Here is a 143061-nt window from a genome sequence, read left to right on the forward strand (position 1 = left end):
GCTCTGGGCATATTACTCCCCTCCTCAAAAATCTCCAGTGGCTACCAATCAGTCTGCGCTTCAGGCAGAAACTCCTCCCCCTGGGCTTCAAGGCTGTCCATCACCTCGCCCCCTCCTACCTCACCTCCCTTCTCTCCTTCTACAGCCCAGCCCGCACCCTCCGCTCCTCCACCACTAATCTCCTCACCGTACCTCGCTCTCGCCTGTCCCGCCATCGACCCCCGGCCCACGTCCTCCCCCGGGCCTGGAATGCCCTCCCTCTGCCCATCCACCAAGCTAGCACTCTTCCTCCCTTCAAGGCCCTGCTGAGAGCTCACCTCCTCCAAGAGGCCTTCCCAGACTGAGCCCCTTCCTTCCTCTCCCCCTCGTCCCCCTCTCCATCTCCCCCATCTTACCTCCTTCCCTTCCCCACAGCACCTGAATATATGTATATGTTTGTACATTTTTATTACTCTATTTATTTATTTATTTATTTATTTTACTTGTACATATCTATTCTATTTATTTTATTTTGTTAGTATGTTTGGTTTTGTTCTCTGTCTCCCCCTTTTAGACTGTGAGCCCACTGTTGGGTAGGGACTGTCTCTATATGTTGCCAATTTGTACTTCCCAAGCGCTTAGTACAGTGCTCTGCACATAGTAAGCGCTCAATAAATACGATTGATTGATTGGTTGATTGTTTTTGACCACCGAGGTTGTTAAGAGTGAATCCATGCTAGCTAATGGATTGAATCGGGCTGTAGACTGGGGACTGTCCAGCTCGTTGTGGGCAGGGAATGTGTCTGTTTATTGTTATATTGTCCTCTCCAAGTGCTTAGTACAGTGCTCTCCAAATAGTAAGCACTCAGTAAATAAAAATAATGATGGTATTTGTTTAGTGCTTACTATGTGCCAAGCACTATTCTAAACGCTGAGGTAGGTACAAGGTAACCGGGTTGTCCCATGTGGGGCTCACAGTCTTAATCCCCATTTTACAGATGAAGTGACTGAGACACAGAGAAGTTAAGTGACTTGCCCAAAGTCACACAGCTGACAAGTAGAGGGGCTGGGATTAGAACCCATGACCTCTGACTCCCAAGCCCGGGCTCTTTCCACGAATGCTGGCCCAACCCAGAACAAATCATCCTTTATATACGCTTCAAGTTAGTCCCTCCTCAGAAATGGGGTGAGTGCACAGTAAGCCCCTTCCTTCCTCTCCCCCTCGTCCCCCTCTCCATCGCCCCCATCTTACCTCCTTCCCTTCCCCACAGCACCTGTATATATGTATATATGCTTGTACATATTTATTACTCTATTTTACTTGTACATTTCTATTCTATTTATTTTATTTTGTTAGTATGGTTTTGTTCTCTGTCTTCCCCTTTTAGACTGTGAGCCCACTGTTGGGTAGGGACTGTCTCTATAGGTTGCCAACTTGTACTTCCCAAGCGCTTAGTACAGTGCTCTGCACACAGTAAGCGCTCAGTAAATACGATTGATTGTCCTGGAAGTAAGGATGTGAGGACTTGGCGTTGTCTCAGGGTCAGTCAGGGGATCCCCTCAGACCCCTGGAGGCATCGGTAGTTGGGAGGGGAAGTCATTGCTCCTGAGCCAATAAGTATCTGCCATTTTCAAGCTTCTTGCTTGCCTGAATTTCGGTAAACAGCGATTACCCGTTGTGATGGGCTAGGCAGACCAGACCACGATTGACCTGTGGGCTGAGGTCCCTGGGTGAATTCAGGGTAGGTGGCCGGGGGAAGCTGTGGTCAGAAGCTGTCCAGAGTGGAAGGGTCACCTGCGTACCTCCCGGGCGCCTCTGAAAGGGGTCATCTGTCCGGTGACATCGGCCAGGGCGGAGCCAAAGCCCTCCTGGACTGAGAGGTGAGGAGGAAGGCCCAGGAGAAGGCAAGGTTCCAAGGCACTTTCTGCCTCAGGACCAGGGTATGAGCTGAATATTAATAATTACGGTATTTTTATAAGCGCTTACTATGTGCCAGGCACTATACTAAGCCCTGGGGTGGATAAAAGCAAGTCAGGTCGGACACAGTCCCTGTTCCACGAGGGGCTCAGTCTTGATCCCCATTTTACAGATGAGGCACAGAGAAGTGAAGTGACTTGCCCAAGGTCACACAGCAGACGAGTAGCGGGGCCGGGATTAGCAGCCACGACCTTCTGACTCCCGGGCCCATGCTCCAGCCACCGTGCCGTGCCGCTTGAAGCGAGGTCGCACCATGTAGAGAAGCAGCATGGCTCAGTGGAAAGAGCCCGGGCTTTGGAGTCAGGGGTCATGGGTTCAAATCCTGGCTCCGCCACTTATCAGCTGTGTGACTTTGGGCGAGTCACTCAACTCCTCTGTGCCGCAGTTACCTCATCTGTAAAATGGAGATTAAGGCTGTGAGCCCCACGTGGGACAACCTAATCACCTTGCAACCTCACCAGAACAGTGCTTTGCACATAGTAAGCGCTTAATAAATGCCATCATCATTATTATTATTACTATGTAGAGAAGACCTGAAGTAGGGAGGAAACCAGTGGAGAGGGGAAAAGCCGTAATTGGGAGCCCTGGTTAACATAAGGAAAAGTATGGGATAAGGGCAATGCGTTTTGTGCTAGAGTTGGAAAGCAGCATGCCCTAGTGGAAAGAGTCCGGGCTTGGGATTCAGAGGATCTGGGTTCTGACCCCCGACTCCCTGGGTTGTCTGCTGTGAGACCTTGGGCAAGTCAGTGAGCTTCCCTGTGCCTCAGTTTCTTCATCTGTAAAATGGGAATTCAATACCTGCTCTCCCTTCCCCTTACACTGCAAGCTCAATGTGGGATGGGGACTGATTAACCTATATCTACCCCAGCACATAAAACAGTGCTTGACACAGTGAGAGCTTAACGAATATCATAGTAAAGAAACTTTAAAAAAGTGGATTTGGCCGACCCCAAGCACTGATGCTATTTTCTATCTACTCTAGCTCGTATGATTCTAATGGTTAAGCTTTTAGGGTGGAACACTAAATACCTTTCTGAAACCAAGAAAATATTCTTCATCTCTTTCTACCTTAGAGACGTTGCCTGGGTGCGTGTGCACTACCGTGCCACCTTGGGAAGGGGTAGGGAGTTTGGAAACCCCTCCAACACCCAGCTCCTGGCCCCCAAATGGAGCGGAGCTGGGGAACAGAGGTCTGAGAGATTCCCCTGCCTTGGGGGCCTTTACCATGAAGACTCAGGCTGGTGGTCTGCAATTTCCACTATTCATTCAATCATATTTATTGAGTATTTACTGTGTGCAGAGCACTTGGAAAGTACAGTTCAGAAATAAAGAGAGACAATCCCTGCCCACAATGGGCTGACAATCTGGGGAAGCCGGGGGGGGGGGGGGGACAGACATCAAAACAAGTAAACGGGCATCAATATAAATGAAGAGAATTACAGATGTATACATTTATTCAATCGTATTTATTGAGCACTTACTGTGTGCAGAGCACCGTACTACATATATACAAAAGTGCCATGGGGCGGGGAGGAGGGGGGAAGAGCAAAGGGAGCAAGTCAGGGTGACGTAGAAGGGAGGGGGAGCTGAGGAAAAGGGGGCTTAGTTTGGGAAGGCCTCTTAGAGGAGGTGCACCTTCAGTAGGGCTTTGAAGGGGGGAAGAGTGGTGGATTTGAGGAGGGAGGGCCAGGGGTCGGTGGCGAGATCGAGGCACAGTGAGAAGGTTAGCACCAGAGGAGCGGAGTGTGCAGGCTGGGATGTAGGAGAGAAGCAAGGTGAGGTAAGAAGGGGCCAGGTGATGGAGAGGTTTGAAGCCAATAGTGAGGAGTTTTTGTTTGATGCAGAGGTTGATGGGCAACCACTGGAGATTTCTGAAGAGGGGAGTGACATGCCCAGACTGTTTCTGTAGAAAGACCATCCGGGCAGCAGAGTGAAGTAGGGACTGAAGCGGGGAGAGACAGGAGGATGGGAGATCAGAGAGGAGGCTGATGCAGTAATCCAGTTGGGATAGGATGAGAGATTGAACCAGCAAGGTAGCGGTTTGGATGGAGAGGAAAGGGCGGATCTTGGCGATGTTGTGAAGGTGAGAGCTGCAGGATTTGGTGACGGATTGGATGTGTGGGGTGAATGAGAGGACGGAGTCAAGGATGACACCAAGGATGTGGGCTTGTGAGAAGGGAAGGACGGTTGTGCCGTCCACAGTGACGGGAAAAGTCCGGGAGAGGACTGGGTTGGGGGGGAAGATACAGAGCTCAGTCTTGAACATTTGAGTTTGAGGTGGTGGGAGGACATCCAAGTAGAGATAGTGAAGGCAGGAGGAGATGCGAGCCTGGAGGGAGGGAGAGAGCCGTGGGTAACCGACGACCTTCTCACCAAGTCTGACGGCCTCTGCTCTGTCCTAATCCTCCTAGACCTCTCAGCTACCTTGGACACTGTGGTTCAGCCCCTTTTCCTTGAAGTTTTCTCCAAACTTGGCTTCACCGACACTGTCCTCTCTTGGTGCTCCTCCTGTCTCTCTGGCCGCTCCTTCTCAAGTCCTTTTGGCAGGATCGTCCTCTGCCTCCCACCCTCAGACAGTGGGCGGTGGCGGGGGGGGGAAGCGGTCCCTCAAGGCTCAGTTCCGGATCCCCTTCTATTCTCCATCTACACCCACTCCCTTGGAGAACTCATTCACTCCCATGGCTTCAACTGCCATCTCTGTGCTGCTGATTCCCAAATCTATATTTCCAGCCCTGTCCTCTCTCCTCTGCCATCAGTCATATGTATTGAGCACTTACTGCGTGCAGAGCACTGTACCGAGCACTTGGGAGAGAACAGTATAACAGACACATTCCCTGCCCACAATGAGCTTACAGTCCCGAGGTGGAAGCAGACATTAATATAAATAAATTACAGAGATAATTATTATTATTATTAGGAGGCCTTCCCAGATTGAGCCCCCTCCTTCCTCTCCCCCTCGTCCCCATCTCCTCCCCCCCGCCTTACCTCCTTCCCTTCCCCACAACACCTGTATATATGTATATATGTTTGTACATATTTATTACTCTATTTTACTTGTACATATCTATTCTATTTTCTTTTGTTAGTATGTTTGGTTTTGTTCTCTGTGTCCCCCTTCTAGACTGTGAGCCCACTGTTGGGTAGGGACTGTCTCTATATGTTGCCAACTTGTACTTCCCAAGCGCTTAGTACAGCGCTCTGCACACAGTAAGCGCTCAATAAATACGATTGATTGATTGAATAATATTATGATGTTTGTTAAGTGCTTAGTATGTGCCAAGCACTGTTCTAAGCCCTGGGGAACATACAAGGTACTCAGATTGTCCCACATGGAGCTCACAGTCTTAATCCCCATTTTTCAGATGAGGTAACTGAGGCCCAGAGAAGTGAAGTGACTTGCCCAAGGTGACAAAGAAGACGAGTGGCAGGGCCGGGATTAGAACCACCTCCTCTGACTCCCAAGCCTGTGCTCTTTCCACTAAGCCATGCTACTTCTCTTATGTATACAGGGCTGTATATAGATATGAGACATATACAAATACGTATGACTCACATTTCCTCCAGCCTTCAGGACATCTCTAGTTGCCCCACCAGGCCCCCAAACTAAACATGTCCAAAACAGAACTCCTCATCTTCCCACCCAAACCCTGCCTTCCCCGTGTCTTGTCCGTCACTTTTGACGGTGACATTATCCTCCCTATTTCACAAGCTCAGAGCCTTGTCATCGTCCTTGACTTACCTCTCTCCATTCAAACCGCATATCCAGTGTCGCCAAATCCCGTCGGTTCTACCTTCACGACACTGCTGAAATCCGCCCTTTGTTCTCCATCCAGACGGCTACTGATCAAAGCACTTAACCTGTCCCTCATTCATTCATTCATTCATTCAATCGTGTTTATTGAGCGCTTACTGTGTGCAGAGCACCGTATTAAGCGCTTGGGAAGTACAAGTTGGCAACATACAGAGACGGTCCCTACCCAACAACGCGCTCACAGTCTAGAAGGGGGAGACAGACAAGAGAACAAAACATGTGGACAGGTGTCAAGTCATCAGAATAAATAGAAATAAAGCCAGATGCACATCATTAACAAAATAAATAGAATAGTAAATATGTACAAGTAAAATAGAGTAATAAATCTGTACAAACATATATACAGGTGCTGCGGGGAGGGAACGGAGGTAGGGCCGGGGGGATGGGGAGGAGGAGAGGAAAAAGGGAGCTCAGTCTGGGAAGGCCTCCCATCAGCCTCCTAGATGACCTCCCTGCCTCCTGTCTCTCCCCACTCCCGTCCGTACTTCATCTGCTGCCCAGATCATTTTTCTACAAAAACATTCTGTCCGTGTTTCCCCACTCCTCAAGAACCTCCGGTGGTTGCCCATCCACCTCCTCATCCGATAGCAACTCCTTACCGTTGGCTTCAATGCCCTCAATCAGCTCACCCCTTCCAGATTTACCTCACTGATCGACCACAGCCTAGCCCGCATACTTTGCTCCCGTAGCGCCAGCTCGCTCGCTGTGCCCCGATCTCGTCCATCTCGCCGCCGCCGCCCTTCCCACACCCACCCTCTGGCCTTCGACTCCCTCCCCCTCCGTTTACGCCAGACCACCCCTCTCCCCACCTTAAAAGTTGACATCTCCTCCATGAGGTCTTCCCCGATCAAACTCTCTTTTCCCCAGCTCCCTCTCCCTCCTCCTTCATCTGTTTACTTGGATAGGCTGCACACCTTTGGGCATTTGGTATTTGCCCACCCTCAAGCCCACTGCACTTATGTACACATCTTGAAATCGTATATTATAAATGATTTATTTACATTAACGTTTATCTCCCGCCGTGGGCCATAAACTTATTGTGGGCAGAGATCATTTAGTGCTTAGTGTAGTGGTCTGCACACAGAAAGTTCTCAATAAATACCACTGATTGATTACCGATTGATTTGAGAAGGGCCAAAATTAAAATCTACAAAATCCTGAAGGGTCCGGATTGGGTACGCTCAGAATTTTCTTTCAACGATACCTCCTACCACAGCAGGACCAGGGATGGCCCTTTTTTTTTTCATGGTATCCGTGAAGTGCTTACTGTGTGCCAATCACGGCACTGAGCACTAGGGTAGACACAAGATAAACAGGCTGGACACAGTTCATGTCCCACATAGGGCTCACAGTTTTCACCCCCATTTTACAGATGAGGTTACCGAGGCACAGAGAAGTGAAGTGACTCGCCCCCGCTCACGAAGCAGACAAGTGGTGGAGCTGGAATTAGAACCCACATCCTCTGATTCCCAGGCCCAGGCTCTTTCCACCGGGCCACACTGTTTCTTCACTGTCTATTGAAGCTGAAAGGTAGCAGCTTCAAAACCAGCACAAGGAAACACTTCTTCCCACAGGAACCTGTGGGGGTTAGGATATGGGCTTTAGTCTCAAAGGAAATTGTGCTCGCAGAAAACATCAGCAGCATCAGGTGTCTAATCTTGTATCTACCTCTGCAAGCGCTTGGCACGCAGTACAGCGCTTAGCGAGTACCGCAGTTACAATCATCATCGTTGTTATTATGACTACCTTAACTATGGAAGATGGTAAAATACATTGCTCACCAATCTGATAACATTACTAGTCATTTTCTACCGAATTTTGGAAATGATACTATCATTCCAAGGTATCTGGGAGAAATGAAGTTTATAGAATATAGTTCTCAGAACGAGTAGGTTCCAACTGTGCAAATTTTCAAATGTACAGGTCCCTGCATTTCTTTGTCTGAGTAAAAGTCATTGTCAAAACCCAAACAATTGTAATAATTAGGGAAGTGGGAATTCTTTGAGAATTGCCTATTATGTACATGTATGGTGAATTATATTTGAGGCTTTTGGGGTAACATGAAAGTTACAAGATAATCTCGAGAGAATGGGGGATTTATAAATTATGTAATTTGTTAAATTTTTGTTTGGTGTCAAGCACTGTTCTTATACTCTCCCAAGTGCTTCATACAATGCTTTACACATAGTAAACCTTCAATAAATACCACTCATTGACTGAGTGATTCTAAGTTTCTCAGGTTGGACACAGTCCTTGTCCCACATGGTGCTCGGTCTACATAGGAGAGAGAACAGGTATTGGACCCCCATTTTGCAGCTGAGGAAACGGAGGCCCGGTAAAGTGAAGTGACTTGCTCCAGGTCATACAGCAGGCAAGCGACAGAGCTGGGATTAAAACCCAGGTCCTCTGAACGCCAAGCCTATGCTCTTTCCACTAGGCCAGTCAGTCAGTCAGTCAGTCAGCCAGTCAATCGTGCTTATTGAGCACTTACTGTGTGCAGAGCACTGGACTAAGTGCTTGGGAGAGGACAATATAACAGTGAACAGACACATTCCCTGCCCACAACGGCCTTACAGTCTAGAGAGGGAGACAGGTATGAAGGTAAGTGCTGTGGGGCCGGGAAGGAGGATAAATAAAGGGAGCAAGTCAGGGTGATGCAGAGGGGAGTGGGAGAAGAGGAAAGCGGGGCTTAGGGAAGGCCTCTTGGAGATGTACCAACAGTGCTTTGCACATAGTAAGTGCTTAATAAATGCCATTATTATTATTGTTATTATTATTATTCAGTAAGGTTTTGAAGCGGGGAAGAGGCATTGTCTGTCGGATTTGAGGAGGGAGGGCATTCCAGGCCAGAGGGAGGATGTGGGCGAGGGGTCGGCGGTGAGATAAACGAGATCGAGGTACAGTGAGAAGATGAGCATTAGAGGAGCCAAGTGTGTGGCCCGGGTTGTAGTAGGAGAGTAGCGAGGTGAGCTGGGGTGGTCGTGGTGATTCTATCCTCTTGTTTCCAGCCTTAAACTGAACCCTCTTTTGTGTGTTTTTATACTTCTGGAAAAGATGTTAAATAACTTTTAACTGACATGGAGAGAAGAAGAGAGACCATCGCTTCCTCCCTGTCCTGATCTGCGTGTCCCACACCACCAAGGAAGTGCCAGGGTAAGCCTAGCTCCGGCTTCAGGTACAGGGTCCCCCGAGGGAGGATGGGGAATCCGGCTCTGTCCTGCCAACCCAGGGACCTCAGCCTCGGCAGTTGAGCCGGACATGGCCGGGCCCAAGAGGGTGCTCGAAACCCACCAGGCCTCACGTTAGTGGCTCAGGGCCTTCACTTTTATTCATTCATTCATTAGAATTTATTAAGCGCTTACTCTTTGCAGAGTGCTGTACTAAGCACTCGGGAAAGTACAGTACAACGATAAAGAGTGACAATCCCTGCCCACAAGGAGCTCACAGTCTTGGAAGGGAGGGAGGGCGGGGACAGGGGAGACCGACATCCATACAAATGAGCAGACATCAGTGCAAATAAATAACATTACAGAAATATTAAAAAAAAAAAGATGGCATTGGTTAAGCGCTTACTATGTGCAAAGCACTGTTCTAAGCGCTGGGGGGGATACAGTGTGATCAAGTTGTCCCACGCGGGGCTCACAGTCTTAATCCCCATTTTTACATATGAGGTAACTGAGGCTCAGAGAAGTTAAGTGACTTGCCCAAGGTCACACAGCAGACTTGTGGTGGAGCCGGGATTCGAACCCATGACCTCTGACTCCAAAGCCCGGGCTCTTTCCACGGAGCCACGCGGCTTCTCTAAGACACAAGTGCTGTGGGGCGTGGAGGGGGGATGAGCAAAGGGAGCAAGCCAGGGTGATCCAGAAGGGAGTGGGAGATGAGGAAGAGTGGGGCGTAGTCTGGGAAGGCCTCTTGGAGGAGATGTGCCTTCAGTAAAGGTTTGAAGCAGGAAAAGTAATTGTCTGGTGGATTTGAGGAGGGTGGGCGTTCCAGGCCAGAGGTAGGTCATGAGCCAGGGGTTATTGGTGAGACAGATGAGATGGAGGCACAGTGAGAAGGTGAGCACCAGAGGAGCAAAGTGTGCAGGCTGGGTTGTAGGAGAGAAGTGAGGTGAGGTAGGAGCGGGCGAGGTGATGGATTGCTTTAACACTAATGGTGAGGAGGTTTTTTTTTTTTGATATGGAGATGGATAGGCAACTTAGAGATTTTTGAGGAGGGGCTTGACATGTCCTGATTATTTCTGTAGAAAGATGATCTGGTTAATGGAGTGAAGTGTGGACTGGAGTGGGGAGAGGCAGGAGGTTGGTAGGTCAGCAAGGAGTCTGATGCAGTAATCTAGGCGGGAGAGGATGAGTGCTCGTATTAACGTGGTAGCAGTTTGGATGGAGAGGAAAGGGCAGATTTTAGCGATGTTGTGAAGGTGGGACCGACAGGATTTGGTGATGGATTGAATATGTGGGTTGAATGAGAGAGTGGTGTCAAGCCCGCACCCTCTGCTCCCCTGCTGCTAACCTCCTCACTGTGCCTCGTTCTCGCCTGTCCCACCGTCGACCCCCGGCCCACGTCCTCCCCCTGGCCTGGAATGCCCTCCCTCCACACAGCCGCCAAGCTCGCTCTCTTCCTCCCTTCAAAGCCCTACTGAGAGCTCACCTCCTCCAGAAGGCCTTCCCAGGCTGAGCCCCCTTTTTCCTCTCCCTCTCTCCACCCCCTGGCCCTACCTCCTTCCCCTCCCCACGGCACCTGTATATATGTTTGTACAGATTTTTTACCTCATTTATTCTACTTGTACATATTTACTCTTCTATTTATTTTGTCAGTGACGTGCATTTAGCTTTACTTCTATTTATTCTGATGACTTGACACCTGACCACATGTTTTGTTTTGTTGTCTGTCTCCCCCCTTCTAGACTGTGAGCCCATTGCTGAGTAGGGACCGCCTCTACATGTTGCCGACTTGTACGTCCCAAGCGCTTAGTACAGTGCTCTGCACACAGTAAGCGCTCAATAAATACGACTGAATGAATGAATGAGGAGGGAAGGTGATCGAGTGCTTTAAAGCCCATGGTGAGGAGTTTCTGTTTGACACGGAGTTGGATGAGCAAACCACCTGAGGTTCTCGAGGAGTGGGGAAACATGTTCTTAACATTTTTGTAGAAAAATGATCCAGGCAGCAGAGTGAAGTATGGACTGGAGCGGGAAGAGACGGGAGGCTGGGAGGTCTGGCAGGAGGCTGATACAGTAATCAAGGCGGGATAGGAAAGGTGATTGGATTAATGTGGTAGCATTTTGGATGGAGAGGAAAGGATGGATTTTAGCAATGCCGTGAAGGCGGAACCGACAGGATTCGGCGATGGATTGAATATGTGGGTTGAATGAGAGAGAGGAGCCAAGGTTACAGGCTTGAGGCAAGAAGGATGGTGGTGCCGCTTAGGGTGTTGGGGAAAGTCGGCGGAAGGACAGAGTTTTGGTGGGGAATTAAGGAGTTCTGTTTCAGACGTGTTAAATTGGAGGCGGCGGCGGGACATCCGAGTAGAGATGTCTTGAAAGCAGGAGGAACTGCGAAACTGCAGAGAGGGAGAGAGACCAGGGCTGGAGATGTAGATTTGGGTATCATCTGCATAGAGGTGGTAGTTGAAGCCATGGCAGGGGATGAGTTCTCCAAGGGATTGGGTGTAGATGGGGATGAGAAGGGGACCCAGAACTGAATTTTGAGGGACGCCCAGCGTTAGGGGGTTTACTTCTCCTGAAATGGATATGGAGGCAGAGCTGCTACTGCTGCACACTGTGTATGTGTAGGCTGAGTTGGCAGCTTATCGGTTTGACAGCAGTGGTGAAAAGGGGGCAAGGATTTTAAGGGGGATGAGGACTCGGAGGGGACAGGGCTTGGGGCGGTGGGGAGCCCGGTGTCCGAGTCTCCAGCCCTCCTGGACCACGTGCGCCCTCTCCTCCCTGCACCCCTGCAGCCCCCTCCCCTGTAGCTCCGGGCCAGGACCAGCTGGGACCCTCCCCCCCCAAATGTTTCCCCCCAAAAGCCAGGCCAAGGGGGCACTGCGCATGCGGAGCTCCACATGGTCCAAAGGTCGCCAGAGGCGGGCCCGGGGTCGCCCCCCAGGCGGCTCCCCCGCTAGCCCCCCTGGTCGCCATGGTGGACCGCGGCCCCCTGCTGACCTCGGCCATCGTCTTGTACCTGTCCATCGGGGCAGCGATCTTCGAAGTCCTGGAGGAGCCCTACTGGAAGGAGGCCAAGGACAACTACATCAGCAAGAAGAAAATGCCCCTCAAGGAGTTCCCCTGCCTGGGCACCGACGGTCTGGACAAGATCTTGCGGCCCAGCCCACACCCTCCGCTCCTCCGCCGCTAATCTCCTCACCGTGCCTCGTTCTCGCCTGTCCCGCCGTCGACCCCCGGCCCACGTCATCCCCCTGGCCTGGAACGCCTTCCCTCTACCCATCAGCCAAGCGAGCTCTCTTCCTCCCTTCAAGGCCCTACTGAGAGCTCACCTCCTCCAGGAGGCCTTCCCAGACTGAGCCCCCTCCATCCCATCTTACCTCCTTCCCTTCCCCACAGCACCTGTATATATGTATATGTTTGTACATTTTTATTACTCTATTTATTTTACTTGTACATATCGATTCTATTTGTTTTATTTTGTTAATATGTTTGGTTTTGTTCTCTGTCTCCCCTTTCTAGACTGTGAGCCCACTGTTGGGTAGGGACTGTCTCTATATGTTGCCAACTTGTACTTTCCAAGTGCTTAGTACAGTGCTCTGCACACAGTAAGCGCTCAATAAATACGATTGATTGATTGATTGATTGACAGCGAGCTTCAAGGAATTAACAGGCCAGAAAGCCACCTTTCTGGGCCTTTCCAACCCTGAATGAGAACTCTCGGGCATCGTCAGAGATTTGGGATCTATCAAGCAATCAATCAAGCGTTGGTATTTATTGAGTAGTTACTCTGGACAGAACACCATATTAAGTGCTGGGGACCGTACAAGAGAGATGGTAGACACATTCCCTATCCAAAAGGAGCTTAAAGTCTAGAAAGATGAGCAAGCATGGGAAACCAGCTCTAAAGGTTGCGGGGGTGGGTGCCCCCTCCGCCCCCTTAGCATGGGCACGTGTGCAGTAACAGTAATAACTGTGCTATTTGGTAAGCGCTTACTGTGTGCCAGGCACTTTATTAAGCGCTGGGTCGGCTACAAGCAAATCGGGTTGGACGCATTCCCTCTCCCTCAGGGCATTCCCGGTCCCAACCCCCGTTTTACAGGTGAGGTAACTGAGGCACAGAGAAGTGAAGCGACTTGCCAAAGGTCACACAGCAGGCAAGTGGCAGAGCTGGGATTAGAACTCGTATCCTTCTGACTCCCAGGACCTGTGTTTTATCCACTAAGCCATGCTACTTCCCACAAGGAGCGAACACGTCTTGTTCCTTGCCCACGAGGAGCGAACTTTTTAAGGAGGGTGACGGACCAACGTTATTTACAAATAGAGGAGAAAGGTGGGCAGGGAACCGGTCCAGCGACTCCGTTGTATTGTACTCTCCCGAGCACTTAGTACAGGGCTCTGCACACAGTAGGTGCTTAGTAGATACCATTGATTGATTGATTGATTGATTGATAGAGCAGGAAGCATTTCAATCCGCATCAGTGAGCCCCGGCAGCAGTGACTGCCCTAGGCTGCTGGGGACAGGCCGCCAGACAAAATTCTACCATCTCTCCTTAGACACACTTTCATTTTCCTTGAGGACACACTTCAATGCCATAGCCACGTCTAAGGTGTCCGGGTTTGCCAAGAAGCAGCACTGGGAGTTACTTTGTAGGCTGAATCATCCCAAGATGTGAAATTATTCCAGCTGGTTACCCCTGAATCAGCGATAATTAAGCTGCATTGACTTTATTCCCAGTTTGGTCCTTTTTTTTTTTTTTACTGCATTGATGCAGATTGAGATATGCATTATCTACCATTTTGTGCTGTCCATGATCATCATCATCATCATCAATCGTATTTATTGAGCGCTTACTATGTGCAGAGCACTGTACTAAGAGCTTGGGAAGTACAAATTGGCAACATATAGAGACAGTCCCTACCCAACAGTGGGCTCACAGTCTAAAAGGGGGAGACAGAGAACAAAACCAAACATACTAACAAAATAAAATAAAATGATGGACTTCTTGTTAAAATCAGTTTTTCATCTTCAGTGTTTTGTCACTGTTTTGACATCACGGAGCTTTGGAACTAGTTCTTGCTACCGCGAAAACAGAGCTCTCCAGCACCGGAGAAAAGGAAGTAGAGCTTCTCACTAGTAGATGGTCTTGATTTTAAGGCGTCTAATTTTATGTTCGTATCCGAGTTTCTTGGAGTCCTTTATTAATTGGAGACTCCCTGAAGGTGGGCACTTTCTTCTCTTGGGCTCCAGAGTTAGCAATACAGGGTGAAGGGGACTAGCGGAACTATTGTTCAGCTGGCCGGAGTTAGCTCTATGAGGATATTAATTGTGGTATTTGTTAAGGTGCTTACTATGTATCAAGCGCCGTACTAAGCACTGGGGCAGATACAAGATCACCGGGTCCCACAGGGAACTGGCAGGGTAAGGAGGTTATGGGCAGGGACTGTCTCTGTCTGTTGCCGAACTGTACTTCCCAAAAGCTTAGTACGGTGTTCCGCACACGGTACGTGCTCAATAAATACGATTGAATGAATTTTGCAGACGAGGTAACGGAGGCCCAGATTAATGAAGTGACTTGCCCGGGGTCACGCAGCAGACAAGGGGCAGAGCCGGGATTCGAACCCAGGCCCACGTGCTCTCCACTGAGCGACGTTACTTTGGCTCAGTGGAAAGGGCACGGGCTTGGAAGTCAGAGTCCGTGGGTTCAAATCCCCCCTCCGCCGCTTGTCAGCTGTGTGACTTTGGTCAAGTTGCTTAACTTGAGAAGCAGCGTGGCTCAGTGGAAAAGAGCCCGGGCTTTGGAGGTCATGGGTTCAAACCTCGGCTCTGCCACTTGTCAGCTGTGTGACTTTGGGCAAGTCACTTAACTTCTCTGTGCCTCAGTTACTTCATCTGTAAAATGGGAATTAAGACTGTGAGCCCCCTGTGGGACAACCTGATCACCTTGTAACCTCCCCAGTGCTTAGAACAGTGCTTTGCACATAGTAAGCGCTTAATAAATGCCATCATTAACTTCTCTGAGCATCAGTTACCTCATCTGTCAAACGGGGATGAAGACTGTGAGCCCCACGTGGGACAACCTGATCACCTTGTAGCCTCCCCAGCGCTGAGAACAGTGCTCGGCACATAGTGAGCGCTTAACAAATGCCATCGTTATTCCCGCCTCGGCCACCGCGGGGGGCTCCTTGGGCTTCACCGGCTGGGTTTCTTTTCCCAGAGAAGCCGTGTCGCCCAATGGGCAGAGCCCCGGCCTGGGAATCGGAAGGCCCTGCGTTCCGATCCCGGCTCTGCCACAAGCAGCGTGGCTCAGTGGCAAGACCCCGGGCTTGGGAGTCCGAGGTCACGGGTTCAAATCCCTGCTCCGCCAATTGTCAGCCGTGTGACTTTGGGCGAGTCGCCTCACTTCTCTGGGCCTCAGTTACCCCATCTGTAAAATAATAATAATAATAATAATAATAATGGCATTTATTAAGCGCTTACTATGTGCAAAGCACTGTTCTAAGCGCTGGGGAGGTTACAAGCCGATCAGGTTGTCCCACGTGAGGCTCACAGTCTTAATCCCCATTTTACAGATGAGGTAACTGAGGCCCAGAGAAGTGAAGTGGCTTGCCCCAAGTCACTCAGCTGACAGTTGGCGGAGCCGGGATTCGAACCCTTGACCTCTGACTCCAAAGCCCAGGCTCTTTCCACTGAGCCACGCTGCTTTTCCTTCCTACTTCGATTGCGAGTTCCACATGGGACAGGGACTGTGACCATCATGACTACCTTGTAACTACAGCAACAGTTAGCTTAGCGCTCAGCACATAGTAAGCACCTAATACCATAATTATTCAAAAAATCATAATGAAACAGGATATTCCTCAGCTGTCTCCTCAAGCTTGGGAACGCAGGCTGATCAATGGACTTGAATCACTTCTGAGACCCATCTAGTCAAAGAATTTTCCCCAGGGGGAAATCTCTTGGATCCAGGCGACACTCTTTATTTTCAGGACTCTGGTGTTGACAGTCCTGTGCAACGTCCTTCTGCAGTAATAACCACCACAGGACCCCCCCTTAACCTTCCTGCTTTTAAAGTATCCTGGCTTCTGAAGTTCGTACAAGTTTGTACAAGTAAAACGGGGATGAAGACTGTGAGCAGCCCGTGGGATAACCTGATCACCTTGTAGCCTCCCCAGCGCTCGGAGCAGTGCTTTGCACATAGTAAGCGCTTAATAAATGCCGTCATCATCATCATCATCCTCATCACCCGCTGGGTGACCTTGGGCCAGTCCCCACCGCTCCTCCGGGCCTCGGTTACCCGGAGTTTAATCAATCAATCAATCGCATTTACTGAGCGCTTACTGTGTGCAGAGCACTGTACTAAGCGCTTGGGAAGTACAAGTTGGCAACATATAGAGACGGTCCCTACCCAACAAATCCGCCAAGCTAGCTCTCTTCCTCCCTTCAAGGCCCTACTGAGCGCTCACCTCCTCCAGGAGGCCTTCCCAGACTGAGCCCCCTCCTTTCCCTCCCCCTCCTGTCTCCCCATCCCCCCTGCCTTACCTCCTTCCCCTCCCCACAGCACCTGTGTATATGTTTACGTATTTATTACTCTATTTATTTGACTTGTACATATTTACTATTCTATTAATTTTATTTTGTTAACATGTTGTGTTGTCTGTCTCCCCCTTCTAGACTGTGAGCCCGCTGTTGGGTAGGGACCGTCTCCATATGTTGCCTACTTGTACTTCCCAAGCGCTTAGTACAGTGCTCTGCACACAGTAAGTGCTCAATAAGTACGACTGAATGAATGAACAGTGGGCTCACAGTCTAAAAGGGGGAGACAGAGAACAAAACCAAACATACTAACAAAATACAATAAATAGAATAGATAGGTACAAGTAAAATAGAGTAATAAATATGTACAAACATATATACAGGTGCTGTGGGGAAGGGGAAGGAGGTAAGATGAGGGGGATGGAGAGGGGGACGAGGGGGAATCAATCAATCAATCGTATTTATTGAGCGCTTACTGTGTGCAGAGCACTGTACTAAGCGCTTGGGAAGTACAAGTTGGCAACATATAGAGACGGTCCCTACCCAACAGTGGGCTCACAGTCTAAAAGGGGGAGACGGAGAACAAACCCAAACATACTAACAAAATAAAATAAATAGAATAGATATGTACAAGTAAAATAAATAAATAAATAGAGTAATAAATATGTACAAATCGCATTTCAAATCACGCAATTGTATTTATTGAGCGCTTACCGCGGGCAAAGCACTGTACTAGGCGCTTGAAAAGTACAATTCGGCAACAGAGATAGACATTCTTTGCATTGACTGCTACCCCTGCATTGTCATCAGTGCTACGCTTTCATTCAATCGTATTTATTGAGCGCTTACTGTGTGCAGAGCACTGTATTAAGCACTTCGGAAGTACAAGTTGGCACCGTATAGAGAGACGGTCCCTACCCAACAGCGGGCTCACAGTCTAGAAAGGGGAGACAGACCACAAAACCAAACATTGACAAAATTAAATAGAATAAATATGTACAGATAAAATAGAGTAATATGTACAAACATATATACACGTATACAGGTGTATATATACACCTGTGTAATAATTTGTTATGGTATTTGTTAAGCCCCTATTATGTGTCAAGCACTGCTCTAAGTGGATGCAAGTTGATCAGTTTTAATCAGTTAATCAGGGGGAAGTTTAAGACCGGGAGTCCCTCGGGGGGGGGGGCCTCCATCCCAGCGCTTAGTACAGAGGCGGACATGCAGTAAGCACTTCGCCAATACCATTTAAGAAGAAAAAGAGGGGACGGGGAGGGGGAAGGGAGAAGGATGATTCTGTTTATTTAATAGAATTATTTATTTATTACTATATTATTTATTCATAATAATTTATTTTATATTTATTTTTAATTTATAATGTATCATATTATTTATGATTATAAGTGTATTTATTACTATATTATTTATTCATAATAATTTATTTTATATTTATTTTTAATTTATAATATATCATATTATTTATGATTATAAGCGCTTCGCCAATACCATTTAAGAAGAAAAAGAGGGGACGGGGAGGGGGAAGAGAGAAGGACGATTCTATGTATTTAATAGAATTTTTTATTTATTAGTATATTATTTATTCATAATAATTTATAATTTATTTTATATTTATTTTTAATTTATAATATATCCTATTACTTATGATTATAAGCGCTTCGCCAATACCATTTAAGAAGAAAAAGAGGGGACGGGGAGGGGGAAGGGAGAAGGATGATTCTATTTATTTAATAGAATTATTTATTTATTATTATATTATTTATTCATAATAACATATGATTTATTTTATATTTATTTTTAATTTATAATATATCCTATTACTTATGATTATAAGCGCTTCGCCAATACCATTTAAGAAGAAAAAGAGGGGACGGGGAGGGGGAAGGGAGAAGGATGATTCTACTTATTTAATAGAATTATTTATTTATTATTATATTATTTATTCACAATAATTTATAATTTATTTTATATTTATTTTTAATTTATAATATATCCTATTACTTATGATTATAAGCGCTTCGCCAATACCATTTAAGAAGAAAAAGAGGGGACGGGGAGGGGGAAGGGAGAAGGATGATTCTATTTATTTAATAGAATTATCTATTTATTATTATATTATTTATTCACAATAACTTATAATTTCTTTTATATTTCTTTTTAATTTATAATATATCCTATTATTTAGGATTATAAGCGCTTCGCCAATACCGTTTAAGAAGAAAAAGAGGGGACGGGGAAGGGGAAGGGAGAAGGATGATTCTATTTATTCAATAGAAATATTTATTTATTATTATATTGTTTATTCAAAATTAAAATTTATTTTATATTTATTTTTAATATATATGATATTATTTATGATTATAAAATTATTTATTTAATATCTAATAGAATCCATAAAGATTCTATTTATTTTGTCAGTACGTTTGGTTTTGTTCTCCGTCTCCCCCTTTTAGGCTGTGAGCCCGCTGTTGGGGCTTCAATTTGTCCTTCCAAGCGCTTAGTACAGTGCTCTGCACCTCATCATCATCATCATCGATCGTATTTATTGAGCGCTTACAGCGCTCAATAAATACGATCGATGATGATGACGTGAAGCTTGAGGAGAGCGCTTCGGCCCACCCCGCCTCCCTCCCACTTCCGGGGAGCCGCCGACGTCACTTCCGGCGGCGCGCCTCACGCCCGAGCGAGGACGCCCGCGACGTCAGCCAGAGGGGACGGGGCGCGCGCCTGCGCGCGCGCCTTCTCCCTCTCCCCCCCCTCCCCGCCCCACGCTATTCACCTTCGCGTGACTGGCGTGCGCGCCCCCGCGGGCCTTGCGCGCGCGCCCCCGCGTGCGTGAGGGCGGGGGGGCGGGAGAGGGAGCCAATCGGAGAGGCCGGCGCGTGGGGGGAGGGGGGGGCTGCGTCCTTCCGCCCCGCCCACTGCCGGCGGCGCCCTCAGGGAACCGTCCGGGGAGGAGGGCGACGACGACGACGACGACCAGGAGGAGGAAGAGGAGGAGGAGGAGGAAGAAGAGCCGCCGCCGCCGCCGCAGCAGCAGCAACAGGAAGGGACCAGCCGGGAGAGCCTGCGTGCGACCGGATTAGCCTCCTCAGAAGCGCCGCCATCCCCCCCCGGGGGCTGTGAGGGGATCGGTCAGGCCGCGCCTCAGCCGCCGCCGCCGCCGCCGCCGCCGCCGCGCACCATGGACTGAGGCGAACGAAGGAGGAGGAGGAGGCGCCGCTTCCGCGTCTCCCCCTGGGCGGAGGCCTCGGGCCGAAGCGCTCCCCACCTCAACCTCCCCCGGGCGGAGGCCGATGGAGTCGGCGTGAGCCGAGGGCGGAGGGCCGATCCCGCCCGCCGGCCGATCCCGATGCCGAGCGGCTCGGACAGCGGCGCGCTGGGGGGAGGCGGGGGCCTCAGCTGGGCCGAGAAGAAGCTGGAGGAGCGCCGCAAGCGGAGGCGGTTCCTGTCCCCGCAGCAGCCGCCGCTGCTGCTGCCGCTGCTGCAGCCGCAGCTCCTGCAGGCCCCCGGGGCGGGGGGCCCCCACCCGCCGCCGCCGCCCCCGCCGCCGCCGCCGCTGCTGTTCCTCACGGCCCCCGGCACGGCCGCCGCCGCCGCCGCCGCCGCCGCCGCCGCCGCCGCCGCCGCCTCCTCCTCCTCCTGCTGCTTCGGCGCCGGGCCCCCCCCGCTGGAGGGGAAACGGCTGTCCAGGGGGAAGAGGCGGGCGGGCGGCCGGCAGAAGCGGCGCCGCGGGGCCCGCGCCGGGCAGGAGGCCGACAAAGCGCCGGCCCTTCTCGCTGCTGCCGCCGCTCCCGCCGCCGCCGCCCCCGCCGCCGCCGCTCCCGCCGCCCCCGCCCCCTCCGCCGCCGCCGCCGCCGCCGTCGTCGAAGCAGCAGCAGCAGCAGCAGCAGCAGCGGCGGCAGGCCGGAGGCGGGGGCGGCGGGAGCGGCGGAGGGGGCGGCGGCGGCGGCGGCGGCGGCGGGGGCTCCGGGGCCGGCGGCGGGGGCGGCGGGGGGCGGCGGCGGCGGGCTGAGCCCCCCGGGCGGGTACGAGGCGGCCTCCTCCTCCTCCTCCCCCCCGCCCGAACCGGGGTCCGGGTCCGGGTCCGGGTCCTGGCCCGGCGCGGGGAGCCCGGCCTCGTCGTCGGGCGGCCCGCGGCGCGGGGACGGGGCGGAGCGGCGGGCGCGCCGGGACCACCGCGGCAACGGCGGGCGCGGCAAGGACCGACACCGCGACCACCGCCGCCGGGACGCCCAGCGCGGGGCCGCGGACCCCGCCAAGGCCCGCGCCCGGCGCCCGACCGCCGACGCCGACGACCGCAGCTCGTCCTCCAGGACCAACGGCGGGGGCCGCAGAAAGAGCGCCTCGGCCGGGGGCGGCAGCGGCGGCGGCGGCGGCGGCGGGAGCCGCAAGGACCGGGACCCCAAGCCCCGCCGCAGCCGGACTAAGTCGTCGGCCAAGGAGCCGCCGGCCGCCTACAAGGAGCCGCCCAAGGCCTACCGGGACGAGAAGCCCGAGCCCAAGGCCTACCGGCGGCGCCAGCAGCCGTCGCAGCCGACCACGTCGTCGTCCTCGTCCTCCTCCCAGCCGCCGCGGAGGTCCCTCAGCCCGCCCGGCGCCCGCGACGACAGCCCCGGCCCGCACCGACCCGCGCAGGGCTCCAGGAGCCGCAAGTCGCCCGGCTCCCCGCCCGGAGGCGGAGGCGGCGGGGGCTCCGGGGCCAGCCCCTACTCCCGGAGGCCCCGCTCCCCGAGCCCCTACAGCCGCCGCCGCTCGCCCAGCTACAGCCGACACAGCTCCTACGAGCGCGGCGGCGGCGGCGGCGGAGACACCTCCCCCGGGCCCTACGGCGGCGGCGGCAGCAGCTGGCGACGCTCCCGCAGCCCCTACAGCCCCGGGCCCAGGTCAGTGCGGGGGGCGGGGGGCCGGGGAGGGCGCCCCCGGGGTCGTCCGCCCCTCTCACCGGCCCACCGGGTGGGACCGAGGGAGGGAGGACCCGGGTCGAAGCCCCATCTGCCAGGCGAGGGAACCGAGGGCCCCAGAAGTCGAGGGACTCTCCCAAGGTCACGCCGCGGGCAGGCGGCCGAGGGAGCCGGGACCCAGGCCCTAAAGACACCCCACCCCGGACCCTGGCCACGCAGGGCGGGATGAGCCTCGAGTCCAGCCGTCAGACGGAGGGCCGGGCGTCCGAGCCTAGGGGACCCCCCAGCCCCGGCCGGCCGGTCACCGGCCCGGGGGTGACCTTTCAGAGGTCCGCGTCGCCCGGCAAACCCACCTTAGTTCTTCACGCCTCCCGAGCCGGGGCGCGCCCCAAGACTCACAGCTGACGATAAAATCGCCACTAAGGAACCCCGGCCCTCCCATCCGAGTAACCCTCCAAAGAGGGGACCGTTCGTTGAGCCTCATTGGGGCCCCAGATCCGCCCTTGCCCGCCAAAGTCGTGATCCCGATTTAGAACGGGCTGGTTGCTCTCCTGGAGTTGGGTTCCTTTTTCTCTGAACTTCGCAAACCCTCCGCCGCCCCCGCCCCCCGCAAGCCCCCGGGAGATCGGAATCCTAGCGTTAAACGGGTCGCGGCGCTCGGCGGGATCACCAAACCGAGTCTTGACTCGGCACGCTGGCGCACGACTCGGGGCCCGGACGGATTCGGTAAGTGTCTTTTCGTTTCTCGGCGGACCGGTCTCAGTGAAAGCGTAGAAGGTTCCCGTTACCTCTCCTTCCACTTCTCTTAAAGTTACCATCTGTTACTCGTGTTCGGTATCCGTCGCGACTCGTCAAGAAAGCGGCGGGAGTTAGCGTCTGTTCAGAACCAGTTCTCCCGTGCTGCGTGATTTTGCTCGGCTTCTGGGCGGTCGGGGATGTTCTGGTAACGCGTGCGTGCGTCCGTCCGTCTGGATCGTTTTAGGGTTTGGGTAGCGAGGGCGTTACTCTGATAGAACGCTACACGACGTTCTACGGATCCCTAGCTTCTGCTCAGCGCAGATTGCAGGCGGGGCACCCAATGTACCAGGATTCCTGATCCCAGCTAGATGGTCAACGCCTTGAGGGCGGTGGAGGCGGCCTCGTCGATTCCAAATTGGAGCAAGTAGAGTAGATAGTCAGTGGCATTTTCCGAGCACTTACTATTCCAAGTTCTTGGGGGCGAACACCACAGCGCAGGTTGCAGGCCCGTTCCCTGCCCGTAGTGAGGGTGGAGCGTGCTCGGGTGTGCCCTGATGTCCTGGCGCGAACTAGTGTGAGCTCCTCGAGGATAGGAAACCCGTCTACCAACTCGGCTGCGTTGTGCTCTCCCTAGTGTTTCGCACCCAGAAAGTGCTCAACAAGTAGCATATGCTGACGGTGAAGAGCGCCGCGGGGGCTGGGATACTGAAGCGCGTCTGCCGCGGGAAGGCCAAAGTGGCCGTTGGGGGTCTGTCAAGGAGGGAGATTGTCGCTGAAGAAACCGCGGCGTGCCCGCGGGCGGTATTGGGCAAGGCGGGTGCGCTTCTTCGAGGGTTCTCCTTAGCGCGAGCTTCTGAAAGGATACCACGTTCATTGAGCAACCGCTGAAGGTTTTTTGGGGGGGCGGGAGGGAGGGGAATTGTTAAGGGCTTACCGTGTGCCAAGCGCTGGGGTCGTTACAGGGTAATCGGGTTGTCCCACATGGGGCTCAGGGTCTTTAAACCCCATTTTACAGATGAGGTAACTGAGACCCAGAGAAGTTAAGCGACTTGCCCAACTTTGGCTGGGGAAATTAGCGGGTGTCCGGCTGAACCGGGAGTTTCTTAGTAATAAACAGGGTAGCCCGTTTGAGATTCTCTTTCCTGTCAGCTGGAGTCTGAGAGAATCTTCAGTGACTTGGGTCTGAGGAAAATATTTCTGGAAACTTGCTGTCTTACTATCCTATGGGAGTTGGATGCAATATTAAGGTTTTATTTTTTTTGTTCTGATAAATATTTGTTCAAGGCGAGTGTTTAAAGAGCAAATTGTGTTTTCAAAAGGTGCCAAGGATGTTAAGAGGAAATATATGTGGGCATAAATATAACTAGAGAGACCTGGGTTCTAATCCGCAGCAGTCAAGTGGCGGAGCGGGATTAGACCCACATCCTCTGACTCCCGAGCCTGGGCTCTTGCCGCTAAGCCACGCTGCTTCTCTTAGACTGGTAGACTCTGATCCGCCCCAGCACGTGGCGAGCAAGCAGCGTGGTTTGGTGGACAGAGCCGGGGCCCGGAAGCCAGAAGGCCCTGGGTCCTAATCCCGGCTCCGCCGTTAGTCTGCCGCGTGACCTTGGGCCGGTCCCCGGCCTTCTCTGGGTCTCAGTTCCCTCATCTGTAACGTGGGGATTCCGACTGGGAGCCCTGTGCGGGACCCGGTCTGTGTCCGACCCGAGTAACTTTCCTCCGGGTCAGCGCTCGGTAACGGTGGCTGGAACATAGGCAGCACCTAACAAGGACCGTTTAAAAAAAAAAAACACGCTCGAGTCAGAGAACCTCCGTCGCATGACCCCAGCCTGTTGCGGCGGAACGGGGTCCCCAAATTGATGTGAGCAAATGGGATGGAGGAGGAAGCGGTCGTGCGTGCGATCGAGGGGTGAATGGCGAAGCCGCCCCCGGACTGTAGAGTAGGTTAGTCTTCCTAGGTTCTTGCAACTTGGGCTTCCAGTCCGGTATCAGTCGTGGAGAGATGGGAAGCGGCCCGGTAGCGGCGGACCTAATTTAGGAATTTGCATCCACATCATCCATGGTATTCACTGTGCGCTTACTGCGTACAGATCCCTATTTTAAGCGCTCATACGGTACAGCAGAGTCGGTCGACTCGTTCCCTGCCCACAACCAGTTTCCAGTCTAGAGGGGGACAATCTAGAGTCAATCTGTCCATCAATCAGTGATGTTTATTGCACGCGGACTGTGTGCGGAGTACTGTGCTAAACCGCTTGGGAGAGGACACTTGAGAGAGTTGGCAGACACGTTCCCTACCCAAAACGAGCTGACTGTCTAGGATCCGAAAAGCGGCAGTCAGGCTGGTATTGTTCCTCCACCGAGCCCCACCCATTAATTCCCATTTCAGAGCGCCGCTTCTCGTAATGCCGCGGTCTTCGGGAATATCGCCCCACGTTGTAGGGGAAACCCCCGTGCTAACCCGGCTAGGGACGTACCATAACCTAGCAGTTTCATCGCATGTTGAGAGGCCCCGAGTTGCGCCTGCGTTCTAAAGGTCAGGGCGGAGGTTTGTGTCCTTAGGCTGACCCGGGTTACCTCCGCTCGACTGTAGGTTCCTTGAGGACAGAGGTCCTGTCGACCAAATCTGTTGTATTGTCCCCCTCCCAGGCACCAAATACCACACTCGGGGCGTACTAGGCAGCGCTCAACAGGTACCACTGATTGACTGATGTCCAAGTGAGCAGATGGCTCCCACCCTCTCTCCTTTTTCTTCACCTTTCCCTACCGCTCCCCGAGATAAATGCCTTCAGGATCTCCTCCCCCTTCCCCCTCCCTTCCCAGACCAGAGAGGAGAATATGAGCAAAAGTCAGTTCCCCCATAATGGGTTTCCCCGTTGCGGACAGAACTCCTCCACTGGGGAGCTTGGGGACGTCCTTCTCTGCCTTTAGGATGCCAGGTCAGAAGAGGACCTGGCTTCCGATGCCGGCTCCTCCCCTCGGCTGCCGTGCGGCCTTGGGAGAGTCACTTCACCTCTCTGACTCGTCCGTCCGGTAGGGATTGAATCCTGCTTCCTCCTGCTCAGACTGTGAGCCCCAGGTGGGACAGGGCCCGGAGTTCAGGGCCTGGCACCTAGTAGGGGCGTAACGAGTGCCACGATTACGGCGCCGACCCCTGCATCCTCAGAGAACCTCGGGTTCCGGGGTAGGGGGGCAACAGGGAGAGCGGAAGCGGGGTTGGGGGGCGGTGGGTACCCCACCTGGCTCCACCAGTTTCCTTAGCAACGTGGTCTAGCGGGTAGAGCCTGGGCCCGGGAGTCGGAAGGACCTGGGTTCTAAATCCGGCTCCGCCGCTTGTCTGCTGTGTGACCTTGGGTGAGTTGGTTCGCTTCTCCGGGACTCGGTTTTCTCGTCTGTAAGATGGGGACAGAGACCGAGAGACCCACGCGGGGCAGGAACCGCGTCCGACTTGATTACCTCGTATCTACTCCAGCGCTCAGACCAGTGCCTGTCGCGTAGTAAGCGCTTAACAAATAACATTAAAAGGAAAAAAAAAATGGGTCTTAGAGTTGTTTTCCGGGGTGTGGCCCCGGAGAAGGCCGAAGCCTTGTTTCGGTATGAATAAGGACATTTTAGGCCCAATAGCAACCTGCTCCAATTGTTTCTGCACAAAACTGCCCCAGAGACCTGAAGTTTGTAAAAAAAAAAAAAAAAAGTAGGTTGAAGGGCGTGGGACAACCCACGGTACGTTCCTGATTGAAAGGTGTATTTCGGGGTTCGTGGGGTCTCTGTAAGTCTTTGTTCGGGAACTTCGCAAGGCACGTGTGTCCGGAACATAACCGCTCTGTGTTTAGCCTCCTCGCTAGTATTGCGTAAGCATACAAATCGTGCCATTCTGGGTCAGACCAATTATCCCTCCAGCCCAGTGTTCTGTTTCTGACAGTAGCCCCAAAGGATGGTTGGGGGAAACAGGATGATTGATTGCCCTTCTACTTTCGATACCGTGGTTTTCTTAAAGCCACCATTTTGTTGAAGATTTTTTGGGTTTTTTGTCTCCTCGATCGTCAGCAAGGGTCTCAAACAAACAAACAAACAAAAACATTGTTTTGCCACACGGGTGATCCGCGGTGTGTCCACACGTAAGCAGCTCTGTTTGCCATGTCTTGGGGAGAATATTAAAGAGCTAGAGAAGCTATAATGAAAGGCAAGCAAAATGGCCAAGGGGTGATGGCCAGGGGGGCTCCGGGGGGTGGGAGGGGGGCCATGCAGCTGCTTCCTACGGGAATAGATGCACCAGATTAGTATTCTTCAGTCCCGCAAAGGGACCTAAAGCCACCGAGGGAAGAACCCGAGATTGTTCTTTCATTCATTGTCGTATTTATTGAGCGCTTACTACGTGCAGAGCACTGTACTAAGCGCCTGGGAAGTACAAATCGTCAACATACAGAGACGGTCCCTACCCAACAGTGGGCTCACTGAATCCCACACCTCCAGGAGGAAGGGACACCTGTGAAGCTGGAGGGTTGCCGGCTCAAAAAGAAGAGAAAGAGAAATGTTTTCACTCGGTGGTTTTGTAAACATGGGATTTGTTGTCCCAGGAAATTGTGGGGGCAGAAAATAGCATCATCATCATCGTCAGTGGTATTGTATAATGTCGTAATAATTATAGGCTGTGTGTTATAATGGTATTGAGTGCGTACTGCGCGCTGGGGTAGTTGCCATCAGATCCAGTCCCTGTCCCTTGCAGGGCTCCCAGTCTAAGGGGGGAGGAGACCAAGAAAGTTGGCCGAAAACCCGAGAGTCAGCAGTCAACTCTTTCCAACGGGTCTCCCGAGCTAGGGATAAAGAAGAAGCCCAGAGAAGGCAAAGGTAAGGAATGCGAGGGTAGGAAGCTATTCTCGGTTCAAGAAAGTTGGAAATTCGTTGTCCATTTTTAAGAAGTGAGTCCTTCGTGCATCATTAACATAGCAGCCAGAGGATGACGTCTGCCGCCTCTGCTTTTTACCTGCCCTGCTGAAGGGCCTGGGCCTGTCCTGATAAAGGAAATCAGACAGTAATAATAACTGTGGCAGTTAAGCGCTTGACTATGGGCCTTGCACTGTACTAGGCACTGGCTAGTGCCTATTATTTATTTATTATTTATTTATTTTACTTGTACATATCTATTCTATTTGTTTTATTTTGTTAGTATGTTTGGTTTTGTTCTCTGTCTCCCCCTTTTAGACTGTGAGCCCACTGTTGGGTAGGGACTGTCTCTATATATTGCCAACTTGTACTTCCCAAGCGCTTAGTACAGTGCTCTGCACACAGTAAGCGCTCAGTAAATACGATTGATTGATTGGCGCAGAGAAAGATAAGCAGATCGGACACAGGCCCCGTCCCACGAGACTCACCGTCCAAAGCAGTCTTCTAGACTGTGAGCCCACTGTTGGGTAGAGACCGTCTCTATATGTTGCCAACTGGTACTTCCCAAGCGCTTAGTACAGTGCTCTGCACACAGTGAGCGCTCAATAAATACTATTGAATGAAAGTAGGAGGGAGCGCAAGAATCGACAGCCCAAAGTGTCAAAATCAGTAGTTCCCATCAGAACACTTTATTGGGATGTTGGCAAGAGAGAGCAGTTCCACTCTAGGCTTTGGTAGTCAACTCTGAGGAGCAGTGATGCCTCAGTAGAAAGAGCATGGACCTGGGAATCAGGGGACCCGAGTTCTAATTCGAGGTTTGCCACTTGCCCGCTGTGCCACATTAGGCGAGTCACTTAACCTTTCTGCACCTCAGGATCCTCACCTGTACAAGTGGGGATTCAGGATAGAGCACCAACCTGGGAAGTCAGAAGGTCATGGGTTCTAATCCCTGCTCCGCCACTTCTCTGCTGTGTGACCTCGGGCAAGTCACCTCACTTCTCTGGGCCCGAGTTCCCTCATCTGTAAAATGGGGATAAAGGCTCTAAGCCTCATGTGGGACAGAGACTGTGTCCAGCCTGATTCGCTTGGATCCACCCCAGCACTTAGTACAGTGCCTGGCACATAGTGAGCACTTAAATGCCAAAGTTAATGAACTCCTGTTCTCCCTCCCCCTTAGACTGTGAGCCCCATGTGGGACAGGGACTGTGTCCTATCTGATTATTTCGCATCTGCCCCCACGTTTAGTACAGTAGTTGGCATATAGTAAGCACTCACGCATATCACTTTTTACTAGCTGAAGATTAGACTTGTACTTCCCAAGCGCTTAGTACAGTGCTCTGCACACAGTAAGCGCTCAAATACGATTGAATGAATGAATGAACCCCATTTTACAGGTGGGGAAGCTGAGGCACCGAGAAGGCAAGCGATTTGCCCAAGGTCACACAGTGGGCAGGTGGTGGAGCTGGGATTAGAACCCAGGCCTCTGCCTCCCAGTCCGGTGCCACTTTCCACCAGGCTCCGCTGCCGCTGAGGTTGTTCAAGAGGCATCTGGTGAAATTAATGATGGGGGTAGGACTGCAGTAGGTTGAGAGGGATTGTTAGGGGTGTTGGGAGGAAGAGGCACCTGGCGCTCAGCTACTGGGCTATTAGAGGAGAGGTCAGGGCAACATGGCCTTCTAAGCATTGGTTCTCGCCACGGGGATAGGGGATGGGGTGGCATCTCTTCCATTCCGGTTAGGTTTTAAGAGATAATAGACCCCGGAGTGGACCCCTCTAGAGCCTCCGTGATGGTGGCCGAACGGTCCCCGGTTATCGTCCCGATAAAATGGTTGCCCACTAGCAAGATGTCCTGGAGGTCAGGCCTCTCGGAAACGGTAACGGCCCCGGGCTCTTTAGGGCCCACGGAGGTGCTAATTTGTAGAGACTCACAGAGCTTTGAAATTGGGTAAAAATTAGTGGCTGGATTAAAGGGAACTATCGTAAATCTGTGGTTAAGTATTTCGGTCGAGTGAAGTCAGTTGGAATAATTTTTTCCAGTGTCAATGATTGGCTGCTAAAATGTCTGGTTGCAGACAGTATTCCCACCGAAAAGGAAACCTAGCCGATAGGATTTTATAAAGATGTTTCTCTAACTGTTGAGAAACTCCTCCCCACTGGCTTTTAAGCAGTCAGTCCCCTTGCCCCCTCCTACCTCACCACACTACTCTCCTACTACAATCCAGCCCACACACTTCACTCCTCTAATGCCATCCTTCTCACTGTACCTCGATCTTGTCTACCTTGTCTGCGACCTCTCGCCCACGTCCGGCCTCAATCCCCTTGCCCCCTCCTACCTCACCTCGCTACTCTCCTACTACAACCCAGCCCACACACTTCACTTCTCTAATACCATCCTTCTCACTGTATCTCGATCTTGTCTACCTTGTCTGCGACCTCTCGCCCACGTCCGGCCTCAATCCCCTTGCCCCCTCCTACCTCACCACACTACTCTCCTACTACAACCCAGCCCACACACTTCACTTCTCTAATACCATCCTTCTCACTGTATCTCGATCTTGTCTACCTTGTCTGCGACCTCTCGCCCACGTCCTGCCTGTGGCCTGGCATGCCCTCCCTCCTCATAGCCGACAGACAATTAGTCTCTCTGCGCACCCCACCCCGCCCCAAAGCCTTTCTGAAGGCACGTCTCCTCCAAGAGTTCCTTCTCTGACTTAAGCCCTCTTTTCCCTTTCTTCATTTTCTTCAACCCCTTCTGCGTTACCCTGTCTCCCTTTATTCATTCTCTCCCCCCCCCCTCCAGCCCCACAGCAGTTTCATACAGATCTGTAATTTTATTTCTTTTAATGTCGGTCCATCCCCCTCCCCCAGACTACAAGCTTGTCCTGAGCAGGGAATGTGTCTGGTTTTTTTTTGTTTTTTTTTTTAATGGCATTTATTAAGTGCTTACTATGTGCAAAACACTGTTCTAAGCGCTGGAGGGATACAAGGTGATCAGGTTGTCCCACGGGGGGCTCACAGTCAATTCCCATTTTACAGACGAGGGAACTGAGGCACAGAGAAGTTAAGTGACTTGCCCAAAGTCACACAGCTGACAGTTGGCAGAGCCGGGATTTGAACCCATGACCACTGACTCCAATGCCTGGGCTCTTTTCCACTGAGCCACGCTGCTTCTCCATTATATTATATCATATATTGTTATATTAGAGTCTCCCAAGCGCTTAGTACACGGTTCTGGACACAGTAAGCGCTCAATAAATACGATTGACTGACATGACTGCCCAGACGTGGAACCGAATGACGTGACCCCTATTCCCGCACCTACAGCAAAAACCTTTGGCCACCTTTTTCTGCGGCCTTGACCTCGTTATCTAGCTCTGTCCATCTCAGCCTTCGTTACTTAGCTCATCGTGGTAAGGAATGGGTCTGCCAACTCGGTTGTGTTGTCCTCTCCCAGGCGCTTGGTACAGTGCCCTGCACACAGTCAGTGCTCAGTAAAGACCATTGATTGGTTGATAATTGAAGAACGGTTCCAACCTCTAGGCTGTAATCTCATTGTGGCCGGGGAACGTGTGTCATTGTTCATGTACTCTCCCAAGCACTTAGCACAGTGCTCTGTGCTCAGTAAGCGCTCAGTAAATGTGATTGACCCAACTACTTGTAATTCAGTGCTAAGGAAACTGACAGGTAGCGAGGCAGTAGGTCTCAAAAGTAGCGAGAGAGTGAGACAGGCCTCCCTATCACCAGCACCATTCATTCAATCGTATTTATTGAGCACTTACTGTGTGCAGAGCACTGTACTGAGTGCATGGGAGAATACAGTGCCACAGAATTAGCGGACGCGTTCCTTGTCCTTAACAAGTTTCCAAGTCCAGGGGCCGGGGGGTGGGGGTGGGGGTGGAGGGGGAGGCTCATCCCGTAGGACTGAAAAGGAGTGAATCCTCTGGAAGTGGCGAGAATGATTCAGGGATTCTGCAAACTCACCGTTCTGGAGGCAGCTCATCCTAAGGCTTTCTCCCCCTTCTAGGACTGTGAACCCGTTGTTGGGTAGTGATTGCCTCTGTCTGTTGCCGAATTGTCCTTTCCAAGCACTTAGTACGGTGCTCCGCACACAGTAAGCGCTGGGGAAATAGGATCGAATGAATGAAGGCAGCCAGCTTCTTTAGGCAACGTGGGGAAGGGAAATGATTGAGTGGAGGATGCCCAGATAGACCCTTTCTGGAGGGGAAATGGGGCACAGATAAACCTGGAGGGAAAAGGTATAGGTCCAAAGCCACAGTTAAGCCTATTTCCAAATTGTGGATTCAGCAGCGATCAAGTGGGAGACAAGTGCAGAAAAGCGACCAACCTCAAGAGAGGCAAGCTGGGCAAAGCTTGTTCTCCAGTTCGCAGAGAAGTTTGGGAAGGTGGAGTGCATTCAGATAGCAGCTGGACCTGGGTGTCGGAGGACTTGGGTTCGAATCCCCCATCTGCCGGTTCCCTCCTGTGTGACCTTGAACGAGTCGCTTAATTTTTCTCACCTCAGTTTCCTCTTCTGTAAAATTAAATTAAATCCCCGTTCTCCCACGTCCTTAGACTGCGAGGCCAATGTGGGCCAAGAACTGTGTCTGACCTGATTATCTTGTATCTGCCCCAGAACTTAAAACAGTGCTTAACAAATACCATAACAATAATAGCAGCAGGTGTTGCAAGTAGCGAATGTCTCATCTGCAAAGGACTATGGTCACATGGCCACAGTAGAATGGAATGTCATTTGCACAAAGGTCTTTCCCACTGGACAGGACAGTAAGCTCTTTGTGAGCAGGGAATTTACCTACCAACTCCGTTGTCAGGAGCCCTCCTCAGTGCTTAGACCAGTGCTCTGCACTTGGTAAGTGCTCAACAACTAGCATTGGTTAATTCAACACCCCTTCCGTAGGGAGAATCTCTCTGTTAATGGGTAAACAGAAATGGTTTAACACAAATTAAAATTTCAGAACCGTTCCATCAGGGCTCAAGCGGTTATGCACCTCTCTTTTTCTCAGTTAAGGAAAAACTGAGAAAGCAGGGGCAATTCTATGCCCAGTGAGCAGGAGTGAGCAGCAGGAGGTAGAAAAGAATGGAAATGAGATGCGAAACAGACAGTTTGTGACCACATGCACAAACACACACACACACACACACACACACACACACACACACACACACACGCGCTGAAGCAGCCAGCAGTGGATCTTGGGTTGCCCTAGCGAAGTAAGCTAACTGGTTGTGGTCCACGTCTCAGGGAGCCTGCCCTAGCCTTCCCAGAGCAACAGAGGTAATGCATTCGGAAGAAGAAAGGAACTTGAGAAAGATCATGCCAAAAGCGCGTTGTGGACAGGGAGCGCATCTGCTTACTCAGTTGTAGCGTACTCTCCCATGTGTTTAGTGCAGTGCTCCGCAGATACCATCGAAGATGATGAATTAGCAGCTTGCCATTTTAGTCGCTGACGAAGTGAAGTCCCAAGAGTGTCCCATTGGCTGGCCACCAAATGCAAGCAGTCATTTTGTACAGCTCACAGAGGCTTGACTTCAAATATAAATGGCTTGTATTTCATGTGCACTGATCATCATCATCCCCAGTGGTATTTGTTGAGTGCTTACTTGTGTGCAGAGCACTGTACTAAGCTCTAGGGAGAGCACAATACGACAGAGGTGGTAAGTTCCCAGCCTACCAGGTGCTGGGGCAAACATCTGGGTTTCTCAGTCAGTTGTACTTATTGAGCGCTTACCGTGCACAGAGCACTGCACTAAGCATTTGGGAGAGTATAACAGGTACATTTCCTGACCACAGCGAGCTCACCGTCTAGCCGGGGGACAGACATTAATATGAATGTGTAAAATTGCAGCTAAGTACCTATCTGTGCAGTTGCTTTTGACTAGATGTGTTAGGGGAAATAACCCTTTCCCTATAATCTGTACTCTACAGGATCTCTGAAAACCCCTTAGTGACCTCAGGCTGTGCAGTGAAGCAGTCTGAGTCCAGTGGCGTTTATAGAACCGGGCTCGAGATCACTTCCTTCCTTTCACTGGCCCCATCGGCATTTATAAATAGAGCTGGAAAATTGTTTGCAAGGGTTATTTCTTCATGCAAACTCTGGCACAACTTACAATGAGTGTGTGTTTTCCCGAAGAACTGTACAGCAAATAAGTCGTATCAGGATAAAAACTACATTGAAAATAGTTGAAGATTTAGTAAAATCAGATGAAAAAGAGGTAGTGAAAGGAATTGAATGATGAACGTGACAGGTGAGTTGGTTTGGCTGAGGGCAGTGACAGAGAATTCTCTAGGGCACCAGGGAAGTCAAACGACCAGTATATTTCTAGTCCTCTGTCAGGACAAAAAATAAATTTCAAAACGAAGGAGGAAGCAGTCATGCGCACTTAGTTTGCAGTTAAAATTTTGACTTCCTGCCTGACACTTGGAGGAAAAGTATTTAAATCTGTTCAGGCAATAAAATTAACATCTCCAGAGGGGTCTGAGTCTTCTTTCATGCTCCCAGTATTTCTGATTATTGAAAGGTGACCTGTAGTGTTTCTCTCTCTTCATTGAACTACACATTTTTCAGTGGCTGCTTGGAGGAAAACCTTTGGAATAGGACTAAAGTGACAGATGGGATATGTGTTTAAATTGTTTGACAACCTTTTTGACTATTATCTCCGGTATTCAAAAGATATTGAGGAAAATAATGATGTTGAATTCAATTATTAGTTGAGGGATGAGGTGAATCTTGTATCAGGATGGAATTTTGCCAGTGAGATGTGGACGGAAAATTTCACTGACCGAAGAACAACCAAAACTCTTTGAAAGGTCGCTCTGCGTCTTAGAGCCAATTCTCTAATCGTAGTTCTTGGTTCAAAAGGAATAGGACGTGCCGCTCTTTGTCGATTTTTTTAGTATGGTGCTTTAGCTGTAAATACTACTCCGCATGCCATTCGCAGCGCTCCTTATGACAAGTTTCATGTAATGCCAGTTCTTGGTGAATATGGCAGAAATTCAGGAAACTTCAGAGAAAGTGTTTGGGGTTCTTTTATCCAGTACTTGGAGAGTGAAATGCAAAATTTTTAGACTGTATTCACCAGGAAGGCATGTGACTAAATCAATCAGTGGTAGTTATTGAGCACTTACTATGTACCGAGGGCTGTACTAAGCCCTTGGAGGAGTACAGTACAACAGTTAGCATACATGTTCCCTGCCCACCACAAGCTTATAATCCACAGTCTAAATATTGAGCCCTTTTCTTATAATTTCAGTTATGTTAAGACATAAGCCCTCAACTTGACAACCCATGAGAAAACAACCGTGGATATCTCCTCCTGTGACCCAGAGCGTGGGACTAACTCAGCTCCCTCCCTGTGGTTGTGCTGGACCCCACGCAGCTCCACCAGCCAGTGGGGTACTGTCTGAACCTGGTAATAACCTGCCCTCGGTGATGGGTGATGGAGAAATAAGTGCACTGGGGAGGGAGGCCTTTACCGGCTGAGGGGGTAATACTAGCGAACCCAGGAGTGATAGTGAGAGGAGCTCCTCTTGTTGACACCCATCACCTAGCAGAAAGAGCCCAGCCCCAGGGGTCAGAGGACCTGGGTTCTAATCCCACCTCTGCCATTTGCCTGCCGCATGAGCGTGGGCAAGTCACTTCTCCATGCTTCTGTTTTCTTATCTGTAAAATGGGGATTCAGTACCTGCTCTCTCTCTAACTCAGACCATGAGCCCTGTGTGGGACAAGGGCTGCGTCCAATCTGATTATCATCTTGGGTCTTCTCCAGCACCTAGTACAGTGGCATGTAGTAAGCACTTAATAAATACCACAGTTATTATTGAAGCAGGCACAGGTCCTTCAGTTGTATTTATTGAGTGCTTACTGTGTGCAGAGCACTGTATTAAGCACTTGGGAGAGTACAGTACAACACGAAGCAGATACATTCCCTGCCCACAACAAATTGACAGTGTAGAGGAGAAGCAGATTTGATGGTCGTAATGGTCTTGAAAGGTATCTTTGCAACATTTTAAGATTTCAGGTAGAGTTTTGATAAACAATCAATCCTATTGAGCACCTACCTGGTGCAGAGCACTATACTAAGCGCTTGGGAGAGTGCAGTATGACCGAACAGTGTGGTGTAGTACGCTGACAGCCTTGAGGAGAAGCAGATTTGATGGTTGTAATGGTCTTGAAAGATACCTTTGCAACATTTTAAGATTCCAGGTAGAGTTTTGATAAACAATCAATCCTATTTCTTGAGTACCTACCTGGTGCAGAGCACTATACTAAGCGCTTAGGAGAGTGCAATATGACAGAACAGCGTGGTGTAGTGAAAGAACACGGAATTGGGAGTCAGAGGGCCTGGTCTCCAGTCCCGGCTCCCCCACATGTCTGCTGTCCGATCTTGGGCAAAATCACATAACTTTTCTGTGCCACAGTTACCTCATCTGTAAAATGGGGATTAAGACTGCGAGCTCCATGTGATGCATAGACTGTGTCCAACCTGATTAGCTTGTATCACCCCCAGTGCTTGGTACAGTGCCTGGCCCATAGTAAGCGCTTAAATACCATATTAAAAAAAGTTGGTGGGCATAAAGAGCTTAAAGTCAAAAAGGGGAGACAGAAATTAACAAATTAGAAATATAAGTACCGTGGGCCTGAGGGTGAGGTGAATAAAGGGTGCAAAGCTTAAGTGCAAGGGCAATACAGAAGGGCGAGAGAGTAGAGGAAATAGGGCTTAATCAGGGAAGGCATCTTGCAGGAGAGTTGTGATTGTAATAAGACTTTGGAGGTGGGGAGAGTGATGGTCAGTTGGTTATGATGGGGGAGGGAGTTCAGGCCAGAGGCGGGACGTGGGTGAGGAATCAGCGGTGAGGTAGATGAGATCGAGGTACAGTGAGTAGGTTGGCATCAGAGGAGCGGAGTCTGTGGGCTGCGTTGTAGTAGGAAAGTGGAGAGGTGAGATAAGAGTAAGCGCTCAAATACGATTGATGATGATGATGATAAGAGGAGGCAAGGTGATGGAGTGCTTTAAAACCAACAGTAAGCAGTTTCCAGTGGATATGGTGGTGGTCGAGCAACCACTTGAGGTTCTTGAGGAGCGGGGAAACTTGTACTGAAGCAGAGTGAAGTGTGGACTGGAGTGGGGAGAGACAGGAGGCAAGGGAGGTCAACGAGGAGGCTGATGCAGAAATCAAGGAGGGATAGGGTAAGTGCTTGGATTAATGTAGTAGCAGTTGGGGCGGAGTGGAAAGGGTGGATTTTAGCAATGCTGCAAAGGTTGAAGGGACAGGATTTGGTGGCAGATATGTGGGTTGAATAAGAGAGATGAGTTGAGATTAACCCCAAGGTTATGGGGCTTGGGAGACAGGAAGGATGGTGGTGCTATCCATGGTGATGGGAAAGTCCTGGGGTGGACAGGGTCTGTGTGGGAATGATGAGTTTTGGACACATCTGAGGTTTAGTTTCATTCAATACGACTGAATGAAAGGTGCCACTGGAAAAGCCTAGTTGAGATGTGCCGAAGGCAGGAGGAAATGCGGGACTCTAGGGAAGGAGAAAGATCAGGGCTAGTGAGTTAGCTTTGGGAATCATCCACGTAGAGAGATAGTAGTTGAAGCCATGGGAGTGAATGAGTTCTCCAAGGGAGTGGGTGCCGGTGAATAGAAGGGGACCCAGAACTGAGCCTTGAGGGACCCTCACGGTTAGGGGGTGCGAGGCAGAGAAGGAGTTTGTGAAAGAGACCGAGAATGAGCGGCCAGAGAGGTAGGAAGAGAACCAGGAGAGGATGGTGTCGGAGAAGCCAAGGCTGGATAATGTTTCCAGGAGAGGAGGGTGGCTGAGAGGTCAAAGAGGATTAGGTTGGAGTAGAGGCAGTTGGATTTAGCAAGAACTGGTTCATTGGTGACCTTTGAAAAGGTGGTTTCTGTAGAGCCAAGGGGACGGAAGCCAGATTGGAAGTCCGGGGACCACCTGGGTTCTAATCTCAGTTCTGCCACTTGGCTGCTGTGTGACTTTGGGCAATTTACTTAACTTCTCTGTGCTTCAGCTACCTCATCTGTTAAATAAACTCAACATGTCCAAGACTAAACTCCTTATCTTCCCTCCCAAACCCTGCCCTCTCCCTGACTTTCTCGTCACTGTTGACGGCACTACCATCCTTCCCGTCTCACAAGCCCGCAACCTTGGTGTCATCCTCGACTCCGCTCTCTCGTCCACCCCTCACATCCAATCCATCACCAAATCCTGCCGGTCTCACCTCTGCAACATCGCCAAGATCTGCCCTTTCCTCTCCATGCACACCGCTACCCTACTCTTTCAATCTCTCATCCTATCCCGACCGGATTACTGCATCAGCCTCCTCTCCGATCTCCCATCCTCCTGTCTCTCGCCACTTCAATCTATACTTCACACCGCTGCCCGGATCATCTTTGTGCAGAAATGCTCTGGGCATGTTTCTCCCCTCCTCAAAAATCTCCAGTGGCTACCAGTCAACCTACACATCAGGCAAAAACTCCTCACCCTGGGCTTCAAGGCTCTCCATCACCTCGCCCCCTCCTACCTCACCTCCCTTCTCTCCTTCTACAGCCCAGCCTGCACCCTCCGCTCCTGTGCCGCTAATCTCCTCACTGTACCTCATTCTCGCCTGTCCCGCCGTCGACCCCTGGCCCACATCCTCCCCCTGGCCTGGAATGCCCTCCCTCCGCACATCCGCCAAGCTAGCTCTCTTCCTCCCTTCAAAGCCCTACTGAGAGCTCACCTCCTCCAGGAGGCCTTCCCAGACTGAGCCCCCTTCTTCCTCTACCCCTACTCCCCCTCCCCCTACACCCCCTCCGCATACCCCCGCACCTTACCTCCTTCCCCTCCCCACAGCACCTGTATATATGTTTGTACATATTTATTACTCTATTTATTTTACTTGTACATATTCTATTTATTTTATTTGGTTTATATGCTTTGTTTTGTTGTCTGTCTCCCCCTTCTAGAGTGTGAGCCTGCTGTTGGGTAGGTACCGTCTCTATATGTTGCCAACTTGTACTTCCCAAGCGCTTAGTACAGTGCTCTGCACACAGTAAGCGCTCAATAAATACGAGTGAATGAATGAGTAAGCTGTGCCCCATGTGGGACAGGGACTGTGGTCTGATTTTTTGGTATTTGTCCCCGGGGTTAGTACAGTACCTGGCACATAATAAGCACTTAAAGTACCACGATTGTTGTTTTTTGTTCTTTTGCAACTTTGATGTATCTGATAGGGTAAAATAACAGTCACTGCCATGGGTTTAAGTAGTCGTGTCAGTGATGGACCTAACAGTGGTTTGGAAATTGGTAACAAAAAATGTGAGTCCAGGTCGTATTTTGAACCATCTACCCTCAATCCGTTCCCACTGAATCAGAGGTTGCTGAAATGGAATCTTCCCCTACCATGTGGTTCTTCAAAAGCACCTCCCTTGTTAGAGAACTACTGTTCAGCCTAAAGAGGAAGCATTTTTACATGAAGTAGACTTTTCATTTGCTGCTCAAAGTGAGAATTGATCTATTACACCAAAACTGAGATTTTTCTTGATTTTTTTTTTGTAGTCCTTTGTATATTTTTTATAAATTGGGGGCCATTTAGTTTGGTTGAGGAATTGAAATAGCCACAGAAGTCAGAATAAAAGTTTTCTTTTAAAGAGACTTGCAGGTTTTTCCCCTAACCTTTGAAAATTTAGATTTCTCACATACGAATGAGAAGGGAACAAACCACCATCTCTTACGTATCAGCGAATCCCTAAGTGAACAAAACTGATATTTTTGTCTTTAGTGCCCTGGTCTAGTTGGGCTAATTCTTTGGATGCGAATGGCTCGAGTCTAGTTGGGCTAATTCTTTGGATGCAAATGGCTCGAGTCTCATCTTCGATGCTTTGTTTCGGGCTGATAGCTTGTAGAGTTCTCAGTTCTTCCCTCTGGTAGGGAACTGCTTCCTTTCTGGGCATAATCCAGTCTGTGTTTAGGTTTGACAGCCATTTTCCCTGGATGATGATTCCAGAGTCATACCATTAAAGAATTTTTCTAAATTTAGTTTTTTCTCAGCTTCCCTTCACTATTTTCTCTAACTGTACCCTCTTTCATTTTAGTAAACATTCTTAATGCTTTTCAGCTCTGTCCTGAAGATATCTTGTAACTTTCCCCAGCTCTTAGAACTGTGCTTAACGCACAGTAAGTGCTTAATAAATGTCACATTTTTTATTTGGTACTTAAGGAAAGAGATTGCACCCATCTATAGAGCTGCTTTGCCAAGTCGTGTATAAAGGCAGTTGTAAACTTTTTTTTATGGTATTTGTTATGCGCTTACTATGTATCCAGCTCTTTTCAAAGTGTTGGGGTAGATAGAAGTTTATCCTATTGGACACGGTCCCTGTCACACATGGCGCTCACAATCTGAGGAGGGAATGGACAATCCCCATTTTGCAGTTGAGGAAACTGAGGCACAGAGAAATTAAGTGACTTGCCCAGAGTCACACAGCAAGCAATTGGCAGAGCCAGAATTAGAGCCCAGGTGCTCTAACTCCCAGAGGACTACCACTGCAACAAGAGGCTCTGTCGCTTGTCTGCTGTGTGACGTTTGGACTAGTCATTTCAATTCTCTGAGCCTCATTTACCTAATCTGTAAAGTGAGGATTGAAACGGTGAGCCCCACGTGGGACAGGGACTGTGTCCAACACGATTTGCTTGTATCTACCGTGGCGCTTAGGACAGTGCCTGGCACATAGTAAGCGCTTACCAGATACCACAGTTACCATGGATGAATGCCTAAGCCAAAGCGGCGCCAGGTGCCACACTTAATTCATTCACTCATGCAGTCGTATTTGTTGATCGCTTACTGTGTGCAGAGCACTGTAGTAAGTGCTTGGGAAGTACAAGTTGACAACATATAGAGACGGTCCCTACCCAACAGCGGGCTCACAGTCTAGAAGGGGGAGACAGAGAACAAAACAAAACATATTAAGAAAATAAAATAAATATGTACAAATAAAACAGAGTAATAAATACGCACAAACATATACAGGTGCTGTGGGGAGGGGAAGGAGGTAAGGCGGGAGGGGGAGGAGGGGGAGAGGAAGGAGAGGGCTCAGTCTGGGAAGGCCTCCTGGAGGAGGTGAGCTCTCAGTAGGGCTTTGAAGGGAGGAAGAGAGCTAGCTTGACGGATGTGCGGAGGGAGGGCACTCCAGGCCAGGGGGAGGACGTGGGCCGGGGGTCGACGGCGGGACAGGCGAGAACGAGGCACAGTGAGGAGGTTAGTGGCAGAAGAGCGGAGGACCGTCCGAGGCAGACTTTGTGTGCCCTCACGTGAACGAGACCGTTGGTCCCCCACATTTTAGCCAGATACACAGATCCCAGGAGAGACTGTCACAATCGGGGATCGGGGTGTAGCCTTTGTAAATGAAGGACAGATTAAAAAGAGAGATATTAAATAGAGAAATATTGAGAAGCAGTAGTTATACACATTTTTGATGGAATTTAAGTGCTTATTGTGTATCAAACACTGTTCTAAGTGTTGGGGTGTGTTTATCATATTGGACACAGTCCCTGTCACACATGGAACTCACAGTCCATACAGTAGCGGATAGAGTGCGGTCCTGGGAATCAGAAGGTCCTGGGTTCTCTCCCCGCTCTGCCACTTGTTGGCTGTGGGACCTTGGGAATGTCACTTCACCTCTCTGGACCTCTTTTACCTCATTGGGAAAATGGGGGTGAAGACTGTAAGCCCCATGTGGGGCATGGACTGTGTCCAACCTGATTAGCTTGCATCTCCCCCAGTGCTTAGGACAGTGCCTTGCCTATAAGCGCTTAACAAATGTCATAGAAAATATATCTTTCTAATTAGTCTCTCAAATCTTGACACCAAGTGTCGGTCCCCAGAAAGAGGGCCAGATGGGTTTAAGTCCTAGGCTAAGCTTGGGTTCGCCACCCCTTTTTCCTCCCCAAATGAGGTAGCCAATGGTTCAGCTAGAGAGATGAGCTCAGCCCCAGCTTCTAGTCCCGCCCCGCACCTCTTCCACCTGTGGCTGGTGAAGCAGGAAACTCCTGGATCGGGGAAGAGCGCCCATCCCCGTATCCTTCCCGCCCCGCCGTCTTCCAGTCAAGCAGTCAGTGGTTTTTATTGAGTGCTTACTCTGTGTGTGTGTGTGTGTGTGTGTGTGTGTGTGTGTGTGTGTGTGCGCACGCGCGCGCGTGTGTGTGCGCACGTGCGTGCACACGCAAGCAGAGCACTGTACTAAGCTCTTGGGAGAGTGCAGTATAACAGAGTTGGTTGACGGGCCACACTTGCTCCAAGAGGCCTTCCCCAATTCAGCCCTCTTTCTTTTCCCCTCACTCCCTCTCCCTTGTTGTTGTGTGTGTGCTTGGATCTGTGAACTTTGGGCATTGGATATCCTCCCCTCCCTTAACCCCATAGCACTTAGGTGCATTATCTTAAAGTACATATAATAAATTATTTCTCTTAATGTCTGTTTCCCCCTGTAGACTGTAAGCTCCTTGTGGGCAGGGAATGTGTCTACCAACTGTGTTGTATTGTCCTCTCTCAAGCACTTAGCACAGTGCTGTGATCGCAGTAAACACTCAAACAGTGCCATGGATTGATTGATTACTCATCCCTGGTTACTCCTCCCCGACTCTGAACACAGCACCTCATTGGCCTTCTAGGCTACATTGACCCGAAGCAATGTAGGTAACTTTAAAAAAAAAATAGTAGTTGTGTGCCTACTATGTGCCAGGCACTGTACTAAGCACTGGGGTGGATACAAGCAAACCGGGGTGGACACAGTCCCTGTCCCACGTGGGGCTCACGGTCTTAATCCCCATTTTACAGGTGAGGGAACTGAGGCCCAGAGAAGTGAAGTGACTTGCCTAAGGTCACATAGTAGACAAGTGGCAGAGCTGGGATTAGAACCTGTGTGACCACCTGACTCCCAAGCCTGTGCTCTATCCACTAGGCCATGCTGCTTCCCTAGATACTTGAGTATCCTTATCCTGCTTTCCCTTCTAGAGCCCGACTAAGAGGGGGAGGGCTGGCCCTTCCTCTCCACTCTCCAGCAACTCCACATCCCGCAGGGTGGTTAAGGCCAGGGAACCAGTTTCCTTTCCAAGCCCAGCTTGTCATTGGCCAATAGGCCTTCTGCTTCTTCTGGGTTTGTCTCCCCGTCCCCTTCCCCACGAGTCCCAGTGCTCTGCTCTAGGTCCCTCAGCACCGGGCTTTTCCATCACCTGCTCCAGCCTTCACTGGAATGACTCCGGCATCCAGTTCCCTGGCTTACTCCGGGGTCCCTGTCTTGGCTTGGCTTAGAAACGTTGCTGGCTTTCGCCCTTTATTGTTGGTCTTGTTCTCCGTGGTTCTTCCTCCCAGTGGACGCTGTCCTTGGGTGGTCAGACACCGAATGGTCAGGCTCCCTAGAGCTGGGTCCTTGGACATTGCCTTGACTTATGAAGCTGGTTTTTCTGAATCACCGAGTGAACGTGAAATTCGTGGTCAGATTCTGGCTTCCAGGTTTTCTTCATTTTTGACAAGGCTTAGAGCATCCACGTTGAGAGGCGAGGTCATTCCGAGACCGGGGCCCAGTTTGCAGCAAAACTTTGGAAGGGCGGTGATGGGGGGGAAATGGTTTCTGGGTGGGCAGCCCCTCTTGCTTGCCTTCTAGTCCGTTCTCAAGGACGCGGGCAGGGCCCAGGGAGGTCAACTCAAATTGTGTTCTCCCAAGCGCTTAATGCAGTGCTTTGCATACAGTAAATACCATTGATTGATTTCCCCTACCCACCCCCACCCCCACACACTTCCAGTGCCGGCAGGGCCCAGGGAGGTCAACTCAAATTGTGTTCTCCCAAGCGCTTAATGCAGTGCTTTGCATACAGTAAATACCATTGATTGATTTCCCTTACCCACCCCCACCCCCACACACTTCCAATGCCGACAGCAATCAAAAAATGAAACCACCTTGTTTCCACTTCTGTTTCTTCTATCAATCAGTGTACTAAATGCTTGGGAGAATCCAGTATACCAGATCGTATCCTCACCTGGCTCCAGGAGGTAAGGTAGGTTAGTGACAGCTGTCCATTTTGCCCTTAAATAATGATGATATTTAAGTGCTTACTAAGTACTAAGCAATCAGTCCTATTTATTGAGGGCTTACTGTGTGCCGAGCACTTTACTAAGTACTTTGCAGAGGACAGTATAACAGTTGGTAGACACATTCCCTGCCCACAAGGAGCTTACTCTGGCAGACACAAGATAATCAGGTTGGATGCAATCCCTGTCCCACATGGGGCTCACACTCTTAATCCCCATGTTTCAGATGAGATAACTGAGGCCCAGAGAAGTTAAGTTCATTCATTCAATCGTATATATTGAGTGCTTAGTACAGTGCTCTGCACACAGTAAGCGCTTGGGAAGTACAAGTTGGCAACATATAGGGCCGGTCCCTACCCAACAGTAGGCTCACAGTCTAGAAGGGGAGGACAGACAACAAAACATATTAACAAAATAAAATAAATAGAATAAATATGTACAAGTAAAATAAGTAAATAGAGTAATAAATACGTACAAACATATATAGATATATACAGGTGCTGTGGGGAGGGGAAGGAGGTAAGGCCAGAGGGATGAAAGGGGGGAGAGGGGGAACATATAGAGCCGGTCCCTACCCAACAGCGGGCTCAGTCTGGAAGGGGGAGATAGACAACAAAACAAAACATATTAACAAAATAAAATAAATAGAATAAATATGTACAAGTAAAATAAATAGAGTGATAAATACATACGAACATATATACATATACACAGGTGCTCTGGGGAGGGGAAGGAGGTAAGGCAGGGGGATGGGGAGGAGGAGGGGGGGAACATTCATTCATTCAATTGTATTGAGCGCTTACTGTGTGCAGAGCACTGTACTAAGCGCTTGGGAAATACAAGTTGGCAACATATAGAGCCGGTCCCTACCCAACAGTAGGCTCACAGTCTAGAAGGGGAGGACAGACAACAAAATAAAATAAATAGAATAGTAAATATGTAATATACGATTGAATGAATGAATCCCGCACTAGACTAGACTAGTGACTAGAACCTACGTCCTGTGACTAAAGCTTAACTGGCTCCTTTAGTTTGGAACCCCCTACTGTCTTCTCTCCTTCGATTCTTTTCTTCCACTATTGTGTCCCTTACCCCAAGACCAGGGTTCAGACAAATGTCTTATTTCACCAGAGTGATCCCTTGTCAGATGTTCTCAGGCTCACCCTGGGTTTGCCTCATCTGCTTTTTTGACTTGGTGTTTTCTCATGGCCTGTCTGCCTCCTGCTGTTGTTTCTGTTCATTCCCCCTGGGCTTAACAAGTACGTTTGTGATCTGTCCTAGGGACCCCGGGTGGGACTGTTGGAGAATGGAAATTCAGCCTCCCCCTTCTTCCCCCAACCTTTGACACTCTGAGAGACATCCACCTTCTGGCCTCACCCTGGTCCGGCCCAGGCCTTGGGTGCCAGAGTGCTTGGCCCTGCTGGGAGAGTGCAGTGTTTGACAGTTGGAGACCCCACCGCCCTCGGGGAATGCTAGAAATCACCAGTTATCGTTACGGGGTACCCTTCTTTGGGAAAGGCCTCCCACAGGCCCCTCTGACGGTGGGATACGGCCTGCCCACCTCAGCTTGTTGTGGGCAGAGAATGTGTCTGCCTTTTGTTGTAGTGAACTCTCCCAAGCATTTAGTACAGTGCTCTGCACACAGTAAGTGCTAGATAAATATGATTGAATCAATGAATGAATGAGCTCCACTGCTGCACCACGGTAGGGGCACCCCAGAACTCCGCCAACTCAGCCACCCATGCCCGGGGGTCGTCTTTGCAGTGGGAAGCAGGGTCCCAGAGCCGCACCCCCCGGGGGGGGAGGGGTGCCAACTCTGTTGTATTGCACTGTGCCAAGTGCTCAGAAAAGTGCTCCGCCCATAGTAAGCGCCCAGTAAATACCATCAATGTTGGGTCTGCTGTATGTCTGCTGTGTGAAACTAGCAAGCCACTTCACTTCCCTTTGCCTCAGTTACCTTATCTGTAAAATGGGGAGTGACTGTGAGCCCCACTTTGATGATGATGATGATGGCATTTGTTAAGCACTTACTATGTGCAAAGCACTGTTCTAAGCGCTGGGGAGGATACAAGGTGATCAGGTTGTCTCACGTGGGGCGCACAGTCTTAATCCCCATTTTCCAGATGAGGTAACCCAGGCCCAGAGTAGTTAAGTGACTTGCCCAAAGTCATCCAGCTGACAAGTGGCAGAGCCGGGATTAGAACCCATGACCTCTGACTCCCATACCCGGGCTCTTTCCACTGTATGGTCTGTGTCCAACCTGACACAATCAGGTCTAGTTACAGTCTAGATTGTAAGTTCATTCAATTGTATTTCTAGTTTCTAAGCTTGCTGGGGGCAGGGAATGTGTTGATGATTGTTACATTGTCCTCTCCCACATGCTTAGTACAGTGCTCTGCACAAAGTGAGCATTCAGTAAATACAATTGACTGACTGATTAGCTTGTCTTTCTCCAGCACTTAGTACAGTGCCTACCAGACTGTAAGCACTTAACAAATGCTATGAATTTAAAAAAATTCCATTTGCTTACAATCTGCTGGGTGAATCAGTCAATCATTTATTGAGTGCTTACTGTGTGCAGAGCACTGTACTTAACATTCGGGAGAGTACAATATAACAAAGGTGGTAGACACGTTCCCTAGGCACAATGAGTTTACAGTGTTGAGGATGAAGAAATATTTTGTTCTGACCTTACCACCCTTAATGAGTGTTCACTTGTAATGGAGTTGGAACATTAGTGAGCCATAAGCCTATATTTACTCATGCCCCATCTTTAGTGGTTTTTGCAAACTCGGATCGACCGCTTCAAGTGCCTCTTTCCGGAGGCTCCATCCTCTTTCCTGCCTTGATCTCCCTTCAAACAGAGGCTGACCCTTCTCCCACTCATCTCGGTTTTCCTTTCTACACCGTCCCCTACTCCTCTATTCTTCTGAAGTTGCAGTGAGGGGAACTGCACACAGTGTTCCAGGTACTGGCTGGCTCACTGCTCTTTGTTTTGGTGGCTTTAGTTTTGTATCCCCTTCCTGATGATGCTCAGAATTCTATTAGCCTCTTGGGCTCCTGCCACACATTGAACCAATATGTTATTTTTTAATTCTTTTTCCTTCAGGGGCATCTTCTTGCATTTTTGTTCCCATTGAAAATCCTCTGCCGTTTTTCAGCCCATTCACTCAGCTGTGAGGTCTTCCTGTTAATCAGTGGTATTTATTGAGGGCTTACTGTGGGCAGAGAGCACTGTACTAAGCACTTGGGAGAATACAATATGAGTCGGTAGATATGTGCCCTGCCCACAAGGAGCTTACAGTCCAGAGGGGAAAACAGACATAGAAATGAATTATGGATCTGTGGAGCTGAGTGGGGCGAATAAAGGGTACAAAGCCAAATGCCAGCATAATGCTGAAGGGAGAGGGAGTAAGGGAAATGAGGGCTTAGTCTGGGAAATGATCTTCGAGGAGATGTGATTTTTAATAAGACCTTGAAGGTTGGGAGAGTGATGGTCTGTCGGATATGTCTGCTTAGAGAAGCAGTGTGGCTCAGTGGAAAGAGCACGGGCTTTGGAGTCAGAGATCATGAGTTCAAATCCCGGCTCCGCCACTTGTCATCTACGTGACTTTGGGCAAGTCACTTCTGTGCCTCAGTTCCCTCATCTGTAAAATGGGGATTAAGACTGTGAGCCCCACGTGGGACAACCTGATCACCTTGTAACCTCCCCAGCACTTAGAATAGTGCTTTGCACGTAGTAAGCGCTTAATAAATTCCATTATTATTATTATTTTTATCTCTAAGTCAGAGGGAGGACATTGGGCAAGGGGTCAGCGGTGAGCTGGATGAGATCAGTACAGTGAGTAGGGTGGTGTTAGAGAAGTGAAGTGAGTGGGCCGGGTTGTAGTGGGAAAGCAGTGAGGTAAGATAGGAGGGGGTGAGGTGATTGGCTTTAAAGCCATTGATAAGGAGTTTCTGTTTGCAAAGGTGACTGGGCATCCACTGGAGGTTCTTGAGTAGGGAAGCCCGGACTGAATGTTTTTGTAGAAAAGTGATCCAGGTAGCCGAGTGAATTATGGAATGGATTCGGGGAGATCCAGGAGGCAGGGAAGTCAGCGAGAAGGCTGATGCAGTAGTCAAGGTGGGATGGGATGAGTGAGCAGATCAGTGTAGTTGCAGTTTGGATGGGGAGGAAAGGGCGGATTTTAGCAATATATTATGATTCCTCTCTCCTCATGCTTATGGCATTCAACGACTCAGAAGAGCTAGTTGTCATCCACAGACTCTGCGATTTCACTGTCCGTTCCCTCTTCCAGATCCCTTCCGGAGGGGTTAGAACCCATCCGACTCTGGTGGACTCCATTATTTCCACTTAGCGCCCATCCATTCCTCCTCTTGGATTCCTAGCTATCAGTCAGTTATTTATCAACGGCAGAACATTCCCTTGAATCCCACCAACCGAGAGTGTTCACTAAGCACTTACTCCATGCAGAATCCTGTGCTAAATGCTCCCCCTCTAGACTGTAATCTCATTGTCTGTTATACTCTCCCAAGTGCTTAGTACAGTGCTCTGCTTACAATAAGTGCTCAATAAATACCATTGATTGATTGGGAGGGAGTGCAGGAAGGACGGTTAGCTATAATTCCTACCCACCAGGAGCGAGCAGTCAATTATTCAGTGTCTTCAAGCCTTTGGCATAGAACCTGGCAAAGGCCTTTTGAAAAATCTAAATACATTCTTACTAATCCCGTGTAGGAACTCTTGCAGATGAGCTAATTCTGTTGTATGGTACTCTCCCAAGTGCTTCGTTCAGTGCTCTGCATACAGGAGGCACTGAATAAATACCTGATTGAGTAAAACATGATTTTGCCATATAGAAGCTATTTTATTTCCCCAATAAGCTTTTTTTTATGGCATTTAAGTACTTACTGTGTGCCAGGTACTGAACTAAGTGTGAGGGTAGATACAAGCTAATCAGGTTGGACACAGTCCGTGTCCCACAGTGGGCTCATAGTCTTCACCCCCATTTTCCAGATGGGGGAACTGAGGCACGAGGACTTGCCCACAGTGGAGGTGGGATTAAAACCTAGGTCCCTCTGACTCCCGGGCCCATGCTCTTTCCGCTAGGCCATTTTGCTTCTCAGGTTGGGTCTTTTAAATACTCTGTGATCCTTCAGGTATTTATCCCTGCTCCTACCCTGCCAGTCATTGACGTTGTTCATGCCAGGGAGTGATTCCCAGGTTCACCTCCAAAATCCTTCATTAGAGTTGAGAGTTAGCCAGGAATTGGTATCAGCCAGTTTCCCAGAGTTGTGGAATTTCTCCTCTGAGTAGCCGATGCCATCACAACCTGGGGTTGCGTGGCCTCTAGTTTATCTGTCAGGTGGAAAAACATCCCCTGGGGATACTGCTTTCTGCTCTGCTACAGAAAAGCAGCAGTTTGGGTACAGACAGCTCTCTCAACACCTTCCTCAGGGAAGAATTTGATTTTTCAGCTATTTTCTTTTCTTCCCGAGAGGATGGTTACCAGGTGCTCCACTGATCCCCAACAGACTTCTGCCTTTCCATGTATTGAAAGAATCTAGTTGCTCACTTCGGCTTCACCTGCAAGGGGCTCTTCTGGTTTCCTTTGGACCCATCTCATTTTCTCTGCATACCTATGCTGCTGCTCTGTAGATTTTCTTCCTCTCGGTCAGAAGAGCTCCCATCTTTAAAAGGTTGTCTTTTCCTTCCCCGTTACCTCTTTTATCTGAACTCCAGTTAGTCGGGTAGGGTTTCCATTGGTGGCCTGGTTTTGCATTCCGTGACAGCCGGCCCCTAAGACAGTTTTCTTTTAGCAGCTTCCAGCTTTCTAGTAAGTCGCTGTTTTTAGCTACCCCCTTCAGCTTCTTCCTAGCTCCGGCCTATTTTAATTTTTCGATGGTTCCCTTTTCCAAAGTTGTCTTGTTGGGGCGCTTTTGCCCTCCTTCAGACAAGGGTGTTAGACTTCATCAAGCCGGGACTTCGCAGAGTGACTCTCCGCCGTATACTTGTTGCTCCAGATCCTATCCGCTTCTCAGAATTGTGTGATAAATTTTCATTTCCTTCCAGGACTTAGATGTGATTTTGTAAAGGCACTGATTCATGCTCTGAAGGTTCATTGGGCCAATGGAAGGGGAAATAGCCTGAGAAGGAGCAGTGTGGCCTCGTGGGAAGAGTATGGGTCTTGGGAGTCAGCGGACTTGGGTTCTGATCTAAATCTGGCTCTGCCAAGTTGTCTGCTGTGCGACCTTGGGCAAATCACTTTTTTCTCTTTTAATGTATTAAAACGCTTAGAGGATAGGCACTGTACTAAGTGCGAGGGTAGATACAAGCTCATCAGGTTGGACACAGTCTGTCGCCCACGTGGCGCTCACAGTCTTAATCCCCATTTTACAGATGTGGGAACTGAGGCACAGAGAAATGAAGTGACTTGCCCAAGATCACACATGTCATGGGGCCAGGATAGACCCTGGGTCTTCTACCAGGACTGTGATCTTCCCACTGGGCCACGCTGCTTCCCACTTGATTCTTGTACCTGTTTCTTCACCCATATAATGGGGGTTCGATGCCTGTTAAATCCTGCTTAGACTGAGCCCCGTGTGGGACAGGGACTGTGTCCGATCTGTTTAACTCATTTTCTACCCCAGGGCTTAAAACAGTGCTTGACACGTAAGCGCTTAAATGTCATAACAACAATAGTAATGAAAAGAATGGTGCATGCTTAGAGTTCTTACATATTTCTTCCAAACCCGCCTTTTTTCATCAATACTGTACAGTCACCTGACTCTAGGTAACACTGTACTTGGTCCTAGCATTGTATTTGCGTTTTGGAAAACCTGCTCTACCGTACTCACGCCTTGACTGACGCCGGGTGTCTGCGCACAACCATTTTTTTTTTTTTTGGACACCCCAACACGGTCTCCCCTGACGGAGGCGCGTTGTTGGACTAAAGTTCCCTAGTTCTGCTGTCGCGTTGGCCCCCAAAAGGCAGATAGTGCGCATTATTGCATACTAGTGCATTCCCCGTTCTAGACTGTGATCCCGTTGTTGAGTAGGGACCGTCTCTATATATTGCCAACTTGTACTTCCCAAGTGCTTAGTACAATGATCTGCACACAGTAAGTGCTCAATAAATACGATTGAATGAATGAATGAATTATGGGAGCAATGACTGCATTTGAGTCGCTGAGTTTATTTGGAGCTCTTAATGCCTTCAAAAATAGAGAAGCAGCTTGGTCTGGTGCATAGCTCCCAGAAGGACCTGAGTTCCAATCCTGATTCCACCACTTGTCTACTGGGCAAGTCGCTGAACTTCTGTGCCTCGGTTCCCTCTCCCATAAAATGGGGATTAAAACAGTGTGCACCGTGTAGAACATGGACCATGTGTGACTTCATTAGCTTGTATGTACCCCAGCGCTTAGTACAGTGCCTGGCATATACTAAGTGCTTTAAGTACCACAGAAGAAAAAAAAAACCTACTGAGGATTTTTCAAATCTGAAAGATTAAAGGCAGGCTTTTGTATGGCGTTATAACACCTTTGTCTTTTTTGTTTGTTTCCCTCGTTCCCCTACTCTCTCCGGAGGCCAGCTTGGGGATCCCAAACTCCCCCAATTTGGAAAGTTTGCATAGATTGGACTCCTTCTCCTGCTCATCCCAAACCAGATGTATCTGTAGAAGTGAGGAGTTTGCAGGGAGGGCACTAAAGAACCGGTCTATCTATACCATGGCATTTTCATTGGTGGGTCTCCTTTCCCAATCCCCCGGGGCAGCTTGGGGGACTGCCGTTTCCATGATAACATCTCTCCTGGAATCCTGAGCCCTTCTGGTCAGTCTTGTGGCACCCAGAGAAGGCAGAGCCCCACAATTAGACTTTGACGATCCCCCCTAAAGAGGCACGGCGGGAAGGGAGGCGGCCAGCCCGGGGAATCCAGTCGTCTCAGCCAGGCCAGTAACCAACTCTGTGTTGTTTTTGGAAGCAGGAGAACAGCCAAGTCTCGGAGCAGGAGCCCTTATTCATGTCGGCACTCGCGGTCCCGCAGCCGACACAGACTGTCCCGGTCGCGAAGCCGGCATTCGAGCATCTCCCCCAGCACCCTGACCCTGAAAAGCAGCCTGGCGGCCGAACTGAACAAGAATAAAAAAGCCAGAGCCGCCGAGGCAGCCAAAGCTCAGGCGAAAGCGTCCAGCGCCTCCACGCCCACGAAGGGGAATCCCGACGCGGGGGCCGGCGCGGCCCAGACGAACCACGTGAAGGACCTGAAGAAGCTTAAAACGGAGCACACCCCTTCACCCACCGCCGGCGCCGGCCCGCCCAAGACAGACAAGGCGAAAGCCAAGACCCCCCTGGCCCAAACGGCCAAGATGGAGAACAACGTGACCGTAGACAAAACCGCCAAGAAAGGGGCGGTAGCCGTCAAAGAGAGTAAACCGGCCGGCCTTAAAGAGGAGCCCATCCCCCCCACCAAGGAGAAAAGCAAACCGCGGACTCCGAGCGTGGGAGCCAAGGAGAAAGATCCCCATTTGGCGTTGGTCACCTCGACGTTGCCCCCTCTACCTTTTCCTCCCATGCTGCCCGAAGATAAGGATGCAGACAGGTGAGTGCCAGCCACAGGGGAGCTGGAACCAGTACTGGGAAATGGGGCGAGCTCTGGGGGTGAGCGGCTGGTGGATGTGGTTATGGGAAGCGGGAAGCAGGGGGTTGGGGGGCAGAGGGGACAGTGTTCTCCGGGGCATGCCCGTGGCTGACCCCGTTCTCTTAGCTCTGTTAATCTTGAGACAAAAGTCACCAAGATTTTCGGGTTAACTAGAAAAATAATTTGTTCCGCGTCATCATATGATTTTGCAACGATGCTGTGACAAGAAACGGCCTATTCCGGAAGAGGTGAGTGGGGGAGGTGAAAGTGATCGGAGAGAAAATATTGTCAGCGGGAGAGCGGGACCGGTGAAAGGCTCAGGGGGAGAGTCATCAGCTCTTCCAGGGCAGGAGATTAAGGGTGGGGAGGGAACCGGGTTTCTTTCTACTGCCATTTTTCCGTTCTCCCAGCGACAGTCCTGCCACATTCCCAAACCCAGCGGCTGACGTCAGGTAAGGTAAAGGGTCGCTAGATTTTTCTCTAACGACCGATGTGTTCTAAGAATTCTGAACGTACCAGATCTCCTCCATTCCTGTTTCCACTCTCTTCTCCTTACTACTCTCTCTCCTTTCCACCTCCCTCTCACAAAAAACCTCCCTTCCCCCAAATTCAAACATCAGGTGTCGTGCAAATATACATATATAGTTCTGCAAAATAACTTGCTCTAGTACGGTAATTTTCCTCTTCTCAAAGACACTGCTTACATTTTTATACGTATGCATGTGTGTACACATGCGGACGGGCGCACACACACACTCGTCCTTCGTATTCGAAGGCGCTGCTGCTGGTGAAATTCAAGTATGAGTGAATGTGGTACTGAAATGGCCCTTAGGGACCCACCGTCTTGTCCACATTTTGCACCCAAAAGACAGTCCCTTCAGTTCGGGGAGTCTTTCTGGGTTTTCTTTCAATTATCTCCATGTTGGAGAAAGAGGCATTTTTTACTTGCAGTTTTAAGTTTGAGAAGCAGCATGGCCTAGTGGAAAGAGCATGGCACTGAGAGTCAGACCTGAGTTCCTATCCTCTAATCCCGGCTTCATCATTTGCCTGCTGTGTGACCTGGGGCAAGTCACTTAGCTCTCTGTGCCTCAGTTTCCTCATCTGCAAAATGGGGATTAAAAACCTGTTGCCCCTCCTCCTAGATTATGAACCACACATGGGACAGGGACTGTGTCCTACTTGATTGTCTTATACCTACAGAGCACGGGCTTGGGAGTCAGAGGTCATGGGTTCAAATCCCGGCTCCACCAATTGTCAGCTGTGTGACTTTGGGCGAGTCACTTCACTTCTCTGTTTCTCAGTCCCCTCATCTGTAAAATGGGGATGAAGACTGTGAGCCCCACGTGGGACAACCTGATCACCTTGTATCCTCCCCAGCGCTTAGAACAGTGCTTTGCACGTAGTAAGCGCTTAACAAATGTCATCATCATCATTATTATTATTATTGCTTCATTCATTCATTTATTCAATCGTATTTATTGAGCGCTTACTGTGTGCAGAGTACTGTACTAAGCACTTGGGAAGTACAAGTTGGCAACAGAGATGGTCCCTACCCAACAGCAGGCTCACAGTCAAGAAGGGGGAGACAGACAACAAAACAAAACATATTAACAAAACATATTAACAAAATAAAATAAATAGAATAAATATATACAAGTAAAATAAATAAATAAATAGAGAAATAAATATGTACAAACTTATATACATGTATACAGGTGCTGTGGGGAGGGGAAGGAGGTAAGGCGGGGGAGGGGGAGAGGAAGGAGGGGTCTCATTCTGGGGCCTGTATTACTTAATACAGTGCTAGACGCATAGTAAGTGGTTAACAAATACTGCAGTTATTATTGTTATTAACCTAGTCTTTGGATAGAGGTGTTCCAAAGTTTATTATATTAGCTCAGAGAAGAAACCTGAGGATTGCTCTGAAATAGGACTGAGCATTTAGTAATACAAACAGTGTCAAGTCATTTACTTTTCAGATTTCCAAAGGCAGGAAAGCCGCTTCCTTCTCCCAGGGTGCACCTCTTTCCTTGCATGACATCTTTACCTAACTGGGTTAGTGCTCTGTCTGCTTGATTTGAAGTTCTCGCTTCCTCCTCTTGCTATAATTGAACCCCATTTAATTAAGCAGGATTATATGCAAGATCTTTTTTATACTTTTACAGGCACTCTCATAATTCAGAGATCTGTGTCCGAATGTTTTATATCTGAATGCCTTTTGTTTCGTTCGACTTGTCTGCAAAATGGAAGGATATTTTTTTCAAATACCTAGACGAAAAATCGTTCCTTTACGCTTCTTAAAAATGACCTAACCTTACCTACCTTGAAGAGTTCAAGATGGATCATTTGTAAACTTAGTTCATGTCCCCAAGTACAGCATATGGAGAAGACTACATTTATTCAGTCATTGTGCTTACTGTGTGCCAAGCACTGTACCAAGTGCCTGGGAGAGTCCAGTATAACAGAGTCTGCAGACATGTTCCCTGCCCACAAGGAGCATAGAGTCTAGAGGCAGGTCACATCAGGAAAGATGGAGAGAACTCCATTTGTCCTTCCTTCCCAGGTGGCTATTCCCGGTGGCTTCTGGCTGGCTTACTCTCAGACAAGAAGCTGGTTTCAACCCTGTCCTTCCCTCCTCTACCTCAGTCGGGATCCTTCTTTGTGACTGGGCAGAGCTGGCCCCCCTCAGTTTACTCTTCCTGATGTGGATTCAGGACATCTGGGAAGCAGCATGATCTAGTGGAAAGAGCCCAGGCCTGGGGGTCAGGGGACCTGAGCTCTAATCGCAGCTCTCCCACGTGTCCGCTTTGTGACCCTGGGCAAGTCATTTTGCTTCTCTGGACCTCAGTTTCCTCACCTGTAAAATGAGGGTTCATTACCTGTTCTCCCTGCTGCTCAGACTCAGAGCCCCATGTGGGACTAGGGCTGTGTCCAACCTATCTTATATCTAACCCCAGTGCTTAGTACAGCACTTGGCAAATAGTAAGCACTGAAGAAGTACCACTTTTATTATTATCTGAAGGGGCCTCTGTTTCCAGGACTCACAGCAAGGAAAGGAATTAAAGGGAAAGAAGGGACAGAGTAAGTTTGCACTTCCTCATCTTAATTCAGCATGACTGAGGTGGTGGTATTTATCGAGTGCTTACCGTGTGCAGATCACTGTACTAAGCACTTGGGAGAATACGATACAACAATAAGCAGACACATTCCCTGAGACTTCATACCCATTGTGCACAGGCGCGGAGTACAGGGCCCGACACCCAGTGGGTTCTCAGTAAATAACCATGACTCCTGCTAAGGCTCCCGGCAGTGGCATTCGGGGAGAGGGCAGGTGGAAGAATGTAAGCTCTCCTTAAGCTGGAGTTCTGTCGGTCCTACACAATAATAGTAATAATTGGCATTTACTAAGCACTTCATGTCAAGGACTCTTCTAAGTGCTGGGATAGATACAAGTTAATCAGGTTGGACACAGTCCCGGCTTCACGTGGGGCTAGCAGTCTTTAAATAGGAGGGAGAGTAGGTACTTAATCCCCATTTTACGGGTGAGGAGATTGAGAGACGGAAGAGAAAATGGCAGCACCGGGAAGTCGTGACTTGCCCAAGGTCACTCAGCCAACTCCTGAATAGAAATTCTCCCAAGCTGGACCCTTGCATCTGTCCTGCAGCCAAGAGGGGAGTTTCCTGTACTCGTTAAGGTGATGCTGTTCCCCTTGGGATCTGTCAACAGTGTGGCCTAATAGATAGAGCATGGGCTGGGAGTCCGTAGACTCCTGGTTCTAATCCCAGGTTTGCAACCATGGGCAAGTCACTTAAGGGGGCCAGCCCCAGGGGGCTTTGCAGTACCTGCCTGTAGAAGAGTGCGTGGAAGGCGTTTTCATCATCAATCGTATTTATTGAGCGCTTACTGCGTGCAGAGCACTGTACTAAGCGCTTGGGAAGTACAAGTTGGCAACATATGGAGACAGTCCCTACCCAATAGTGGGCTCACAGTCTAAAAGGGGGAGACAGAGCACAGAACCAAACATACTAACAAAATAAAATAAATAGAATAGATATGTACAAGTAAAATAATAAATAAATAAATAAATAGAGTAATAAATATGTACAAACATATATACAGGTTTTGTCTCTTCCTAATCTGGCGGGCCTCACTCTTTAAGAGAAGCCCAATGTGGGCAGGAAATGTCTCTCTTCATTACTGTACTGTACTTTCCAAGCGCTTAGTAAAGTGCTCTGCACGCAGTAAGCGCTCAGTAAGTAGGACTGAATGAATGAATAAGAGAACTTCCAATCCATCTGAGGAAACTAATATTAAAATGGCTCCTGAACTTTTCGTCCCCTTTTTATTGTTCTTGAAGAATGTTTTTGTCTTTTCCAAAGCTAATATTAATGAACTTTCAACTCTTCAAGTGGTATAATTGGAAAGGGATGAAGTTTAGGATTTTAGGTTAAATCTTCCAGAAGTGGTTAAAACCTTCCAAAGTAAGCCATGGCAAGAACTGAGCAGTAGTGTGGCCTAGTTGATAGAACACGGGCTTGGGAGTCAGAAGGACCTGGGATCTAATCCCAGCTCCACCACTTGTCTGCTGTTGACCTTGGGCAAGTCACTTCACTTACCTGTGCCTGTTACCTCATGTAAAATGGAGGTTGACTGTGAGCCCCATATGGAACATGGACTGTGCCAACCACATTCACTCATATCTACCCCAGCGCTTCATACAGTACCTGGCACATGGTAAGTGCTTAACAAATGTTATAAGAAATGTAAAGAATAATACTGAAGCTAAACCACTGGGGAGCTCAGAGTAGGGGGGAACATAAACCCCAACTGAGATATTCTCCCCCTCCCCGCAGACTGTGAGCCTGTTGTGGACAAGGATTGTCTCTATTGCTGTAATGTACTTTCCAAGCACTGTTAATCTAGATAAGCAGTGTGGTTCAGTGGAAAGAGCACGGGCTTTGGAGTCAGAGGTCATGGGTTCAAATCCCTGCTCCGCCACTTGTCAGTTGTGTGACTTTGGGCAAGTGACTTAACTTCTCTGTGCCTCAGTTACCTCATCTGTAAAATGGGGATTAAGACTGTGAGCCCCCTGTGGGACAACCTGATCACTTTGTAACCTCCCCAGCACTTAGAACAGTGCTTTGCACATAGTAAGCACTTAATAAATGCCATTATTATTATTATTATTACCCCAGCACTTAATGCAGTACAGTGCTTGGTACAGAATAAGCACCTAACAAAACATTGTTATTACAATTAATAATAACGTTATTATTACTCCCCCTCATGTCCAGAAAGTCCAGGTAGGTACCCGAGCCCACAAAAGTAGCTTCCATGAGTGATTGAAAGCCCCCTCCCCCACCAATGTATTGGTTAAGCACTTACTATGTACCAGGCACTGTACTATGAGCTAGGGCAGATATGAGATAATTAGGTTGGACATAGTTCCTGTCCAACATTGGGCTTACAGTCTTCATCCCCATTTTACAGGTGGGGCAGCTGAGGCCCAGAGAAGTGAAATGAGTTGCCCAAGGTTACATAACAGGCAAAAGGCATAGCTGAGATTAGAACCCAGGTGCTCCAATGTCCAGGCCCAGGTTCTTTCTCCTAGGCCACGCTGCTTGAAGGACCTGCTTCTTGTAAATGGAATTCCCGTGTTTCAAACAAAATTGAGGGATGCAACTAGTAGTCATGGTTGCAATTTTGCTGGGTAAATTTGCTCTTTCCAAGGTTCAGCCTTACATGTGAGGACCAGCTTCGAACTTAGTAATGGAAAACTGGCTCTTGTTTTTCCAAAGCAATGTGGTCTTGGCCAAAATCGATTCTCAAAATGAAAAACTCCCTTATTTTTAGTGACGAGAGTGGGCAACAAATGTTTTCTATAATTAAAAAATCACACATCCTCTGAGTTTCTTTTTAAATCCAAATGCTCTCTGAAGATGTCAGGAACATCGACGGGATGAAGTGCTAATGTATTAACTGGAAAATTTATTTCGCCAGAGTATAAAATTTCTAATGAAAATGTATTTGTTAGCTGGACTACCCTCCTTATCTGATTAGTTTGTCTTTACCCCAGTAATTAGCCCAGTGCTTGGGCTAATCAAGAAGTAGCTTGGCCTAGTGGAAAGAGTGAGGACCTGTGTTCTAATCCTGGTTCCGCCCCTTGTCTGCTTGGGCAAGTCACTTCACTTTGAAACACTTAACCGATACCATTTAAAAAAGCAAATAGTATATCTAGTACCCCTGGAGGTCTGCAGTTGGTATCCCTCGGAAGCTTTGGATCAGTTTAAAAAATTGGGCCCTGACCTAAAGGATGGCAGAGCTCTTGAATGCCTATTCAGAAGGAGCAATCTTTTTCTAAAAGAAGGGTTACCGTGTTCCTGCTTCGAAGATGGAGAGAAAAGTAATGTCTTTATTCCTTCTCTCTTCTTCCTATTCATTCATTCATTCAATCGTATTTATTGAGCGCTTACTGTGTGCAGAGCACTGTACTAAGCGCTTGGGAAGTACAAGTTGGTAACATATAGAGACGGTCCCTACCCAACAGTGGGCTCACAGTCTAGAAGGGGGAGACAGAGAACAAAACAAAGCATTAACAAAATAAATAGAATAAGTATGTACAAATAAAATAAATAGAATAATAAATACATACAGACATATAAACATATATACAGGTGCTGTGGGCAGGGGAAGGAGGTAAGGCCGGGGGGAGGGGAGGAGGAGGAGAGGAAGAAGGGGGCTCAGCCTGGGAAGGCCTCCTGGAGGAGGTGAGCTCTCAGTAGGGCTTTGAAGGGAGGAAGAGAGCTAGTTTAGCGGATGTGCGGACGGAGGGCATTCCAGGCCAGGGGGATGACGTGGGCCGGGGGTCGATGGCGGGACAGGTGAGAACGAGGCACGGTGAGGAGATTAGCGGCAGAGGAGCGGAGGGTGCGGGCTGGGCTGTAGTAGGAGAGAAGGGAGGAGAGGTAGGAGGGGGCGAGGTGATGGAGAACCTTGAAGCCCAGGGTGAGGAGTTGCCTGATGCGTAGGTTGATCGGTAGCCACTGGAGATTTTTGAGGATTCCTGCTGCTTCCAACAGAATCGAACATAATTCTCTCTTTCGCGAATATCTGACCCTTGGAGAACAATTTGAGGTGGTGCATTCCCTCTGAGCTCAGTTCTACGGCTCAGTCAAAATGCCAATTGATCGCTGCTGTCAGGTCACGTCTCTGGCACCTCTGGGAAAAATCATTCTCAGCATCATCTCTGTAGATACAGAAGCCCGAGGGTTGAGCCCGGCCAATTTCTAGCCTCGCTTGACTTCTTGCAGCTCCATGCGCTCCACATTCCGAGCCTTTGGTCAACCCATTCCATGTGAATGGATGAGTTTCCCGCCTCCTCCCTTCTTTTAAATTATAGCTTGAAGTCTGCCCTCTTAAGGAAACACTCCCGGGTGAACCTCAGCCATTCTCATGCTCATGCCACCATGCGTGGTCCAGATTTCATTCCTCCCACTCAACTGTGATACTATGGCTGTATACACTTATTTCTGGTAAATAATGTATGTCAGTTTTGGTCCCCTGGGCCATGAGTACTTCTTCAAGGGCAGGTTTTGAGTCTTGCTTTTAAGTGAACCCCTAAAGATGCTGCAGTCCTGTGCATGAGCGGTCTTTCTGGATGGCGTCTGGTTCAAGCCAAGCCCTAAGAATGCTTAATGTCACCCGAGCCCCCAGACAGACCAGTTTAGGGGGCCAGCCTCACTCGCAGGTGGGGTAAAGATGTGCCTGGACAACGGTCTCTGAGCTGCTGGGGATGGTAGTCTGTGAACATACAGGATTTCCCACATGGATGGAAATTTTGGCGGTGACGGGGGGTTGGGGGGGTGCTGAATGGAGGCCGATTACTCCCGAGTTTGCCAAAATCCACTGCCCCCAATCTCGTGAAGCCCCGGAGGCCAGCCCAAGCCGTGAGCCACCGTTTTGTGGCCCAACCCCAAAGACTGGGCTTGGCCCTGCGGTCTCTACCCAGTCCAGGCATCCCCTGTGCACCTCAGGTCCATGGTCATGGCTAGTAAGGGACACTGCGTGTTGCAACATCTAAGTGAAGAACGGTTCTCGTTTCTCTTAGATCTGTGGTGTTGTTTCCTTCACAGCTTGCGAGCAAGTATTTCAGTCAAGGCAGTCAAAAAAGAAGTGGAGAAGAAACTTCGCTGTCTACTTGCAGACTTGCCCCTTCCACCGGAGCTACCAGGAGGGGATGAGTTATCGAGAAGTCCTGAGGAGAAGAAGACTCCGACACAGCCGCATGGTAAAAGGAGGCCTAGGTATGTGCCTGTCTTCGCTAGCCTGCCTATATCATGGGGCTGGGAGTCAGAGGACCTGGGTTCTAATCCTGATGTGCCACTTGTCTGTTATGTGACCTCAGGCAAGTCACGTCACTTGTCTTGGCCACAGGTGTCTCATCTGTATAATAGGGATTCGATACCTGTTCTGCCTCCTTAGACTGTGAGCCGTATATGGGACAGTGTGTGTGTCCAACCGGATCACTTAATATTATCTACCCCAGCGCTCTGTATGGTGCTTGACACTCAGCAGTAGTGCCTCTCCCCAGCTTCAAAACCGTCCTAAAATCACATGTAATAACAGTAATAATAATTGTGGTATTTGTTAAGCCCTTACCATATTGTCAAGCCCTGTACTAAGCCCTGGGGTAGATGCATGATAATCTGGTCCCACATGGGGCTAACAGTCTAAGTTGGAGGGAGAATGGGTATTGAATCCCCATTTTGCAGATGCGGTAACTGAGACGCAGAGAAGTTAGTGACTTGCCCAAGGTCACACAGCAGAGAAGTGGTGGAGCTGGATTTATAACCCAGGTTCTCTGACTCCCAGCTCTATCCACTGGGCCATGCTGCTCTTCCAAGAGGCCTTCCATAACTAAGCCCTCATTTTCCCTACTCTCTATTCTGCATCATTGATACACTTGGATGTATACCCTTTAAGATATTCACCCCAACCCCAGCCCCACAGCACGTATGAACTTATCCTTTTACCCTGCCATTCCCCCCATTTGTAATTTATTGTATAATCCGTCTCCCCTTCTAGATAGTAAGCTCCTTATTAATGGGATTTGTACTCTCCCAAGCACTAAGTACAGTGGTCTGCACATAATAAGTACCCTGTAAATATCACTGATTGACTAATACCGTTTGATAGTTGCAGAAAGTGAAGGTGTAAAACCATTTTGGAATTTCACCAAAGTTTTATAAGAAAATACTAAAATTTGGCTCAAGGAGATGGAGACTGAAGGAGAAAATGAGGCTTAGTTATTTGGGGGAAAAGCCTGTCTCCTCCCTCACCTCTTGTCCTCCCTCATAGTCAGAGCAGCCAAAAGCGAGACAGACAGACAGACACACACACACACACACACACACACGCGCGCGAACTGAAATATGTGAAAATTGAAAATATGCTTGAACTGCCATAAATTCATGCATATAACATTGAACCATGTATGGTTTTTAATTGGAGACAGTAAGCAGTATAAATTTAGAATTTTAGAAATGACTTGATGTGCCAAAGCATGCAAGGAGTGAAGTGAAATACTTGTGCTTGGCTAAATTGTAGGCATAAAAATAAACTAAAATGAGATGTGTAAGAATTTCCAGAGGAAACAGCTGTTTCCCAAGAGTTTTAATGATGCTCTATATCTGTTATTAGGTACAGTGGATATCACTATAGTTAAAATTTTGGGTTCTTCAGTCATGATTGCCTGGCTACCTAAAAGTACCATTGAGCCCCTCAACATTCCCCCCCACCAGACACCAACTTAATTTTTGCCAGGGGGCCCAAGGAACTAAACTAAAACACAAAATCTATACCTTCACCTCTCCTCCTTAGCCCCCGATACTCCCTCTAAAGTTGCCGTGAAGTAGTAATGGTGCCCGCTGTGTGCACGACACTGAGCTAGATGTCTAATGTGTGAGTTTCTTACAAAAGGCCCAGAGTAATTTTTAAATTGTAAGAAACAAGTGTTTAATGAATTTCTAAGTGTTTCGGCCATGTTTTATATTTACTTGACATTCTTTAGACGGTATCGATCAACGGTGTCGAACACCTTCTGAAGGCAGCACTGTAGAAAGTGCTTTGGAGAGTACTTCAAAAGCAGAATCAATCAGTGGTTATTTATTGAGCACTTACTATGTGCAGAGTGTGTTTGGAACTTAGTAAGCGCGTTACAAATGCTATTATTACTGCTGTTACTGCTGAGTGCTGGGGAGAGTACGATACAAAACTGTTGGAGGGTACGTTCCCTGCCCATAAGGAACTTACAGTCCTATAGAAAGTCTAGACTGATAATATGGTAATTTCCTATGGACTCAGGTCTTGCTGCTGTCATAAAGAAGTCAGCAGTTTTACTTCCTAAAGTCTTTACTGAATGCATACCACTTCTACATCTCAGTTTATGCTCCTCAAACAGGAGTGCAGAGTGAGAAATTGCATCCCGGGGTTGTCTTAGTCTACAGTGACAGCCACTGGTGGAATCTCCTTTTTAGGACGACGGATGAGCCTTAAGGACCGAGAACTTTAAGAATCGATTACGGGGCTAGTGGTTGGCACAGTCCCACTCACACTTTCTTCCGTACCAGTCACGTTCTTACTCGGGTACAGAGTGCAGCAAGTGAGTAGGCGGGCAGAGGTGCAGCCCACTACTGAGGGTTTTTTCTTTGCAAGGAATTGCCCATTTTTGACTACAGTACAGTGCCGTGCCACGACCAAGGAAGCAATTGATTGCCGTGGTACCCAGGTGGCTTCGGCTGCCCATGTTGGCCAGCTTTTTTTCTAGGAATCTTCCTGGGCCAGGACACCTTACACGAATTCCGTAGGGGATGAAGGCTTCGACTGAAGAGCCCCCTGTGGCCCAGTCCCAGTAGACAGAACCAGGACTAGAATCCTGGTTCCCCCAGGCTGTGTCCTCTCTACAGTAGAAATGGTGGAGTGGTTTTGTGGGAGGCAGGGTAGATGAAACTTGGCGGGGCAGGGAGGGTGTCAATTGTAGAAAAAACGTAATAAATTGGTTCGATTCTGTATAAAAACTTATCAATCGTGTTTCATAGAATATGCGGACCCCGCTTCGGTGAAATTAAAGAAAAAGATATTGATTGGGGAAAACGCTGTGTGGATAAATTCGATATCATCGGAATCATTGGGGAAGGCACGTATGGACAAGTATATAAAGCCAGGGATAAAGATACAGGTAAGCCTTCGTGAAGTGACACGAGTCCGTTGGTAGTATGTTGTGAGTTCCAGAATGCTGCAAGGTTATTGGTCCGGAAGCACATTCTGAAGGGTCTTTACTGAAGTCTTGAAAACCCAGGCTTCTGGTCACCCCAGGAAATGGGCGAACTGTGGCATTGAATTTTGGAATTTTACCAAGGCGTTCCCTCCCCACTGCCTTACAGCATATTAGGCCTCAATTCTCTGTGGAGAAGGTCGCGTTCAAAGACGGATGATGAAATGAGAGTGGTTTTGTCACTCTTTTGGTGACTGACTATAAATCTAAAATCGGGCTTACTTTGTGCTATTAATATTGAAGATTTCTGCAGAATTTGTCATGGCTGTGCTTCTGCTACTTCAATAGAATAATTTATTTGGTGCACCAGGCTTTGATCATAGTTGATGAGGACATCACTGAATTTCAGGGTGTTTATTTTGGTCAGTTTCCTCTTCTAGCAGGTAATCAAGGTGGGCAAACGTTCCCTGAGGCTTGGATATGCAAAGTTTGCATCAAGATCCACAAATAAAAACCTCATAATTCCATCTACACCTCCTTAATGTACTAATGTCTCCACGTGCAAATGCCATTATTTAGACCATTCACGTTTTCTCAAAGACGTTTCTCCTGAAATATTTAGACATTTCAGGAAAGTGAGTTTTTTTTACTGGAAATACTAGTATCTCAAGCCAAGTAAAATTTGGCTGCAATTAAGACTACTGTCAGAAAATACTGTGGAGCTGAGCACTTTCTGACTTCATCAAGGAAAACGTGCGGCATAATTTTGAAAGATCAATTCAGGTATTTTATGCAGTTTTCTTACCCTTCCAGTAAGATTTTAAGAGCTTTCATAAAATAAAACAAAAAAACTTGCCTATTCATTCAGTCATATTTATTGAGCTCTTAGCTCTGTACTAAGCACTTGGAAGAGTACAGTACAACAATGAAGAGTCACATTCCCTGCCCACAAAAAGCTTATGCTTACTTCTTGTTCCAGGTGAATTTTCATAGGACTCCCTGTATTTTTTCTTTTGTCAATCAGGAGGGTTTTTTTTTTGAGGCCTTGTCATGTGCAGAGCATTCTGCTAAGTGCTGGGGAGAGTACCATTTATTAAGGGGCATGGGCCTTCCTCAGAGGAGTTGATAATCTAACCAAAGAGACAGACAGACACAAAGCTATAGTTGGTAATAGATTTCTGGAAAGAAGAATAAAGAAGCAGCATGGCCTGGTGGATAGAGCTCAGGTGGTAGGAGTCACAAGGACCTGGGTTCTGATTCCAGCTCCACCACTTGTCTGTTGTGTGACCCTGGGCAAGTCACTTCACTTCTCTGTGCCTCAGTTGCCTCATCTGTGAAATGGGAATTAAGACTGTGAACCCCATGTGAGACGTGGGCCCTGTCCAGCCTAATTAGCTTGTATCTACCCCAGTGCTTAATACAGTGCCTGGCACATAGTAAGTACCTAACAAATACCTTTTTTTAAAAAAAAAAAAGGTAAAAATAAGCTGTGTATAAGCTCGCTGTGGGCAGGGAATGTGTGTTTACTATTATACCATACTGTTCCAAACGCTTAATGCAATGCTGTGCACACAGTAAGAGCTCAAGAAATACGATTGACTGACACATAGGAAATGCTTTATAAATACCTTGTAGTGGGCAAAGCATTATACTAAGCACCGAGATAATTAAACAATACTCAATTGAGACATGGTCTCTGGCTCAGAGTTGCTCACAGTTGGCTAAGGTAGACCGATACGATATGAATGTGCCCAATTCAGTATTTTCAAAATAGATTACCATTTTATAATTCAAAATATTAACAGTGAAGTGTGTTAGGCCCTTTCTGATAAATAGTTCTCCAGGAAATCACTTCAACCAAGTGAACGGTCTAAAGGTTGGGAGTGGGCTGCAGGTGGATACCCTTAGCGTTTCTATACAAATGTCTCAAGCCATGTCCATATATATCCATTGAGTTAATACATCAGCTAGTTCATTCTGAAATGCCACTGCCTGCTGTAGCCTTGTTTCTTCTTCTCTGCTCTTTGGTAAGTAATCTTTGTCTCCCACATTAGATTGTAAATTTTTTGAGGATACAAAGCCTGTATCTTGCTTTTGTTGTACTCTCCCAAGACCTTATTCACCTCCTCCCCCAGCCCCTCAGGGTTCCTGCCTGTATCTATTTTTTAAGGACTTACTATGAGCCAGGCTATGTACTAAGAAACAAACTCATCAGGTTGGACACAGTCCATGTCTTAATTCCCACGTTACATATGAGGTAACGGAGGCCCAGTGAAGTGACTTGCCTTATTGGGAGAATGAGATTAGGGCTGTGGGCTCCATGTGGCACATGAATTCTGTCCAACTTGATTAGCCTGTATCTACCCCAGCACTTTGTATGGTGCCTAGCACATAGTGAGGGCTTAACAGATATCATTAAAAAAGAAACAAAAAATGAGAACAGAGCCACGTGGAGCAACCGGAGTTAGGGGGTGAGGGGTGGGAGAAAAGCAAGCCAGGAAAAATGAAGAGTGGTCATCCCTGACTAAACCCTCATTTCCCCTCTTCACCTTCCTTTCTGTATTGCCTGGGCTGTTGGCTGTGTACCCCTGAAGCACTCCCTGAAGCCAGAGTACTCCCTCCAGCCCCATAGCACTTCTGTATGGATTCTTATACTCTCTTATTTACGCTGTCAGGCACTTTATTTTAATGTCTGTCTCCCCACTTGTGGGCAGGGCTCATGTCTGCCAACTCGTTTTGGACTCAAGAGTTTAAAATGGTGCTCTGTACACAGGAGGCACTTAATAAATATCATTGTCAGGGGTAGGAGGAGAACCAGGGCATACCGTGTTGGTGAAACAAGGGTGGGTAGCGTTTCCAGGAGAAAGTAGTGGTCCCCAGAATCGAAGGCATTCGAGAGGTCAAGGAAGATTAGGATAAAGCAGAGATTACTATTGTTGTCATTACCGTCGTATTTGAGAAACACATAGTATGTGTCAAGCACTGTTCTAAGCACTGGCGTAGCTACAAGTGAATTAGGTTGGAAACATTCCCTGTCCCACATGGGGCTCACAGTCTCTCGGGCGAGGAGGATTTAATCTCCATTTTACAGATGAGGTAACTGAGGTGCAGGGAAGCAACTTGCCAGGGTCTCACAGCAGACATTTGGTGGCGTCAGGATTAGGACCCAGATCTATGTGCTTTCCACTAGGCCATGCCACTCATTTAGATTTGGGGGCAAGGGGGTCATTGGTGTCCTTGGAGAGTACGTGGTGAGAAAGTGAAGGCACATCGGAGGAGTAGGGAGAGTAATGGGTGAAGTACCCGCGGGGACGGTGGGATCCAGAGAAAAGCCATCAAGGCATTTATCGAATGCCTACGGAGGGCACGGTACTAAACACTGATGGAAATAGACAGCAGAGGCATGTGACACGTTCCTACCCATAAGGCACTTATATTCTAATGACAGGTGATTTGAGATTGGCAGAAGGTTTTGGGGGAGACTCCAGGGAGTCTGAAGGCAGAGGTAAAGGAGCTGTCAAAAAGTGAGAGGTTGTTTGGTGGCAAAGGAGAGGATGTGGGAGAGGATGAAATCTGAGGCACAGGTAAAGGAAGTAGATTTATGAGGGTAGGCGGAAGACCACCTCTTCAGAGAAAACCCGGGGAGGAGGCGAATGTGGGGGCAGGGGAGGAGGGTGTGGTTGATACCAGAGTGGCACTTGAGGAGGTTCCCACCTAATGGGGTTGACAAGGTCACGGGGCCTTGGGAGTTGGGAACATGGTTGCATTAGGGGTTTTGAGAACGAGTTAACAGTGCGCAGTAGTTGCCAGAAGCCAATGGAGGAAGTGATATACTACTTGCTGAGATGGAGAGGACAGAGTTATTGCAATGGAATGGTGAATTCAAGTGGTAGAGATCAGCCGGGATTCGGGATTTCTACCAGCCGTGCTCGTGCAGGATTGGAGATAGTGGACTGTGCAGGTGATCCAGGGCAGGGGGTTGGAGGTGTGAGCGCAACAGAGGAAGTGGGGGCGATGAGGGAGTGGGACAATGCTAAATGTGAACTTTAGCAATGAAGGGCAGCAGGGTTGGTTGGGACAGGTGGAGGGAGTGTAGAAGTCTAGAATGGTGGAGGTCTCTGTGGGGAGAAGATTACTACTGGGGAAGGAATAATGGTGAATGGGGATGGAGGGATGAGTGTATGTATGTGCATGCATGCATGGAGGGAAACGTTAGGTTGTGGTCATGGTGATGATTCAGTGTTGAAGAAGTAGGAAAGGATGAAATGTCCGGCAGTAAGTGGAAGCGGGGGACCAATAAGGTCATTAGTGAGTACCCACAGAGGTGAAGAGATTACAAAGGAGAGGGAGGCTTGAAAATCCCTCAGAAGTGCAGAGATGAGACCAGGGGACTACGTGAAGTTGAGGAGGGTGGCTGAGGTGGATGACATGGGCTTCAGTGGTTGCAAAAATGAGCAAAAGAGGGAGTAATGAGCAAGGCAGAAGTGGCACTGAAGGGCAAACAGGCTTCTCCACCTCTGCCTGGGAGTTGGAGAGCAGGGTGGCCAAAGGGGAGAGCAGCAGGGGTCACCTGCTCTGAGTAAGCCAGATGGCAAACAGATTGCCACAGGAAGAGGCTTTTTGCTTTTATTTATTTCTGTGGTATTTATTACGTGCTTACTCTGTATCAGCCACTTAACTAAGCACATAGTAAGTGCTTAACAAATACCACAAAAAATACCAAAGAAAAAGGTTCCTCCACTTTCGAGTTTATCGCAGTTAGTCACCTGTCGTCAGACGAGCCTTTCCCAATTTCCCAACAATATTCTCTCAAATGGATAGTTTAAAACACATGTTATGGAAGAACTGAGTGTTGTTTCGGGGGTTTTCTTTCGTCTCTCCACTGGGGATTACTGTAAAGTAGATTAGCGTCTTGGCTGTGGGGTTGTTTGACAGCCCTCAGTTTGCAGTGTTCCAGGGTACGGGTTCCAGATGTTCTTTGCTCTCCTGGCTGTTGTTGATGTATTCAGATTTATTTCCTTAAGTCTCGGTTGCCTGTGGGTAACACGAGATCAGAAGAGGGGGAGTGAAGTGTCACTCTTTCTCCACTTCACCTAGTTGGATCAGGCAGGTGTTGTCCCTTTCAGAGTACTGTTCTGTTCCGGGCGATTTCTTTTGAGTACCGGTTATCCGGATGGCAGGGGACCGTGGGACTGTGATCCCGTTACCAGGGTTGGGGTGGGGGTCCTTGGAATTGATATCTCAACTGTCAACAGTCACTGGATTGTTGTGGCTGAGAAACCGTAAGCAATATGAACTTTGATAGAAATGCATGACTTGGACAATGCTAACCTTAACTTTTTTTTTCCTTCAATTTTCTCACAGGAGAAATGGTGGCCTTGAAAAAGGTGCGCCTGGATAATGAAAAGGAAGGCTTCCCAATCACAGCTATTCGGGAAATCAAAATCCTTAGACAACTCACCCACCAAAGTATTATCAACATGAAGGAAATAGTAACAGACAAGGAAGATGCGTTAGATTTCAAAAAGGACAAAGGTAGGTGCAATTTCTTGACTTCTTGATCCTCTGTAGCTGATCCTTCTTCAAAATTGGGCTTGAAGCCTCTGGGCCTGGGTCCTTCATTCATGCCTGCCCTGACCCAGAGAAATCACCGTTTGGGCTCTTTGTCCGCACTTCATGCCTCTGCTACTCAAAGGTGTGAGTATATGCGGACTGGGCAGGGAAAAGGGAGAGAAATGGCAGGAAATGGACACAGTGGGGGGAAGGAGAGAGGGCAGATGACAGGGGGATAGCACCATCGCTGTCTCCTCTGCCTGCCCATTATCCCCTGTTAATAAGTTCACTCTGTGCTCTTAATCCTCTCCACTCTGCCCTCACCCACCCACGGCCAATCAATCAATCAATCAGTGATATTTATTGAACATTTACTTTGTGCAGAGCACTCTGCTAAGTGCTTGGACGATTACAATAGTCCACACAATCCCTGCCCTTTAGATTCTTGTAATACTACTAATAATAGTAGTAGTGGTATTTGTTAACCCTCGTACTATCCGCCAAGCTCTGTACTAAGAGCTGGGATAGATACAAGATAATCAGGTTGGACACGATTCCCGTCCCACATGGGGCTCACATTCTAAGTAAGAGGGAGTAGGAGTTAATCACCATTTTACAGATGAGGAAACAGAGGTACAGATTAGTTAAGTGACCTGTCCAAGGTCACACAGCAGGCAAGTGACAGAGCTGGGATTAGAACTTGGTTTGAGCCCCATCCCTCCCAGACCATTGGTTTTTTACTTGGATTTTTAAGAATTCCCTGAGGCTGCCCCATTCCTCTAACTGGTTGCCTATCTTCCTCCCTCAGCCAGAGGCTTGATAGAGGGAGAAAAGAAAAAAACTGGTGCCCAAGAGAATCACCTCATCCGCACCTTCATCGGTATTTATTATGCATCTGTTTGCTATAATGCTCTGTTTTATCCCGAAAAAAGTTACTGCCCTCAAGGAACCAAGTTTCCGGGGCAGTTGGGGAAAGCACCATGTAGTCACTGGAGTTTTCGTGGGGATTTGAAGACAGGGAGCTATCTACATTGACCTAGTGGAAAGAGCTCAGGACTGGGAGTCAGAGGACTTGGGTTCTAATCCTGGCTCCACCACTTGCCTGCTGTGTGACTTTGAGTAAGTGACTTCACTTCTGTGCCTCAGTTGCCTCATCTTAATACCTGCTCTCCCTTCTGTTTAGACTGTGAGCCTCATGTGGGACCTAGCGCTACCCTAATGCTAGTATAGTGCACGACACATTGTAAGCACTTAACAAGTAGCGTCATTATTAGTTTGGCAATGGAGGGGAGAGGGATGAGTGACCCAGAAGCTAGTGCTCATTTCGAAACATGGTGAGGCAGTTAGCTTAGGCAGAGTGAAGGGCACTGTCTGGGGTTTATAACCGGAGAGGAGGTCAGTTAGATAAGGTTGGGGCTCCTCGAGGGCAGGGGATCATGTCTACCAACTCTGTTGAATTGTACTTCCTCAAGCGTTTAGTACAGTGCTCTGCCCCCAGTAAGCGCTCAGTAAACACCACTGATGGATTGATGTCTCCTAACACTACAGATTAACGAGAGAGATGAGTCAAGGAAACTGAAAAGATGGTTAGCAGGTGAGACAGGAAGGATGGTGATGTTATCAACAGTGATGGGAAAGTTGCAGGAAACCTGGATTTGGGTGGGAAGATGAGTTCTGTTTTGGGCATGGTAAGTGGATAGTGGGACATCCAAGTGTCCTAAAGGTAGGAGGAAATGTGGGACTGCTGAGCAGGAGAGAGGTGGGGAATGGAGAGGGGGAGTTGGAAATCATCTGCTTAGAGGTTGGTAGTTGAAGATGTGGGAGTAAGTGAGTTCTCCAAAGGAGTGGGTCTAGGTGGAGAATAGAAAGTGGCCCAGAACTGAACCGTTTGGGAATCCGACAGGGGGTGGGAAGCAGAGAAAGAGACAGTGAAAGAGGCCAAGGAGCGGCCAGAGAAATAGGAAGACCGTAGGAGAACCAGGAGAGGGCATTGTCGGTGATGCCAAGGTTAGGTTTTGTTTTCAGGAGAAAGGACTGGTTCTCACAGTGTCGAAGGCAGCTGAGAAGTCGAGGGGGGATTGGGATAGAGGAGAGCCCATTGGATTTGGCAAGAAGGAGCTCATCGGTGACCTTAGGGCAGTTTCCAGGAGGTGAAGCAGGCAGGTTACGGGAGGTCAAGGAGAGGAAGTGGAGGCAGCAGGTATGAACAACTCAGGAGTTTGAAAGGGAACGGTAGGAATGAGATGGGGTGACAGTTGGAGCTGTAGGGTCAAGGGAGGCTTTTTGTTGGGATCGCGGATACACGGGCGGGCAAAAAGCAGCGGGAAAGGAGCCGTTGGAGAGTGAGCAGTTGAATATGGCGGTCGGAGGGAAGGAAGAAGGGGGTGAGTGTTCAATAAGACCCGAGGGATCCAGGACCTTTCGGTTTTATGGAGCCCCCACGTGTCCTCTGGTGGCTTTTGGGGTTTTTTTTCCCCTTGCCTCTTTTTTTTTATATAAAGGGTATTTGCAAAGTGCTTAATATGTACCAGGCATTGTTTTAAGCGCTGGGACAGATACAAACTCCTCAGCGTGGACATAGTCCCTGTCCCACCTGGGCCCCGCAGTCTTAATCCCTATTTTACTGATGAGGCAACTGAGGCCCAAAGAAGTGAAGTGACTTGCCCAAAGTCATAAAGCAGATGAGTGACGGAGCCGGGATTAGAACCCAGGCCCTTTTGTCTCCCAGGCTTGCCACGCCGCATGGATGGGCACCAGCTTCCCCCTTCTCTCTCTCTCCTACTCTAACGACTGTAAACTCGTTACGGGCAGGGGAAGTATCTGCTAATTCTGTTGTATTATACTCTCCCGAGCTCTTAGTACAGTGCTCTGCGCATAGTAGGCACTCAGTAAATACCTTCGATTGATTCTCCCCACCTCTCATCCCAGGGATGCAAGAAGTCAGTGCCCCACAGCTGGGCAGCAGCGTCATGGTCCTTGCTCGCCGCTCAGCCTCCCAAGCCGAGGACAGGAACCCCCTCCCCATCCCCAACAGGGGTTGTAGGGAAAAAGCAGATGAGTTCTGCTTTGCCCAGCTTGGAGTGGACCCTGGCCCTCCCTGCCCTATGCACAGGATCAGGTTTCGGTTGCCCTGCTCTGGCGTGGGGACTTCTGGGGGTCTTCTGAAGACTGCCTGGCAGGGGTCTGTCCTGCTCCTGCCCACAGTCCCCCAGTCTTCCCCTTGGCTTAATAGCTGCTGAGCCCACCAGAGCCTCTACGGTGAGAGCTGGGTTCCCCTCCCCCAAGGGGGTGGTAACTTCCTCCCTGAGTGGAACAGAGCCAGTCTGAGGGCCTCGTGTCCTGTACCACCCAGATTAGTCCCCGGGCTTCAGGAGCCCCCACATTAAGGAATCTGGACTGTATTAGATCTACTCCATCCACATCCTCCTCAGCCTCTCAGCTGCCTTCCACACTGTCGACCCCACCCTTCTACTAGAAGCATCCCGCCACGGCTTCACTGACATTATCCTCTCCTGATTCTCCTCTCCCTCTGGCTGCTCATTCTCAGTCTCTTTCATGGGCTCTTCCTCTGCCTCTCAACCCTTAACTGTGGGGGTCCCTCAAGGCTCAGTTCTGGGTCCCCTTTTAGTCTCCTTCTACTCCCTTGGGGGACTCATTGGCTCCTTTGGCTTCAACTACCATCTCTGTGTGGATGATTCCCATATCTACATCTCCAGCCCTAATCTCTGTCCTTCTCTGTAGTCTCACATTTCCTCCTGGCTTCAGGATATCTCTACTTGGATGTCCCCCCGACACCTCCGGTTTAAAATGAGAAGGGGTGTGGCACGGGACTGGGAGCCAGTGGTACCTGGGTTCTGATCCCTGCTCCACCACTTGTCTGCTTTATGACCTTGGGCAAGTTCCTTAACTTTTCTGTGCCTCAGTGATCTCATCTGTAAAACGGGGATTAAGACTGTGAACCCCATGTGGGATATGGACTGTGTCCAACCTCATTACTTTGTATCTATCCCAGCGCTTGGAAAAGAGCCTGGCACATAGTAAGTACTTAACAAATACCATTTAAAAAAAAAAATGTCCAAAACAAAACTTAACTTTCCACCGAAACCCTGTCCTCCTTCTGAGTTTCCCATCACTGTAGACAGCACCACCATCCTCTTGTCTCACAAGCCCATAACCTTGGCATTATCCTCGACTCATCTCTCATTCAACCCCCCCACATATTCAGTCTCTCACCAAATCCTGTTGGTTCACTCTTTACGATGTCACTAGCATCCGCCCCTTTCCTCTCCATCCAAACCGCTATCACATTAATCCAAGCCTTTATCCCATCCTACCCTGATTACTGTATCAGCCTCCTCACTAACCTCCCTGCCTCCTGTCTCTCTGCAGTCCACTCCATACCTCACTCTGCTGCCCAGATCATTTTTCTACAAAAGCATTCAGGCCATGTTTCCCCACTCCTCAAGAACCTCCAGTGGTCACTCATTCACTTCCACATCCAATAAACTGCTCACCACTGGCTTTAAGGCATTCAATCACCTGGCCCCCTCCTACCTCACCTCGCTGCTCTCTTGCTACAACCCAGCTTGCACACTTTGATCCTCCAATGCCAACCTATTCATTGTACCTCAAACATATCTATCTCGCCATCGACCTCTCACCCACATCGTACCTGTGGCCTGGAACGCCCTCCCTCTTCATACTTGACCGACAATCACTGTCCCCACTGTCAAAACCTCATTGAAAGCACACCACCTCAAAGAGGCCTTTTGAGGAGTGGAGAAGGTATGGACTGAACGATCCAGGCAGTGGAGAGAAGTAGGGGCAGCAAAGGGGAGAGAGAGGTCGGCGAGGAAGTTGAGGCAGTAGTCGAGACTGGAAACAATGAATGCTTGGATCAGCATGGTAGTGATTTATGGTGAGGAAGAGGTGGATTCTAGAGATGTCACGAAGGTAGAACTGACAGGATTTGGTGACAGACTGAATGTGCAGGTTGAATGAGAGATTAGTCGAGGGTGATGCCGACCTGCCCCTCACCCATTGAGCGGGAAATTGGGGGGATGAGGCCTAAAAATCATTAGCTTTCTGAAACTCCCTGAGTTAAGAAGTTGACTCTCTGCCCTCCAAGGATCTCATACTAGGAACAATGCTGGAATATTCATTCATTCATTCAGTCGTATTTATTTAGCACTTACTGTGTGCAGAGCACTGGACTAAGTGCTTGGGAAGTACAAGTCGGCAACATATAGAGATGGTCCCTACCCAACAACAGGCTCACAGTCTAGAAGTGGGAGACAGACAACAAAACAAAACATGTGGACAGGTGTCGAGTCGTCAGAACAAATAGAATTAAAGCTAGATGTATATCGTTAACAAAATAAATAGAATAGGAAATATGTACAAGTAAAATAAAGTAATAAATCTGTTCAAACATATGTACAGGTGCTGTGGGGAGGGGAAAGAGGTAGGGTGGGGGGGACGAGGAGGAGGAGGAGAAGGAAAAGGGGGCTTAGTCTGGGAAGGCCTCTTGGAGGAGGTGAGCTCTCAGTAGGGCTTTGAAGGGAGGAAGAGAGCTAGCTTGGCGGATGTGCGGAAAGAGGGCATTCCAGGCCAGGGGGATGATGTGGGCCGGGGGTTGAAGGCGGGACAGGTGAGAATGAGGCACCGTGAGGAGGTGAGCGGCAGAGGAGCGGAGGGTGAGGGCCAGGCTGGAGAAGGAGAGAAGGGAGGTGAGGTAGGAGAGGGTGAGGTGATGGAGAGCCTTGAAGTCGAGAGTGAGGAGTTTTTGCTTGGTGTGTAGGTTGACAGGCAGCCACTAGAGATTTTTGAGGACGGGGGTAACATGCCCAGAGCGTTTCTGCACAAAGATGATCCGGGCAGCAGTGTGAAGTATAGACTGAAGTGGGGAGAGACAGGAGGATGGGAGATCAGAGAGGAGCCTGATGCAGTAATCCAGTCGGGATAGGCTGAGAGACTGAACCAGCAAGGTAGCGGTTTGAATGGAGAGGAAAGGGCAGATCTTGGCGATGTTGTGGAGGTGAGACCAGCAGGTTTTGGTGACGGATTAGTACATTGAATAGTGCTATGTCCTGTCCAGAGAGTTCCAGCCTCTGAACTAGTGGGCTCTGACATTCGTCTCAGTTCTCTTCTCTGTCAGGACTCAGCTGACAGTAGTCTGGATTTCACCCACCCTTTTAAATTTCTGAACCCAGATTTCCTTATTACTATCAATCAATCAGTCAATCGTATTTATTGAGCGCTTACTGTGTGCAGAGCACTGTACTAAGCGCTTGGGAAGTATAAGTTGGCAACATATACAGTCCCTACCCAACAGTGGGCTCACAGTCTAAAATGGGGAGACAGAGAACAAACCCAAACATACTAACAAAATAAAATAAATAGAATAGATATGTACAAGTAAAATAGAGTAATAAATGTGTACAAACATATATACATATATACAGGTGCTGTGGGGAAGGGAAGGAGGTAAGATGGGGGGCGATGGAGAGGGGGACGAGGGGGAGAGGAAGGAAGGGGCTCAGTCTGGGAAGGCCTCCTGGAGGAGGTGAGCTCTCAGTAGGGCCTTGAAGGGAGGAAGAGAGCTAGCTTGGTAGATGGGCAGAGGGAGGGCATTCCAGGCCCGGGGGATGATGTGGGCCAGGGGTCGATGGCGGGAAAGGCGAGAACGAGGTACGGTGAGGAGATTAGTGGCGGAGGAGCAGAGGGTGCGGGCTGGGCTGTAAAAGGAGAGAAGGGAGGTGAGGTAGGAGGGGGCAAGGTGATGGAGAGACTTGAAGCCCAGGGTGAGGAGTTTCTGCCTGATGCGCAAATTGATTGGTAGCTACTGGAGATTTTTGAGGAGGGGAGTAACATGCCCAGAGCATTTTTGGACAAAGACAATCTGGGCAGCAGCATGAAGTATGGTTTGAAGTAGGGAGAGACACGAGGATGGGAGATCAGAGAGAAGGCTGACGCAGTAGTCCAGACGGGATAGGATGAGAGCTTGAACGAGCAGGGTAGCGGTATGGATGGAGAGGAAAGGGCGGATCTTGGCAATGTTGCGGAGCTGAGACCGGCAGGTTTTGGTGACGGCTTGGATGTGAGGGGTGAATGAGAGAGCAGAGTCGAGGATGACACCAAGGTTGCGGGCTTGTGAGACGGGAAGGATGGTAGTGCCGTCAACAGAGATGGGAAAGTCAGGGAGAGGGCAGGATTTGGGAGGGAAGACAAGGAGTTCAGTAGCACCTGTTAAACACGTTAGTATATATGAGGCTAATTTGGATTTGTTTAAACAGATCAGAAAGGCAGCAATGTCTAGTGGAAGGAGCAGGGGGCTGAGAGTCAGGACATGGGTTCTAATCCTCACTCTGCCACTGGCCTGTGTTTGGCCTTGGGCAAGTCACCTCACTTCTATATGCCTCTGTTTCCTCATCTGAAAATGGGGATTCAGTACCCGTTCTCACTCCCCCCGATCAATGGTATTCATTCAGGGCCTACTATGTGCAGAGCACTGTACTAAGAGAAGCAGCATGGCTCAGTGGAAAGATCCTGGGCTTTGGAGTCTGAGGTCAGGGGTTCAAATCCCAGCTCCACCAATTGTCCTCTGTGTGACTCTGGGCAAGTCTCTTAACTTCTCTGTGCCTCAGTTCCCTCATCTGTAAAATGGGGATTAAGACTGTCAGCCCCACGTGGGACAACCTGATCACCTTGTATCCCCCCAGCGCTTAGAACAGTGCCTTGCACATAGTAAGCGCTTAACAAATACCATTATTATTATTACTATTATTATTACTAAGCACTTGGGAGAGAGTGCCGTACACCAGAATTAGCTGCCACGTTCTCTGCCTGTAATGAGCTTACTGAGACTGTGAGCCTCATGTGGGGCAGGGATTGTCTCTCACCTGATTGTCTTGTATCTACCCCAGGGCTTAGTACAGTTCTCAGCACATAGTAAGCGCTCCACAAATGCCATTATCATCAGGCCTGGTTCCTGTCTTAGGTACGGTCAGTTCTGCTAGAATGAATTTTGCACAGACAACTGGGAATCGGAAACATTCTTCCCTCAATGCATGTCTATCTGGTTATGACGCGCTGCAATATCGGAAAGAACTATTAAGTTCATGCACGCAGCGTAGTCGAGAACTGACTACTGTCGCATGAGTTGTTTTCCGTAAAGTGCAGTTCTTCAGCAACTCATCTCCCATATTGAGGAACGGACCACATGGATGATGTAAAGGAGAAAACTATGCTAGACAAAAAGGGAGACGGTCCTTTGGCAGTCACCAGTTTGGGTTTTTTTGGTTGCAGTTTGTCATGATATTTGTTAAGGATTTACTGTGTGTCAAGCACTATTCTAAGTGCTGGGCTAGTTGCAAGTTAATCAATTTAGACACAGTCCCTGTCCCCCAGTGGGGCTCACAGTCTAAGCAGGAAGGAGCGCAAGTATTGAATCCCCATTTTACAGCTGAGGAAACTTGGGCACAGAGAAGTGAAGTGACTTGCCCCATCGCACAGCAGACAAATGGCAGAGCTAGGATTAGAACCCAGGTCGTCTGACTCCCAAGCCCGTGCTCTTTCTACTCGGTCATGCTTCTAGATTTTGCCTATTGGTAGTCTTCGAGGGCAGGGATTGTGTCTACCAAATCACCCCAGGTACTCCCTCAAGTGTTGCTCTGCACACTCACTCAATAAATGCCATTGATTGGTTGATATATTGATTATTATTGTGGTACTTGATTGACTACTCACACTCCCGTGGTGGTGGTGGCAGGCCCTGATCCCGCCCCAGCCCCCCAGTCTTCCTCAGTTCTGCTGGTCGCCGGACCCGCCGCCCCACTGATTGGCCGGCCACTCCCCACCCCGTCAAAAGTCCACGTGGCCACAATTTGCGGGATCAACCTTTCAGTGCTCTAAGTGCCGCTGCAATTTTCCGCAGATGGTATCCGTGGTTTCACCTCATTTGAGGGGTTTTCGTCCATCCGTCCCCCGAGAAACCCAAGGGGCTACAGCCCACACGTTAAGTCTAAGCTAAAAATAAATAATTGATGTTCTGTAAATGCAGCCCAATAATCTGATGACTTGAATGGTACAGATGTTGCTGAGGTACGCGAAGGTTTATTCCGGAATACAGCTCCTCAAAGCCTTTGTCCTTGAAGTGGGTCTTTGCCCTCCTTTCCTGGAGGACCCCGTTTTTCCGAACTAGTGCCTGAGCCTTGGTAAATCCCTAGGGATTCCTTTGTTTATAATATTTGTCAAGTATCATACAAGATATTTGGCTTACTGTATGCCAGGCACTGTTCTAAGCACTGGGGCAGATACGAGATCATCAGGTTGGACACTATCCCTGTCCCACATAGGTCTCACAGTCTCAACCCCCATTTTCCAGATGAGGGAACTGAGGCCCAGAGAAGTGAAGTGACTTGCCCGAGGTCACACTGCAGACGAGTGGCAGAGCCGGGATTAGAACCCAGGTCCTTCCAACTCCCCGGCCACTAGGCCACAGCTGCTTCCTGACCTTGCTTTGGAAAAACCCTGCATGTGTACAAGAGTGGATAGTCTCCCGTGTGAGTTTGGGGTAGTTTCATTTGCCCCTTCCTCCCGTTCCATGATAACAGTGTCTAAGGTGACCCGGGATCCGCCCATGGCTCACCCATTTCTCGGCCTTTGTAGTCACGGGTTGGTTTCTGGTTCAAGTGAGTTTTTCACCTGAACTTGTGATTTTAAAACTTTTATCGTTTTCCTTATTTAATCTGCTCTCTTTGCCAAGTGCTGGTGATCAGCATTTGTTAATAGAATCCAAAATAGTCTAGTATGATGAGCAATGGATTTGGCAAATCACTTAACCTCTGTCTTTCAATATTACCTGCCTCAGAGCGATGTTGTGGCAGTAAACAAAGTAAGAGGAGAAGTGTCCGAGCTCCCCTGAAGAAAGGTCTCATGGCAATTCAAGGTATTCCTGTTCCCTATTATTAACAACATTATACAAAAACGAGCAAGGCAGGTTTATATGGCAGTCCAGCATTAAGTGGCAAGTTGAAGGTGAAGAAGGGAGTGTTACCTCACGGGTTCTCATTTGTAAAACAAAGTGGAAAGGAAAAAGATAGTGATACCAAATTTATATAGTGAGATAGGGGGTTGGAATAGTGAGTGTTGGAAAAGTGAGTGAAGCAATTTTGGGAGTCAACTATCCTGAAATCCTGAGCCAGTTATAGAGGGAATAAAAAAGTTGAAATAACACAGTCTGAGATTTACTGCTGGTCAAGGACAATATTTCCTAACTACAAAACCCCAGTCATTCCTCAGGAACTCATCTCTCCTCCATTGCTACCTCATATATCGAAGGCATTACAGACATACGATAGAACTTTTTGTTCTGTTTGGGAAATCAGCGTGACCCAGTGGAAACAACACAGGCCTGGGAAGCCAAGAGACCTGGATTCTGATCTTGGCTCTGCCATTTGCCTGTTGAGTTGCCTCAGTTTCCTTATCTTAAAAAGTGGGGATAAGATGTCTGTTCTCCCTCCTCCTTAGGCCGTCAGCCACATGTGGGAAAGATTGTCCAATCTATTTACGCTGTGTCTACTCCAGTACTTGGTAGAGTGCTTAGCATATGCTAAGCTTATTGTTGTTATTATCCTCCCATGATTGGGGCCCTCAACCCTCTGTGTACCAGCAGGGTTAGTATTCAGAGTGAGCCGCATGGAAGTTCATTCACAAAAGCACATGTGTGTATTGCTGTGTAGGACCCTTCCTCCAAAGGTGCAGCTGAGCGTTTGCGGAGGGGGAGGTGGCTGTACTTTGTTTAAAGTTGTCACATCTGAGTGTGAGACCCTAATTATGCACGCGAAGTAGCTGCAAAGACATCTGGGAGTTGTAGGGGCTAGTAGCTAAAATGTTTGCCCCACAACACATTTGCCACTTGCACCTGGTGGCTATTTTCAGATGTACTTCTTGGAAGTCCAGTCTTTCCAACAACACATTTGGGAGTTCACACATCAATCAGCCAGTGGTATTTATTGAGCACTTACTGTGTGCAGAGCACTGTACTAAGCGCTTGGGAGAGGTACAGTATAAAAATAATTATGGTATTTGTTAAGCATTTACTATATGCCAGGCACTGTACTCAACGCTAGGCTGGATGCAAGCAAATCAGGTTGGACACGGTCCCTGTTCCACATGAGGCTCACAGTTTCAGTGGAGGAAACTGAGGCCCAGAGACATGCCCAAAGTCACACAGCAGACAAATGGCGGCGCTGGGATTAGAACCCATGACCTTCTGACTCCCAGGCTCAAGCTTTATTCACTATGCCATGCTGCTTCTCTATAACCAACTTCATATTCATGTATCTTGCCCACAATGATCTTACAGTCTAGAGGGGGAGACAGACATTAATAGAAATAAATAAAATTACAGATATGGTCTTAAGTGCTATGGTGATGAGAGAGGGGTGAATTAAGGATACAGGTGCAAGGGTGGAGCAGAAGGGATAGGGAGAAGAGGAAAATGAAGGCATAGTTGAGGAAGGCCTCTTGGAGGAGATGTGCTTTTAATAAGGCTACAGGTTTATTGTACATGTTTATATGCTTGCAGTTTATTGCTAACAGGCCACTGCTGTGCCACATCATTTGTCATCATTTTTCATTCTTTCGTGAAAAGGTTTGCTCTGCCCTCCCTGCTCGTGCATGCCATGTCTTCACCAAGCCATAGCAGTTTTGGGGATCTTGCTGCCTGCCGTCTCTTCTCTTAACCTACCCTGCCCAACGAAGCTACGGGGGCGTGAGCACATTGCTCGGCGCTGAGGAGCTGGCTGCTCCAGCATCTCATTTTTGGTGGTCCCATTTTGCCCCCTGTGATATTATGTGTAGTCCTTGGGAGCAGCGGTGAAAGGGTTCGGAGCCCAATACACTTTCTGTACGAGACCCAGGGCTCTTAGCCGTAGGGTAGTCACCGTCACGGCTTTATCAGCCTTCATTGTAGTGTGAAGGGTTGGCACCAGATTCCATTCATCGTGGGCTCCTGTACTCCCTTGGTGACAACGTTAAAAATTAGAAGATTGATTTTTTTTAAAGTGGTATTTAAGTACTAACTATTTGACAGGCATTGTACAAAGCGCTGGGTTGAACACAGACTGTGTCCCCTATGGGGCTTCACAATCTTAATCCCCTTTTTAACAGATTAGGTAACTGAGGCACAGAGAAGTTAACTGACTTGCCAAAGGTCACATGGCAGATGTGGCGCAGCCCATCTGACTCCCAGGCTTTTGCCCTTTCCAGTAAGCTACGCTGCTTCTCAATTTATGATGAATGATGACCACAATTTATACATGTACACATTATACATACAGTAACGTATATATTTATAAAGCTTCAGTCCCAGTTCTCCAGAAAGGGTGGTTTAAGAATGTCTTTTGCCACATTAAGTCAAGTCCATTCCTCCTGGCACGCAAAGCTATTGTGATTTTCCTATGATAGGTATACCCTTTTCTGTAGATATTTCATGTTAGTTTTGGGAGAGGAAGAAAAAAATTTCTTCCAGAGCCCATCAAAATACCAAGCCTGCCCAAGTGAAAGCAGCTAACACTCCTCCCTTGGAGTCTGGTAATGTCTGGATCAGGGAGGGTATGTTTTCAATCCAGAGAGACTCTGAGGGGGGTTTGCTGTACGGGACTTTTTTATGGTATTTGTTAAGTGCTTACTATGTGCCAGGCGCTGTATGGAGCGCCGCAGTAGATCCAGGCTAATCAGGTTGGACATAGTCCCTGTCCCACATAGGGCTCACATTCGTAATCCCCATTTTACAGATGAGGTAACTGAGGCACAGAGAAGTTAACTGACTTACCCAAGGTCACACAGCAGGCATGTGGCAGAGTGGGATTAGAACCCAGGTCCTCCTGACTCCCGAGCCCATGCTCTATCCACTAGGCCCTGCTGCTTCTCATTTCCTTCTCATTGATGCGCAGGCCAGAATTGTCCTCTCAAGCTTAGGCAGGACCTAGGATGTGTTTAAGGAGTGAGAGGGCAAGTCGGAGTTCTCCGATATTACTCGCCCAGGTGTGTTCATTTCTCTCAGGGATTACTGTCTCATTCATTAGTATTTTTGGTGGAAGCCGTATGTAGTGTCCGTTTGCTTCCCACCAACAGATGCTGACTACTTTGTTGTCACGTCGAATAGTGAAAATTGAGTGTACTGTATTTTGGGGGCTAACTTGGGCAGTCGTCACTAGCTTCTGGTTTTAGGCAGTAGCCATTTAGTGATCCAAGGCAGTTGATATGCCAGCCTCTTCGACTGCCGGTGGCGTCTTGGCGGGAAGGGGAGCCTCCTGTTAGGTTTTGAGCAAATACCGGGTTTCCCAAAGGCTGCTGGGTGCAATCCACTTGGCCCCCCTCAAAAGTGCTTAAAGCCTGAGGGGAAGAAGAAACCTGAAACCGGCTTTCCCCGTCTCCCAGTTGTTATTTTCAATAACTTGGGCAGCTCTTTATTCGTAGAGAATGAGGGAAAAAGTGAAGAACCAGAATGTTGAATTACTCTGAATAAAGAGGAGAGTGATCTCTCGTGGCTCCATTGGGCAGATTTGCTGTTATTTGGGTTTACCCTTAAACCCGTTTGAAAAGCAGACCCTGTCAGGCATTTTTTGTAGATGATTCCTTCTGAAATGGTCCTGAACCCCAACCCAAAAGTCAAACTAACCAAATGAAGTTGGGTGTCACCAGGCATACCATTGTAAGGCCGTGTGTAGTCAAGCGAAGTTCTGATTTTGTGACCTTTTAATGCAGCTGTAGTAACAGTACTTATGAAATGCTTACTGGGTGCAGAGCACTGTACTGAGCCAGGAGAGCATACACAAGGTCAGGGGCTTACGATCTGAGAAGCTATGTCCAGCAAGTCAAGTGAAAACCACCCAGATTGAAATCGTGCGGGCTGAAGTTTAGATCAAGGTAAACTAATGTTAAAATAATGGTTTATTCTCTTCCTTTTGTAGGTGCATTCTATCTGGTGTTTGAATATATGGACCATGACCTGATGGGATTGCTAGAATCGGGCTTGGTTCACTTTAATGAAAACCATATAAAGTCATTCATGAGACAGCTGATGGAGGGCTTGGATTACTGCCACAAGAAGAACTTTTTGCATAGAGATATTAAGTGTTCAAATATCCTACTAAACAACAGGTACGAACATTAACTTGATGTTTAAGTTTAGTGTGACGAAACTTTAAAATTGGTCAGATTCTCACTACCTCCCCCCGCCGACCTTTGGATTGTACTGCTGAATTACCACGAACTCTCGGACTCTTTCTAGTCAACATTGGAGGTAAAGTCTCTGCAACTGAAGATAGTACACATGCAAATAAGTTGTCTAGGTTGCTTTCTGAAGATATATGAAAGGAGTCGCAGGGGAGAGAGGTGCTCCCGGGTTGTGTGAATTCATTTCTCTCTCCAAAGAACAAAGATATGCTGGACAAGAGCATCCAAGTCCTGGGGCAGCTGCGCACAGGTGCCCTGTGGGTATCCAGACTGCCTCTGGACCCCTTCTCTAGTTTGTGGGGAGCCTTTCTGGGGTGTCAGCCCCCTCAGACACTCCCCTGAACGGTCTGCCTGGGGCAGATACCTTTAGAGTTACCCACTCCTCAGGGCCGATAAGGCTCGTTGGGTGCCGTTTTTAGTAACGGAGCTCAGAAGTGCCCTGGAAATGACGCGTGCATTCTCAGCCTAGCTGCTCTGCCCTGACATTAGTGTCAATCAGCCGTATTTATTCATCAGTAATATTGCATCATCAGCCCCGTAATGTACCTAAGAAGGGCACTCACTCATCCTTCCTCTCCTTTGTCACAGCGCCCCAGAGCGCAATCTGTTGCGGGGTGGTGGGAGGTGGGGAGGACCTGCTCTTAAACCTCCCCCCCCCCCCCCCCCCCAGTTGAGAGAAGAGCATTCAGGGAATAATTTATCTTGGAAATGCGAGCCCTTCCTCTTGGGACTCTTACTGAATAGATTTTACATTTTTTTCTGAAGGCAAGCATCAGAATCAGAGGAGCCATCTTATCATCTTAAGCACAGGAGGGAAAAGGAGGCAGAGATTTAACATGGGAAGAGGAGATACTGAAGGAGATGGAGTTCCCAGAGCTTGTATGTCAGGAAGCCACCATCTTGCATCTCTTCAGGCCTCAAGGGAAATTCTCAGGTCTTGGCAGAGATGAGGGCTAAACGAGCTTGCCAGTCCAGCTTAGAAAGCTGGTGAGATGGTCCCAGGGGAACGAACACCGGGATCAGAATAAGGTTCTGCAGCGATACCATTTTAAGACCATAAACTCGGCAGAGATTTTTGAAAACTGTAATGATTCAGGGAAATGAGAGGTCTCCAGAATTTATTTGCCAAATATTTGCGTAGTACTGATGGTGTAAAAGCCGTGAATTGAGAAGGTATGTGTAGTGGACACATAGATAAGTGAGGACAGTAAGTGAACGGTCTCTTAAAAATGGAGACAGTGAAAGAACTGTAATCTAGCAGAGCCATTTCTCAGGTGTTTCAAGTGGGTGCCTGGAATACAGTTCTCCCGTCTTCAAAAGGAACACATTGGCAGCTAACTTGGCACGGTTAAGGTAGCTTGCTGAAGGGATTGGGCGCAGTCCGGTTGCGATCCAACTTGCAGCATATTTAGAAGAGGGTCCCTAGAAGTCTTCAGCGAGACTCGGGTGGTCTCTGAAAAATGTGTGTTGGCGTCACTTTGGTAAAGATGTCGGTAGATAGATGGACACTTCCTGATTCCCGTCCTATCAAGCTGAGCAAGTCTGTGTATTGCTTGCCATGATGGAATAGCCAGAACTGGAAAGCTCTTCTCAAATGCTGAGACCATTCCTATTAGATTTCCAGCTGATAAATTCTTTGTATCTTATTTAGGTAGCTGAAAACCAGGTAAACCTATCAGATGTCTCAAATGGATTCCAGGCAGGTTAACTTTGGAGATGCCCAGTGGATTTGCAGATGCATGGCGACTCCATGGGCTAGCGAAAGTAGGGCTGTGATGTTTTCATTGGAGGTCTGGGGGGTGAGGGAAGAGGAGGAGAGGGAGAGTAAGGGAAGAGGGTGCCTACCTCTGCTGCCCCACCCTCTCTGCCATCTCTGCCACAATAATAATGATGGCATTTGTTAAGCGCTTACTATGTGCAAAGCACTGTTGTAAGCGCTAGGGGGGATACAAGGTGATCAGGTTGTCCCACGTGGGGCTCACAGTCTTAATCTCCATTTTACAGATGAGGTAACTGAGGCTCAGAGAAGTTAAGTGGCTTGCCCAAGGTCACACAGCAGACGTGGCAGAGCCGCAATTCGAACCCATGACCTCTGACTCCAAAGCCCATGCTCTTTCCACTGAGCCAAGCTGCTTCTCTGCCACCACCACAACTGCCACCACCAGCCAAGCTAGTCTGGAGCCGGCCTAGGATGGGCCAACTGAGCCGGGATCAGTCAGTCAGTCAGTCATATTTATTGAGCACTTATTATGTGCAGAGCACTGTTCTAAGCGCTCGGGAGAGTACAGTATAACATTCCCTGCCCACTGTGAGCTTACTGCTGGTCAAATAGCTACTGTGGCAGAGGGGATGCTTCTGAGCCCAGAAGCGACACAACCCAGAAGCGCTTAGTACAGTGCTCTGCACACAGTAAGCGCTCAATAAATACGATTGATGATGAACCCGGAAGAAGCTTGCAGTCTAGAGGGGAGCTTATAGTCTGTAGCCAAGCCACGCTTACTCTAGCAGAAGTTTTCCTTGATTGCAGGGCTCAAGAATGCAATTGCTTTGAGAAAGAGTAAAACACCTTCTTTATACATTTTGATCATCATGTGCATGATTAGATTCATTCATTCATTCATTGTCGTATTGAGCACTTACTGTGTGCAGAGCAGTGGACTAAGCACTTGGAAAGTACAAGTCGGTAACAGGTAGAGACGGTCCCTACCCAACAACGGGCTCATAGTCTAGAGGGGAGACAGACAATAAAACAAAACATGTAGATAGGTGTCAAAATCGTCAGAACAAACAGAATTATAGTTATATGCACATCATTAACAAAATAAATAAAATAGTAAATATGTATAAGTAAAATAAATAGAGTAATCTGTACAAATATATACAAGTGCTGTGTGGAGGGGAAGGAGGTAGGGCAGGGGGGATGGGGAGTAGGAGAGGAAATGGGGGCTCAGTCTGGGAAGGCTTCCTGGAGGAGGTGAGCTCTCAGTAGGGCTTTGAAGGGAGGAAGAGAGCTAGCTTGGCGGATGGGCAGAGGGAGGGCATTCCAGGCCAGGGGAAGGATGTGGGCCGGGGGTCGACGGCGGGACAGGAGAGAACGAGGTACAGTGAGGAGGTTAGCGGCAGAGGAGTGGAGGGTGCGGGCTGGGCTGGAGAAGGAGAGAAGGGAGGTGAGATACAAGGGGGCGAGGTGATGGAGAGAGCCTTGAAGCCGAGAGTGAGGAGTTTTTGCTTGATTCGTAGGTTGACAGGTAACCACTGGAGATTTTTGAGGGGGGGAGTGACATGCCCAGAGCGGTTCTGTACAGAGATAATCCGGGCAGCAGAGTAAAGTATAGACTGAAGAGGGGAGAGACAAGGGGATGGGAAATCAGAGAGGAGGCTGATGCAGTAATCCAGTCGGGATAGGATGAGAGATTGAACCAGCAAGGTTGCAGTTTGGATGAAGGAAAGGGCGGATCTTGGCGATGTTGTGGAGGTGAGACCAGCAGGTTTTCCTCCCATCTGTCCTCTTCCCTCCCATGTTTAAAAAAAATATCCGTAGGTCACTAGTCATTGCAAGTTAAGGAGATAAAAACCTGGGGTGTAACTTTGCAGCCGGACCCTTTGTTTTCTTGGAAGAAAGTCATCGGACCATACAGGATTGGCAAGCTCAACAAAGAGACAGCACAACAAAGGCCACTCATTGTGTGTGCACAGTGCAGTTGGATGCACACGTCACATGCATCTTCTGGGAGCTGAAAGGACAACCCAAAATTGTCCTCAAACGGAGTTTGTAGAAATTCTTAGCTAGATGAACAGAGTTGTCTACAGGGTTACCAAGCTATGGATAGATGACTTTGATTGCTATCAGCTTTTGAAGCCTGTAGGATCATTATCGGTGTCGGCTAACATTTATTACTATCCATTCTGTAATGGACGTTTTTTATGTGCCTTGAAGGAGTTTGTGGGTTCACAGACTCAAAGAATTTCTTAATGATATCTGGTTCCTTTTGTATTTAGTAGAAGAGGAGAAATAATTGGTAGTTGATGATTAGTTCAGTTAACCTTTCAGGGGATTGACTTTTAAAGTGGTTTGTGCATCACTTGTAGTCACAAGAAAAAGTTTGTTGGTTTTTTACACTGAGTGCCTTCTGCGTTGTCTAGTTCTTAAAACACTTTTACCAAGGTTTGCTTATTCCTTTGTTATTCTTTCCACTAGAGGGCAGATAAAGCTTGCAGATTTTGGACTTGCTCGCCTATATAGCTCCGAGGAAAGGTAAGACTCTTTTGAAGAAACGTTGATTACAAAATTTGGCTTCTAATGTGGGGAGCAGTTACGGGAAAACATTTGAAGTTGCAGTAAGTTCAGCATATTGATGATTTCCTTGAAGTAATAAAGATAGTTGTGCACTGTTGAAACACCTATTTAGCACGCCTGGGTTTCTTGAACACTACAAACATCAAAATTGAAAAGCTTTATTAGCGCATCTCACGTATCAGCTTTCAAAAGTTGCAGAAGCACAAAATGAGGTCCGTCAACTTGTAAGCACGCCTTCGAGGAGATATTTAAAACACATAAATGTGAGTATTTAAGAATCTGGGAAACATCGATGCTGCTATTAGTAATAGCTTCTGCAATGCATGTGTTCAGTCCAGAATTTTAATACGAATTTTGGTCTTTTTCAAATTGAATGTTTAGATTCGTAAGCTTAAAATTTCATTAAGATAGCTTAATGTTTAGTTCTTGGTTGTTGGTGCATAAAATGAGGACTCTGCACACTCGCCCAACCAGGTATTTACAAAACTCCATAATAAAGTAATAAGAATGAAGTCAGGTCGGACACAGTCCCTGTCCCCCACGAGGCTCACAGTCTAGAGGGGAAGGAGAAGAATTACACAATCCCCATTTTACAGATGAGGGAACTGAGGCACAGAGAAGTAAAGCGATTTACCCCCTGCTTCTTCTTATTGTGCCTGGCACGTAGTAAGTGCTTAATAAATATACTGTGTGCGTCCTGTATGCAGGGCACTGTACTAAGCACTTGGGAGGGTACAGTAGAGCTGTTAGACAAGATGGGTGCCCTCAGGGAATTTACCATCTAGTGGAGGAAACCCAAAAACAATTTACAGGTTGCTAGGAGTAAAGTACCTATGTAGGTAAGTGATTCCTTAAGAGCAAAATTGGTAAGGAAGAACTGCATGGTTGTTTGGGAAATGGTTTGTGTTTTCAGATTCTCTCTGAGTTTTTCCTAACCAAGGTCTGCATCATACTTTGTAGTTCCGTTTTCTTGATTCTGTAACTTTGGGATGTTTTGAGTGGGTTTTTGTTATAGTGTCTGTTAAGCACTTTGTGTCAAGCACTGTTCTAAGCACTGGGGTAGATGCAAGGTAATCAGGTCAGACACAGTCCTTGACTCATAAGGGACTCGCAGTCTAAGTATTGAATCCTCAATTTATAGTGGAGGAAGTTGAATGATTTGCTCAAGGTCACCCAGCAAGCAGGTGGCAGAACTGGAATTAGAACCCAGGTCCTCTGATTCCTAGGCCTGTGCTTTATCCACTAGGCCAGGCTGCCTTTTTTTTGTTTGTTTTGTTTTACTTCTCTCCCTGCATAGTAATGCCCCACCTCCTTCCCCAGCAAGAATGTTAAATTTAAGTACGTTGCAAGGGGTGTGTAGACCTGGAGTGTTGAGGGGAAAGAGAGTTGAGGTTGGGGTGTTCGGGGGGAAGGGATGGGGAGTGGTGGGTCCATCCACCCTGGATTAATTCATCCAAGAAACCCAAACTCTCATCTGGGAGTTCTGGGATTTCCTGTAGCCACCTCACCTATCCACCCCTCCTCTTCCTTCGTACATCAATCAATCAATCAATCGTGTGTATTGAGTGCTCACTACGTGCAGAGCAGAGCACTGTATCAAGCGCTGAGGAGAGTGCAGTGCAACAGAATTAGCAGACGGGTACCCTGCCCGTAACGAGGGTGTGGGGTGTTCCCAGAACAGGAGGGAGTGGTCTTGTTTCCTCGCTTCCCCCCCGTCATTCCCCACCCCAAGCACCCTGGAATGCAGGGATTCAGGTTGGTGCCACCCAGTGAGTTTGCTTTCATTTAGGGTGTTCATTGAGCACATTCTGTGTGTAAAGCAGCATATGAGTCACCCTGGAACGTAGACATGGAAAGTCAGGGGCTTCTGGCAAACCAAGCTGGTCCCAACTCCAAGTAGCAGTAGGAGATGTGGGGGATAGGGGGATGTGGGTGGGAATCCCTCTCTTCGGTTGGGGCAGGATGGAAAAGGATGGAAGGATGGATCTGGGGGAAGCTTTTGCATACCCATTCTTTCATTTTCTCCTGGTGAAAGCCATGAGCTGACTTGATTCTTTTTTGATATGACAGGCAGCCTGGCCTAGTGGATAAAGCACAGGCCTAGGTATCAGAGGACATGCACAGTATGCGCGGGAATCAGTATGACAGGCACACTCTGGGAGGTGGCTTTTCTGCATCTGAAAATAAAGTGGAAAGAGTACAGTCGAAATCTAGCTGACTGCAGGAATTATGTTCCTGAAAACTGCTGTAGCCGGCCAAAATTGATTAGGTAAAAACGGCGGTAGCAGAGAAGCAGCGTGGCCTAGTGGATAGAGCACGGGCCTGGGAATCAGAGGACCCGAGTTCTAATCTCAATTCTGCCACTGGTCGGCTGTGTGACCTTTGGCAAGTCATTTCTCTGCCTCATGAATCTCACAGAGAAGAGCTTGGCTCTTGGAAAGAGCACAGGCTTGGGAGTCAGAAGACGTGGGTTCCAATCCTGACTCTGCCACTTGTGTGCTGTATGACCTTGGGCAAGCCAATTAACTTCTCTGGGCCTCAGTTACCTCATCTGTAAAATAGGAAATAAGACTGTGAGCCCCGCGTGGGACAATCTCATTACCTTGTGTCTACCCCAGCGCTTAGAGTACTGCTTGGTACATAGTAAGTGCTTAACAAATACTGTAATCATTATTATTATTGTTATCTGAAAAATGGAGATTAAGACTGTGAGCCCCATGGGGGACATGCGCTGTGTCCAACCTGATTTACCTCAGCGTATAGTACATTGCCTGATGCATAGTAAGCGCTTAACCAATTCCAAAAAACAAACCAAAAGGAGGAGGGGTTTAGTCCTTCCCCAGTTAGTCATGTTCCGTATTGTGGGGGAACTAGTTTTTGCCAAACTAATGTGAAAGGAAAATGACCTTGAACAGAATTTGATGATGATGAGATCTAATGGGTAGTGGAGCTAGTTTCGCATTGGGGCCATTCTGTGGAAAAATAGTGTTTGGCCCTTTCAAACCACAAGAAAGAAAAACCATGGTGTTGCAAACCGCAAAAAGATGCAAGCCTATCTCCTGATAGAGCGAAGTTATGTTCATAGCAGTGCAGTTGCATCGTGAATCCATTGTATTTGTTGAGCTCTTACCGTGTGCCGAGCACTGAACTCATCGCTTGGGAGAGTACAGTATAACAGACGGTAAACGTGTTACTCTTTCCAGAGAACTTACAAGTCATAAGCAGAGATCTGTTTCTGAACACCTAGAAAAATATGAAATTATCTTTACAGGCCCTAGCCTATAACGCTAAACAAAAAGCTATTGTTTCCGCTCTGTTAGTCATGAAAACTTTAAACTGCTTCAACATTAAATGAGGAGAGGTGATATGATCAAGTACAGAATTTGTCCAATTTGTCAGTCTTCTTCATAAAATACCTTTTCACTGGTGAACCCTTTCCGAACACACTACCCTGCTCGTTCAATCTCTCATGCTATCCTGACTGGATTACTGCATCAGCCTCCTCTCCGATCTCCCATCCTCCTGCCTCTCCCCACTTCAATCCATACTTCACGCTGCTGCCCGGATCGTCTTTGTGCAGAAACGCTCTGGGCATGTTACTCCCCGCCTCAAAAATCTCCAGTGGCTACCAGTCAACCTACGCATCAGGCAAAAACTCCTCACGCTCGGCTTCAAGGCTGTCCATCACCTCGCCCCCTCCTACCTCACCTCCCTTCTCTCCTTCTGCAGCCCAGCCCGCACCCTCCGCTCCTCTGCCGCTAATCTCCTCACGGTGCCTCGTTCTCGCCCATCCCGCCGTCGACCCCCAGCCCACGTCATCCCCCTGGCCTGGGATGCCCTCCCTCCACAAATCCGCCAAGCTAGCTCTCTACCTCCCTTCAAAGCCCTACTGAGAGCTCACTTCCTCCAGGAGGCCTTCCCAGACTGAGCCTCCTCCTTCCCCTCCCCCTCCTCTCTCTCCCCATCCCCCCGCCTTACCTCCTTCCCCTCCCCACAGCACCTGTATATATGTTTGTATGTATTTATTACTCTATTTATTTGACTTGTACATATTTACTCTATTTATTTTATTTTGTTAATATGTTTTGTTTTGTTGTCTGTCTCCCCCTTCTAGACTGTGAGCCCACTGTTGGGTAGGGACCGTCTCTATATGTTGCCTGCTTGTACTTCCCAAGCGCTTAGTACAGTGCTCTGCACACAGTAAGCGCGCAATAAATACGATCGAATGAATGAATGAATCTGCTGCCTTGAAAATATATGCATGACTCCTTAGATCCTTAAATCTTAGCTGGTAGTGAAGGGAACTCAACCACTACTTCATCTGTTCTGACATCTTTCAATGGGGCGACAGGTAGTCAAAGCTGAGCAAGGATCTCTTTGGAGCATGATTGTTCTGAATGAGATGAAATCAATTCACCAACACCCTCATCATTCATTCCTTCAGTAAAATTGCCTCCCCAAATCAACAATTTGTCTGATTGCCTGTCCACGAGTCAACCGTCTCTTCCTCCCTTGAAATCAGACACAAGTTGCCTGCTGAGGTTTCTCTGACCGGGCGGAGGGATTTCTTTACTTCTCATCAGAGGGATTGGGCTTTTCCCTGGGGTCCGACATTAGATTATATAGGTTGTGTCCGTAGAGTGATTAGAGCCCGGGGTTGCATAGATTTGGGTGGGTGTAACCCGGATTATGGCATCGTTAATACGACTACTAATAATGGCGATAATCACGGTATTTGATAAACATTTACTGTGTGCCAAGCACTGTACTAAGTGATGGGGTAGATACAAGATCGTCAGGTCGAACACAATCTCTGTCCCCCAAGAGGCTTACGGTCAAAGTGGGAGGGAGGAAGCGTATTGAGTCCCCATTTTACAGATGAGTTAAGTGAGGCCCGGAGAAGTGAAGCGACTTGTCCAAAGTCACGCACAAAAGGTAGGTGGTGGGGTCAGGATTGGAACCCAGGGCCTCTGACTCCCAGACCTGTGCTTTTTCCACTAAGCCACGCTACTTCTCGGAGAGAGTCTATCCCTATCCCCAAGGGAAGGGTGGAGCCTGGGGCGTGCCAGTGTTCTGTAAAGTGAGCCAAGACGAAGCAAACCAGACAAGAATCCCATATTTGGTTAGGTTTTACTGTATTCTGTCCAGGTAGAAGGCTGCTTGTGTTCTATATTTAGGAATAATAAGAAGTGTGGTGTTTAAGTGCTTACCATGTGCCAGGCACTGTACTAAATGCTACGGTAAATTCAAGATAATCAGATTCGACACAGTCCCTGCCCCACATAAGGCTCACAGCTTTAATCCCCGTTTTACAGATGTGGTAACCGAGGCCCGGAGAAGTGAAGTAATAATGATAATAATGTTGGTGTTTAAGTGTTTTTATGTGCCAAGCACTGTTCTAAGCACTGGGGTAGATACAAGGTAATCAGGTTGTCCCACGTGGGAGTCTAAAAAACTGTGAGCCCACTGTTGGATAGGGACTGTCTCTATATGTTGCCAACTTGTACTTCCCAAGAGCTTAGTACAATGCTCTGCACACAGTAAGCGCTCAATAAATACGATTGATTAATCCCCATTTTACAGAAGTGGTAACTGAGGCACAGAGAAGTTGTGACTTGCCCAAGGTCACACAGCTGACAAGCAGTGGAGCCGGGATTAGAACCCATGACCTCTGAATCCCAAGCCTGTGCTCTTTCCACTAAGCCACGCTGCATCTATAGTGCAGTGCCTTGCCCAAGATCGCATAGCGGACAAGTGGCAGAGCCGGGATTAGAACCCAGGGCCTTCTGACTCCCAAGGCCGGCACTGTATGCACTAAGCCACGCTGGGCCTCCCTGCCCCACACTAGAGGTCTACACCACTGCCCCACGTATGGCCCATGGGCATCCACAGCAAAGTGACGTGATGGGCCAGAGCTGCCTTACTGTGAGAACCCAGCCGATTCCTCAAAGTAGTTCTTCCTGCAACTGCTCCAACCTGTCCCTGTCGGCATTGAAACACCTTGACCCTGGAATCTCAAGATTCCCCTCTCTCCAGTCCACTTCACAGTCTGCCTGTCTCCTCCTGTAGACTGTAAGCTCTCTGTGGGCTGGCACTGCGCCTGCCAACTCTGTTGTACGGTACTATGCCAAGCTCTAAGTAAAGCGCCCTGCACACAATAAGCGCTCGATAAATAATACATTAATTTCAGGGACACGGCATGCAAGGGACACCCGCTCCTTCCGTCTTTTATATATCCCAGGACTTCACTGGGCCAGTCAGCCCTTGGGGAGTTTCTAAGAAACAGTAAAATGCAGAGTAAGTATATACTGTAGGCCCTGGAAACCTGGTGTGAGGACTTTTCATGGTGTTACTAATCTGTTGGAAGAGTTTCTTCAAGGAGTGACAGTACATCAAAAAGGGTTGAACAAGGATGGAAGGACAAGTGTGAACAAGAATGTCTGCTCCCAAGCCCTCCTCCCCACCCTTTCCCCCCCAAAAAAAATTCCAAAGAACAGTGAGCTAGGCTCAATAGAGTTTCATTCAGCCTGAGAAAATATGGCCACAGAAGCCCCACACCTCAGGAACCCCAAAACAGGCCATCACTCATGAGAAGCTCAGCGGACTATATATCCATTTTCTGATTTATTCCCTGCCCTCATTTGAGTAATTATGACTTTGATGTTTCAAACCCTTTAAATTAACAGGATGCAGCGAATTTCAGGCTTATATCATTCCTCTCAAATCTAGTCGCCGTCCTGAAATGCAGTCCAGGTAGTTATGTGCTTCTGCAACTCTGGGAGTCATTTTCAGAAAATCACCCCTCATGATTTCACTTGTCCCTTCTCTCCATTCTGGCAAGTGTCATGCACTACATTCAGCCCCACCTAAGCAATACACTCTGAGAAGAAGCAAGAGAATACATCAGTCTTTTCCTATAAAACACCATTAAACTCATTGCAGAACCACCCCTCCACCCCCCCAAAAAAAAAAACACTGCATCCCTGATTCTTGCCTGTGGAACGGATGCCTGTTCTTCATGATCCCTGGGTGGACCTGAGCCCTGAGTGAGGAAAGGGGATGTAGGCTTCAGTGGGTTCTTATTCTAATGGGAAAGCACATTTTTCATAATAATAATGGTATCTATTAAGTGCTTACTATATAGCAAGCACTGTACTAAGTGTTGGGGTAGGTTCAAGTACTCCCCTGTCCCACGTGGGTCTCACAGCCTAAGTACTGGCATCCTGGGGCAATCCTGAGAAGCAACTGTCACTTTATAAAAGTAACTTAAGAAAACCCCCCTCCTCAAGCCACAGCCCATGGGTGACGGAATATGTAACCAGCATGGCTGATAAAAAGTGGCAGCCATAGTTGGTGGCCCTACCCCACCCTATCTCACTGATTTCCTTTTATCAGGCAGTGTAACCCTGCAGGGGCCCCACAACTGAATCAGGTCCACTGGGCCTCATTCAGCCCTCCTCCCCCCACCCCCACCCCGGGGGAAGCTCAGGGTTCCCCAAGAAGTTGTGGTCCAAGGTGGCGAAAAGCCTCAGTTTTGTTAACTAGGACGTTTTAAGGTTCTACCTTTGACTTCCTGGAAGCTTGTAACGGGCAGGGAACATGTCTGCTAATTCTATTGTATTGTACTCTCCCTAATGCTTAGTACAGTGCTCTGCATGCGGTAAGTACTCAAATACTACTGATCGATTTGAAGTGGCACTTTGATGCCTTCTCATTTGCAGCCCTGCCAAACTGTCCAACCCAAACTTATGTATATAAATGTATCTATCATCTTCTGTGGTCTCCTTCCATCTTACACCTCCACTTGGCCTCCATCTCCTCTTCTCGTCATCAATCAGTCAGTCGTATTTTTGAGCACTTCCTGTGTGCAGAGCACTGTGCTAAGCACTTGGGAGAGAAGCAGCTTGGCCTAATGGATAGAGCATGGGCTTGAGTCAGAAGGACCTGGCTTCTAATCCCGACACCCTCACTTGTTTGTTTTGTGACCATGGGCAAGTTGCTTCACTTTTCTGTGCCTCAGTTACCTTGTCTGTAAAATGGGGATTAAGACTGTGAGCCCCATGCAAGGCAGGGGCTTTGTGCAACCTGATTAGCTTGTATCTATCCCAGCGCTTAGTACAGTGCCTAAAACATAGTAAGTGCTTAACAAATACCATATTTTTTTTTAAAGGAGTTGGTAAATATATTCTCAGCCTCAGCCACTGATTATTGATATTTCCTTTGTTCTGGAGGGTCCCCATATCCCTTGCAGCAGGGCTCCGGCAACTGAACACTAGCGGAGAGAGCCTAGCCGTGTTGGCTTTCAGGTCCTCCCCCAGTCTCAGTTAGCTCCCTGTGGAGCCCATCTCTATCTCTAGCTGGCCTTAATTTCCCAAGATGATGCCCCTGGGAGTGAGAGCCTGTCCAGACACACACATACCCACGTACACAGTCCCTTGCAGCACTTAAGGTTTTTTCCCATCCAGCTCCTGTCTCTATTCAATGCTGCCTCACCCGATCTGACCCTGTCTCAGAGCCCATGCTCAAGAAGGATGGCCCTTCTTCTGGTCTGGCCTCTTGCAAGATCTCCCAGACAGTCCACCATTTGGTTTGTGACCCTTCTCACGGTGCTCGAGTTAGCAATGAAAACCTACACCAGCCAGCAAGGACATCAAGTACATAAAATAGAAATGCCCATTTTCAAAAACGATGCTCCTAAAAAGACCAGGAAGTGGCCCGTTTTTTCCCCCCTTCCATAACATCTGGCCATTAAGCTTGTTGTGGGCTGGGAACCTGTCCGTTATACTATTGTGCTGTACTCTCCCAAACTCTTAATACAGTGCTCTGCCCACCATAAGAGCTCAATAAATACGATTGATTGAAGACTACAGCCTTCCTGAGCGTGAAGGAATTGTCCCATTTCTTCTGCTCTACCAGTTTGCTTATGGCCCATTCTGGCTCTCTGGCCCCTGGGAGCCAAGTGGATCTGCGCCCCAAGACGTTAGCCACAATGCATGCAATCTGATCAGCGATTGTCCGCCAAGGTGTTCCTTTTTTTCTTGTTCATGTGTATTTTCTTCCTGGAAAGATGCTGAATGTCCTCTTATTACTGTTGCCCATATTTGTTAAATAAATATCGTAATGGGAAAGCTAGTAACTTAATTTGAGGTCTGTGGGGCGGGTCTGAAAAGGATGGTCTCCTAACTGCAGGATATCAAAATCAGCAAGACTGGATTTCTACGGATAAGAGTTACAGGGCATTTTTGATGTTTTTCAGTCGCCCCTACACTAACAAAGTGATCACGTTATGGTACCGGCCTCCAGAATTGCTGCTGGGTGAGGAGCGATATACGCCAGCTATTGACGTCTGGAGCTGTGGGTAAGAAGCGTCACGGAGCGGGCTGTGCGATTTGAAAGGGCGGGTCCGAGCTTAGCCGTCAGCGGGGCAGATTTGCGGGAAGCCGCAGGAGGGAATTGCCACAGCATCTGCTGGGCTTTCAGGAGAGAGGGTGGAGTAGGGCTGCAGTCGGCACTGTGGGGAAATTACCAGAATAAAAAACAGAGTCTCCACCTTTACACGGGGTGTCAACTGCGCAACAGGAAAGATGAACATAAATTTATAGGTGTCTACTTGCTGCAGTACCAGGGCAGCAAGGAGTGTGATTTGATAAAGCAGAGAAGGGAAGGGGGCACCTCTTGCTAGAAAAATATGACCAGAGACTTGAAGGTGAGAAAATGGGCCAGTTAGGCTGGGAAGAGTGAAGGGATATAATGGAAGGGCATGAGCTCTCTGTAGAAGGCGAGAGACCAGAACCCGTTGGTCAAGAATTTATATGGGATGAGCCTGAAAGATGGGCATCCCTGGAGGCATTTGAAAAAGAGGTGGGTATGATCTAGTTAGCATTGAGAAAGATGGTCCCTGCTGCCGTGTTTAGGGTAGATTAGGGAAGAGTGAGACTTAAGGCCGACAATATTTGTGTTGCAACAAGGGGTGCTGAGACTATTAAGGCAGAATCTGGGAGAGTGGAGAAAAAATGAGAGACTCTAGAATATTAGGTTGTGTTTGCACTAGGATCTGTGATCTTTGAACGTTTGATATTTGCCACACCCCCAAACCCACAGCATTTGTGTATGCATCATTAAATTATATATTATAGATGACTTAATTATTCGTGTCTGTCTCCATAATGGAAACTCAGTGTGGGTAGGGATTATGTCTGTTAATTCTGTTGTATTGGACTCTCCCAAGCGCTTAGTACAGTGCTCTGCACATAGTAAGCGCTCAGTAATCCCTTTGATATTACGGAGATCAAATCCAACTGGACTCGGACGCAGTTGAAGGTAGGAGGCGTCAAAGATGGCTCCACGGTAGAAGGCATTCAGGGCAAGGAGGACAGTGGTGGCTGTCGGAGCTAGGAAAATGAAGAAGTGGGGCGGGATTTGGAAGGAAGACAGAGAATTTGGTTTTGGATGTTTTCAATTTGAGGTTGGTCCTGGAACATCCAAGTGGAGTAGTCCAGGAGACAGGTAGAATGTGAGACTTAGAGTCTGTGAGGGATCTGGGGAGGGAAGTGGCTGGGGTGTGTGTGTATGTGTAGATTTTGGGTGTCACTAGTACAGAGGGGGTAGTTAGAGTTAAAGTGGAACTGTTCACCTCTGTCACTTCTGGGTCTGCCACATGTGCCTCCAAACAAGCCCCTTTGGTAGGTGGTGTGGCTCTCCAAAACGGCGCACTTCAAATGGAAAATGGTGCCAGAGGCTCCGAAGCTGCTCTGCCTGCCCAAAGAGGCCATCAGTGCCCCAGCAGGGCCAAAGGCTGGCAGGGGGTATTTGCTGGTTTCTGCCAGCCCCGCCCCCCGCAAGATGATTTTGGAAGTAAAATAGAATTCATTGTATTGATGGGAATTTATTTTGCAGGTGTATTCTTGGCGAACTCTTCACTAAAAAACCCATTTTCCAAGCAAATCAGGAACTGGCTCAGCTTGAACTAATAAGGTAACATTTTAAATGAAATGTAATTTGGGGGAATTCCCTTTCCACATCGATTGTTTAAAAAGATCAATCATATTTATTGAGCATGTACTACTGCGTGCAGAGCACTATTAAGTGCTTGAGAGTACAATATAACAGAATTGATTCTTACCAACTCTTTTGTATTGTACTCTCTCAAGTGCTTAACAACAGTGCTCTGCCCATGGTAAATCAATTGTATTTACTCAGTCAGTTGTAATTATTGAGCACTTACTGTGTGCAGAGCACTGTGCTAAGTGCTTAGGAGAGTACAATACATTAAACAGACACATTCTCTGCCCACAACGAGCTTACAGACTGGAGGACGTCTTGGGGTCAACCCCCTTTTCTCCTTGTCCTGAAGAAATGTGCTCACAACTGCCCCAGAGCCCAGTTCGCGGGTTCCCTGAAGACACCCAACTAGTAGGATGAATGCAAAGGGCAGCCCCGTTCGCTTATCCCTGTCTGGCTTGCCGCCTTCCCCGCCACCTCCACGCTGTTTGGCCCCGGGGGACCCAAAGTGCCCCATAAATACCACTGATTTGTTTGAACTATTGATCTGACATCTATAATTTATCCCCTACATCCCTAAATGGGAACCAGCCCCTCCAGATCTGTTGGCTTCATCTCCCTGTTGCCCCAGATTCAGGGCCGGACAGACAGGAGTCCCTCTGGAGTACAGGTCTCCCAGCCATTCACCACTAGTAGTTATCTGTGAACCAATCAGGACTCTCTGCGGTGGTGGTACACTTAGTTTCCTTATGTTAGGCACTTGCTATGTATCTGGCACAGTTCCAAGTGCTGAAGTAATTCAGGTTCGTCAGGCTGGCCCACTTTCCCCACGTGGGGCTCACAGTCTAAGCAGGAGGGAGAAGAGGTATTGAATCCCCATTTTACAGTTGAGGGGAACTGAAGCACAGAGAAGTTAAGTGATTTGCCCAAGGTCACACAGGCAACTGGCAGAGCTGGGATTAGGACTCAGGTCTTCTCCCAGGCCCATGCTCTCCCTTCTAGGGCGCACTGCCTCTCAATGAAGGACAGCCCACCCTCAATTTCTCTGAATGGGTTGAGAAGGCTGTGGAAAGTATATCTCGCCTACTGTGAGCCTCCTGTGGGACAGCGACTGTGTTTGACCTGATTAACTTGCCCAGCATTTAAAAAGGTGCTTGACACATAGTAAGTGCTTAACAAATGTTATAGTAAAAAGAAAATTAATAGTCCTTGCGAGAAGAAACCAAGTCTGGATGTGGGTTCTGCCTCCTAGATGTGCTTGAGGAAATACTCTCCCCCCCGATCCCGCCGAAAAAAACAAGTCTTGTTCAATACTTTTTATACTTGTTTTGTACAAGTATAAAAAACTTTATATATAAAGTTTATATATATAAACTTTATATATATATATATACTTATATAAAAGTATAAAAAACTTTATACAAGTTTTATACCTGTTAAAAAAAAAGTTGACTTTTTTTGAAAGTTTAAAATATTTTGGTATTGTTATTCTTTAGTTGTCTCATTCCCTAATACTATAAAACTCATCCCAAGCAAGGGAGAGATTTGGCAGCCACTGGATGGCACTAGATTGGCATTCAGTCTTGTCAGGGCCTAGTTTTTAGTTCCTGTTGAAGAATCTGTATTGCTTTGAAAAGAGACAACCCTGGATGGTACTCGTTAAGCACTTACTGTATGCTAAACACTGTTCTAAACTCTGGGGTAGATCCCAGGTAATCAGGTTGGACACAGTCCCTGTCTCACACAGGGCTTTCACTCTTAATCCCTATTTCACAGATGAGGGAACTGAGAAACAGAGAAATGAAGCGACTTGCCCAAGGTCACACAGCAGACATGTGGCAGAGCTGGGATTAGAACCCAGGTCTCCTTCTGACTCGCAAGCCCATGCTGTATCCATTAGGCCATACTGCTTCTCTGGAAGTAGGAGGAGGCCCATAAAATCTGCTTCAGAATAGAAAATTCACCCTTACACTCCTCTTTTCCCACCCCTCCGGGTCAGGCGTTTATCTCCTGCTTCTCTAGGTCACCCCCATGGGGGTTGGACAGAAACGGAGAGAGCAGAACTGCCCCTTCACCACCAAAGCCAGTTGGTATCCCAGGGCTGCCATCACTTGCCCCACCATGTTCCCACCTCACAGTGACGGATTGAGTGACCGATCCTGCCGTTGCTTTATTCTCGACTCATCTCCCTTATTCAGCCCAGATATTCAGTCTTTCACCAGATCCTGTCAGTTCTGCCTTCACATCATCACTAAAATCTGCCTGTTCCTCTCTATCCAAACTGCTACAACGCCTTGACTATTGCATCAGCCGCCTCGCTGATCTCCCTGCACATCCTGTCTCTCCCCACTCCAGACCGTTCGTCACAGTGTTGCCCGGATCATTTTTCCGGGCAAAGTGATCGGTCCATGTTTTCCCCACTCCTCAAGAACCTCCAGTGGTTGCCTATCCACCTCCGCTTCAAACAGACGCTCTTTACAGTAGGCTTTAAAGCTCAGTCACCTTTCCCCCTCCTATCTCTTACCTCACTGCTTTCCTGCTACAGCACAGCCTTCACATATCACTCCTAACACAAACCAGTTCACCGAACCTCAATCTCATCCTGCTGCCAACCCCTTGCCCACATCCTTCCTCTGTCCTGGTACTCCTTTCCCCTTCATATATGACAGACCACCAGTCTACACCCCCTCAAAACCTTATTAAAGTCAAGTTTCCTCCAGAATGCCTTCCCCAACTAAGGCCTCATTTCCTCTACTCCCTCTCTCTTCTGTGCCATTCTTGCATTTGAATCTATATCCTTAAAACATACGATATTCATCCCACGGCACTGATATACATACACTTAATTGATTTTAGTGTCCATCTGTGCTCTCCTGTAGGCAGGGATTGTGTCCGCCAGCTTTGTTGTATTGTACTCTCCCAAGCACTTAGGACAGTGCTCTGCACACAGTAAGTGCTCAATAAATTCCATTGATTGCATTGTGGAACTCAGGACTGTGTCCTTTAATCTGTGGTCACTCAGTAAATGCCGATTTATAATGCTCTTTACAGCTCTCATATTTGATAATGGTCTCAACAATTTAAATTGGAGGAAAATGAAGCAATTTCACCAGTTTACTGCCTAAAATTTCCCGGCTGAATTTTTTAGACCCTGGGGACTGCAGTAACCCATGTGGTTTTTTTGTGCTGTTGCCAATGAAAACTACAGTGGCCTGAAAGCTTTGAAACCTTAAACCAGTAATGTTTTGGGGTACTACAAACTTTGAAAATAAAAAAGAGGCCCCATAAAATCAATTTTAAGAACTCTTTAAATCCTAGCCACTGAAAATCCATGGGGATGGCAATATGGTCTTTATTTTTTAGAGTTTTGTGCATACAGTTTCCCGCAAAGCCACAAAAACATCTTTGCATTACATTCATTCAGTCTAGGGTATTGATTGAGTGCTTATTCTGGGCAGAACACAAGGAGAGGCACTTGAGCATGAGAAGTCAAAAACATGTTCTCACCTGTTGAGGTGATACAGTCTAATGAGGGAGCTGGGCAGATATAGTAAATATATGGTGGGAACGGGAAGAAAAATATCAATATGATCAGTCATAGCAAGAGTTCCCAAAAATGAGTAAACATGTTACTGAAATGGAGGTTGTTAATCAGTGTATGCATAAAGTGCTTACAGGTGGCTATTAAGATGATATGACCCTGAGGGTGAGGGTTTGGTGTGGCCAGCGAGGTACGGGGGTAGCTTCCAGGGGACCTCAGTGTCAGGGAGGGCGGTGGTCTGCCAGATTTGAAGGGGAGGGAGTTCCAAGCCAAGAGAAAGGCCTGGGCAATGGGTCAGCAGCTGGAGAGTCAAGAGAGAGGACCAGGAATGAATTTCGGGTGGGAGGAGCAAAGAGTGTGAACTGGGGCGGGCGGCAACTGAAGAGAGCAGATACGTGTAAGGACAAGAGAGCTGGTTAAGAGCCTGGAAGCCAAGAAGCAGTGTGGCCTAATGGATAAAAGCGCGGGCCCGGGAGTTGGAAGAACCCGAGTTCTAATCCAGCTCCTCTGTTTGTCTGCTGTGTGACCCTGGCCAGATCACTTAACTTTCTGGGCCCCAGTTCCCTCATCTGTAAAATGGGGAGGTTATATCTACCCCAGCGCTTCGTACAGTGCCTGTCACACAGTAAGAGCAATAACGTACCATAAGGAAAAAAAAAACCTGGTGTCTTCACCCCATGCTCTTCCCGCCACACTGCATTGTCTCCTCCACAAAAGGTTTAAGTAACTGAAGTGTTGCCAGAGATATGCTAGTAACCCAGGAAAGGCCGGGGCCACGTATTGTAATGTTCCTGCTAGTCCGAAGCTTCCCGAGGATTCAAGTGGTCTGCAATTCTGGGGCCTGAGGCCTGCCTTCTAATTAATGGAGGGTCTATGGTTACAGTCCAGTGGCCACTTAGAGTGCATCTCCTGCCCAAAGGAAGTGCAGCCCTCCCCGGTTTCAGGGAGTATTTATTAATAATAATAGTAATTGTATTTAAGTGCTTACTGTTTGCCAAGCACTGTTCTAAGCTCTGGGGCAGATACAAGGTAATCAGGTTGGACACGGTCCTTGTCCCAAATGGGGGTCCTTGTCCCAGGTGGGGCTCACAGTCTTAATCCCCATTTTGCAGATGAAGTAACGGAGGCAGAGAAGTGAAGTGACTTGTCCAGGATCGTACAACAGATAAGTGACGGAGTCAGGATTAGAACCCAGGTCCTTCTGACCCCCAGGCCCATGCTCTGTGCATTTGAGCCACATTTAAGGGAGCTGCCTGTCTCACTTGTGTTTGATTTGTGCATGTGGTGCACTTATATTTTGCTTCAGTATGACTTTATAATGACTCGAATTTTCTGTGCCATTCAGCCGTATATGTGGAAGCCCATGTCCTGCAGTGTGGCCTGATGTCATAAAACTTCCCTATTTCAACACTATGAAGCCAAAGAAGCAATATCGACGCAAGCTGAGAGAAGAATTTGTTTTGTAAGGGAAGGGAACTCTTTACTGTTGTGTTTTTAAATATTTTACCTACATGAATTTGAAATTTTCAGTTGTGATTTTGAGCTGTAGGGAGGCCTTTTTTATGTGAGCGGGACTTTTTTTCAGTTGTGCATTATAAATAATTGTCCAAGTGCTTTAATGAGGTTATTTTCGAAATGGCAGCAATAAGACCAATTCAGCTCAGTGCTTTTAAAAAAAAAAAAAAAAAAGTACAGGCACGTCAAGTGCATTCCTGTGGTTAGGCCATTTAGCTTGTCATACATTTATGTGGAAGCTATGCTTTTAAAACCCTTTATATCAGTAATAATGTCTTTGTAAAATTATTCACCACTCAATATGTTATTTTCAATTAGAGCAAAAGGAAATGAAGGTGGTGAAATAGTCTCTTTTGGAGTCCTATAGATATACAGTGATCCAAGATTAGTTGGGAGGAAAAAGCAGGAAAGAGAAAGACCAGTCTCTCTCTCCTCCCTTCATGTTCTCTCTTGCCCAAACAGTTGCGTGCTCTGTTGTACAGTTATTATGTGCACTTCCAGAGAATGTAACATAGACACCCTCTCATGCACAAACTTACCAACATGCTCCTCCCTTCCAATATGGAGCTGCAGCAGGAGACTCGGGGGACGGACACACGTGCAGCAAAGACCACCCCATTCCTGCTGGCAGCCTACGTCCTTAGTCTGTACCAGAGGGACGGTACTGCTGTGGATGGCGGAGAATTGCTTGCGGAGTGAAGCGGTAGCAACCGCACTTCCAATCCAGAGCAGGAGCTGGGCTGCTCGCAGAGGTTGAGGAGTCAGGGGCAGACAAGACTGTGGAACTCCCCCTTTTCCTCTTACCTTTGACCTGTTTTTGACATGTCTGTGTTAGTGCAAGCTGCCTGTAATGCTCGAAAGCACCAGGATTAGTTCTCCAGACCAGTCTGAAGAATCCCGAGTGCCAAATTCCCAAATTTATCAGATTCAATGCGTCTAAGCCGTCAAAGTGCACTGGCTATCAAAAGAACCATTTATCGGGATAAAGTGTTGTGGATTCATTAGGAGCAATGAAATGGGTTTAAGTGAGTTATAAAAGAATCTCAGTTGCTCAGATTGGAAATGCCATTGAGAATGTCCTTGTGACTTTGTGGTCATTTTCTCTTTTTGCCAGTATTCCTCCTGCTGCACTAGATTTGTTTGACTACATGCTGGCCTTGGATCCTAGCAAGCGCTGCACAGCCGAACAGGCTCTTCAGTGTGAGTTCCTGCGGGACGTCGAACCCTCGAAAATGCCCCCACCAGAGTAAGTGATTTGAGCCACTGGGATCACCCCAAAATGGGGGTAGTCACTCGGCCCTTTGAAGCAGGAGCGATTGTCCAAGGTGTTGTGAGTAACTGATGTATAAGAGGATTTCCAGTGCAATGAGATTTTATGGCCCTGGGACCTCTTTGAATTGGACCGGCTGTAAAAATACTCCCATCTTGGTGGATTTTCAAGTCCACAGAAACGGCTGAGTGCCTCAAGTAACAACAGAAAGGCCTTTCGGTAGCTGTTGGTGTGAGGTGCTATCTCTTTGAGAATCTACCCTATGCTGAAAGCATACAGTCAGTCAATATCAGTGGTATTTATCGAGTACTTACTTGCGGAGCACTGGACTAAGCGCTTGGGCGATGGCAATATCAGACACGTTCCCTCCCCACAACGATAATATTTAGAATTGACTTGGTAGTTATTGGATGCTTTTCAAAATCCTCTGAGAGATTATTGTTATCATCATTACTGTTATTATTACCACGTTATATAAGTGCTTACTATATGTCAAGCATGGTGCTAATCGCTGCGGTAGATACAAGATGATCAGTTTGGTCATGTCCCTTCCCCACATGGGGCTCCCAGGAGGGAGTAGGATTCGTTCCCCACTTTACAAATTACAAATTTAGAAACTGAGGTGCAGAGAAGTTCAGTGACCTGCTCAAAGTCACCCGGCAGACAACTGGCAGAGCTAGGTGTGAAACCCAGGTCCTTTGACCTCCCAGGCCATGCTTTTTCCAGTAAGCCACACAGCTTCTCTCTACCTCTGTATCCTTTTGTTACCTGACTACCCCCCTCCCCTCCACCTCCAATGTAGGGGATGTAAAACCTCACTGGATTGTGAGGATATCTGTCTCTGATGTTTGGAAGATTTAAAACTGGGCTGTAAAAGCAGCCTGACAGAGACCTTTTCTTCAGTCAGTAGTGTGTATTGACAGCCTCCTTTATGCGGAGCTTTGCATTAAGCACTAGGAAGAGTTTAGCAGAATTAGTAGACATGATCCCTGCCTGGAAAGAGCTGACGTTACAGCCGGCGAGCCAGAGTGATTACTTCTAATCCCAGCTCTGCCGCTTGTCTGCTTGTAACCTTGGGCAAGTTAGTTCACTTCTCCACGCCTCATTCTCCTCATCAGTAAAATGGGGATTCACTCCTTCTCCCTCCTAGACTTGTGAACTCCAAGTAGGATAGGGACAGTGTCTGATTATCTTGTATCTTCCCCAGCACTCAGTACAGTGCTTGGCGCCTTTTAAACACTTAACAAAATTCCATCATCATTACTATCATTATTATTATTGTTATCAGAATTATTATAAGATATGCACCTAAATTTTACAGCGCCGAAATGGCAGTTGCAAAAATCTAAAGTGGGTAGTTGAGACATGAATGAGGGAAGGGTTTCTGGGGGAGAGGAGAGTTCAGAAGGGTTCCAAGGATGGGGAGAGAAGTGGTTTGGATATGAAGGTGAGAGGTGTGAAGAAGAGGCCAGTGGCAGGAGAGACTAGAACAAGAATGAATGGGGTTGCTGGAATTAAAGTGTGTAAACTGAGCTGAAGTGGGAGAAGAATGGGTAAGTAGCAGGGAGAGAGCTGATGGAGTGTCTTAAGCTTTTGTCTTAACTCGCTTTCTTCACAGTTCCCCAATCAATCAATCAATCAATCAATCGTATTTATTGAGCACTTACTGTGTGCAGAGCAAGGCTTATTGTAATTACCACCCTGTGCCATTTGGATTCAGATATCATCCACCTCATTGCTTAACAAGGGTAGCATTGAACACATTAACTTGAAGTGACCCAATTGTCACCGGGAACATTTTTTTAGAATAATTTAGAAATAAGGGACAAAATGTCATAGAAGATTTGCCAGTGCAGTTTTTTTGTGGGGGATAAGATAGTGTATGTTTAAGAGAGTAAAGCCTAAGCCTGACCACTGGATCACTGATGGACGCTTGGAGGAACAGTGAGGCGATGCCTCTTTTGGACTCACATCCTCTCCCCCAAACCTTTCTCTCTAATAATCTTAATCGTCAGTGCTCCATTATTAAAAAAGAGGCCCACATTTACATTGCTTTGTCACATGTGTGGCGATCTTATTTAACACCCTTTCAGACTGCCAATTTTCTAGATCCTTGTCATTTTATAGAATACGTAAACTAGTTCAGCGGGACAGGAGTTGAACACCACGGCACAGTTTTTAAGATGGTAGCTTCTTGGTGACTAGGATTAGGGGATTATTTTTGTTCTTTTGTAATTTTTTTTTTCTTCCCTGAGTCTGTCCTCTGAAATCAAACCATTCTGGTCTTTCAGTGCAGGGTGCTGGATTTTTACATGCACATTTCAATAAACTCGTTGTGGACAAGTTCCATGTCTACCAACTCCGTAGTCTCATGCTCTCCCAAACGCTTAGTACGGAGCTCGGCACGCTGTAAGAGCTTGGAACATGTCATCGATCGATCGATCTGCAGTACTCCATGGGGTTAGATTATAAAATGCCACCTGCAAAAGAATACTGACAGTCTCCTGTGCTTCTTTTCTAGTCTTCCTTTGTGGCAAGATTGTCACGAGCTATGGAGTAAAAAGCGCCGAAGACAGAAGCAGATGGGTATGGCTGACGACACATCAAGTGCAAAAATTCCCCGGAAGGACCTGTCGGTGGGCATGGATGACAGCAGAACCAGCACCCCACAAGGAATACAAACTTCTTCCCAACTCAAATCTCAGGGCAACTGTAGTGTAGCGCTTGGTCAGTACTTGGTTTCATTTCCCTTCATTTTTTCTTTAAAGAACAGGTAAAGCGGTTGGAAATTGGGGTGGATGTTCCATGCTAGTTTCTTACCAGTATTTCAGCTTTTTTTGGTTATGGAATTAAAGTGCTTATTATGTGCCAAGCACAGTACTAAGCACTGGGATTGATGCAGGCTAATCAGGTTGGACACAGTTAGTGTCCCACATGGGGCTCACGGACTTAATTCCCATTTTACAGATGAGGTAACTGAGGCGCAGAGAAGTAAAAGGACTTGCCCAAGTCACAGAGGTTTGCAGTTTTAGGGTTAAGTGAGTGTCTAGGGGATTAACCTTTTATCCCCAAAGCTTAGGTTCCTCATCCTGAGTTTTCCCATGTCGTAGTAAACAAAGCTTTTTAAATGCATGTTTCTGTTCATTAGGATAATAGAAGTAAGCTCCCAGTGAGAAGCAAGGTGGCCTAGTGGATAGAGCACGGACATGGGACTCAGGAGGACCTGGGTTCTAATCCCGGCCCCAGCACCTGTTTGCTTTGTGACCCTGGGCAAGTCACTTACCTTCCCTGGACCTTAGTTTCCTCATCTTTAAAATGGGATTAAGACCGTGAGCCTTACATGGGACGTGGACCGTGTCCAACATAGTATCTACCTCGGCACCTAGTGCAGTGCCTAGCACAGAGTAAGCATGTAACAAATACCAGTGAAAAATAGAAAAAAATTATGCTCACACTCCTTCAGTCCCCCATGCGCGTTCAGGTGGCCTACTCCGCCACTGAGCCAAACGTTGGGGTAAACGCCGAGTCCCGGCGGCCGCCGAATAAATGGAACCTTCCTGCTGGAATTTTGGCCCCAGGTGAAAAGCAGCTGGATCCACCGACCCCTCAACAGGAAGTTTCCAGACAGCTGGGGGGCGTGCAGCCCCCCAACCAGCCTCCGCCGCCCAAAGCGGACACGGACGCCGCCCAGGCCGCCGTGCAGAGCGCGTTTGCCGTGTTGCTGTCGCAGCTGATCAAGGCCCAACAGTCGAAGCAGAAGGACGTGGCCCTGGAGGAGAAGGAGAACGGAGCAGGACTCGATGGGGTGGGGCTGCCCAAACAGCCCCCAGAGCCTAGCGCTCTGACACCAGGTAAGGGGGCGGGGCGGCCAGGCAGATGGGACCTAGAGCGGGTAAGCCGGGCGGGGGGCCGGGCGACCCGTGCTTGAGCACCCGCTCCTCTCTGAGAGATTTCTAGAGATGGGGGCAGCGCCGACTCCCTGCTTCCCTAGCCGGGGTGGCCCCGGGGTTTAGGAAGAAATAGACAGAGGTAAGGAAAGCCCACCTACTCCCCGGAGCCAGCGGGAGAGTTGGAACCCAAAACTCAGGCCGCGGCGGTCCCCGCGGGCACGGCAGTGACTGGATTTCCTGATGCCAACCCTGCCGTCCCCTCCCGAGCTCCTGGCCAACGCAACGACTCCGTGGAGCCCCACGGAACTGCAGCAGCCGGAGGAAGCAGGGAGAGGAGACGCTAGAGTCGGTGCCTGCACCGCCGCCGTTGTAGACAGAAGCCTGGGGGACCCCAGGACCGGCCCGTGGAGGCCGGCTTTCGTCTTGAGGTTTAGGACGAAAGACCCAAAGAAAGGCACTAATCGCAGTGTGTCATTAATGGATTTTTGATTCAACTTTGATTCTTCCGTTCTCAGTTAAGCGCTGCGTCTGTAACATCCAGAGGATGCCCAGGAACTTGTAGAAAGACTTAGCCGATGTCTGGCTCCACTCAGTAGGCTTCATATGAGGTTCTGGGCTTAATGTTTTGTCTTTTTAGCTTCAGATTTTTGAGAGACGTGATTTTCAGAGTCAGTCTCGACTGCAACTGAAAAACGTCTGTCATTTTTTTAAGACCTGGAAAAATGAGCTTTGACAGTTCAAAGGTACCAGTTGGTAACTGTGATGGGGTATCGTGCTACTTTGTTTCCAGGGATGGGATCTGTTGTAGTTTTGAGGAGGTGAAATACCAGAATGTTCTTTAGGAAGCAAACTGTGACAAATGGCCCAACCTTGACCATGTCCCATTTTATGTAAGGAAGGAATCCCAATTTTGGAGGAGTCCAAGCTAAACAATGGGAGTCTTTCCCGGAGTCACTGATGCATCAATTAAATCTGTCTTAAACTGAAAACAGCTAGCAGCAACTAATCCTAGCTTCACTTCTGGGTTTCCAGATCCTGGGGGCCTTGACATTTTTTCCCTCTTATCCCTAGACAGTCCTCTAGACTGTAAGCTTGTTGTGGGCAGGGAACATGTCTACCGACTCTGTTCTGTTGGACTCTCCCAAGTGCTTAGTACAGTGCCATGCACGTAGTAGGTGCTCAATAAATACCATTGATTGATCTCTCAAAGGCCATCTCTGCCCTTGCCCCGTCTTCTCCGGCCCTGTGCCTTAACTCACTCCCTGGCAGTGGGCTGAGCATTGAGTGAATGTGGGGCTGGGAAGAGGGGAAAGGAAGGGAAGAAGACAGTTTAGAAACCCAGTACCAGTGAAAGGATAATAATTAATAATAATAATGGCATTTATTAAGCGCTTACGATGTGCAAAGCACTGTTCTAAGCGCTCCACCCCCACTTCATGCCCCTCTGTCTTATTCCTTCCTTAGCCTCCAGCCTTTCCCACACAACCTCCATCTAGACCCCCCCTCGCCTCCTCCCCGCCCTCCATGCTTCTCTCCCAGGCTCTGGGGCCTGGGTCTGAGAGTAATAGTAATAATGGTATTTGCTGAACATTTCCTATGTGTCAGGCACTGGGGAAGATGCAAGATAATCAGGTCTGACACAGCCCCTGGCCCACCCAGGGGTCACAGTTTTAAGGAGGCAGGAGAACAGATATCGATTGCCCAGAGGAAATAACTGAGACCCAGAGAAGTTGTGTGCTTGCCCAGGGTCACAAAAAAGGCGCGTGGTGGGACCGGGATTAGAACTCAGGTCCTCCGATTCCCAGGCCTGGGCTCTTTCCAGTAGGCCACGCTGCCCCTCTAGGAAACCACCGCCAGGCTCAGGGCGGAGGCAGGGAGCAGTAACAGGACTGAGGAGCGGAGTGGGGCCCCACTGAACAAATCTTCTCTTCTCCTGCTAACAATAATAACGATGACGTCGATTGTGGTATTCGTTCAGCGCTTACACTGTGCCTGTGCTGGGGTAGAGACAAGCTAATCAGGTCAGGCACAGTCCCTGTGCCACCTGGGGCTCACACTTGAAGTCGGAGGACCACCGGTGGATCTCTGTACCCGGTATCGGTGCCCACAGGATGCTGAGAGCGAGCCACTGCTTCTGGTTCATTCTGGGAGTTTCGGATGCCATTCGCCATTCTCGCCCTATTGAATTTTCATTTCATCTGCTTTGAAAATTTCTGTTTTCTTCGAGAAAGGTTTGGAAGCTAACAAATGGAAGAATACACAGGTGTCAATTACTCTACTTTGTAGTCTTTTATGCCAGGTGAATTTGTCTTTAACCCATAATTAGATTTCTATCCCATTCTTTGGTATGTTAGCAGTATATTTTCTGTGGACTATATGGGCTACTCATTCTCTCTCTCTCTCTCTCTCTCTCTCTCTCTCTCTCTCTCTCTCTCTCTCTCTCTCTCTCTCTCTCTCTCTCTTTCTATTTCATCTTTCCTCCCTTTCATTCTTTGCCTTCTCATTTTCTCTTCCTCCTCCTTCCTTCCCCGCGTTTGGGTCTTTCCCTCTTCTGGCCCCTAACCAATCTCCCTGTCTGGGTGGAGGAAATTTTGAGGGTCTGCACGTGGACTGTCACAGTGCGTTCAAGGAACACGGGATGCTCTGCCTTCTCTGATCCCAGCCATGGTGGACTTTGGGATCTTGTCCGCGGCGGGCCCTCAGCGGTGGTCCCGGCGCTCCTTGGTCGTGTGTTGCTGTGACTTGTATGTCTTTGGTCCCGGCAGGGCAAGAGGACCACATGCGGGAGAGGAGGGTTTTGGAGCGGAGCCCGGAGCCCGAGCGCCCTCGCATCCTGCCTCCAGATCAGCGGCCCCCCGAGCCGCCCGAGCCGCCCCCGTCCTCCGAAGAAGACCTGGATTATCGGACGGAGAACCCGCACGGAGCCAGCGCGGGCCCTCCGCCACCGGACCCGCACGCGGGGGTGAAAGCGGCCCTGTTGCAGCTGCTGGCCCATCACCAGGGTCAGGAGGACGCCAAGGCGGAGCCGGGGGCGGATTACCCGGCGGGCGACCCGTACGGCCCCAGCGCCGCAGACTACAAAGATCGTTTCGGACCCTCTTCCTTCTCCTCGGCGCCTTACGTGCGGAACGATGGGCTCGGCGGGGGATGCGCCGCCTCGCTAGAAAGGCGAAGCTTCCTCGGGAACGCCGACGTCCAGCCCTTGGAAAGCTACAGTTCCGCTTCATCTCACTCGGGCGGCCCGCCCCCGCCCCCGCCCCCGCCCCCGCCCCCCGCCTTCTCCGAGTCGTTCCCCGGCGCGGCGGCCGGGTACGGAGACGTTTACCTCAGCAGCGGCCCCATGCTGTTCAGCGGTGATAAGGACCACCGATTCGAGTACAGCCACGGCCCCATCGCCGTGCTGGCCAACAGCAGCGACCCCCCGCCCGGGCCCGAGAGCACCCACTCTCTGCCCGCAAAGATGCACAGTTATAGCTACGGCGGGAGCGTCCAGGAGAGCCCCGGGCGGCCCGGCCTTCTCCACGGCCAGTCGTGGACGGCAGCCGCCCAGGGCGCCGCCTACCCCCAGGGCTACCGGGGACACGTCGGCGCGACGGCCGGCCGGGGGCGAGGCAGAGGACTGCCGTACTGAGTCTCGGTTTTTCCTCAGGCACATTGTTTTTATCTGGAAAGATGTTTTCTAGCTGCAGTTTAAAGCAGCCGTCCGACAGACTTGAATAATATTAATTCGACAACAGCTTTATTTTTATGTGGAAAAGGGTCTCGCATACAAAAGTTTCAACCCAACCAACCAACCAACCGACCACCACCTTTGCTTAAAATCCGTGCTGTTCCAAGCAATCAGACCTACCGACCGTACATCTTCACAAATCCTACTTATCGATTTAATTTTGTATTTGGCAGTTTTAAGTGGATGCTAAACGGAGGGGCGTGAGCTTTTTACGGCCCTCTGGCTGAGATCTTCTGAACTATGCACATTTGTGCTTTTTTTTGTAAGTTTGGACCAACTTTTATGTAAAGAAAAAAAAAGTTTTACACCAATCAGAAAGGGCACTGATTTATTTGGTATTTTTCTTTTTACGCAGCAAAGGTCACTGTCAGTCCTTGCACCTGCTTTCAGTGTTATTGTGGAGGTGTACTTTGTGCTCATTTCAGAAAATAAACACAACCTTTCTCTTGATGCAACAGTTTTATATAAAAAAAAAACACAATAACGGTCACTGTTATCTTCTTTTCCTTTCCCACCAATTAGATAGTCGAGGGACACACCGTTCGAACGAAACAGAGGGTTTTACGTGAGAACTACCGTGGGGTGGGAAAGTAAGTGCCTTAACAGGTAAGCTTAAGGTCTGATCCAACGTGGCCCTCCGCCCCTGCTCCGCTCTCCAAAAGGGGTCTTGGCCAGGGTCCGCGGCCGCGGGTGGAGTGGAGCCCGCCCTAGGATCCGGTCACCTGGCGCGCCCGCCCGTCCGCTTCCTCCGCCCCGTCTCCCTGACCTCCGCACTTGCGCCCAAGCGGGAGGAGGGGGCAGACCCCGGATGGCTCCACGGCTCTGGTGAAGAACGGCGAGAGGCGGAAGGTCGGAAGTTACCGCGGCTCGCGGGGGTCCGCGCTCACGGTCCCGGGCTTCCAGGGGGTGGTTATGGGGCTGTGGGACGGGGGCGGGGGTGGGGGCGGGGGTGGCAGTTCTGAGACGCGTGTCTGCCCGGAGCCTCCGAGTGGCAACACGCGTTCCACCCGGCCGGCCAGCAGCATTGCCGAGGTGGAGCGAGGGAAAACAGTGGAGAAAGCGCTCTGGGCAGGGTCTTCTCCCCACTGTTCTCCCCCCCACCAAAGTCTGGGGTCCCTGGCCAGACTTTTGTGGAATCTCATTACCTGCTAATGCTGTTCTTTTTCTTTTTCTTTTTTTTTTCTTTTTTTAAATAGACCTGTGGATGGATGGAGTAATCCTCATTTCAGCTGTACTAGCGCCCATTTTCCACACGTAAAAACTAATTTTCTATTTGCTCTTGAGGAATCACTACAGAAAGTAACCCGTAACCAGTATTCACATCTGGACTCCATCCAGAAATAGAGCAGTTCCAAAACCCTGGCGATTAGTAGGGTGATGTCAACTAATCATTCTTGTATTCAAATTCTGCACTGATCATTCAGTGCTCGATGAGACTCCAATTTGGAACAGCGAATGGTGCCCAAAGCTGTTTTGGCACCCGTGAGTGGTTCCAGGCCTTCTGCTTTTGGGGGTGTTCCACTTGAGGGGCTCCTGGCCAGCCTGCCTGCCGTCTGTGAGAGGGGCTTGCTCTGAACATTGTCCCCTCAGACCGCTAAAGAAACGTCCAAACAGCAGTCGACACGACGGCAGAGAGGTACGCTAAGTCCTCCCGTAAGGCAGAGGTCACGGGTCTCTTCGGAGAAGAACGGCGTCGAAATGGTGCGGCCGGACCGACGCCACGCTCAAGCGCACGGAGGTTTTCACCCACTGTTGTCCTGGGACCTCGTTCCCTCACGAGGGAGTGAAAACACGCCTCGCCGAGGAGCTGGAGGGCGCGGTGGCCGGGATGGAAGAACCACCCCATCCTTGGGCCGATAGGAGGTGGGTTGCTGTCAGGGGACTTCTCTTGGGGGATGAAAGGGAGAAAGAAAAAAAAAATTCAAGGTCATGTTGGAACTTGGGGCGCCGGTGCCAGCCACACTGCAGGACTGGAAGGAACCTTCTAAAACTTAGAGCAGCTGCGAGCGTTCAGCTCCGCCGTCGCATACGACGAGTCTTGTAGCTTGAAGCTTTCCTGGGCATCGCAGAATCTAGGTTATTCTCAGTCATCCCTCCAGAGCGGGTCTCCTGCTGCACCTCGGCAGCTCACCCGGAACTGAAGATATGTATGTGACTCGATTAGCTTGTGTTTTGAAAGAAATTAAATATTTTCTATGAAATTGAACAGCCGTGTTTGGATAGTTTTTCGTGATTTAGGTCCCCCGGGATGTTTCCAGGTTGGCGGGAGGGAGGTGGCAGCAGAGAAGCTCAAGAACCGTTTCAGAAATCCAATCGTTTGAACTTTCTCGCACAATTTAGAGATCAATTTAGAGATCTTGTCATTCCAGCCTGAAGATGTAGTCCCCTTCCCCTCCTCCCGTCCCCCTCCTCCTTTCCAGGGCTTGCATCCGACCTGGGGGAGGGGAGGGGGCGGCTCTGTGCCCCGTCCCAATCAGACACTGTCCAAAACTGCCATGTACTAAATGCTTTGCATGCAGTAAGTGCTCAGTAAGTATCATTGATGATGACTTGGTTAGACAATTGAAAAACCTGAAACGAGTCCATTGTTCAAACACAAGGAACAGGGCAATAATATAAATATTTCCGTATTGATATCATTTTCATTTCCCCGAGTGGTCATAGCTATGCTCTGACTGTTCCCACCCCGTTGCTTAGCAGATACCACGATCATTATGATTATTTTTAATCGGGCAAGGAGAGGCAGACAGTGAACCAGAGAGGTGGTAATGTGCCCAGAGTAGTGACGAAAGGTCATAGCTCTGGGCTCCTGGGCACATCCTCTTCCCTGGTGTGCCTGGGGAGCCACTGGCCCGCTGTCAGGATCACTCGTTGCCTGCAGAAACAATGTTGCCTGTAGAGTCCGTCTCTTTTGGGAAGCTTCCAACCTTTCAGCTTTCCTCCGGAGGTGAGGAACGAGTGACCGTCGCCCAGCCAGACTCCGAAAGGTCTTTGTGGTGACTTAGACACCGGAGGAATTAAACTTCCCTTTGGGGCCCAAATGGGAGGGAGCGGGAGAGAGGAGAAGGCAGCCGGGTGCTGAGAGTCCCTCATCCTCCTCCCCTCCATGTGATTCCCCGCTAACTGGGAAACTGGTGGGTTGGAGGCGGCACTGTCCAGCAGCAGTGAAGCGGTGGAGGTGGAGATCCTGGGAGGCCATCTCGGCGGAGAGAGTTGGAGAGGTGAGCAGTCCGGCAGCGACGTAAGGTTCTGTGGCTCCGCTGCTGCCGCTTGGGGAGATGAAGATGGGGGCTTCAGGGGCCAAACCCTAACATCGCTCAAGGCCACGCTTGCTGCTAAGAGAATCTGCCGACCCATGTTCTGTCAGCTCGAGATTGGAGTCCGGTGGATCTCAACCTGCCAGGCATGTCTTCCCTTAGAAACCCAGGAAAGAAAGCTGTGAGTGGTGAGTACAGTTGACTTTAGCTTTCAAAGCCAACGACCATTTTGGAGAAATGATGGTGTGTGCACGTTTAACGGTGGGTTTTTTTTTTTAGCGAGGGGCAGGGAACAGAAAGGCTTGGGTTTCTAGGGAGGGGGGTCTGGTTGGGGTGGCCTCCCCTCCTACCCCGTAGTGTGAACCAGGTTGCCTCCACACGGTCCCCCTGGCCCAGACTTAGTCTGTGAGCCCACTGTTGGGTAGGGACCGTCTCTATATGTTGCCAACTTGTACTTCCCAAGCGCTTAGTACAGTGCTCTGCACACAGTAAGCGCTCAATAAATACGATTGATTGGGGCAGACGAACAGGAGGGAACTGGCTAGGAATTGTTCCCTGAAATTGCCACAATCAGAGCCTCTCCCAGGGCCAGGCCTGTCTCAAGGGGACAGCCCCCTCTCCATTCTTGCCCCTCTGCTCTCCATCTCTTGCCCCCATCGGCCTGGGGCCACAAAACGGGAAATGGCGGAGCGAGGGATCCTGTGGAAACAGATTAGGGGTGTGGTGGAGGACCCACAGCACTGGGACTTGACATGTATGGGCCAGTGGAGTTGGCCGCCTGCCGGGGCAGGGGGCTCTTTGCCATCTCTCAGTGAGTGGGTGAAACTTTCCAGAGCGATCAGTTCAATAAAAGGCATTGGAAAAGTGGTTTTAATGATTTAGGTGGCAGAGAAACCAGTAGAGCCAGCTAGCGGTGCCAAATGTCGATCTCTACTGATCTCATTCCGCAACTTGAGCAATCTCGAGTCTGGCGGATCTGTGGGCGGGAAGAAAGCGCATGGAGAGCTTCGGGTTGGAGCGGGGGTGTGTGGGAGGAGGTGAGGGGCTGGGGGGTGGGTCTTCTTCCTGCTTGCTCTTCCATTGATTTCCCTCAATGAAAAGGACCAGGTGGGGCTGGGCAGGGAGGCGCCTCCAATCTCCCCGAGGCCCCAGCCATAGCAATCCTCCCTATTTTTAGAGAGAAATTAATGCGTAAAAGAAGCAACGCGGCTTAGTGGCAAGAGCACGGGCTTGGGAGTCAGAGGATGCGGGTTCTAATCCCAGCTCCACCACTTGCCTGCCGTGTGATCTTGGGGAAGCCACTTCACTTCTCTCTGCCTCAGGTTCCTCATCTGGAAAATGGGGGTGAAGACTGTGAGCCCCATGTGGGACAACCTGATTACCTTGTATCTACCCCAGTGCTTAGAACAGTGCTTGGCACATAGTAAGCGCTTAACAAGTACCATAATTATTATTATTATTATTTTTTAAAAATCTATCAGTAATCGGATGGAGGAACAACATGGCCTGATGAATATTGCACGGGCCTGGGATTCAGAAGGACCTGGGTTCTGATTCTGGCTCTGCCACTTGTCTGCTATGTGACCGTGGGCAAGTCGCTTCACTTCTCTGTACCTCTATTCCCTCATCTGTAAAATGGGGATTAAGAGTATGAGCCCTATGCGGGAAAGGGTATGTCCAACCTGATTAGCTTGTATATACCCCGGAGCTTAGTACAGTGCCTGGCGCATAGTAAGTGTTTAAATGCCATTAAGAAACAAAAACAAAAAGCAAATACTGTAATGAAATGAGGTGTTTAATATAGATGGATTAAGTAAGGTTTAGGGCAGCTAGATAAACAAGAAGAAATGTAGCAAAGTAAATTCATTTGGGAGAACTTTTTTCTGCATTTTTTTATCCTTGACTCAGAGTTCTGAATTACTATCGCTTAAGATGTCCGACAATTGGAATACAAAGGTTAAAACTGATTCCCCCCTCCTTAGATCTGATTTCTTCCTGCTAAGGATTAAACTGGAAAGGAGTCTTACTACCGGCATAGTAGATTCCTGCTTTGAAATGAATTGAAGGATAAAACATCATTTTTCCAACCAGCTGCCCTGATGTTTATCTGACTGTCCTTTGTGCTCCAAGATGGTGAAATTAACTTCATGCAGGGTTGGCAGGGCGGGGAGAGGCAGATGAAAGTCCGGACTGCACCATGCGTTTACACAGACCGTCTTTTGTTGTGCTGTCATGGTCTCTGGTAGCGCCTCAAGCTGTTTTCACTTTTGCTTCCTCGTCGCCATCCTAGTGAAACCTGCGCTCCCAAAAGACCGCTCCTTTCTCGAACACGGTGCACCGTGGAAGGCAGCGTCGACTGTGGCTTTGTTTTACTTGTTCTTCAACCGCATTCTTGAAACGTCTCCTCTGCCCTCCTGGCTTTGTGGTTCCCGGTTTCAGCTCGCCATGCCGTACCTGTTTGGATAGCCATCCTCCTCGCACATTCCACTTAGCCAACTCAGCTGCAGAGTTAGTGCAGTGTTCTGCACCCAGTAAGCACTCAATAAATAGGATTGATTTCTAGGAGATTGGCTTCAGACTAGAACTCCGTGATCCATTTTATTTTTTTTAATCAGTTGTATTTATTGAACACTTACTATGTGCAGAGTATTCATTCAATCGTATTTATTTAGTGCTTTGTGTGCGGAGCACTGTTCTAAGCGCTTGAAAGAGTACAATACAACAGAGCTAGCAATGACGTTTCCTGCCCATTTATGGTATTAAGTGCTTACTATGTGCCAGGCACCGTACGAAGCTCTGGGGTAGCTACAAGCTAATCAGGTTGGACACAGTCCACGTCCTACATGGAGCTCGCAGTCTTAATCCCCATTTTACAGGTGAGGTAACTGAGGCACAAAGAAGTGTCTCAGGTCACACCCAGACAAAGTGGTGGAGCCGAGACTAGAACCCAGGTCCTTGTGTCTCCCAAGCCCGTGCTTTTTCCACTAGGCCACGCTACTTATACTGGTAAGTGATGCTGATGGAACTGCTCAAGCAGTCGACTGTGGTGTCTGTGTGGACTCTGCGTCTCACAGGTATCGAGCTGACCTTCACGGGACAGCGATCTATCATTGCCGGGAACCTGGGTTCATTCATTCATTCATTCATTCATTCATTCAATCGTATTTATTGAGCGCTTACTGTGTGCAGAGCACTGTACTAAGCGCTTGGGAAGTACAAGTTGGCAACATATAGAGACAGTCCCTACCCAACAGCGGGTTCACAGTCTAGAAGGGGGAGACAGACAACAAAACATATTAACAAAATAAACTAAATAGAATGAATATGTACAAGTAAAATAAAGAAATGAAGAGTAATAAATATGTACAAACATATATACATATATATAGGTGCTGTGGGTAGGGGAAGGAGGTAAGGCGGGGGGAGGGGGAGGAGGGGGAGAGGAAGGAGGGGGTTCAGCCTGGGAAGGCCTCCTGGAGGAAGTGAGCTCTCAGTAGGGTTTTGAAGGGAGGAAGAGAGCTAGTTTGGCGGATGGGCAGAGGGAGGGCATTCCAGGCCAGGGGGAGGACGTGGGCCAGGGGTCGATGGCGGGACAGGTGAGAACGAGGCACGGTGAGGAGGTGAGCGGCAGAGGAGTGGAGGGTGCGGGCTGGGCTGGAGAAGGAGAGAAGGGAGGTGAGGTAGGAGAGGGCGAGGTGATGGAGAGCCTTGAAGCCGAGAGTGAGGAGTTTTTGCCTGATGCATAGGTTGATTGGTAGCCACTGGAGATTTTTGAGGAGGGGAGTAACATACCCAGAGCGTTTCTGCATAAAGATGATCCGGGCAGCGGCGTGAAGTATAGATTGAAGTGGGGAGAGACAGGAGGATGGGAGATGAGAGGGGAGGCTGATGCAGTAATCCAGTCGGGATAGGATGAGAGATTGAACGAGCAGGGTAGCGGTTTGGATGGAGAGGAAAGGGCGGATCTTGGCAGTGTTGCGGAGGTGAGACCGGCAGGTTTTGGTGACGGATTGGATGTGAGGGGTGAACGAGAGAGCGGAGTCGAGGATGGCACCAAGGTTGCGGGCTTGTGAGACGGGAAGGATGGTAGTGCCATCAACAGTGATGGGAAAGTCAGGGAGAGGGCAGGGTTTGGGAGGGAAGATATGGAGTTCAGTCTTGGACATGTTAAGTTTTAGATGACGGGCAGACATCCAGATGGAGATGTCTTGAAGGCAGGAGGAGACACTAGCCTGAAGGGAGGGAGAGAGAGCAGGGGCAGAGATGTAGATCTGGGTGTCATCAGCGTAGAGATGACAGTTGAAGCCGTGGGAGCGAATGAGTTCACCAAGGGAGTGAGTGTAGATAGAGAACAGAAGGGGACCAAGAACTGACCCTTGAGGAGCCCCTACAGTAAGGGCATGGGAGGGAGAGGAGGAGCTCGCAAAAGAGACTGAGAATGAACGGCCGGAGAGATAGAGGAGAACCAGGAGAGGACAGAGTCTGTGAAGCCGAGGTTGGATAGCATGTTGAGGAGAAGGGGGTGGTCCACAGTGTCGAAGGCAGCTGAGAGGTTGAGGAGGATTAGGATAAAGTAGGAGCCATTGGATTTGGCAAGCAGGAGGTCATTGGTGACCTTTGAGAGGGCAGTTTCGGTGGAATGTACAGGATGGAAGCCAGATTGGAGGGGGTCGAGGAGAGAGTTGGCATTGAGGAATTCTAATCCCAGCTCTGCCACTCATCTGCCGTGTGACTTTAACCAAGTCGCTTCACTTCTCTGTGCCTCAGTGACCTCACCTGTAAAATGTGGATTGACTGTGAGTCCCACAAGGGACATGGACTCTGTCCAACCCGATTTAATTTGAATCTCCCCCAGCAGTTGGTACGGTTGCCTGTGCAGAATAAGCACATAACCAATACCATAAGGAGAAAAAAAAAGACGTCCTGCCCCGACGGTAGACATGTAAGGCGGCGTTGAGGTTAATCACCTCAATTGCTGTGCACAGCAGTTGTAGACTTGAGATATTATTTGAAGTCTGGTGAGTCGGACGTGTTTCCCAGAAGGGTGAGGGGCAGAGTGTATCCTAACCGCCCCTTGCAGCCGGGTCTCTTGTCTCCAGCCCGGCTGCGAAGATAAAACGGAACAGGAACAGGCCACCCCACACCCCGGCTTCAGCCCGTGGGCACCGGGGGACGGGTCAGACAGGGCACCCTATGCTCCAACCGGGCCGGCCAGGCCGCCGGGAAGCAGGCCCAGCCTCAGGGCGGGCGGTCAGATTTCCTACTCAGGCCAAGGTCATTGCCTGCCACTGAGGAGGGACGTCTCCCTCCATCCTAAGAGACCCTGCCCCAGATTTTCCAGCGGCCGTCAGCACAGGCTGTGGGCTGCAGCCGCCCCAGAGGGGAGCCAAGATGCTTCGGCCCTCCCATCATCATCAATCGTATTTATTGAGCGCTTACTGTGTGCAGAGCACTGTACTAAGCGCTTGGGAAGTACAAGTTGGCAACATATAGAGACGGTCCCTACCCAACAATGGGCTCCCACCTCCACCCACTCCAATTGAAGGGCGGCCAGCCGGGCTTCGACTCAGACCACCGGGACTCTGGCAGAATCCCGTACCCAAGTGTCATTCTCGGCCCAGCCGAGCGTCCTCGGGCACTGTGCTCCTGCCGACCCTCGGGGTTGCTCTGGTTAGTTAATGCTCAATCAATTCCTTTTGCATGACAGGACAGTTAGCAGTTGGCAGGAAAAAGTCTTAGCTCAGATCTTCCGGAAATTTTTTTTGAAGGATTAGAAGCTTCTTCATCATCATCATCAGTATTTATTGAGCAGCCACTACGTGCAGAGTGCTGTCCTAAAGGCCAGAGGACCCGGGTTCTAATTCCGGCTCTGCCCCTGGTCTTCTGTGAGACCTTGGGCAAGTCACTCCAAGTCCTCTGGCCTGCCTCTAAACAGCTCCTCATCATGACTAAACGGCTAAACCATAAACGGCTAATCCCCAGAATGAGTCAAGTGTAATTAAGGTCCTTGAGGGCAGGGATCATGTCTTCTTCCTCTGCGGTGCTCACCAAGCACTTAATACAGTGCTCTGCGCACAATCAGTGCCTAGAACCTAGTTTTATAAACACTGAATACCCTTTCCTTAAACATTAAAACCTCTAACTCTGGGTGGCGGTCCAAGCCCCCTTCTCAAAAATACTGATTAAAAAGGTATTCCTACATTTCCGTTTCTGTACGGAAAGCAGTATGGCCTAGTAGAATGAGCAGGGGCCTAGCAGTTCTAATCCTGGCTCTGCTGCTTACCTGCTGTGAGACATTGGGCAAGTCACTTCACTTCTCCATGCCTCAGTTTCTTCACCCATAAAATGGGGCTTCATCTCCATCTTAATGTTGAGTCCTCGCTTACCGTTCATTTCCAGTGATGTGCCATCTTCCGGGCCCCTTCTTAGCCCTACCCTCGTCAGATTGCGGAAGCTTTCTGACATCTCCTCTTCTGAGTGTTCCCTCTCCCTGAATCCGCTACTCTTCCAAAATTGCCCCGAGCAATAATTTCCTTTTTTTCTGCTCCAAATCTGATTTTGATATTCCCTAGCTCTTGATGCTTTTCTTATGGTATTTGTTAAGCGCTTACTATGTGTCAAGCACTGTTCTAAGCACTGGGGCAGATACAAGTTTCTCAGGTTGAACACAGTCTCTGTCCCACATGGAGCTCACAGTCTTAATCCCCATTTTTCAGATGAGTTAACTGAGGCCCAGAGAAGAGAAGTGACTTGCCCAAGGTCACACAGGAGACAAGTGGAGGAGCGGGAGAGAATATTCAAATGTTGTCGCCTTCTCCCCGGGACTCCTCCCTTGTCTGGGGTGGGAGCTGAGGCCTCTTCCTGCTTCAGAGAGGCGGTGAGGGCAAGGGCAGGAACGTGTACTCTCCTTCACCCTAAGTGCAAGTTTCTAGTTTGCTGGACATCTGGATGGCCTTGGATGTCTCCCATGCCGGGATCCCACGGTCTGTCAGGTGATTTGCAACCCAGATGTCTACAGGTCTCATTTTCTCTGAGTCATAAGGCGCAGCAGGGCGGTGTTGGGAGAGGTAGTAGTTTTGCCCCAAACAGACTTTTGAATCTCTGACTCATTTGCACCGGACCAATCTGGGGGGCTTGACCATTCCGGGCCTGATTTCTCGATGGCTCAGGTCTAATGGCGTGTGCTTTGCAGTATCGGTATCGCCGTTCATGTTGAAGATGGTGGTTGGGGTTTCCTGGGCCCACGGGGTGAGGTAAAATGGCTCCGGAGCGCTCCGTGCGGAACCTTTCATTCTCCTGGGCCTTATTTTGCCCTCTTGGTGGTTTGGATTCTGCCGACGTAACACCTGTGTCGGCACCTGAGGTCGGGTGGGGGGTAGCGGGACAACACCCCGTCCAGCCCTCTGTTCCACACGGGGGTGCTGGGATCCTCCCAGTCAGTCAGTGGTATTTATTGAACGCTTCCTATGTGCAGAGCACTGTACTAAGCGCTTGACAGAGTACAGCACTGCAGAATTAGCAGATACGTCCCCTGCCCATAACGAGTTATTACAGTGGAGAGCTTAATGAAAGCATTTATTAAGCACTTACTAGGTGCAAAGCAGCTTACAGTCTACATCTCCCATCCTTGGGTCCCTCTGCCTCACTAGGACATAGGTGATGAAATACCGCTATTGGGACTGTGGGTACATTCAGGAAGATTTGCTTTCGTCTGGCAGACGGAAGATGGTGTTCTTTTTTAGGGTGGTTTTTTTTTATGGTATTAACTGCTTACTAGGTACTGTGCTGAGAAATGGAGCAGATTCAAGCTAATCAGGTTGGACACAGTGCGTGTCCCACCTGGGGTTCCCACTCTTCAACCCCATTTTACAGAGGAGAGAGCTGAAGTCCAGAGAAGAGAAGTGACTTCTCCGGGGCCACAGCAGAGCCAGAAACAGAACCCAGGTCCTTCTGATTCCCGGGCCCATGCTCTGTCCACTAGAACACGCTGCTTCTTGGTGTTTGTGACGGTGAGATGGTGTTTGGAGTGATTGCTTGGCAAAAGTAGGCCAGTGCTCTTAGGTTTGCCAGGTTCAAGGGCCCGATTGCCTCCTGCCAAGCCTAGCCTTCAAGTCGCCCATTATAGTGCCCCAGTGTCGGCAGACCTACCGTGAGTTTGCCTAAATCCCAGGAGAAATCTGGGCAGACCTACCTGTGACTACCCATAATAATAATAATAATAATGGCATTTATTAAGTGCTTAATATGTGCAAAGCGCTGTTCTAAGCGCTGGGGAGGTTACAAGGTGATCAGGTTGTCCTCTGGGGACCTCACAGCCTTAACCCCCATTTTACAGATGAGGTCCCTGAGGCACAGAGAATAATAATAATAATAATGATAGCATTTATTAAGCACTTACTATGTGCAGAGCACCGTTCTAAGCGCTGGGGAGGTTACAAGGTGATCAGGTCGTTCCACGGGGGGCTCACACTCTTAATCCCCATTTTACAGATGAGGTAACTGAGGCCCAGAGAAGTGAAGTGACTTGTCCAAAGTCACACAGCTGGCAATTGGCGGAGCCGGGATTTGAACTCATGACCTGTGACTCCAAAGTCTGTGCTCTTTCCACTGAGCCACGCTGCTTCTAAGAAGCACAAGTCACAAGTTAAGTGACTTGCCCAAAGTCACACAACTGACAATTGGCGGAGCCGGGATTTGAACCCATGACCTCTGACATGATTTTCAATACCCATGATTTTCCGATCTCACGTGAGGCTCGCGGTCTAAGAAGGAATAGGATTTAATCCTCATTTTACAGATGGGATAACTGAGGCACAGAGAAGTGACTTGTCCAAGGTCACAGAGTGGAAACATGGCTGAGGCAGGATTAGAACCCAGGGTCCCCGACTCCCAGGCCCGCGCTCTTTCCTCTAGGCCACGCTGCTTTTCTGAAGATACAAGTTAATCAGGTTGGACCCAATCCATGTTTCCCACGGAGTTCGCAGGTTTAATCCCTGTTGTAAAGACGAGATAGCGAGGCGCAGAGAAATGTAGTGACTTGCCCAAGCAGACAAGTGGAGGAGCAGACAAGCGGCCCCCGGCCCACGTCCTCCCCCGGGCCTGGAATGCCCTCCCTCCGCCCATCCGCCAAGCTAGCTCTCTTCCTCCCTTCAAGGCCCTACTGAGAGCTCACCTCCTCCAGGAGGCCTTCCCAGACTGAGCCCCTTCCTTCCTCTCCCCCTTGTCGCCCTCTCCATCCCCCTCATCTTACCTCCTTCCCTTCCCCACAGCACCTGTATATATGTATATATGTTTGTACATATTTATTACTCTATTTTGCTTGTACCTATCTATTCTATTTATTTTATTTTGTTAGTATGTTTGGTTTTGTTCTCTGTCTCCCCCTTCTAGACTGTGAGCCCACTGTTGGGTAGGGACTGTCTCTATATGTTGCCAACTTGTACTTCCCAAGTGCTTAGTACAGTGCTCTGCACACAGTAAGCACTCAATAAATACGATTGATTGATTGATTGATTGAAGTGTGAGGTGGAAAATCCTACATTCTGAAGCGAGCAGGGCCTCTCCAGAATAAGGTACGTCCACGCCCACCCATCTCTGTGCTCTGTCTGTGGCTCCGCCACCTGGGCCTCCCACTGCACGATACCGACTCCGGATCGGGCAAGTGCAATCGCCATGAAAGCGGTGTTTCTTTTCTTACAGGCCGATGGCTGATGGTCATCGTCACCTAATAATAATAATAATAATGATGGTATTTGTTAAGCGCTTACTATGTGCAAAGCACTGTTCTAAGCTAGTGAGTGTCCTGATCGCCTAGGAGGCCGGGGTCATTTGGGGGACCCGGGAGGGCTTTGTCTCCTCTCTGCTATTGGATTTTTTCACCACAATAATAATGATGATGGCATTTGTTAAGCACTTACTATGTGCAAAGCACTGTTCTAAGCGCTGGGGGGTGATACAGTGTGATCAAGTTGTCCCACGTGGGGCTCACAGTCTTAATCCCCATTTTTACAGATGAGGTAACTGAGGCTCAGAGAAGTTAAGTGACTTGCCCAAGGTCACACAGCAGACTTGTGGTGGAGCCGGAATTCGAACCCATGACCTCTGACTCCAAAGCCCGGGCTCTTTCCACTGAGCCACGCTGCTTCTCTAGAGGGCAGCGGACCGGCCCCAATGCCCCCGGGGAGCCAGGCCCCAGACAGGCATCTTTTTGGTCCGGTGACCCATCTGTCAGTCAATCGATGGTATTTATTGAGCGCTTAATCTGTGCAGAGCACTGTTCTAAGCGCTTGGGAGAGAGGACAACACAACAGGGTGAGCGGACCCTTTTGGAAATAGCCCGGGCTTGGGAGTCAGAGGTCATGGGTTCTGATCCGGGCTCCACCACACATCTGCTTTGTGATCTTGGGCAAGTCACTTAATTTCTCTGAGCCTCAGTTACCTCATCTGAAAAAAGGTAATTAAGACTGTGAGCCCCACGCGGGACAACCTAATCACCTTGTATCCCCCCAACCCCAGCGCTTAGAACAGGGCTTTGCACATAGTAAGGGCTTAACAAAGACCATTACACCCTGCACAAGTAGATGCATTAAGCATCCAGCTTATGATTGATTATTAAGTACATACTGTGTGCGCTAAGCACTGAGAAAATGGTCAAAGGAGAGAATTAGACCAGGTCCCTAGCCCTCCATGGGGTCCACAGTCTAAGAATAAATGCTGGGAGTGGATCGGTGACTGATACCAAAGGAAAGATGAAGCAACTCCTTCTGGGAAGCAGAAAGACCTGGGTTCTAATCCTGACTCTGCCACTTGTCTGCTGTGTGACCTTGGACAAGTCACTTAACTTCTTTAGGCCTCAGTTACCCCATCTGTAAAATGAGGATCAACACTATAATCTCCATGTGAAACACGAACTGGGTCCAAACTGATAAGCTTGGATCTACAGAGAAGCAGTGTGGCCTAGAGGAAAGAGCACGGCTCTGGGAGTCAGCGAACCCGGGTTCTAATCCTGGCTCTGCCATGTGTCCATTTTGTGACCTTAGGCAAGTCACTTAAGTTGCCTCAGTTACCCCATCTGTAAAATGAGGATTAAATCCTACTCCTTCTTCCTTAGACTGCGAGCCTTCCCAACGTCCTAAAACGGGGGGAAGCTCCGCTCACTGCCACCGCCCGAGCCCCCCGTGACCCCGTGTCACCAAGTTGGTCAGGACCTGGGGCACGGGCTGGGTGGCACACCCTGCCATGGGGGACGGAGGGAGGGAGGGAGGGAGGCAGGTCCGCGGGGTCCCCCTGATCTCACTCTGGGGGTCCGGTCGGGGGAGAGACCACAGGAGCGTTGCCGCGGCCTGAATCCCTCACAGCCGAATGGCGGGACTGCACGGCGGTGTCAAGGGGCCGCTTCTCACAGGGAGTTGGCATCCGGGGGTGGAAGTTTTACCCTGAAATCGGGGTACACTTGAAAGCTGGGTCCAGGAAATCGGTCCCTGCTCCGCCAGGAGTCCGGCGGGCCAACGGATAGTCAGTCGGTCAATCGTATAGATGGAGCGCTTACTCTGTGCCAGGTACTGTACTGAGCACTGGGGTTGATACAAGGTAATCAAGTTGGTCACAGTCCCTGTCCCACATGGGGCTCAGGGTGTCAATCCCCATTTTACAGTTGAGGGAACCAAGGCCCAGAGAAGTGAAGTGACTTGTCTAAGGTCACGCAGCAGACAAGTGGTGCGGTGGAGCCGGGATTAGAACCCAGGTCCTTTGGACTCGAGGCCCGTGTTCTTTCCACTAGGCCAATGCTGCTAGACAAACTCTAAGGGCTTCCCCTTTAAAGCACTCAGTCACTTTGCCGCCTCTTACTTTGCCTCCCTGATTTGCTATTACGACCCAGCCCACCTACTTTACTACTCTATCAACCTACTCACTAGGTCTCGATCTCTTCTAGCTTGCCACTGACCTTTCTCCCATGTCCTGCATCGGTCCTGGAATGCTCTTCCTCTTCATACCTGACAGACGATCACTGTCCCCACCCTCAAAGCCTTATTGAAGGCCCGTTCCCGATAAGAGGCCTTCCCGGTTGAAGCGCTCATTTCCTCTTCTCCCTCGCCCCCCTGCCACACCCTGGCACTTGGATCTTGCACCCTTTATTCACTCCTACCTCGGCCCCAGAGCACTTACATACTTACCCGTGACTGATTTCGTTTTTCTGGACCCCAGTCACCTCACCTGGAAACTGGGAATGAAGACTGTGAGCCCCAGGTGGGACGTGGACTGTGTCAATCAATCAATCAATCGTATTTATTGAGCGCTTACTGTATGCAGAGCACTGTACTAAGTGCTTGGGAAGTACAAATTGGCAACATATAGAGACAGTCCCTACCCAACAGTGGGCTCACAGTCTAAAAGGGGGAGACAGAGAACAAAACCAAACATACTAACAAAATAAAATAAATAGAATAGATATGTACAAGTAAAACAAATAAATAAATAGAGTAATAAATCTGTACAAACATATATACATATATACAGGTGCTGTGGGGAAGGGAAGGAGGTAAGATGGGGGAATGGAGAGGGGGACGAGGGGGAGAGGAAGGAAGGGGCTCAGTCTGGGAAGGCCTCCTGGAGTAGGTGAGCTCGCAGTGTCCAACCTCATTAGCTTGGTCCTACCCCAAGGCTCAGTTGCAACTTCCCAAGCGCTTAGTACAGTGCTCTGCACACAGTAAGCGCTCAATAAATACGATCGAATGAATAAATGAATAGAACATAGTAAGCACTTAACAAAGGTCATATAAAAGCGGATAATCGATCGTATTTATCGAGCGCTTACTGTGTGCAGAGCATGGTACTAAGCGTTTGGGAGAGTACAGTGTAACAGACACATTCCCCGGCCACAACGGGCTTACGGTCTAGAGAGTGTTGGAAGACACATTCCCTGCCCTCAAGGAGTTTACAACTAGTGGACGAGACAGACATTAAAATAAATTACAGGTAGGAGAAGTGGTAGAGTATAAGGATGGGTACTTCAGTGCTGTGGGGCTAAGAGTTTGGTGAGTACCAAAGACCCAAGTGCATAGGCAACAGCAGAAAGGAGGGCAAACAGGGTGGAGACATGAGAAGTTAGGCAAGGAAGGCCTCTAAGAGGAGGCGTGATTTTCGGAGGGCTTCGAAGAGGGGGACAGCGGTGGTCTGTCGGCTACGGAGGGAGAGGGCATTCCAGGTCAGAGGGTGGACGTGAGGGAGGGGTCGATGGCGAGAGCGATGAGATGGAGGCAGGGTGAGGAGGTTGGCATCAAAAGAGCGAAATGTGCGGGCTGGGTCGTAGTGGGACGGGAGCAAGATTAGGAGGCCGGAGGAGAACTGAAACCGAATTGAATTGCAGGGCTGGGGCTCAGAATTGGGTCAGCAGCTGGAAGACAGGGGTGTAGATACAGGGGTGTGGTTTAGAGGTATAAGAATGAGCCCATGTTGATCTTTTACTGGGTGTTGATGTGAGAGTGTTGGAGTGCATGAAATGGTGTGCTTGTATTAATGTGTATCAGTGTGTAGCACCAGGTGACTCACTGCACTTACATGTTAGAGCATGTGTCTGAATGCACAAGCGTATGTCGATGTACCAATGAATGTGTGAAATAGTATGAGAATGTGTTAAAATGTGAATATCAGTGTTCCAGTTTCGATGTAAATCAGTGTCAGTGGACCCATATCTGTGTCTGTGTTCTTGTTTGCCAGCCAGTGTGTGCATGTTTGTGTCAGTGTGTGTGTGTGTGTGTGTGTATGTGACTGTGCCAGTGTGTGTGTCCCCGTCCCTAATTGGGCAAGTGTCCCTCAGCTCTGGGCTCAGTCTTCAACAGCTCAGCCATGAGGACAGGAATGTCCAGGGCTGCACAACACCTAGACTTTTTTAATGGTATTTGTTAATAAGCACTCACTATGTGCCAGGCACTGTACTAAGCGCTGGGGAGGAGAGAAGCAAATCAGGTTGGACACAGTCCCTGTCCCATACGGGGCTCACAGTCTTAATCCCCATTTTACAGATGAGGGAACTGAGGTACAGAGAAGTGAAGTGGCTTGCCCTATGTTGTATAATGGGCAAGTGGCAGAGCCGGGAATAGAACCCAGGTTCTTCAGACTCCCAGGCCTGGGGTTCTTTCCACTAGGCCATTTTGCTTTTCACTAGGGGCTGGGGGTTAACTTGACTGGGGGGGATGGGGGGCTTTCTCCACTCTCCACCCCACTCCCCACTTCCAGGAAGCTCAGAGACCGTTTTCTGAGGGGGGCAAGGCCTTCCCCTGGTGGCCTCCTGCACCCGGGGCCATCACCCAGGACCTTTGGCATCCAGTTTGCAAGGGAAATGAGGGTAGGCTGCGTTTGACTCCCTTCCTCCCCTAAAGCTTCCCCTAATTACTCAGGATTCTGCCCGCCCTTCCGCCACCGCCCCCCATCCCCACACTATGCGCAAACATGCAACACTTATAAACATAGACAAACATACACGCAATCCTTTCCAGGGCATGCCCCATGCCACCCAGGGATTGGCTGTAGCCTGGGCCAGGGCTGGGGGAACAGGGCTCAGCAAAATGGGATATCGTTTGGTGGAGGGTTGTGGGGGTGGGCGAAAGAGAGGGGGCTCCAGCTGTGGCACCAGTGGAGGGGTGGTGCGGGTGGGTGTGGGTGTGTGTGTGCGCGTGCGGGGGGGTGGGGAGGTGGATGGGGGGTGCGTGTGTGTGTGTGGAGTTGGGTGGGGGGAGAGAGAAGGGAGGAGAAAGAGAAAGGAGAAAGAGAGGGAGAAAGAAAGAGAAAGGTGAAAGAGAAAGGAGGAAGAAAGAGAAAGGAGAAAGAGAGGGAAGAAGAGAAAGGTGAAATAGAAAGGAGGAAGAGAGGGGGAAAGTGAAAGGTGAAAGGGAAAGGAGAAAGAAAGAGAAAGATGAAAGAGGAAGGGGGAAGAAAGAGAAAGGAGAAGGAGAAAGGGGAAAAGAGAAAGGAGGAAGAAAGAGAAAGGAGAAAGAGAGGGAAGAAGAGAAAGGTGAAATAGAAAGGAGGAAGAGAGGGGAAAAGTGAAAGGTGAAAGGGAAAGGAGAAAGAAAGAGAAGGGTGAAAGAGAAAGGAGGAAGAAAGAGAAAGGAGAAGGAGAGGGAAAAAGAGAAAGGTGAAAGAAAGGAAAAAGGGGAAAAGAGAAAGGAGGAAGAAAGAGTAAGGAGAAAGAGAGGGAAGAAGAGAAAGGTGAAATAGAAAGGAGGAAGAGAGGGGGAAAGTGAAAGGTGAAAGGGAAAGGAGAAAGAAAGAGAAGGGTGAAAGAGAAAGGAGGAAGAAAGAGAAAGGAGAAGGAGAGGGAAAAAGAGAAAGGTGAAAGAAAGGAAAAAGGGGAAAAGAGAAAGGAGGAAGAAAGAGTAAGGAGAAAGAGAGGGAAGAAGAGAAAGGTGAAATAGAAAGGAGGAAGAGAGGGGAAAAGTGAAAGGTGAAAGGGAAAGGAGAAAGAAAGAGAAGGGTGAAAGAGAAAGGAGGAAGAAAGAGAAAGGAGAAGGAGAGGGAAAAAGAGAAAGGTGAAAGAAAGGAAAAAGGGGAAAAGAGAAAGGAGGAAGAAAGAGTAAGGAGAAAGAGAGGGAAGAAGAGAAAGGTGAAATAGAAAGGAGGAAGAGAGGGGGAAAGTGAAAGGTGAAAGGGAAAGGAGAAAGAAAGAGAAGGGTGAAAGAGAAAGGAGGAAGAAAGAGAAAGGAGAAGGAGAGGGAAAAAGAGAAAGGGGAAAGAAAGGAGAAAGAGACGGAAAAAGAGAAAGGTGAAAGGGAAAGGGGAAAAAGAGAAAGGTGAAAGGGAAAGGAGAAAGAAAGAAAAGGTGAAAGAGAAAGGAGGAGGAAAAAGGAGAAAGGAGGAAGAAAGAGAAAGGAGAAAGAGAAAGGATCAAGAAAGAGGCAAAGGTAAAGAGCTAGGTGAAAGAAGGAGAAAGAGAAAAAGGGAGAGAGTCAGAGGGAGCGAAAGGGTGGGTGGGTGGTAGGGTCCCAGCCCGGCGGGCCAGCGGGCAGGCGGGCGGGCAGGCGGGCGGGCGGGCCTCCCCTCCCCTCCCCTCCCCTCCCCTCCCCTCCCCTCCCCTCTCCTCCTCTCCTCCTCTCCTCTCCTCTCCGTCCCCTCCAGGCCCCTGGCCCGTCCGGCCTGCTCTCTCCCCGGCCCCGGCTGCAGGGCAGGGAGGAGGGCAGGGGCAGGGCCCGGGCCCGCAGGGTCCTCAGGGCCGGGCAGAGCCGGGCCGGGGGAACGGGGGGGGAGGAGGGGGAGGAGGAGGAGCGGGGCCCGGGGGGGGGAGGCGGGTTTAAAGCCGAGCAGCCCGGGAGTCCGGGACAGAACGCCCCTCCTGCCCCAGCTGGTCCTGCCCCTGCCGCCGGCCCCGGGACAGCCAGGTGAGCGGGCGGGAGGACGGGCGGGCGGACGGGCGGGCGGGCGGACGGACGGGGGCCCGGGGGTCGCGCCTCCGCCTCTCCAGCCCTGCCCCTCTGGTCCGCGGGCGGACGGGCGGGCGGGCGGACGGGCGGACGGACAGCCCGGAGCCTAGGGCGGCCCCGGCCCCGGCCTCGGCCCCGGCCCCGGAGGTAATGCGGCCGGAGGGGACGGAAACTCCTGGCGCGCCGGCCCCACGTCCTGGTGGAAAGAGCCCGGGCTCGGCACTCACGGGGCGGGGGTTCGAATCCCGCCCCCGACACTTGTCTGCCGGCTCACCGTGGGGGAGTCACTTCACTTCCCTGGGCCTCAGTCACCTCATCGGGGAAATGGGGATGAGGCCTGTGAGCCCCACGTGGGACAACCTGATCACCTTGCATCCTCCCCAGCGCTTAGAACGGTGCTTGGCACATAGGAAGCGCTTAACAAATATCATTATTATTATTATTATTATTATTATTATTTTTGTTATTATTATGTGCCCTCCGACGTCTGACCCTCAGCCCCTCGTCCCCCGCCCACAGCCCCCTGTCCCCCTGCCCCCATCCCTTGTCCCTCTATCCCCTATCCTCCTGTCCCCCGTCCCCTGTCCCCCTGTCCCCCTGTCCTCTATCCCCCGCCCCCTGTCCCCCTGTCCTCTATCCCCCGCCCCCTGTTCCCTATCCTCGTCATCCCCCTGTCCCCTATCCCCCTGTCCCCTATCCCCCGCCCCCTTTCCCCTATCCCCTGTCCCCGTCATCTCCCCGTCCCCTATCCCCGTCATCTCCCTGTCCCCTATCCCCCATCCCCCTGTCCCCCATCCCCCGCCCCCGTTCCCTATTCCCTGTGTCCCCGTCATCCCCCGTCCCCTGTCCCCCGTCCCCTATCCCCTGTCCCCTATCCCCGTCATCCCCCTGTCCCCTATCCCCGTCATCCCCCTGTCCCCATCCCCCATCCCCTGTCCCCTATCCCCGTCATCCCCCTGTCCCCTATCCCCCTATCCCTCTGTCCCCTATCCCCGTCATCCCCCTGTCCCCTATCCCCCTATCCCTCTGTCCCCTATCCCCCGTCCCTCTGTCCCTTATCCCCCTGTCCCCTGTCCCCGGTCCCTCTGTCCCTTGTCCCCCTGTCCCCGGTCCCCGTCCGGATGCACGGCCCGACCCCCTTCCCCTCGGCCAGACGCTGGCCGGGGGCGAGGCTGGGGGGGTTCTCGCCTGCTCTGTGGCCTTGGGCAAGTCTCTTCACTTCCCTGTGCCTCAGTTCCCTCAGCTGTCAAATGGGGAGAGGGACTGGATCCGCGCCCATTTGCATGTACCCACCCCAGCGCTTAGTGCAGTACCTGGCGCATAGGAAGCGCTTAACAAAGGCCACAGTGATGATTACTATTCTCTTAGGGCGGACCCCGGCACCCCAGATGGGAATCCGCCCTAAACCCCCGCTGGCCAAACAGCCCTCCCCCTCGCCTCCCCCCGCCCCCCACACGCACACAGACACACAGACACACACACAGACACACACACACACCACACACACACACACACACACACACACACGCAGGCACACGGAGCCAGACACACCCCAGACCAGAGAGGCCTAGCGGGGCGCGCGCCTCCTCCTGCTCCTGCATCCCGCTCCCTGCTGTGGGGCAGGGAGAAAGAGGCGAGGAGAAGTGCCAGGCCCTGGACTAAGCGCCGCTGTGGACCCAAGCCAATGGGGTTGGGCCCAGCCCCTGCCCCACCGGGGCTCCCGCTCTTCCCCCACCCCCTGCCCCCATTTGCCGGAGGCCCAGAGAAGTGCAGTGCAGTGAGTGGCCCCGGGGAGCCCCGCAGCTCCCCGCGGCTCCATCTGCCCGCAGCGTGGCTCAGTGGAAAGGGCACGGGCTTGGGAGTCAGAAGTCATGGGTGCTAATCCTGGCTCTGCCGCTTATCGGCTGTGTGATTTGGGGCAAGTTACTTCACTTCTCTGTGCCTCGGTTCCCTCATCTGTAAAATGGGGATTAAGATTGTGAGCCCCCCCTCCCCGTGGGGCAACCTGATCACCTTGTATCCCCCCAGCGCTTAGAATAGTGCTTTGCACATAGTAAGCGCTTAACAAATACCATTATTATTATTATTATTATCTTTTCCATTATCTTTTCCCGCCCCGCCGCGCGCTAATTGCCCTGGCAAGGGCCCAGCTTCCCCCAGGCCGGGGGCCGCCCCCGCCCCGGGCCCCTCCTTCTGTCCCTCCCTCCCTCCCTCTGTCCGTCCCTCTGTTCCTCCCTCCCTCCGTCTGTCTGTCCGTCCGTCCGTCCATCGGTGGGTGTGTGGGTCGATCCCTCCAGAAGAGGAAATGGTCAGGGCGGTCTGCAGAGGGGGAGCCGCCAGAGTCTTCCCAGAAACCTGCGGCTCGCGGGGAGGGGGAGGGCGGGCCTCCGCCGGACCCCCTAGAGCCCAGCCCATCCCATCCCGGCCCATCCCGACCCGGCCCATCACATCCCGACCCGGCCCATCACATCCCGACCCGGCCCATCCCATCCCAATCCATCCCGGCCCATCCCATCCTGACCCGGCCCATCCCAACCTGACCCATCCCGGCCCATCCCATCCTAGCCTGGCCCATCCCAGCCCGGCCCATCCCATCCCAGTCCGGCCCATCCCAACCTGACCCATCCCGGCCCATCCCATCCTAGCCTGGCCCATCCCAGCCCGGCCCATCCCATCCCGGCCCATCCCATCCTAGGCCGGCCCATCCCATCCCAATCCATCCCGGCCCATCCCATCCTGACCCATCCCGGCCCATTCCATCCTGACCCTTCCCAGCCCATCCCATCCTGACCCATCTGGGCCCATCCCATCCTAGCTTGGCCCATCCCAGCCCAGCCCATCCAATCCCAGTCCAGCCCATCCCATCCCATCCCATCCCGGCCCATCCCAACCCATCCCATCACTGCCCGGCCTTGCTGGCGGCCCTCTGCGGGTATTTTCCAGGGCCACAGCGATTCGTGCAGTCTGACCGGCCGTGCGGGGCCACGACCGACGGACTGACAGGCAGGTGGCAGGGAGTGCTGGGGCCGCGGACACCCAGCAGCGGTTGCGGGGCGGGAACAGACATCATCAACCATCGGTTTCCTTTCCCCAAATGAATTTACCCTACCTTGGCTTCACTGAGTCTGGCCTCTCCTGATTCTCCTCTGATCCCTCTGGATGATTATTATTATTATTATTATTATTATCATTATCATTATCATCGTTATTATTATCATTATTATCATTATTATTATCATTATTATTATCATTATTATCATTAATAATAATAATAATAAAATACTGGTATTTGTTAAGCACTTACTATGTGTCAAGCACTGTTCTAAGCTCTTGGGTAGATACAAGGTAATCAGGTTGCCCCACTTCGGGCTCACAGTCTTTATGCACATTTTTACAGATGAAGGAACTGAGGCGCAGAGAAGTTAAGTGGCTTGCCCAAGGCCACACAGGAAAAAGCAGCAGAGCGGAGCCGGGATTAGAACCCACAACCTCTGACTCCCAAGCCCGGGCTCTTGCCATTAAGCCATGCTGCTTCACGTTCATTCTCAGCCTCCTTCATGGGCGCCTCCTCTGTCTCCCGCCCCCCTAACTGTGGGGGACCCTCAAGGTTCAGTTCTGGGCCCCCTTCTATTCACCATCTACACCCACTCCCTTGGAGAACTCTTTCTCTCCCTTGGCTTCAACTACCACCTCTTTGCAGATGACAAGCAAGTCTACGTCTCCAGCCCTGATCTCTCTCTCTCTCTCCCTCTCTCCCCCTCTCTCCAGTCTCGCATCTCCTCCTGCCTTCAAAACATCGCTACTTGGATGTCCTCCCGTCACCTCAAACTTACCACCATGTCTAAAACAGAACTCCTGATCTCCCCACCCAAAGCCTTTCCCATCATCGTGGATGGCATCACCATCCTCCCTGTCTTCCAAGACCGTAGCCTTGGCTTTATCCTTGACTCCTCTCTCTCATTCAACCCACATATTCAATCCTTCACCAAATCTTGTCGGTCCCACCTTCACAACATCATTATAATCCACCCTTTCCTCTCCATCCCTACCGCTACCGTGTTGTTACACTCACTCTCTCCTGCCTGGATTACTGCCATCAGACTCCTTGCTGACCGCTCAGACTCCTGTCTCTCCCCACTCCAGTCCATACTTCACTCTGCTGCCCAGCTCATCTTTCTACAAAAACATTCTGGACACATCGTCCCACTCCTCAAGAAACTCCAGTGGTTGCCCATCCACCTCCAGAGCAAACGAAAACTCCTCTCCATTGGCTTTAAAGCACTCCATCACTTTGCCCCCTCTTACCTCACCTCGCTTCTCTCCTTCTATAACCCAGCCTGCCCGCCCACTTCGCTCCTCTGGTGCTAACCTTCTCACTGGGCCTCAATCTCCCCTGTCTTGCTGCCGACGCCTCGCTCATGTCCCACCTCTGGCCTGGAATGCCCTCCCTTCTCTAATCTGACAGACAACCACTCTCTCCCCTCTTCAAAGCCTTATCCTCCGAGATCTCAGCGCATCTCCTCCGAGAAGGCTTCCCAGACTAAGCCCCACTGATCCTCATCTCCCACTCCCTTCTGCATCACCCTGACATGCTCCCTTTGCTCTTCCCCCCGTCACAGCCCCAAAGCATTTACGTAAAGTTCTGTAACTCTATTTACTTGTATTGATGTCCGTCTCCCTCACTCTAGACTGTTGAGCTCTTTGCGGGCAGGAAATGTCATTGTTTATTATTGTGTTGTACTTTCCCAAGCGCTTAGTGCAGTGCTCTGCATCCAGTGAGTGCTCTATAAATAAGACTGAATGAATCATTCAATCAATCCATCAATGGTATTTATTGAGTGCTTTCTGTGTGCAGAGCACTGGACTAATCACTTGGGAGAGGACAACCCAACAGAGTTGGAAGACCCGCTCTCTGCCCACAACAGGTTTACAGTCTAGAGGGGGAGAAAGCCATTAATATCAATCAATCAATCAATCGTATTTATTGAGTGCTTACTGTGTGCAGAGCACTGTACTAAGCGCTTGGGAAGTACAAGTTGGCAACATATAGAGACAGTCCCTACCCAAGAGTGGGATCACAGTCTAAAAGGGGGAGACAGAAAAAAACAAAACAAAACATACTAACAAAATAAAATAAATAGAATAGATAGGTACAAGTAAAATAAATAAATAAATAAATAAATAGAGTAATAAATATGTACAAATATATATGCATATATACAGGTGCTGTGGGGAAGGGAAGGAGGTAAGATGGGGGGGATGGAGAGGGGGACGAGGGGGAGAGGAAGGAAGGGGCTCAGTCTGGGGAGGCCTCCTGGAGGAGGTGAGCTCTCAGTAGGGCCTTGAAGGGAGGAAGAGAGCTAGCTTGGTGGATGGGCAGAGGGAGGGCATTCCAGGCCAGGGGGATGACGTGGGCCAGGGGTCGATGGCGGGACAGGTGAGAACGAGGTACAGTGAGGAGATTAGCGGCAGAGGAGTGGAGGGTACGGGGTGGGCTGGAGAAGGAGAGAAGGGAGGTGAAGTAGGAGGGGGCGAGGTGATGGAGAGCCTTGAAGCCCAGGGTGAGGAGATTCTGCCTGATGCCCAGATTGATTGGTAGCCACTGGAGATTTTTGAGGAGGGGAGTAACATGCCCAGAGCGTTTCTGGACAAAGACAACCCGGGCAGCAGCATGAAGTATGGATTGAAGTGGGGAGAGACACGAGGATGGGAGATCAGAGAGAAGGCTGATGCAGTAGTCCAGACGGGATAGGATGAGAGCTTGAATGAGCAGGGTAGCGGTATGGATGGAGAGGAAAGGGCGGATCTTGGCAATGTTGCGGAGCTGAGACCGGCCGGTTTTGGTGGCGGCTTGGATGTGAGGGGTGAATGAGAGAGCGGAGTCAAGGATGACACCAAGGTTGCGGGCTTGTGAGACGGGAAGGATGGTAGTGCCGTCAACAGAGATGGGAAAGTCAGGGAGAGGGCAGGGTTTGGGAGGGAAGACAAGGAGTTCAGTCTTCGACATGTTGAGTTTTAGGTGGCGGGCAGACATCCAGATGGAGATGTCCTGAAGGCAGGAGGAGGTGCGAGCCTGGAGAGAGGGGGAGAGAGCAGGGGCAGAGATGTAGATCTGGGTGTCATCAGCGTAGAGATGATAGTTGAAGCCGTGGGAGCAAATGAGGTCACCAAGGGAGTGCGTGTAGATCAAGAACAGAAGGGGACCAAGCACTGAACCTTGGGGAACCCCCACAGTAAGGGGATGGGAGGGGGAGGAGGAGCCTGCAAAAGAGACTGAGAATGAATGACCGGAGAGATGAGGAGAACCAGGAGAGGACGGAGCCTGTGAAGCCAAGGTCAGATAGCGTGTTGAGGAGAAGGGGGTGGTCCACAGTGTCGAAGGCAGCTGAGAGGTCGAGGAGGATTAGGACAGAGTAGGAGCCGTTGGATTTGGCAAGCAGGAGGTCATTGGTGACCTTTGAGAGGGCAGTTTCCGTGGAATGTAGGGGACGGAAGCCAGACTGGAGGGGGTTGAGGAGAGAGTTGTTGTTGAGGAATTCGAGGCAGCGCGTGTAGACAACTCGTTCAAGGAGTTTGGAAAGGAATGGTAGGAGGGATATGGGGCGATAACTAGAAGGTGAGGTGGGGTCAAGAGAGGGTTTTTTTAGGATGGGAGAGACATGGGCATGTTTGAAGGCAGAGGGGAAGGAACCAGTGGAGAGTGAGCGGTTGAAGATGGAAGTTAAGGAGGGGAGAAGGGACGGAGCGAGAGATTTCATGAGATGAGAGGGAATGGGGTCAGAAGCACAGGTGGCCGGAGTAGCACTTGAGAGGAGGGAGGAGAGCTCCTCTGAGGATACTGCTGGGAAGGATAGGAGAGTAGCAGAGAGTGTTGAGAGCCGGGGGGTTGGAGAAGGGGGGGAAGTGACTTTGGGGAGGTCAGACCTGATGGATTTAATTTTGTTAATGAAGTAGAAGGCCAGATCGTTGGGGGTGAGGGAAGGAGGAGGGGGAGGAACCGGGGGCCTGAGAAGGGAGTTGAATGTACGGAAGAGCTGGCGGGGATGATGGGCATGGGTGTCAATAAGGAAGGAAAAATAGTTTTGTCTGGCAGAGGAGAGGGCTGAGTTAAGGCGGGAAAGGATAAACTTGAAGTGAACGAGGTTGGCATGGTGTTAAGACTTTCGCCAGCAGCGTTCGGCAGCTCGAGCCTAAGAGCGAAGGAGGTGGACAGTGGCAGTGATCCAGGGCTGTGGGTTAGTGGTACGAGAGCGGCCAAGGGAAAGGGGAGCTAGTGAGTCTAGCTGAGTAGAAAGGGTAGAGTTGAGAGCAGTAATCTGATCATCAAGACTGGGTAGAGAGGAGAGGGCGGCGAGGTGGGGTGTGAGGCTTTCCGAAAGATGGATGGGGTCAAGAGAGCGGAGATCTCTGTGAGAGAGTAATATGGATTTACAGGGGAAAGGAGTGTGAGTGAGGAGGCAGGTGAGAAGATTATGATCAGGGAGAGGGATTTCAGAGTTGGTGAGGGTGGACACAGTGCAGCGGTAGGAGATGATGAGGTTGTGGTTATGACCAAGTTGGTGAGTGGGTGAGGTGGGGTGGAGGGAGAGGTTGGCAACGTCGAGGAGAGATAGAAGGTGGGCGGCAGAGGAGTCATCAGGGATATCCATGTGGATGTTGAAGTCTCCGAGGATCAGAGTGGGCATGGAGAAGGAGAGAAGGAAGGTGAGGAAGGGGTCAAAGTCGTTAAAGAAGTTGGAAGTGGGGCCGGGAGGGCTTAGTGGAAATATGTGTGGCTTAGTGGAAAGAGCATGGAGTTGGGAGTCAGAGGTCGTGGGTTCTAATCCCGGCTCCGCCACTTGTTAGCTGTGTGACTTTGGGTAAGTCACAACTTCTCTGTGCCTGTTACCTCGTCTGTAAAATGGGGATTCAGTCTGTGAGCCCCACGTGGGACAATCTGATAACCTTGTATCTAACCCAGCGCTTAGAACAGTGCTTGGGACATAATAAGTGTTTAACAAATGTTATTATTATTATAACAAATAATGGTGTATACCAGATCTATAATGTAATGTGTAAATATATTTATAACATATAATTTTTGTAATTAGGATTTATTATCAATAAATAAATGTCCTTCTGAAAGTCAGAAAGGCCCGGATTCTAACCCCAGCTCCGCCGCTTGTCTACTGTGTGACTTTGGGCAAGTCATTTAACTTCTCTGTGCCCCAGTTACCTCCCCTGTAAAATGGGAATTAATACTGTGAGCTCCATGTGGAATAGGGACTGGGTCCCACCTGATTAGCTGGTATCGGCCCCAGTGCTTAGTACGGTGCCTGACACACAGTAAGCGCTTAACAAATGCCGTATAAAAATAAAATGATGTATTATATGTAATTTCATTTAATATGTTATGAAGGCTCAAAATTTAACATACTATAACATTTACTATAGTATTGAAATAAGTCTTGCGGTGCTGAGGGTGGGACAAATACTAAATACCCTCAGGTCACCAAGGGCATCGATGGTGTAGGGTTGATGTCCAGACCCACGCCCGAGCAGCAGTTTGAAGGGTCTCGGGGTGGAAGTTCATTGGAAATCTAGGGATCCTTTTCAATCCATTCATCCACCCATCCATCCGATAGAATTTATTGAGTGCTTACTGCCTGCCGAGCACTGGATTGAGCGCTTGGGAGAAGAGAATACAACGCAGTTGGCAGACACGTTCCCTGCTCACAGTGATCTTAAAGTCTCCATGAGGAGGGGGACCCCTTCCTCCACCTTTCCAAATTACAAAATGCAGATTGCTGAACTTTTTGGCAACCTCATGCCTGTCGGGCCATGCCAGGCCAGTACCAGAGGGGTCGTTGGGACCAGCAACTTTCCACTGTTTTTTAAAAATCGTATTTGTTAAGTGCTGACTGTGTGCCGCGCACCGTACTAGGCGCTGGGTTAGATACAAGCTAATCAGGTTGGACACAGTCCATGACCCAAAGTGGGTCACGGTCTTAATCCCCATTTTACAGATGAGGGAACTGAGGCCCAGAGAAGTGAAGCGACTTGCCCAAAACTGCACAGCAGGCAAGTGGTAGAGCTGGGATTAGAACCCAGGTCCTCCTGACTCCCCAGGACCGTGCTCTACCCACTAGGCCATTGTCACCCGTCCCCTGGGTCCGGGCCCAGGTTCACCTTGGCACAGCCATACTGGTTCGACAGTATTGACTTGGAAGGGCACATAGCAGAAGAAGATACAATTCTTCCCCTTAAGGAGTTTACAATCCCATGGCGGTGACAGGTGCAAAATAATGTACAGATAGCTGGAAAGTAAATGAAAAGGTAGGAAGGAAGAGTAAGTGTTTAAATAGTAGACAAGGTAAATTGATATTTATAAGTATGCTACGGGTCATGGTTGAGGGCAAAATGCTGAGGTGACAGTTGGAAGGATGTGACCAGAGGAGAAGAAAAGGGCTCCGGGAGAGGGTGAGATTTCAGAAGGCCTTCAGAGCTGCTGATTGAAAGGAGAGAGGGGTTCCAGATGAATCGGTCGATGGTACGTGATGATCGCTTACTATGTGCCAAGCACTGTTCTAAGCGCTTGGGGTAGATACAAGATAATCGGGTTCATTCATTCATTCATTCATTCAATTGGATTTTTTGAGTGCTTACTGTGTGCAGAGCACTGTACTAAGCGCTTGGGAAGTACAAGTTGGCAACATATAGAGACGGTCCCTACCCAACAGTGGGCTCACAGTCTAGAAAGGGGAGACAGAGAACAAAGCAAAATATATTAACAAAATAAAATAAATAGAATAAATATGTACAAATAAAATAGAGTAATAAATACGTACAAATATATATACATATATACAGGTGCTGTGGGGAGGGGAAGGAGGTAAGGTGGGGGGGATGGGGAGGGGGAAGAGGGGGAGAGGAAGGAGGGGGCTCAGTCTGGGAAGGGCCCCTGGAGGAGGTGAGCTCTCAGTAGGGATTTGAAGGGAAGTAGGGCTTTGAAGGGTTGTCCCTCGTGGGGCTCACAGATTTAATCCCCATTTTACAGATGAGAGAACTGAGGCACAGAGAAGTTAAGTGACTTGCCCAAGGTCACACAGCAGACTAGTGGTGGAGCAGGGATCAGAACCCATGTCCTCTGACTCCCAAGCCCGTGCTCTTGCCACTGTGCCACGGTGCTTCTCTGCGTACAGGGCACTCTATTAAGTACTTGGGAGAGTATGAGACAGTAGAGTCAGTTGACAAAGATTCCCGCCCACAAGAAGGCTAAAGTTTTATGGGATAGGAGGAAAAATATAAGCAAGGGGTTGGAGGTGGTGGAGTGATTTAAAGGCAATTGTGAGAAGATTTTGTTTGATGCAGAGGTGGATGGACAATCACAAGAGTTTCTTGAGTAGTGGAGAAACGTGTCCTGAGCGTTTTTATAGAAAAATGATCCGGGCAGCAGAGTCAAGTATGGACTGAAGTGAGGAGAGACGGGAGACAGGAAGGTCAGCAAGGGGGGTGGGGTGGGGTGGCTGGGTGATGAAATCCACTCACCTGGTGGGCTCACCTGTCCAATGGGTCAATAGGGGGACAATACACCATAGGGACAAAGACAGTGAAGTGTAGGGTGGATCAATTGGCATCCCATTGTCACCCAGGTCTCCTGCTCTCCGACATTTCCAAGGCTCTGGATGGGAGCTGCAGGGTGGGATGAAGATGTAATGCTTGGGGTCATCAATTGATCAATCCATCAGGGGCATTCATGGAGTGATTCCTATGTACGGAGCACTGTACTAAGGACTTGGGAGGGTGGCTCATTCCCGAAAGGGGACTGACATCCACCCCATGACTGCGGGACCACCAACAGGTGCGAGGGAGGCCCCAGACCTTCCCTGCAACTAAGGGATGAGGGCAAAGGGCTGGGAACACACCGGTCTGGGGCTCAGTAGGTTGGGGGGTGACATGCAGGTCAAATATTTCACCTTCTTCTCCGAATCCTAGGATACAACCCAGTGAGGAGCCAAATAATAAAGGTGAGGACGGTTGGTCCACACACGGCACTGCAAAATGAATGGCACTGTGAAAGCGGCAGTGAATGGCGCGAGAATTGATGGAGATGCTGCCAGCACAGTTAACGGCACTGAGGGAAAAAAGCCCCTGAAGGCAGAAATGAAGAAGTCGCTAGGGGCCGCCACCATGGAGGTCGCCGTGGGCCGCTTTAAGGGGCGGCGGGTCCCGGTGTGGGACGTCCTCTCCTCCAGCTACCTGGACGAGGCCGGGCGGCGGGACCTGCTGGAGCGGTTCCGCTCGGGGGCCCTGACCCTGGCGGCCCTGACGGCCGCCC

At 49.5% G+C, this 143061-nt stretch overlaps 2 protein-coding genes across 2 annotated transcripts in view; both read left to right on the plus strand.

Moving 5' to 3' along the window:
* Nucleotides 1-19851: 19851 nt before the first annotated feature.
* On the plus strand, nucleotides 19852-112522 carry CDK13 (cyclin dependent kinase 13). Its single transcript, XM_038745694.1, has 16 exons — nucleotides 19852-20004; nucleotides 20535-21385; nucleotides 51105-51719; nucleotides 59892-60062; nucleotides 62856-62995; nucleotides 68396-68566; nucleotides 69393-69464; nucleotides 82564-82753; nucleotides 87027-87083; nucleotides 96382-96483; nucleotides 98022-98099; nucleotides 103013-103129; nucleotides 104297-104428; nucleotides 106974-107179; nucleotides 108031-108303; nucleotides 111108-112522. The coding sequence occupies exons 1-16, from the start codon at nucleotides 19852-19854 to the stop codon at nucleotides 111971-111973; spliced, it is 4194 nt and encodes a 1397-aa protein (XP_038601622.1). The 3' UTR covers nucleotides 111974-112522.
* A 19111-nt stretch (nucleotides 112523-131633) lies between these two features.
* The window catches only part of LOC119927328 (epiplakin-like), a 19891-nt gene continuing 8463 nt past the window's right edge, over nucleotides 131634-143061 (plus strand). Inside the window, 2 exon segments of the mRNA XM_038745933.1 lie at nucleotides 131634-131702; nucleotides 142719-143061. The exon segment at nucleotides 142719-143061 is cut by the window's right edge and continues 2921 nt beyond it. Coding sequence (XP_038601861.1) covers nucleotides 142785-143061 — 277 coding nt within the window. The 5' untranslated portion in view covers nucleotides 131634-131702; nucleotides 142719-142784.

Source organism: Tachyglossus aculeatus, chromosome 4 (assembly GCF_015852505.1).
Source record: "Tachyglossus aculeatus isolate mTacAcu1 chromosome 4, mTacAcu1.pri, whole genome shotgun sequence".
NCBI lineage: Eukaryota > Metazoa > Chordata > Mammalia > Monotremata > Tachyglossidae > Tachyglossus > Tachyglossus aculeatus.

Bases quoted from the DNA above. Each gene is read 5' to 3' on its own strand.
- CDK13 (XM_038745694.1), top strand. From the start codon at position 19,852: ATGCCGAGCGGCTCGGACAGCGGCGCGCTGGGGGGAGGCGGGGGCCTC. The intron at 51,720-59,891 runs GTGAGTGCCAGC...TTTCCTTCACAG, and splicing joins GAAGATAAGGATGCAGACAG to CTTGCGAGCAAGTATTTCAG. The intron at 62,996-68,395 runs GTAAGCCTTCGT...ATTTTCTCACAG, and splicing joins AGCCAGGGATAAAGATACAG to GAGAAATGGTGGCCTTGAAA.